This window comes from Neopsephotus bourkii, unplaced genomic scaffold (genome assembly GCF_033783945.1).
Source record: "Neopsephotus bourkii isolate Nb327-2 ecotype Australia unplaced genomic scaffold, CSIRO-AGI_Nbou_v1 NB_1248, whole genome shotgun sequence".
In the NCBI taxonomy this organism is placed as follows: Eukaryota; Metazoa; Chordata; class Aves; order Psittaciformes; family Psittacidae; genus Neopsephotus; species Neopsephotus bourkii.
In genome coordinates this window covers 5,297,220-5,416,075 of record NW_026901733.1, presented here as the reverse complement: position 1 = coordinate 5,416,075, position 118,856 = coordinate 5,297,220, and the positions used below count along the sequence as shown (strand labels likewise).

Here is a 118,856-nt window from a genome sequence, read left to right as displayed (position 1 = left end):
TGTTTTCCAGGAAAACTCATTCTTCATTTGGACAACATCCACACTTTTTTTGTTCTTGGCTCTTTGAACGCCATCTCTGTGAGCAGGCTGTGACATTTCACTGGAACATGAACATCTCATTAATTTATATCCTGAGATAAAACTAGACTCATACTTCACATAGTGCACCTAATTTAATACCCATAGTTTACATGCTCATTCACAAGACTTCACATGACTCTACAAATCAAGTACAATTTTTGTTCATGTTTACTATGTAAGTCTACAAATCATCAACTATTTACAATGAAAAACAAAGGCCGAGCAAATTCAGAATTTATTCTTGTATCTCAATGACAGTACAATGATACAATTTCCTGGATCTGCTGGCTCTGGAGGAAGAACTATTTGTATAACTGGTAACATATCAACAGGAGAGCTTTGCATATATATTGAATATATAACCCTGCAGCACAGTTCCCAAAATGAAACTTGAATTGCGATCTTTGAAGTTACTCAGGTAAAAAGCTGTTTTACATGTAAAAAAAAAAACAAAACCCCGACCAACACAACTATGATATACTAACAAACTTCATCAGGCAGAGTTTCAGCCTCTTTTGTATAAATAAAGAGGCTTGCAAATTGGCCTCCCACATCTGGATCTTTACTGAAGCAGAATTCAATATGGATGAAGTAGAATAAAGGTGACATCAACAGTATGAATGACCATTTCATATTAGAAGTAAAAAATGCTGATTGCTTCAAAATGATTACTGAGGCACAGAACTTTCTGAATTAGAGCACATGTTGCAATGCTTCTGACACACAGCAGTATCCTGTGATGCTGGGTCTCCGCCAGAAGCTAGCTTTAACTTGTTTACCAAAATTTCGTATCTAGATTCTTCACTTTAATAATCAGGTACTTTAGATTTTTCTCATTCTGTAACACACGTCACAGTTGAAAGATTTCAAACTGACATTTCCAGAGATACAGTGTTTATAATGAGCATACGTTAGTAACCCACATTCTCCATGGAATGCTGAACTTGTCAACACTAAGCAGTACTGTTTTCTAAAGATGTAGGTCTTTTCAACAGGCTCCTGTATTCCACCACTTTTTTTGTTAGTCTTATTGCATACCTTATACGAGTTTCACTTTCTGTCCATGCACTCCTCCAAAACAAGATTATATGGACTTGAAGCAAGAACCTCTTCAGCTAGTGAGTATTACTTTTAATGAGTTTCTGAGAAGAAATACAAAATCTCTAGAAATTGTCTTCAACCAAAACCACTACCCCAAGCCAAACAAATCTATTGCTGTTGTTGAGGTATAAATACAATTTTAGACTGTTCAAATCCATTGGATTTTCAGGAGATGCGCGCATTTTCCAAACTCCTGCAGAAATTCTGTCAAGGAGCTTCGTTATGAGTATTTCTAATAAGGGAAGATCTGCACACAATACTCATGTCTGCTGAGGCAAAATGTCTCATAACTGTTCACACACTTGGATTTTGTGTCTTGGCACTGATATCCTCTTGTCAACACCAAACGATGATGACAGCAGCTAATGAAGCCCCTTAGAAAACTGACTGTGACCAACACTTTTCTAAATCTTTCTCTTCTGCTGATTCTTCAGGGTCCAGTAAGTGGTTAGCTTGGCACTTCCCTCAGTTGAGGATTGACACCACTCTTCTCTGTGCAGACATGTGTTCTCAGGAACCCTTGATAAGCTTGATTCAAAAAGGCTGAGGCAGTCAAAAGATAGTGGGGAACAGATGACAAAGCCAGAATGCAAGCCTTGTTTCTTAGGAGAACAGGCTAAGAAGATAAAGCAGAAGTGAAAGCTCAGTTTCTTGTGATGACTGACATTTTGGCTTCTAATCTTCTCAGTGTTTTTTAACAATATTCCCATATCTACCAATATTCCCTGCTTTCTGTACTTTAAAAGTCTTGCACATCAGCATCAGTGCTTTTACAACAAGATTTCCATTTCCACTATCAGCTAGTCATATCCCACACTTTCAACCTTTCACCACAATTCTTACTTTCATTGACATAAGACAGTCTGAATTCACATCCTCAGTTTCTGTGCAGAAAAATACCCCAACAACTGAGTTTACCTTAAACAGATCTTTGCTACTCCAAGTCCACTACAGTAAAGAGAGACAGAACACTCCTGTGGTGCAGCTAGGCAACTCCAGCACTTGTACAGCTGTATCTGCAACAGTAATGTGTTAACCTGCCGATTTAGCTTCTTAGCATACTGCCTGAAGCTTAGCAGTGAGTGCAAAAAGCTGACAGACAGGTGGGAGAGGTTTAGTCTGAAAAGGTAAGAAACTAAAATACTGACTATCCATCTAGACAAATATTTAGATGTGGAAAGACATAATTAAGGTTTCATGCTCTAAAATATTTCTTTGCTCAGCAGTTCACTGGATAGAAATCTTCGAAGAACATTCAGCTTATAAACAGAAACAGTTATAGACACAAATCTGGCAAATGCAAATACCCAAACTACTAGAAAAGCAACAAACATTAAAATCCCCAAACAATATCTATCCTAGGAGGCTGGAAAGAAAAAGTGTTATACTTACAATAGACATTGTAAGACATTGGGTCTCAGGGCTTTCTCTTTCTTTAATTACGAAGATGCAAGTCATCCCAAAATAAAATAAGAAAGAGAAATTAATTTGCTGCACCATTTGAAGGTAAAGACCTGTATTTCCTGAGAAGCCTTTGCAGATTAATTACATTACAGGCCAAAGTTTCCATTATCAAATAGGAAAAAAAATAGAGTATTTATGATTCTCTGCAAAAGCTGGAAGTACTAACAAAAGTGTACTTACAGTTAACAGAATGTTAATTTCAAGAAAGCACCGTTATTAATGAAGTTTTAAGAGATGACTGTGGCTTGAAAGGTAATACCTCAAGGATGCCAGACAAAACCTTGAGTTCTGCATGATTACAGTTCTTAAGTTTTCAAAAGTTGCAGTTCCAACAACAAAAGAAAAAGAAAACTCTCACAAAAGCAAAACCAAACTAAGAAAAAGCAGCTCACACACCATTTTGTGTGGATTTGGCAAAACTTTAAGATTAGCCACATATCTTGAAAGTTCATGCATATCAGGAAAACCAGGAAAAGTGGCTTTCAGCAGCTGAATCCAGAACAAATTGCTTCTAGCAGAATATAAGGAAAAGAGGAACTCAAATTTCTATTTCAGAACATGGCTAAAACAATCCTGACTAATCCTGAGAACGTTTTGACAAAAAAACCACAAACTTGCCACTTAGAAGAATGAAACAATGAGTGTAATCATTCTACTAGTGAAGTAGCTGTCTGCCCAGAGCAGTCTGTGGAGTCCAGTGTTCTATTTTCAGTATTCAGTGGCATGGAAGAGATGCTTCAGATAAATGCAACAATTCAGTAGGAAGCAACACTGACACACCTGCTAACTGGTAAAGCCAAATTGCTGTTCTTTCATGGCACTTATAAAAAAGGAAGTTACCCAAGCCCCAGTATCACCACAGACAGTGGATGATTTTAAGCTCAGTCAGATTTTATAAGCTTGGAATATAGACACAGTCTCCCTTGTCATTACTTTACTCGTAATTCTACTGAGTTTTTACAACAAACAGCTGATAATACCTAGCTTCTCAGTGTAGAAAACATTAGCAACTGAGCTGCTGCTTGAAGAATTTCTTCCTGACCACTGTCAGCAAATCAACTGTGACTGCTCTTTGATTACTGCTGTTAATATTAGAAGTGGAGTTCCACAACTGAGGCTAAAGGAAACTATAATAGGAATTTAGAATCTCACACAAACCGATTCTCTGTCCTGGGTCATGTGTTGTAAAGCAAGTTGCAACAGCTGGTTTTGAGCTATGACTATGAAAAGTCAGAGTAACTTTTAACAAGGTCTCTATCTTTGAGAAGCCAAAACTCAAAAACTGCTGGGTTTTAGAGTTCAAACCTCCCCCACACAATGTAATCTGTAAGAGCTTCTGCATGAATTAGTTTTCCACACAATTAAAGTTCACAGGTTACCAAACAAAACAGTTATACATGCAGTTAAGTATTATGTAAACATAATTCAGTTGTTCCTAAACATACGCACTCTTGAAATCATATCAGCTAGATGTCACGAGCCAATATATAAAAAAGCTATTTATTCCAGTTCTTCAAGCTCATACTTAGCAAATAAAGGGCTTTTTTTGCAAAATAAAAGCTCTACAGTTTAAGCCTCTTTGGAGATAAGAGGCATGAAGATAAGCTGTAGAACATAACAGCAAACTTCTTGAGACCAAACACAAACAATAGATCAGTAAGGCAATTTTCCTCTGACTAAAACATAGCTATGTTAACATTGAAGTATCAACATAAAAATGTCCAATTAAAATGTTTTTTCCAGCATGGCTGCTTTTAACACCATAGAGAAGGACAGAAAAGTTGCCTGTACCTCAGGTATTTTCAACCACAGGCTCTGATACAGAGAAATCAGGGCAAGAGGTATAGCAGAAATGAGAACACTGGAACAGCGAAGACAAACACTAGTCAGTCTTTACAGACCTGAACATTCCTTGCTTCTAATGAGGCTTTGGAGTCTTGAATAGATTCCTCTCCTTATTGAACAAAGTAGGCATTTCTACCCTGTCTATTCCCAGATATAAAGGGAGGGCAAGGAACCTTGAATCCTTGATAGAATCAGAACAATCTTCATCTGTGCTCCAAATACAGTTCACAGAAGAGGCAACATTCTTCTGCTACTGCCATACCTGCAAAGGACTGCTCAAAATACATGAGAAAAAAGATTTTCCACTCTAGGATTTCCTCTCTAGCACACTGAACAATAAAGATAACACATATTTGCAAAACCAGAATAAAATATGTCACATTCCACCATATTCTAGGTATATATACAGCAGGTGTATTTTATTTGAGGACTGCTCCTGCAAAGGCCTGGGTTTATTCTCAGCTGTAAAAAAAAACAACACCCAAACCCACCCACCCTTCATGCATTGTATTCCCCATTACTCTTATAGACTTAGCTCAATAAAAAGTATTAGTAAACATTATATAAACATTTATATAAATTCTAACCATTTTACCATAATGGCTAAAAGCAACATTCAACTATTTCTCAAATTATATAATGCAAGCCAATTGCAGTTTCCAAAGAGCTAGGAACTATAGGCACATGTCTTTGTCTACGCAATTTCCTACCCACAATACCCAGTCAGTAATAAAACCACAAAACCTGCCAGTATGCAACTATACAGGTCGTAAAGGACTCGATGCACAAGATATACACAGCTTTGTACTGTGGTCTCCAAACCCCACAGTCATTTGCCCGTCAGTACTTTTTACAGGAGTTTGGCCTCATGGATTATCAGCACTAGAAAAAAACACCCACAAATGTGTATTCTGCTTATTACTCAAGCACCAGTTCAAGGACACAGCATCATAGCCCCAAACACTGAAGCCAATGAGAAATACAAACTCTTGGCACAATAAAGAATCAACTCCCAGCAATAGAAACTACATGAACTCTAAAGAGGTACACCATACAAAATTCAAATACTACCTAATACCTTGTGAATTAAGCAAAGACTTGGAATGTCTAAGTTTCATGTCTTGTAGAATGCAAGTGGTAACAATCTAATCTGATAGCTGATCTGACAGATATAGCCTAGCATCCACTGATTTCCAAGTGAAACAGAAGGAAAACTAATGTAGATTTTCCTAAGAAACAATCACTAGCTTTGCCACTTTTAACAGGGAAAAAGAGCAATAATTGGATTACTATGAATGTTAGCTAGGAAGCAAAAAGTAACAACCACAAAAACTAAAGGAACTCCTTGCATCAGGCAAGAACATTTGGCAGGATATGAAAAATACTACAGTACTGTACATTTTTGCTGGATCAACAGGGAACGAGACTGAATCCTGGAAGGGAAATGTGTTTGGAGAAAGTGGAGCCACTGACTAAAATAGGAGTCAATGCTATTAAAGACATCAGCAAGCAGGTAACAAAATACTATTAATCTGTCTTAAAATAAGGAAGTCCCTCATCTATAACTGAAAGAGAAAACACTTGAGAAATACAGTATTACAGTTAATCTTCCATGTTCCAGGAAGACTGCATTCAGCTCTGGGGCCCCCAACACAAGAAGGACATAGACCTTCTTGCTCTAGCAAGTCCAGAGGAGGGCCACAAAGATGATCAGAAGGCTGGAGCACCTCTCCTATGTCTCCATGACAGGCTGAGTGAGTTGGGCTTGTTCATCCTGGAGAAAAGAAGGCTCTGGAGAGACCATATAGCAGCCTTCCAGTACCTAAAGGGAGCCTACAAGAAAGCTGGAAAGGGATTTCTTACAAGGGCAGGTAGTGGTAGGACAATGGGGAATTGTTTTAAACTGAAAGAGGGCAGATTTAGATTAGATACACCAAAGAAATCTTGTACTGTGAGGGTGGTGGGGCACTGGAATAGGTTGCCCAGAGAAGCTGTGGATGATTCATCCCTCTAAGAGCTAGATGGGGCTTTGAGCAACCTGATCTAGTGGAAAGTGTCCCAGCCCATGGCAGGAACCAGATGATCTTTAAGGTCCCTTCCAATCCAAACCATTCTGTAATTCCTTCATTCTACGATTAGAGCAGATGCTTCAGTTACACAACAATACCAGACAGTAACACTGATTACAAGGAAAGTACAGACAACTGAGCATGTCTCAACTTTACAGACTGAGAACGTGGAATTTTAAAATTAAAATAATCACCCAATCACTAGTTCAGTCAAACAACATTTATAAAAGCCCCATTTCCAAATACATCCTCACAAAACTAATAATTTAAGCACAGAACAAGGCAGTAAATCATGAACTTGCTAATGAGGTGCAAACAACCTTATAACTTGGTAGCTAAGCTTATGTAAACTCCTGCAAGAAATCTGAATTGATGTCACAATCAAAGTAACAAGTAAGCTAGTTTTAGTTTTTAGTACAGGCAACTTATGTAGACCTGGGAAACAGAACAATACTTTTACTAATGGTATCCAAAACCAGAACTATGCATTCTTTCACCATCTGTGACTCCCATGCAATCCAAGTGTTAATTTCACAATTAACACACATTTACCTTTGGGTATGGTTGTTAGTTACATAGTTGCGAGATTACCACCTCATCTTTTTCTTGGGAACTTTCAAGCAAATTACTGTTACAGATCTACCAGTAAGTTAGATATGCACTTGAAGCCCTGTGAAATCAATAACTGAACTTCACAAGAATGACAGATTATTAAATTTGCATATATATATTTTTTTAAATTGAAAAAGGTTAGCTTTCTATGCTTTGCACCACGATAGTGTGACTGAAGACTTATAGAACTCGTACATGGAACTTCACAAACCTAAAAAGACAAACTGAAAGCACATCTTCAGTTATGCTATAGGTATTTTGTAGTTAGCCAATTATAAGAACTGGAAAGACATCTGTTTCTACAGCATAATTCTCAAAGCTTCTTTTGCTGAAACAGTACAATTTGTGTGACATTTAGGAGAGCAGCATACCACTAAAGTGACTAGAAATAGTGTGCAAACCTGTCCAAATGGTACTTAAATACGTTTAAATATACGAGGTAGTACAAACCTAAAAGCCCACCCTCTGCTCCCCGCCTACCACCACCTTCTGGATTCTTAGTTTTCTAAACTTCTCCAGGCTGGAAAGCCAACATAAAGTGGTGATCATATAGTGACTAGAAAGGAACAGAAATAAAATTATGCCCTAGAGCAACTGCAACTCTGTTCATTGTTACACAAAAGGGATCAGAAAAAAAATAGAGTAAGACATTTGCATTCCATTAAGATCCACAGACACACATACATCAAAACAATCAATGGAAGACCTAGAATTACTTCTTACTATCTTTAGTTTTAAAAAAAGCAATGACTAATATATGCTAATATTGTCTATTCTGTTGACATATTGTCCCAGAAACTTAGAGGACCAGAAAAAAAATCACTGCTCAAACATTACTGACAAATTTAACATGTTATGACCCAGAGTTGTAGCCTTCATAGATAAATAAGCCTTTATAGACACTTACGAGAAACACTTCACAGAGATTTGAAAGGTTACAAGTAAGGACCATTATATCACACTTGTGACTGCTCAAGAACAAACTGAAATCACCAGATCCTAAGACAAGCAGCTCTTCCAGGTATCAACCACGTTATTCTCCACATTAATGACTTCTCCCACAAGTTCGGCACACAGGTCTGTATGTCTGAGAGCATGGACATTAATACCTCAGGCCTGCACTTTAGCATGCATTCTGAAAAGTCACCAAGAAACACACTCATTTTACAGTAAAATATATTTTTCTCAGATTCCAGTTTGCGATCTTCTGGCTTACCTTCTTCAGTGCTCATCCTGCAAAACTGGTTCACTGCATACAATGAGAAAACAATACCAATATGAAGCCAGCTCTCGCTTATACGGCACTTTTCAGCAAGCAACTAGGGACACGAGGTTACATCAGTTGGGTAAACTAAGTCAGCTTCATCTAGAAACGCTCTGGATCACCTTTTATTACGAGGACTCCTTTACATCCTTAACCCTTCGGCCAAAGGCACCCTCCCTTTCGCCTTTCTGCACAGGTTTCACGGAGAGGCCGAGCAACCGCAGTGCACCGCTCTCCAGCCGCGTACACCCCTCGCTGCTCCCGCCTTCCCCGCCAGCAGGTACCTTAGCGGCCGGACCCCAGCGTCGGTACCTCAGCCGGCAGCCGGTACCTCAGCCGGCAGCCGGTACCTCAGCCGGCAGCCGGTACCTCAGCCGGCAGCCGGTACCTCAGCCGGCAGCCGGTACCTCAGGGGCTGCCACCCACTGAACCCTGGCGCCTACTTCATCCGGGAGAGCTCACCCAGGCTCGCCGCCACCGCGCTGCCGGCTCGTCCCCAGCCGGGCCGGTAACAGCAGTAACCCCACCGAGCACGACCCCAGGGCATCCAAAAGCTGGCACTCACCCTCCCGTCATTTCCGCTGCTCCACAGCAAAGCAGGAGCCGCACTCCGGGACAGACAGACACACACCCCACAACGCCACGCCCCGGTGATAGGCAAGTAGCCAATAGGAAAGAAGCTCCCCGCCTCGACCAATGGGGAGCCAGCATCGGGTACGCGCGGCGGGGACCTGAAGCCCTCCCGTCCCTCCCCGGCGGCTCCCTCGCGGCCCCTGTCGGTCCGGAAAGTAACGGTCGCACCTCCCGCGTCCCAGCGCCGTACAATAAACGGGCAGGAGCTGGCAGCGCGGTAGTGGGGTTTGGAGAAGGGGGCAGGTAACGCACTCGGCAACGGCTTTAATTTAAATGTAAATATTTATTTTAAAATGTCTTGACTTTACACTTCCGATCGGTAATAAATGTAAAATATAATTTAAGAAATACACTTGGAAGTTCCTTCTAAAAGCAGGCTGAGAAAACAGCACAAAAACAAACAAAAAATAATCAACAGAAAAGTGCACTGGTTTTAAACAAAATGCCAAAATACCAAATCCACGATTTACTGCCTGCTTTTTAATAGCCCGCTAGCGATATACCTGGACGTCTATTATACTTGTATATGAAGCAGCATAGTCGATAATGGTTAGGTTACATGTTACCAAAGGTATTCCTGTTAACTGTGGCTGGGTGCACTTCCCCAAGGCAGCCTTTAGGGCTGGGGCTGTGCTTGCTCGCTACCGGCCGGCCTCAGTATTTGAGGTGTCGAAGCAACCAGCATGTGAATCGCCTGCCTAAATGCACGCGGAACAGACACAGACTGGTATATACGTTTTCAGTAATGCTCAGGTCGTTGCGGTGTTCCCTCCAGAAACGTGCTCTGAATTTTGGGGATTATGCAATATGAGTTTGGCGAAAACTGCCGCTTGATCTCCATGTCCTCCACTGTGTTTCTTCAGGAAGAGTGGGAATGGCATTTTTAATGCAGGATTATTAGAGTTTGATGGTAGATTATGCCTCATTTCAAGATGAATATTTTTTCATGGTCATTTCTGTAACAGAGGCCTTTACATGGAGTCTCATTAAAACGCTTGATAATTTTTTGTGGTTCTAATCTCAAAATCTAAAATGGGCTAATTGAAAACACCACAGTATACACATTGTGTAATGCTTCCTTACCCTTCTTAAAACAAAATACAAATTAAAAGTGCAATTGTACAGTGAAAGAATAAACACATGTAGGGAAAAAAAATGCAAAAAGCAAAAAAGGAGAAAACAACTTTTTGAAAGAGAGACCATGTCTAAACAGAAAAGGCTTTGGCAACAGGGGAAGTTCAGGTTAGATATAAGGAAGAAGTCCTTTACCGGGAGAGCAGTGAGGCACTGGAAGAGGTTGCCTAAAGAAGTGGTAAATGCTCCATCCCTGGCAGTGTTCAAGGCCAGGCTGGATGAGGCGCTGAGCAACCCGGTCCAGTGGGAGGCATTCCTCCTTATGGCAGGGGGTTGAAACCAGATGATCTTAAGGTCCTTTCCAACCCGAACCATCCTATGATATGTACTTGCAGAACTAAACTGTTGGTGGTAGCTCAGAGTTTCTTGGCAGTACAGTCTCCTTAAGAGAGGATGTTTCACCAGCAAAGCAACCTATTTTCTGTTGTAGGAGTTCTGTGTAGTTAATGAGTGCCTCTGTTCTATTAAGGATGGCAGGGGGGTAATACGGGATTGCACTAATGCTTCATACTGAGCTAGAGGAAGGAGAAGTTTTGTTAGTGGACACAACTGCCTTTAAGGAAGAAAGTGTTCTTTGGCTTTGTTAAGTAGCTGTGTAGGGGGGAAGATATACAAGGAAGGATCCTTTCAGAAGAGAGAAGTTTATTGACTGCAAACAGGAAGAACCTTAACGTTTGTAAGAACTGAACACTGCTACTGAGAACTGAGATAACTTGCCTTTTTTAAGTTTGGTCTCAGACAAGATTTTTTTAAAAGCACAAGAGTTGATGCTTGCCTCTTCTTATCTCACATTTTAAATGAACAAAAGAAAACATGAGATTCAGAAGGAAGACGCAGAGATGTAATTCCTATGACACCCTTCTGTGCAAAAATGGGGAGCTCTAGACCAGTGCTTTAGCTGACATTTTTGGCATAGCCTCTAATTAGTTAAATACAATTACTGAGGCTAGCTATGCAGCTGGTGTTCTTTCCATTACCTTCTGCCACATTTTTGTATTAGTCATTGGAATACCATAATTCTACCAGTAAAAATGCAAAACTGGAAGGTTTTTTTGTTACGCAGCTATCCCTGGAGCCCCATTGCATCAAGGAAATCCTGAGAAACTTCAGACTGGACAGTCAGAGCACCAGCTGCACGACTGAGCCACAATTACCAGCAGCAAGAGTGTTAATGCAGACACTGAATTTGCCAGAATTTCAAAGAATAACCCCAGGAAAGGAGCAGGAGCACTTCATGCCTCCTAGAATGATATTTTGTCTGATTGAGAAGTACAACTTAGCACTGAATTACTGCAATCCTTGTTTTTAAGTAATTATTTTCAGCCCGAAAAGTTACAAATTCAGTTCTACATTAAAAATAATGACATGGTTTCAGAGCAGAGTTATTAGTGGTGGGTGGAGAATTCATGCTCTAGTCACAGAATAATTACTCTTTGACAGCAATATGTCAATCAAGGTGATCTTTCTCCCAAAAATCTGTCTTAATCCATTTTTTTACATTCCCTCCTAAACCTCTATCCAAAGCAAATCTTTGCCGAAGCACAGGCAAGTGCTTGGATCTCTGTATGTTTAGGTATCTTTCAAAAGTACTTTGTGGGTTTAGTGTATTTGTGTATACCTATATATGTATGAACAAATGCTTTGTTCAGAAGCATTTCTGATAGCATGATAGGGAAATGCATTTATAATGAGAAGAACATATGCCATGTGTGCTCAAACACAACAAAGATGTATTTGTCAGGGTGACAGTGTCTGTGAACATAAGCTACCAGCAGCCCCCCCGTCTGAATCTCCTTCAGCTAGGTAAAAGCCTTGTGACTATAACCTGAGCATGGCCACCTGCAGAATCTCTTTGCTCACTACCCACATTGCAGAAGTCTGCTTCAGTTGTGACACATGATTACACATAGGATTTTGCAAGATTTAAAAGAGAGGAAGAAACTATGAAGCCTATGAAGATAGGCTGAGAAAGTTGGGGCTGTTCAGCCTGGAGAAGAGAAAGCTGCATGGAGACCTCATAGCAGCCTTCCAGTATCTGAAGGGGGCCTATAGGGATGCTGGGGACTCTTCATTAGGGACTGTAGTGATAGCACAAGGGGTAATGGGTTAAAACTTAAACAGGGGAAGTTTAGATTGGATATAAGAAGGAAATTCTTTCCTGTTAGGGTAGTGAGGCACTGGAATAGGTAGCCCAGGGAGGCTGTGAAAGCTCCATCCCTGGCAGTGTTCAGGGCCAGGTAGGACGAGGCCTTGGGTCACATGGCTTAGAGTGAGGTGTCCCTGCCGGTGGCAGGGGGGTTGGAACTTGATGATCTTAAGGTCCTTTTCAACCCTAACTATGAAACTACGGGTAGAAATTCCTTTTCCAGTGAGAAATTTTCTACAGTCTAGTTTAGGTTCAGAGTTTTTGTCTCAATATAATCAGAAGAGTCTTTCCATTTTGAATTTTTATGCTAGGACAGAAGGGAGAAGGAGAAGAAGGAAGGAGAAAGAAAAGACAAGAACAACAGAACAGCTCTATACCACCATCATTCTGAGATTGTGGGTTTTAGTTATATCACACTGATGAGAAACAATTGAGTATGTTAACTTTTTCCCCACTACCTAAGGCAATGTATGTATTTATAGGTAGGTTGGTTTTTTAACTATTCCAATTAAAACATCACCCACTGTTAAGACAATTCAATGGCTTTTCTGAAGTAACTACAGTGAGTGAGGCTCTACTACTCAAGTTCTAATATGGCTTCAATATGAAGAGTTAAGAAAGGCTTCCAGGCGGCAGAAGCTGACCTTATCCCACAGAATATTCTTTGCCTCAGGCTTGTTGCCTCTCATTTAAGTATTTTAAGCACTAGGAATTTGCAGAATTGCACGTGCCCTGTTGCTCTCCAGACCATCAAAAGATCAGCACCCAAAGTCTTACTGAAGTGGCTGATGCGCAAATGTCAGATTTCCCTATGACACCCAGAGACAATTAACTTCCAAAGATTTTAAGAATACATTACTGTGTTCTAGTGAAGGGTGATTAAACCATAGACATGCACTTTGCACTACAGCATTACTATCACGGAGTAGGAAGTCAGTCATTCCTGCAGAGACTATAGGTACAGTCCCTTGATCTTTCATTTCACTAGTTGGATCTCCAAACTGAGGACCAGCTGAAACCAGCTTACCCCTTGCACACTGCTGCCCTCACTCAGATGTTCAAAACAAAGCTCTACTTTGGTATCCAGAGAGTCTAAAGTGAATATAAATGATTGGTAGTGTTATCTACAGTGGAGGTCTTCCCCAGTTTCAGCCACTGGTAACTGCATCCCAGCAAACCTTAGAAGCAGGAAAATCCACCCTTGTTGCTGGACAAGTTTAACTCTTGGCTCAAATCAGGTTGTTTTTCAGTAAAAATAGTGCTTACAATGGTGTACTTCAGTTGGACTAGCATTCTTATGGTGTTCAACAGCTGTCCACTGACAGATGAATCAGGCCACATTCACAGTATAGACAAGACCTTATTCAGCAGCTTTAGCATTGATAATAGTCTCTGCTCTCTGTGGACTGAGCAACATTTCAGAGGGAAACACATTCTTTTAGAGCTTTTAGGGCTGCTCACCTTCCATATAGAAAAAATATGGATGAATATCAAAACATAGCCCCGAACACAAGAATTCATTAGCTCATTCTGTCTCAACCTCTGGCATGTTTATGGCTTAGGAAGTTTGAATACTGTCATCAGTCAGGTGTTAGAAGCACACACTGGAAAAAGGCATTTCTTGGAGCCTCTGTGCTCCAAGTTCTTATCAGGTTAAGTGTTCGACTAGGAATTTCTTCTGCAAGAAAACTTTTTTATTGTTGTTACAATAAATACATTTGGAGGCTCTTAAAACAGACTTTTGGGCTGTGTTTGAGGGATACAAATACCAGCTCATTAAGGATAAGGGCTAAACACGAGTGACTGAAGGAACTGGTCTTTGTTTACTATCATAGTAACATATTGACAGTGGTTAGCAGTTGTCCAAAAAGAGGATAAATTGCTGATCACTTTATAAGCACAGTTCTTAGGAAATTGATGGATATGTGTGATAACTTAAAGAGAATTACACTGATACCACATTTTTTCATGTGAGACATGGAATAACTACCCAGCCATAAATTAACAGGGCCAAATTCAAATGTGATGTGCAGGACTAGTGTGTTTGCATTCAGACTTTATGGAACAATAAGGAAGCAAACCTGACTGCATTTACACAGTAGGGAGTCAGAAGGTGACATCACACTTTTGAGTCACACGTTCATCCATCCTCCTAGAAGAAGGCTGTTACATCTCTTAAATTAGATTCTTTTACATGCAGAAGCTTCATCTACCTCTATAACATCAATTAACGTGTAAAATATGTCTGTGTTTGTTGGAAACATGAGAAAAATCATCTCAGCTGAAGTAAACCAGGAAAGCCTTAAAGTAGATATTTATGTTAACAAAATAGCCTTCATTCTGTAACAGAATGATCTGTAGAGAGCTTCTGTTGTTAATATATGTTGTTCCACACTGACGAGAGAAATCTGGCTGATATAGATGTCCCATTGTAGTCATGTCAGGAAATATTTCTAAGCACAGATGAGGCATTCTGTGGCACAGTCCTCTACAGAGCTGCACCTGATTTAAACACTTACATTGTGCAAAGTGGCACCAGCACGCCCAGATTAGGACAACAGTGTTTTACGGTCATTGCATCAATGTAAATAATGAGAGAAGGTGCAAGGTAGTGCAAACCAGGCCCAGGTACTCTCTCTGAGAGGGGTGTGACAGTGAGTCCAAGTATGGAATTAAATGAGCAGCTTTTCAGCAGTCCTGCTGTACATGAGTAGCCAGTTTTCTTGCCTGTAAGCATTTCTGCAATTTGGCTTGAATTTATGTGATGTGAACAGTGGTGTACCTGAGAGCTGTGTAAATTCCACCATCGTAGTCTCACTTCAGAACGTCTGATGTTGCACTGCACCCACTGGCAGCAGTATTAAAGCAAGGATATCAAGACTATCTTAAGTAAGAAGCAGCACATAGCCAACAGGGAACTGATTTATCTCAGACACACAAAAAAAAATGTTTTCATGGCTTGGGTATGGTCAGTTGGACTATGGCAGAATTAATTTGAGCTACAGTAAGACATTATTGTCCCTCTTTACTGTGGACTCTTGTCTTTTTGCTGGGAATACTGCCTTCTGCAGGACAGCCATCAAAAGGTACCATTTCAGTGTAAAGTGCAGCATTTCAGATCACACGATTGTTCACAAGTACTTAACTGACATGCAAAGAATGTAATCTTTGCATCTGTCAACTCTAATGTACAGGCAATAATTTCTATCAGAGAAGACAGACAGGCTTGGAGAAGAGCAGCCTCCCAGGTGCAGAAACATTCCCCATAAACTACACTTATCGCACATATTTATAGCATTTGGGAGAAGTTTATGCCACTGTTCTGGCATGTAAAGCCATGCCTTTAGTGGCTAGCAGATACAGAAATGAAGACATTATAATTATTTATAATATTTTGAAAAGAAAACATTCATTATAGGGTTTCCTTCGAAAAGCACATATACATCTAAGCTTTTTTTTTGCCTTTTTTTTTTTTTTAAATGATGTGGTTTTTATATAGGTGAAGTTGATATAAAGTTGACATAGTGCAATTTTAAAGCAAAAGTTAGTGCAGGAGTCAAACTACAACAGCGATAAAAACCAAACCAGAAGTTGTACTTTTTTTTTTTTTTTGGTGGAAATGCATGACTGCCTGGGTTCAAAGGAAAGCATCAGATCTGTTTTCAAAAACACTTTGTGCTTTTGAAATATATGCATCCTCCAGTTAGCTCTTGGTTTAAGAGATTAAGATTTTATTTTGTGAATGAAACTAGGATGCTTTTGAAAATAAGATGTGTAATCTTAGTGTGGTGTTTGGTTTTGATGCCAGGTGACAATATCTAACAAGCTGTTATCAATCAAATAAATACTATCAAATTAAAAAGTGCATTTCCTTTGTTAATGTTACAAGTAACAGCAATAAATATTGGGGAAATATTTTCTCATGTATATTTTACAGCATTGGTAACATAGAAGTGGGTAACATTCCATTGTTCGGCCTTTCAAACAGCAACATGAAAGGCTGATGGCTTTAGAATGGAAAAACATGGCTGCTAAAACATCAGTATTATCAAGGAAACTTGGGAAGAACTTCAGTTTGAAGTGAAATAATTTCTAATGCATTTTATGAAAGTAATTTGTTTTAATTAATGCTATCCTGTTGCCATCAGTTTAATGCTGAGATAAAGGAATAGCAGATGCTTCTTACTAGAATAGCAAAGAACTTAAAATACAAAAAGCACTAAGATAAAGCGGCCACGCTGAAGACCATAAACATTTTACGTTTGCACAGAGACATCCGTATCAGCTTCAGAAAACCAAACAGAACAAAGGCAGGAAACAGAAATAGCTAGACCTTGGCAATAAATTGTAGACATGAGAGGAGAGATGATAAAAGACAAATTAGCATGTATACCTGTGCAGTGAGCAATGATTATTTTTCTATGCCTGAGGTTTTATCTTTCTTTCTTTCCAAAGATCACTAAGAGAAGGGTAGTAGGGCAGTACAGGGTATATTATGTGTGTGTGTCTGTGTGTTTTGTCTCATACACACACACACACACACACACACACACACACACACACAAAATCTTTGCACTGGCTTTTAATTTTAGTAAATTATTTAACCCAACTGGAAGAGAACCTACAACTTCATGCCTTTAACATGATAAATACTCCAAATGTTATAAAATCTATTGTAAAAATGTACATTCAGTGGTTTTATGAGGCACAGGACCTGCTAATGTATTTTCAGGGAAGCTCGTGTGTACTCTGTTCTGTCCACTGCTGGACAATGGTGGAGAATCCAGGGGTTCACGCTTGATTGCTTGAACCAAGCAGGGGTTTTTAAATTCACACGGCATTTTAAACCCCTCATTATTCTGTTCTTTCTCCTCTCCTGGGCTGGGGCTGTAGAAGTGGCCGTAGCATGCTGTGTGTGTCAGGTCGGGCATGCTTTCCAAACACCCGGAGGAGTTCTGAGCATAAAACGGGGCCACCTCCTTGCTACGTGAACCCTTGCAAGATCTGTTCAGGTTTATGTTGTTGGGATGATTTGCTACGATGCACTGCCAGTTATGCGGTGTGTAAAGGCAGTGCCTTGGCTTCTGACAAGGTGAGGCTGGCTCGCAGAGGTCCAGTTCTGTTTTGAGATGTACTCTATTGGGGTAGCTAAACACCTGCTTTCTCACTGAGCCATTCTCATCCACCGAGGCTCGGTTTTGTGACATCAGGTAGTTATCAGCAATGTTTTCAGAATCAGAATCATATTCCGTTTTGATAGGCATCTCCAAGGGAAAGGCTGTGTCATAGAAAGACTCTGAGGATATGAATGGTCTCTGCATTTTCAGATGGTCCGTTGCATAGTTCTCCGCACAACGCTGTTGTACACCTGAGTAAGACTGGCAGCTTTCTGCGCTCCCCCAGTGGGAAGGGCAAGTTGATGCTAAGTTTAAGAAGCTTTGGTCTCTGTTGTAGAGTGATCCAGCTCTCCTGTTTGAACATGTGTTCATTCGCTGGCTCATAGAACAAGAGCTTGAGTTTCTTAAAGTCCAGCTACTGTTTGTGGTGCAGTTGTTTTGAACACCTAAAACTGATGTGTTGGAACTGAGAGGTTCCTCTTGCATAAAACACTCACCGTTTGTATGTGGCTCAAACTTCACTTTTATGTTATCTTGTTCGTTTTTTACTGCTGTCCAGTTAAGATGCTTCCACTGTCCCAGAGTTTCAATGGCGCTGTTATAGGAAAGCCCCTCCAGGTTTCCTTTCAAACTGGCAAAACCACTTAGTATCTTCAGTTGTTCATCTTCTTCCCTTTCAATAACAGTTACAAAAAAAAAATCAGTCAATGAGAGGTTTGTAAATGAATGTTTTCTAGTATACAAATGGAGCGGATCAACATACATTACAAGCAATATCTTGTTGTTAACTTAATATGGGACTCTCACACTCTTGTCCCTACAGCCTTTGCATTTGTTCAAGGGAAAAAAAGAGTGTGCATGCATCTGGACGTCAGTGTGTGCACAGCTACCTTTTCTGTGGCACTGTTTCATTGAAATTCTGACAGGAATTTACTCTTCCATTTCAGGCACATAGTTCACAAAGACCTTCAATATTGTAGTACAGTATGGTAACTACCTTACACTTTCGTTCTTCCTTTAAAATCTATCTAAAAAATATTTGTGTGTAGAAAAATATAGAGATAAAATGAAAAGAGTATCTTAAAGGAGATGTATTTTGTTAACAAAGGATTGTTTGGACACATAAGGACTTTCTGATCAAAATGATTTGAGGGAGAACCATGGGGGTCTTATATTTTGAGAATGCAAGTTAGATGAGAGGAAATAAGATGCCTAAATTAAGTGGCCAGAATAGTCACAGATGTTCATATTGAGCATAGATTTGTTTCATATGTCAAACTTAATTTATGTTGCCTTTTGTTTTCTAAGATGGCCAGTGAATTAATTTTCCATAACCTCCAGCTGAAGTACTCCATATTACAAAAAAGCTCTGTCAGACAAAGTTGCCTGAGCGTTTCCAGCCCAATGCAGATGGTGTTCAGATCTTCAGGTTCAGGATTTTCTTGAACTCACTAACATGCTGATTCCAGACCAGGCAGGATCAGTGCTACAAAACCAACGCCTCCCTCCCCGAACAATAAGTGGACTTCTCAATAAGAAAGGAGCATGAAAACCTGGAGAGTTAGTAAGCTGTTTAGAAGGCTTTTTCTTAGCTCATATTAAGAACTGCTGCCTTGGGTGCAAGTATAAGATTTTCCAGTAGAGGGAGTCCATGTTGCTATAAAGAGAGAATATCCCACTAATAAATGTACACCAAGAAAGGAGAATATGTTCTCTCTTTTTTAACATGAGATATTAAATATTTTCAGTCCTTTAATAGCTGTTGTTATTGCTATTGTCTACAGTCTTGATATGTAAATGGAATGATGCAAGTTTGCTGCAGAACTAGCTTCTCAGGAAATGGACTAATTAGCAAGCAATGGACTGATGAAAATGCAATCGTCATGAAAACTGAGATCCCAAATGAAGAATTTTACAGTGAAATAGCATCTAGTTAAAATTCTCCAAAAAAATGTGTGTGTGTATGTTCCCAGGAAGGCAGCACACATTTCTACAAAAAACCCCCGAACTCCTGAAGAGTAGTAGTAAGGATGAAGTCTATTGCAGGCTATCAGAAAGACAGAACTGAATATAACTTCCATGGCCAGGTCTTGTAACACTTCGGTCAAGCACAAAGGAAGGATTTTAACCACTCAGAGAGTAAAAATGACCCCGCCTGGAGTACTGTGTTTAGCTGTGGAAGGCCAGGTGGGATGGGGCTCTGAGCAACCTGGCCTATTGGGAGTTGTCCCTACTCATAGCAAGGGGGGTGAAACTGGATGAGCTTCAAGGTCTCTTCCAACCCAAACCATTCTATGATCAAAGAGCATGCTTAGTTACACAAAAACCATTTTAGAAGTAGAGACTTGAATATAAGAAACATCTACTTTTAATCTGTTCCTTAATAGAAGTTCATTCCTTCACACAGCAAGACGATGTTTGTGCTGTCCCAATAAAGTTGAAGAATTCCACCACCCTCAGGTGGGATCTTTTCAGCTGTTCATGTGGATACTGAGTGATACGCTGCCTGCAAAGGATAACTACGCTGCAAGTTCAAAGACTTTTTCATTTATTTTTTCCACCTGTGAGACATCCTGACTTGGTGATATCAGCCACATTTTTTCCACTGGGCCAGATGGTGGCTATGTACACCTGGCTCCTGCACATTCAGTCCATTCGGTATATCTTCCCTCAGATCAGCTTGAAGAGATGCCTCAACAAGGCCCACAAGAACTGGAACAGGCAATCCCATGGGGAAGGAAGAAAAGCTGATTTGGGAGGGAAGGGTAAAACACAGTGGGGAAGTCCTCTTTGAATGCAAATCTGTGAGATTAGCTTCGAATCCAAGGCTGAGCCTACAACCAACTAGATGTATCTATCTACAAACATACAATAAATAGAAGCGTTCCTGTTTAGATTAGGTTGAACATCCACAACTAAAAACATGAGCTTGACTGTGACTCATAAAGACAAAAAAAACAAACCAAAACAAACCTTAACAGCATCAAATGTTTAAAAGTAGAAAAATTAGGACACTGAATCAGCAGAGAGTTTCAGCTGCACGTAAAACAAAACCACAAAATACACTCTTTTGTGCAAGAAAGTAAAAACATATCAATAGCTAAGCATTTTGACTTTGAAGTATTCTGGTTTAGTGTGTATTTACATTCAACTTCAGGAATAAAGAAAACTGAAGAAAAATAAAAGGTACTGTTTAGGATTATAACAGCCATTTCATACGAACCAAGATAAAAATGGATTCCCATTTCAAAAGTAAAGCAAATCCTCATTCAGCTCTTGTCTTAGGTCATGACAGGCCTTTCAAAGATTTCATACATGAAGAATACATTATTTTGCTGAAACATAGAGTGGCTTTTAGTATTGGAAAATATACTTACTTTAACATTTGCTGTTGGGCAAGGACATACTCTGAACAACCACTTCGATACAGAAGTTGAGTGTTGGCTTGAACCCAGACCCAGTGATCTTCACTTTTTTGTACTTTGACTAGAGAAATGCCATTTTCTCCATTATTCTTTGCTATATAATTTAAAAGAAAATCTATTTTAATACAAGCAGTATTTAATATTTTTTCATACCTAAACTATAGGTGAATGCTCACATGGTTTTTTTTTTGCTGCTCTATCATCAGCATAGGAAAGTACAAGCTAAAACATGTCACAAAACAGGGCAAATTACATTAAAAAATAATTGGAAAAGCCTAATGAGGCACTAAACTGTAACCAAGGATTTTGCAGTACTATTCGTTCATTATAATTTTCCCTCTCTGTAGTAAAACTAACCAACAAGAAAGTGTGTATGAAAAATGGTGCCATAACAGAGGAATGGTTTTAAAGAAGTTAGAGACTTTCAGGAGGTATGACAGAAGGCTGAGCACAACTCTGCTCAAGAAGAAGTTGCCCGTTGGGGTAGAGTCACCATCAAAATTTTATCCATTGTAAAACCTGAAATACAGCATAGACTCTCATAATATTGCCACAGCCAAATGCTGGAAAAACATGAGTCAAAGCTGCAAGCAAATCATGAGTTTTAAAGACAATACATTCTAATTTTCTTTGGTTTATGATCTTTGGAAAAAAAATAGGATGTGTAAAATATCATCCAGTTTTCCTCATAGAGGGACAGATATTGTCATTAATTATTAAGATTTTCACATAATCTTACTAAATTAAGTGCTGCCATTTTTAGGAAAACATAAATTGAGCATTTATGGTGTTGTTTATATACCTGTAAACTTGGCGTAACAGTATCTATTTCCACTCTGAAATAGCAAACTGATTCAGTAGTACCTTTTGAGGCAGACAATTTTTTTTATTATTATTTCAAAGAAGGGATATAAAAAGAAGAAAAAAGACAGCATTTGGAACAAAACCTGAAAAACCTAACAGGAGAAAAGAAAAGACAAGGTTCTTTCTCCATACAGTGTATATAATCCAGGAGTACTTTGCAGACACACCTTTGATTTGGTTTTCAGCAATCTGTAATACATTAGTGAAAGCAGCACCTTCATGATGACTGTTTCTTCCATATAAATCTGCTGCTTCACACAGCCCTGAATTACTTTTGGAACTGGAGCTGTAGAAGACAAAATGCGGAAAATTCCTTGTCAGAATCATAGACTCTGAAAGATGGGATCTTCAAGCTATTGACCATTTGCAAAAAATTATGTTTGAAGTATATAGTAACCAGTACTAAATAATTACCCCTGTTTCCTGCATTATTCAGTTGCTCAAACTATTGTGTGACTGAAATTATGTATTCAATGAAGAACAGTTGTGCTTAGGAATATTCTGTTCATGACTTACTATATCTGGAATAATAAATCTCAGCTTCAATTGAGACAAATTCTGTATATATTCTGCTCTGCCTATGGAGGTTATATTCGAGGTATGTACATCACACTGACCAGCAATGCACTTAAGAGTTAGCATGACTTCAACTTGCAATAATCATCGTATAGTTTGAATGGATTTCTTCCAATCTTTAGTCCAAAATGCATATTAAGGCTTTGAAACAGTGCTAAGTCCATAACACTGCTTTACCAATTTTTCCCCTTATTAAGACCACCACTTAAAAAATTACTGTATAAATTTGCCCACTATCCCTGGCTCGAATGCTTCAGGCCTGAACCAAAGGAAACACTGAAGTTAAATGCCTGCTTCATTCTTGTCAAATCCTTGGCTGCCATCCAGCTCGTTAGCAAAACTTAAGTTCAGCACCTCTGTTCTAGGAACTGAATTCTGATCATCAATTAATTTCACCTGGGCCATGGAAAAACCAGCAAGTGGAAATGACATTTCAACTGTATACCAAAAACCTGCATAGTCCATTAAATCAGCCTTCCAGTAATTTAATTCTTGTAAAAAAGATGCATGTGCGAGACCCACATTACCCATCTGGATAGTAAGTCCACACATACATAAGCATATTCTAATTAAAAGCCAAATTAAGATGCTGTCAATGACACTGATGAGCTTTTTACTCCACAGCAATAGACCTCATTTCCATAAGGTTATATTTAAGGAAATAAGAAAATATCCAAGTCCAAATAATTGTGCTACCAGAAGATACTGAGATTTGAAAAGTATTAGTAAAAATACTGAAATTTGAAAACTATTAGTAAAAATACCTTTTCTTTTCCACTTTTACAACCAGTAGAATGAATTACTGCATTGGTAACTTCTGATGGTTAGGAAGATATCCCTAAATTCCAATTTTTCTATAAAATTATATATATAGTAATATAATACTTAACATGTGTTATATATAAGGTATATTAAGGCTATTATAACATAGTTATGTATTATGTAATTTAATCCATATAAATTATTCACATTTTTAAGAAAAAAGTTTTAAAATGGAGTCATTTAGTCTACTTTGTGCTTTTTACATGCTTAATAAACATAAAGCCCATAGTATAATTTAATAACAGCTAAAAGATTAATTTGAAAATACTTTGTATTCACTGCTGCTGCATCATCAGCTTTGTGTTTTGCTTTCACAAGTAGGCTTTTCATTTTCATCTCTGTCACAGAAGGAAGCAGAAGTGGTACCACTATGCAGAATAATGACAGCTGAGGTGGCAATATTGTTCCTGATGAGGACTTCTTCCTTTGTCCAAAAAGAAACTTTAGTTTGCCTTGGAACTGCATTGTCTGTTTCACAAAAAAAAAAAAAAAAAGAAAGAAAAAGAATTATCTTATGCATTTAGTGTTTAAACATTTGAAATGATAATATAACATATGGACCATGTTGTTTAACAGGGAGAAAAACTAGGAATCTCATTTTCTACATGCAGTTTAAACCATGCCATTTCAGAGGCATGGTGAGTGGAGGTACTATCAACAGTAAAATGAGACATTCAAGGCTGGTTTTTGTTTTTGTCTCTCCTGTGTATTTAAAGTAGAAGTTCTGTGTTATGTTCTGTACAGGCAGTGTATGGTGGTGCAAACAGTTACTTCCTCTGTGCCTCACTCTGAAGCTGGAACTTTTAGTTTTCCATGCTCTGTTCTCTCCAGTGAAACGGTTCCTGAGTTTCTTTCTTCTTGCCTGCACTTTCTCTGGGAAGTATATGGACTGGCACAACCCAAGGGCTGCGCAGGCAGATGCCAAGGCAAAAGATATGCCCAAGATGACCAGATTCAAAGCACATAGCTTGGAAGAAGCTATCTGTCCCTGCCTCAAATCTTTACATAATCAGAAGGCAGAGATCAAATTATTAACTTGAGCAGCAAGCTGCTTCCTCTCAGTGAAAAAAATGACCGGAGAAAAATCAGTCCATTTGAGTTGGGCTTTTTCCAGAGCTCCAAGATTAAAACAGGGATGCAGAAATGACTAACTGAATTGCTGTTTAGACCTGCACCAAATAAGCTCATCTTCCAGCAAATGAGCATCTGAAACAGAAGTTGCATTTTCCTGTCTCACGCTAATACTTTGATTTTCATTCCAGATGCCATACTTCGTCATTGTATGTCAAAGGAACAACACTGGTCTTTACTAAGAAAATGGGGAAGTTATTTGTAGAAATGAGCCATTCCTAGTAAAGGTATTTGAGGAGCATGAGAGAGACTTTCTAATTCTGTTTTTTTATTATTAAAAGATCTTTTGCAAAAAGGGAAAAGGTATCATTATTATTGCTTCTTCTTAAAGCAAGTACTTTGTGCTTACACATCAATCGTTGAAACTCAGGCTTGCCATCATTGTGCTAGGCCTAATACAAACTGAGGACAGATAGCGTTCAAAAGAGCTTAAAACACAGAAGTCTACAGATTCTTTCAGTTTCAAATGTTACAACCTCTCTTCTCCCATCAGTCTTTATGCATTAACATCTTCAGGTACTTCTTGTTAGTGCACAGCAAATGAGAAGTGTGTCTTGTCCATGGCTCTCCACAATATTTATGTTCAATATTTGTGTTGAAGTATTTTTCATATGAAGTGATTAAAATCTAGTATGTCATGAATACAGTTCTCTAAGTGAAATTATACTTACAAGGAAACCAGAAGTACTGTCCAACAAGCAACGAACTCGACAGATGAAACAACGAGTTAAAAAGGAAGAATAATCTGTTGTCATGCTGTCATTCTCTTGTGCTTTAAACAATTTACTGAGAATGTATTCTTCTCCTAGAACGACAGGGGAAGCAATATATATCAGATCACACTAAGAAAGAATGAAAATGTTCTGTAGCCAGTTGAAGAAACTGTTATGGAAATTGATAAAGCCTACTTTATGGAAGGGCAAATATTAGATTGCATCAGGTATAGATACATCTGCATATGCTTTTACCAAAAAAAAAAAAAAATGTAGGAAAGCCCTACAATGGGGTTCAGGTGAGTTTCTTCAGAAACTTTGACTTTTTCTTTATTTCCTGATTTTTTGTGATTTTTCATGATGCAAAGCAGGGTAACAGATGTTGCTGGTTTTGAGATCAGAGATCACAAAAAATACCTTAGGAAGAGGAACAGAATGAAAGGAAAAATACTAATGTCAGGAAAAAAAAAACAAACAAATTAACAACAACTGATAAGCTAATGTTCATCTGTTGCCTACTTGATTTTTAATGAAACATTTTCCAGTTTTGGACTACAAGTTGTCCTGGTTTCAGCTGTAACGGTTATTTTTCTTCCTAGTAGCTGGTGCAGTGCTGTGTTTTGGCTTTAGTCTGAGAACAATGCTGATAACACACCAGTGTTTTAGTTGTTGCTAAGTAATGCTTACACTGATCAAGGACATTTTAAGTCTCTCATGCTCTGCCAGTGAGGAGGGGCACAGGAAGCTGGGAGACAGGACATCTGACCCAAACTAGCTAAAGGGGTATTCCATACCACAGCACGTCATGCCCAGTATATAAACTGGGGGGAGTCACCAGGAAGTGACCAATTGTTGCTCAGGTTGGGCTGAGTATCGGTTGGCAGGTGGTAAGCTATTGTACTGTGCATCACTTCTGTTTATTGGGTTTTTTTTCCCTTTCCCCTTTTATTTTTATACTCTTCTCTTGTTATTTCCTTTATCATTACTATAATTACTATTACTAGTAGTAGTTTTATATTATACTTCAGTCATTGGATTGTTCTTATCTCAACCCATAGGACTTACATTCTTTTGATCCTCCTCCCCATCCTGTCCAGAAATGGGATGGAAGGTGAGCAAATGACTGTGGTGCTGAGTTGTGGCTGGATCTAAACCACAACACATGTGCATACCTTTTAAAATAAGTATTTTCCAAAAGACAGAAATATTTATTTGTATAGAAGTATGAACTCAGGCATTGAATTCTCCACTGTATTATGACAAAAATTCCAAACATTTGTTATTTTTTATAGTTAGAAATATTCATGCACCTTTTTTAGTTTGTTTTCTGTGTACCCCCTACAAAAGCTTGCAAAGTTCCTCTTACATCTGCAAAAAATATAAACTGCAAGAACTTGTACCAAAGTTTTCTGACTGTATTCCTGAGAACCTCATAAGGCTACTGTAGGATTATCAACTTTGTAGCCTCAATGGCACACACTACCTTAGAAATGTTAAGGATCAGGAAGAAACATCATCTATGGGACAATAACATTATAAATGGCCACTATGCAGCTTTCCAATGAAAAATGTGACTTTACACAGAATAGACATGGGCATAGGTTGAGTGCAATTCAACCTTTGTACAGTGGTGCCTATGTTTCCAGTCAACATATACAATCCCACCTGTTTCTGTCTGTAGTTGTTGTCCAGATAACGTCTGGGGAGGATTCATGGCCCAGTGCAGTTGTCTGCAGAAATCCTGGCGATCATCCACGTGAATGTAATCATATATGTTTTGGTGCATTACATCAGTCTGAAATAATTACAACAATTAATGTTTCATTTAGAAGTGTAGTGGGGCAGACACTTATCTTTAGATTGATACTTTACTGAAAATAATGGCTGGTGTAGGATATCTTCAGAGCAAAGACTGATTGAGGAAAGTTATTTCAGAGGCCCCTGTTTTACAGCATCTGCTTTCTGGTTTCATATCCTAAGATGATTCTTTTTATTCTTAACTCTTTTGTGCATATGCAAATGGGAATCTTTAAAAGGTTCAACTGGCAGCCAGTGACAAGTGGCATGCCCCAGGTATTAATGCTGGGATCAAGCCCATTTAATTTCTTGTTTAGTGAACAATGGGATAGAGTGCACTTTCTGTAGGTGTGCAGCGAGTACCAACTGGGGAGAGCAGGATGGCTACGCAGACCTTAACAGGCTGTAAAAATGGGCTAAGTTCAACAAAATAAAATTTCTAATTTCGAGTACCCCAGGAAAAGAAAGATACTGGCATACAGAAGTGAGCCCAGGAGAACACTACCACTGCACTAACAGGGCTGGAGCTATGACATAATAGAAGAGAAGAACAGTTTGTTCAGCCTCAAGGGAAAACTTCAGGAAGAACTTACTGCTGTCTATATAATCCAAATAAGCAGGTAAAAGGAAGACAACGCCCGACTCTTCTCAAATGAACAAGGTGGGAGAACAAGAAGCAACAGACACAAGCTGCAACATGGGAAACTGGGACTTGATGCAAGCAGGGGAAAAAAATTATGGACAGGGTGGTTAAACAATGGAATACGTCACGCAGAGGGGTCATGGAAACTCAAAACTTGATGAGTCCCAGATCAACCTGCACTAACTGGATCTGCTTTGAGCAGGAGGTTGGACTAGATGACCTCCAGAGGTCCTTTCCAAATACATGGTTATGTTATTCTGTGACTTTACAATGTATTTGTTATGCATAGGCAACCAGTCTGCATGTCTAAACGTCTATGTATAGCAGCACCTTATACTGACATTGAAAAGAAACTTTTAGCTAAATCTTATTTTTATGATGGATTACATTACTACATTACTGTTAACAAAAACTTTACAAAAGCAACAACATTACATGGAATTCATCTTCACCTGTCAGATCAAAAAAGAAATTTATCCTGAAATGACATCGTAAAATAACTTAATTTCAGTCATACTATATGTCTAATCAGCAGTAGAAGGATAAGGCTAAATAGCTTAAGTGCTGCATTTTAGAAAGCCAGTTAGTAGGAGTAACTACAAGAAAGTCATTACAATGAGAGTGGCTATGTATTGTAAATATTAGTTAATATATTTACCTGATGAAACCCTAGATAGTCCACAATCGTTGATGACGCATAAAATATCATTCCATCTGCACTCACCACCAACGCAAAACCGTTCAGTGACTAAAAGGAAAACAATATTAAAAATAATCAGAAAGTAAAGAGTAAAATGGGTATAAAATGTAGTAATTTTAAGAATATTCTAAATCTAAAAAAAATCACTCTGCAAACAAGCTGGACATCAAATTTTGCAGAAAGGCCTTTTTTCCTAACATGAAAGATGAATAACAATATGGAACATAGTTTTTCCTCTTTTTTAATAAAGTTAGGACAAGTAATTTCAGTGTTAACTACCATATTACATTATTAGGTGATTATCTACTTTAAATTTTATCATTCATTCATATCATTAAAAGCTTAATAGCAAGTGCCAAATACGCTTTTTGCTTTTAATTTAAAACATCACATTCCATAATAATTGCTTTGAATGTACATGCATTGATACATATAGATAATATAATAATCTCCAACAAGAAAATTAAATGCATGTACTGTGGTAGCTCTCACTTTAAAACTGGACTTGTAATTTAATGCATGGCTATTTTCATACACTTCTATGAAAATACCTGTGTGACATAACTGCATAAATGCAATGAATATGTAAAGTAGGAAATAAATGCTTCACTGATAGAGAATCCATGTTTAGTCTAAGAAGAAAACCTGAATTTATTCCTATGGAGTCAGCAATGTAAGGAAAGTAACCAGGAAAATAAGGATTAAATAAATAATATATAAATTAACAAGTAAGGATTAAAGGAACTACATGACGTAAACATCAAGATCATCATGCTGCCTGCAGACTGGCTAATTTTGCCTCTCTTCCCTTGGTAAAGGCGCGGTAACATATCTTCACTCCAGCAGGCTTGTATTCCAAGGTTGTTTAGATGATCCTTTCATGTTTTGAGGGCTTTCAAGATGACAGTTCAAATGGCTGCTGATGAAACACAGCTACATTATTACTATCCTTGCTTCACCTTTTTTCAGTTTACTGTTGTAGCAATGTGCCTATTAATCCTGAGTTAATCCTGAAGCACAATGAGGGCAGATTTTCAATCACTTGGTAACCAGACACACTGACATATTTTTTGTGAGCTTGGTTCTCTTTTTGGTTCCTAAATAAGGACCAGATTTCCAAGACTGCTCGAAGCCTGTTCCCACTGTGACAATGGTGGGCAGAATTTCAAGAGTTCAGTGCACAATAGACTGACCTCCTCAGAAGATTCGGCCCCAATCAGAAATGTGGAGCACCTTTGGAAATGTGGCCCAATGGGACCACAGACGGTCAGGGGCTCTATGTCTCAAAGAACCTGTTAAATGATGACTGGAGAAATGTAGTGGAGAGACTGCAGTGGCTCACCTACCTTTGGAAAGGGCTGTAGCAGCAACTGATTCAACCAAGTCAGTGCTAACCACGAGTCATGGCTAAGAATAGTCAAGTGCAAATCATTGCCAGGCCCAGGTCAGCTCTAAAGATACAGATCCTTTCCAGAACAAGGGTTATCTCTGCCCAGTTGGGTTTGTGCTGAACACTGGTTATCTCAGTTGACTCTCCAAGTGCACAAAGTTGCTGGACTGCTGCTATTTTCTGATCTAAATAATGCCCAGATTCATCCTAGCACCTCAGTAACCAGAAGACAATGTGTCAAGATTTCTACATATTCACATCTGTGCCTTTCACTGCACTGAGAGGAGCCTCCATAGATGATATCTGTCATATCCATGTCCAGTGTCAAGTGGAGACAAGAAAGCATTTTTGGCATCTTGTCTCTTTGAACTCATCTTCACAGCAATGAAACCATCACTGATGTGATGTTAGGAATTTTATTCCATTCTGAACATCTAGCAGGCCTTTTAATTTGTACAGAATAAAAATTTGCACAAAGATAACCATAGGACATTTAAGGTAGCTCCTTCATGTCTGTGGCTGTTACATGCATGTTCCAAAAGATCTCCAGTCCTGCCTGTGCAGCTGGAGCAGGTAGAACTTTAAAACATTAAAGAAATGTTTGTAATGGAAGAAATGTTCCTAACCTATGCAAATAAATACAACAAGTTCTATCTGGGAAGGCTTAACAAAATGACCATAGGATCTGAATACTAATAAAGAATCTCACATGTATCATGCTGAGCATCCTTTAAATGTGGTTGGTCCTGCAGGTAAGCTGGAATTTTTCAGCCCCTGTAAGAAATAGCTGGGGAGCACTTGCCTTTGCAAACGATTGCTTTTATGAATAAAGAAATAAATGCCCCTATCCAAAAATTACTCTTCTTCATCCTAGACACATACCCTAAGAGATGAGTTTTTACTTTTAAAATTTAAGACCTGCTCCCCCACAGTGAAGGTGGGCAGATTTTTCTTTACACAAGATTTCATTTCACAGAGCCAGAGTCAGGCTGGACCAGCTGCAGCAGGTTTTAAAATAGGAAGGGGAAATGGGACCATTTCTAAGGGTTCAGATCGGTGGACTGGCAGCTACATCTGTGAGGTTGTGACATATAAGAAGGGGTGGGAGGGAGCAAGAGGAAAGAAGAAGCGGAGGAAAATTTCAAGGACCCATGTGTTTAGGTTAGGAGAAATAAGTATGGATTTGAGGGATGTATGTAAATGAAGAGAATTCCAAACTTCCCCCACTTTGTTTTGTTCTCAAAATGCTGATGTTCTCTCCTGAGTTAAGATTTCTTAAGTAAGGATTGCCTGTTTTTCATGACCCCAAATGCAGACATCAGATGCTCTACCCTTCAGGCAGGAAAAGAAAAACCCACTTTGGTGCAACAACAACTTTTATGGACCCACATGAGGCTGTTGAGGATTAACACAAATTCCATGTGTCTAAACCTCATTTTATCTGGGAAACCTGCTGCTTCAGACACACTAAAAAGACACGAGCTGGACATGGAGTAAAACTTCCTAACCAGTGATTCTCACCTATGACTACAAATTTTTCTGTTTTTTCAATATTACCTCAAAGTACATACCCTAAAACAGTTGAGTGTGAAACCTGACAGCTGTAGTACAGAGCACTCTGAATAGAATCAGAGTTGGGCTGAGAATTTTGCTTCTCTTACCTGCTTGCTGCAGCCAGGGAGGTAGAATCTGTTTGCTAACACAGGTCTGGTTCCCCAGAAGTGGGCAATAATGGTTGCAGATTAGTAGGAAAAGACCTCTTCTGACCTCTCAGATAAATCTCTCAGGTATCATATACAGCTCCATACTAAACCCCTTTACAGTAATCCTGCATAGAAATTTTCCATTATTCTGGCTAGACTCTTAGTGATTTGTTAGACTGAGTGGAAAAGAGAGACGGCTTCAGCCCATAAGAATGAACAGAAACTATTCCCAGCGTTTTTGTTCTAAGTTACAAATGAAACAGGACAACAAAGTATATGGCCCCACTTATGATTTTAAACGCTTTCAGTTGCTGAAATAGGGTTCTCAGCAATAGCTTTCTCTCGTTCCCAGTGAAAGGGAGGCTGCAATGGTGTGCTGTGTCAGAACCACAGCAGCCATCTACCTGGGTAATAGATAACCTGGGGGGAAGAAAAGGGAAAGAGGATGTGGACCAGCTTCATAATGTAAGCATGTGTCTGCCCAAAACACAGAGGGGATGACACAGAGAAGTAAAGGCAGCTTTTCTCAGTATAAACAATGTGAAGGCAGCTTTCAGTAGAAATAATGGAAAACCTGTAACAGGGCTTTTGGATTTAGAGGAGGAAATAACTGAACTCCACAGCTCAGCGTTCATGTTATTTGCTTTATGTACAACTGGTGTGTTTTAATCAATAAGTCCACTTGCACCCTATTACAACCATTAGCAATTTTGCACATACTTACACGTGCACAAGGGGACACACCCAGCACATAGAAACACAGACCAAGATATGAGCTTGGCCATTAAAACTTTAACGACAAAAAACAACTAACTTCAAATCTGAAAAAAATACATGGTTATAAACTGCCAGTTGGTAAACCATATGGATTCAATGACAGATGGAATTTCTAATGCAGGGTAATAGCTGAAACATGTGAGAAGGCCTTAAGTATGTATTGTGAACATTTGTTTGTTTGTATTTGGCTTTTTAAAAACACTTACATGAGTTTTCGACATTGTACTTTACAAATGAAATCATGTGGCTATTTTTTTTTTTCCCCAAATGGAAAAAAAAAATGAAAGAATTAAAAAAAAAGGGGCTTGGCACCAGACAGGGGCCTGTGTTCTTTTGCAAGAACATGTACATCCAATTATGTACTCACGAAAAGCTGCACCTGCTACTGAAACAAAAAACAATTAATCTGTCAGTTCAAAGAAAGTACAACATTATTCTGGTGCCTGCAGTAGCTGGGAGATGAAAGTTATCAGTTCCTTCCATTAAGAAGTTTTCGAAACATTATTAGTCAAGAGGTTCTCTTTGGGAATGAAGGCAAATATTTTGAGGAAGGTAGGACTTCCTTTGGCAAGATCCTTTATATATCCTGATTTTTTTTTCCTGGTCCCATGGCAGAAAATCAGCCAGCAAATACTTCAAAGATATTTTGGTCAAGGTCATGGCGTAGTAAAAATAAGAAGGGGGGGGGAAGAGACAGAAAACAAGTTCCAATCCACATTTCTCTTATTACTCTTCCTTGAAATAAAGGAAAATTCACTAGCACTAGGTCTCCAGAGACCATGTTACTATGGTTACTAAAGTACAACAGTCAAGGCCTGCAGCCATGCCTTGCTTTGAACAGATTTTTGAGTCACGCAACTTGGGTACTAAATTTCCAGGGTCATTTGGCTCACAGTTTATCTGGAACAGCTTCACTTAATAGTGGATCACTGGGTTTTTTGCATCCTATGTGGGATGGGGCCATTTTCTGGTGATCTAAGTAAGCAGCTATTTAAAAACTTGGGAAATACTTGTTCTCGTCTTATGAATATTGGGAGGAAAATGCAGACAGTTAATGTGTCTTCTGTCTTTAACTGTATTGTTTAGTGGATCAGTATTTCTTTCCACTGGTGTTTTTTAGGATTCATAATTGAACTTCTCAAAAATCCCTCTGAAATCCCTGAGGTTCTCTTTATGACTGAATAAAAAAGCAGAAAAAAAAAAAAAAAACTCTTACAGAACCCTGAAATAAAACCCACATAAAAGACCATTCAGAAATACTGTATTTGGTGACATCAGAGTATGGCTTTTACTCAACGAGTACAGTATCTCTTAGCCCTCCGGACCCATGCATTTCTCTGATATCTACAAAGCAACTTCAAAAGGAATATTTCTGTGAGTAAGCACTATTTCGTGCGAAGGAGGAGCAGCAGAATTGTTTTCAGCATTCAGTTTTGATCAAAGGCTTGCATGTACTGCTTAGTTTTCAGGCAAAAGAAACAAAACAGAAGATGAATTTCCATCATTTGAGCCAGGGGAGGAAGTAAATCCTACAGGCTGAAGCCTACAGCTGTGGGTTTATATGGGAAGCCTTTCAGAGGGAAAGTGCTCAATCTGATTTGATTTCATAGGCAGCAGAAATGTTTCTTTTCAAACACAAAGAAATACATACATATGATCAGGATGCCTCTTTCACTCTTCTTGTCTTCCCTATTAAAATAAAATTCACGTTCCTGCATGTTTCTTTGAGCCTGGATATCACTTCAGCTTCCTTAAAGATCGTATGAAACTCAGCATCTAGTGCTCTGCTACCCAGAGCAGGGCTTGGCAAAGTTTTCTTCGGTCATTCACATTACCGGAAGAATTTGAGCCCTGGCCCTCTCATTTACTGTTGGAGGGAAGAGCTGTGCCATCTGAAAAGCACAGACGGTTGTAAACCGTTCAGCTGCTGAAATTTCTCATTATTCCATTTTTCAGTATCCCATCACTTCCACTGAGGAATTAGGGCAACTTTGGAGAGTCTTGTTTATGTATGTGTCTTCAGTTTAACAAGGGAGCTGGAACACTGTGGCTCGTCAAGAGGCAGCAGACAAAACTGGCCTCCTGGAAATCAGTTAGGAAAATGTAAGACACTGGGCTCTGGTAATTGTGAGCTATAAACTTTCAAGAAAACATAGTAGCTCCCTGGAGGGTGAGATTGTAATGTGTGCACACATATAAATAAATTTTAAACCATGGTGATGTTGGTTTTTATATGCTTGATGTGTAATAAGTATTGGACGCAACCAAGAACAACTTTTGCCTTTCAAGTTGTTTTGATTGCATGATGCAAAATTGTAAATGTAGCTTTTTTTCCCTTATACTTTCATTCTAAGCTAAGCTTTTGTAACAAAGCTTGCTTAGTCTGTGTCAAGTCCTTGGGCTAGAACCTCTCTTCTTTATGTTATGCATGAACCATTCGGCTTCAATAAGCCCAGCACTTAAAAACTAATCACTCTGCCCAAGATGGTACTGAGAAATGGGAGCTGAAACATTGTTTGACTTTGTATGTACAGAAAGTGGTGCAGTGGTGCACACTAGAAAGAGATACATCCCAACTGAATCCCATTGTTTCACAAGTATCAAACACTGGAAATGAGAATGGAAGACTCTATGCTTCCAGAGCAGAGCAGTGCTAATGATTAATAGCTTAAAGACAGGTTAGAGAAATTTTCTTTCTGCTAAAGTGAATCTATGGGTGACACCAGCCACTTCAGTACAAATTCGTTGTATGGCACGTTTGCTTGAATGAAATTACTAATACCAACAACGCTTTCTATTGATGACTAGGTTTGGTGGATTATTTTCATGTCTAATTGTAAAAAAGCTACGATCCTTTTCTTCCCATTACCAAATAGGATTTCATATGGGAATTGAGTATATGAATACTACTTGAGATTAATGGACATTATACAAGTTCTGGAGACTATTTATAGTCATCTAAAGAGAATAATATTAAAATTATTAACTCTAAATTGTCAAGAAAAAGCATATTTTATTTATTAATACACAGATATATGTATCATGATTACTGGATATGCTACTAGGTACTTGGATGAGTAACATGCATTTTACTTTAGCAGTTATCATTAAATACTAACATATGAGATAATCTCTTATATCTTTTCCTTTGGTCTCCTTAATTAATCATGATCTTGAATTTAAAATTGTGCTCTACCAGTAATGGACCCCTCCTGTCAATGCTCTTTCACAAATACTGTGCCCTGGACTGCACTTGGAAATAGAAACAATCTTTATATTGATTTATGCAGTTTCTCATTTAACTTCCCCAAAAGCAGATGTTGTATTCACAGATGGAAGCAAAGCTGGGGCAATATCGTATGTTCAGTGCAAGTTCAGCCCTTTCTTCTTTCTGAGCTCTGCAGCTGCTTTGAGCTTTTCAGTCTTCTCTTCAACAATTTCAGTATAGAAAATGCAAGCCTGATTAATTTCACTTGAGAAGACTCAAAATGAAGCATTAATTGCTCACTACTCTGCACTTGCAATAACAAATTTAGTTAGGTAGACTTTGCAGTAACAAATGTATTAAGATTACCCTTTATCTTCCACAGAAATAACTTACTGAAGAGTCTCAAATAATATTTATCCAACATGTTGGATAATTAGACATATGTAAGTACCAAATGTCTGGAGTTTTTTTTTCAGTGTTATTTACATGTAAGTGCATCAAGTCCTAAAGAGAAGAAGCCGTTCTAATATTCCATTCGCAGCTGACTTCTATTTGTACTTGCAGACTGCTAACGAGATGAATGGCAGACATCTCTTTCTGTAAGGAATCAAAACCTAAAAGATACAATATTGCAGGCTATGTACTGTAAACAGATTGCGATGTCCTAATTTCAGAGCACTATTTTTCTGTGTATTTAGCACTATATATCACTTTTTTCTAACACAGAACTATTTTAGAGGTGGGGAGAAGAGCAAAACAATCTGTATTTCATATTCTGTTCAATAATACATGCTGAACCAGCTTTTTAAAACACCATTTAATGTCAGTGTTGTTTTTAGGCACTGTGGCATTCCTGAATTTAACTCTGGAAACTGTCTTACTATGCATGTTACCATTTTATACATGTTTTATAACCTGTATAAAACACATGTCCCACACTGGCAGCAAGGGTGAATTCTGCTACTAATGTTACTTTGACCCAGAGAGGCAAGCAATGCTTTCTTTAAGCTATATATCAAGTGGATGACAGTGAATCTATTGTCTAGAAAGAGGTAAGGATGGGAAGTTAAGAGACAACTCATCTAACCAGCAGCAACATTGAGGTAAACTAGATTAAGCCTTCCCCAAGGGTTCCCCTTCTGTAAGCCCCTGTTTCAGTCTGACCGTACATTTCTTTTCTTCTTGCTAAAAGAAGCCCAGTTGCAGTCACTAGAGAATTCTGGGGGCATTGCTGAGCCTGGGGGAGGCAGGAAAGTTGTCGAACTGTAGAAGGGGGGGAGTGAGTTAACAAGCTGTTTGGTTGGGTTAAACCATGACAAACACATTGGGGAAAATGCCTGCTATTGGCCACCATCAGCTTTTGCAGCTAGGAATTCCTGGAAGAACTGCAATTACAATGGGATATAAAAACCATCTTATTTCTCTTTTTTTCTACTCATAAAATGTCAGGGACAGTTAAAATCAGAATGATGGTGATTTCTCTTGAAGTTCTTGGAACAGGAACAGAACTATTTTAAGGGTGACTATCTGTCCTCACATCTCCAAATCAATACTGTATCTGTGTTAATAGGAAACAGTGCATTTAATGGCCAGCATAATGCTTTTTAATAGCAGTTTTATTTTCAGTTCAAACCCATCAAATATTTAAATTTTATTAACTGGGGTAGGCAAAAAATAAAATTTAAATGTACTCAATGTTTCTCACAAAATTTGTGTGTTTTTCTTTTGAAACCTTCATTGCCACAAAACATAATCACTGCAAATTTGTGAAATGTCTTAAGACAACACACAGTCTTGCCTGGACCTGCTTTCTAGCTCATCACTTCGCTTTACTGAGAACATAGCACAGCTGCAGCTCCTTAGCTTTTCTGAGTTAAGAATGAGGAATATACTGGAAGCAAGTAACAGCTGTAAGTACAGATTAAGCTACTAATTCTTAATTACACTCCAAACAGCTGAAGACCAGTTAAGCAACATAAGATTGCAATGATCTATGATAACAGACAGGCATTATTTAAAGTGTATTTCTGTTTCATTATTTTTTTCTCTTTTACAATATATGTCTTGGCTGTCTTCAAAAACAGGACACTTCCTGAAAAGCAGAATTTGTATGGAAGGAACAGTGTGCTATGATTGCCTTCATTAGTTGAATGCACGAATTCCAGCTCTAGTAGGAGACTAAATCCTGGTGCATCTATATGATGCAGTGCTTACATACAGATATTGAACCTATTGATTTGTGAGAACGGTTGCCAAGGAATAGCTCTGAAGCCTGTGAGAGAAAAAAACCCTAATCAAGCTGAAATGGGAGAATATGTTTTGTTGGGGAGGAAGTCATGTGGCCACTGGACTGTCTCCAGAGGCACCAAAATAGCCTCAGCAGAAACAGAGGAAGTGGCTGTGAAAAGTGAGCTCGGGTGGAGTTGGCTGTGATAAACAGTCTGGAGACAGCAACAGCGGCCTGAAATTCAGATCCACATCTGGTGTGTGCCCAAAGCTTATTGATTCTTTACCTTAATGCTGCTGATGGACAGCTTCCCCATTCACCGGTAGACCTAAAATTCTCAGCTAGGCCTCCTTATATGACAGCAGGTTTGCTTCTACCCTGACAAATGGAAGGCACTTTTCTGATGCCAGGTTTGCTAGTGCAAACCAGAGAGGATGCTGCCTTTTTTCTCTGAACACCTGTGTTGGCTGCCTGCTCCCCCTGCTCTATCACATTAAACATGAACTGCTTGCCCTGATTTTCCAACCTGCTCACAGCTTGCTCCCCCGTCAATTATAATCTGTCATTTCATGTTGGAGAAACCAAATGCTAACTCTCATCCGTCCAACATGTTACCTTTACAGACAGGCAAGCTTTGAAAACAAGCACTTTATGGTGTTCCCCATTTTGCTAAAAGGCTCCTCACAAGCCTCTGCAGAGGTACCTGATTTTTCTGCTTCAAACCCATCCTTAAAACTCTTGCAAAAGTCCTGGCAAAGGTCAAGCTGCTTCTACACTGTGAGTATTGGCAGCTGTGGTTACCATTTTGGTCATTGTTCAGCAACTGTATGCTGAGCTGCACCAAAAGGAACATGGCCAGCAGGTCAAGGGAGGTGATTCTCCCCCTCTAATCCACTCTCATGAGGCCCCGACTGCATGCAGCTCTGTGGCCGGCAACATAAGAAGGACATGGACCTGCTGGAGCAACTCCAGAGGAGACCACAAAGATGATTAGAAGACTGGAACACCTCTACTATGGAGACAGGCTGAAAGAGCTGGGCTTGTTCAGACTGGAGAAGAGAAGGCTCCAGGGAGACCTTAGAGCAAGCCTTCCGGTACCTAAAGGGAGCCTACAAGAAATCTGGAGAGGGACTTTTTACAAGGGCAGGTAGTGACAGGACAAGGGCTTTAAGCTGACAGAGGGTAGATTTAGATTAAACATTAGGAAAAAAATCTTCCCTGTGAGGGTGGTGAGGCACTGGCACAGGTTGCTCATAGACTCTGTGGCTAACCTATCCTTGGCAGTGTTCAAGGCCAGGTTGGATAGGGGTGGGAGCAACCTTCTCTAGGGAAGGTGTCCCTGCCCGTGGCAGGGAAGCTTGGAGCTGAGTGATCTTTAGGTCCCTTCCAACCTAAACCATTCTATGATTCTATGCTTATTTCCACACACTGTGTTGCCCATCAAAATGCACTTTAATCACTTGTCTCATATTTAGGATGGAAATCTAAAAGTAGGGGATCACATCTCTTTTTTTGCTCTGCCCCACTGTTACATGCCACCACCTGTATTTCAAAAACCTCAGTGCTATGGCATCATCATGATCATTACAGTCATAACAGTATCACTAAGGACTGGATGAGAGAGTAGATGGTGTTTAGAGGTCACAGGCTTTTCTGTCCAGATTTGTTTGAGAAGAAAAAAATAATAAAAAAAGGAAAAGAGAGAACATTAGTTATTTGTTTAAAGGGTAACACAAAGGATGTTTTTTGCACAAAGTTGTGGCCATGCCAAATTTCAAGTCTGGATTTCAGAAATATGCCTATTTTGCAAAATGAAGAAGAGGGACCAGGGCCTCTGAAACGTTCCTTTGTGTTTTGCTTGTGCCTAGCAAGAAGAAAATGAATGTACACATGTGATAAAACAGCAAGTTACCCCTGACCCCATTTATGGCTCTTTTTTTTCATGGATACATTCTCTGTAAGTCATCCCAAGTGACTAATGTCAGTTTAAATCATGTCATCTGAATTACTGGGAGAAGGTCCATGTTTAAAAACAAAGGAAAGCAAAAGGGTTATTTGGGCAACTTTTAAAAGTTGTAGTAACTGGAAAAGAGACTATGAACTTTTTATGAGAACTTCTCATTTTGATGGCCCCATTTTAAACCAACAGATTACAAGGTGATCATGAGCTAACGTGATTTACTTTTGAAAGACTGTGCTAAGAAAGTCATCACTGCTGGAAGCTGAAAAGGAATTCAAGACCAGATAAATCAAAAAGTGTCTCTCTACAGTTTCTGATTTCTGAAGTCCATGTCTTGGTGATAGCTCTGCTTAACAACCATGCACTTCTGTCTGACTCCCAGTTTTCCCTTTCAAGTCTGAACTAAAAAATAACAGGAAGAGTAAGGTCTCTTGCTCTCACACTGAAATTCAAGCTGGAGTAGCTTTTTCAAGAGCAGAGCTTTATCAAGTACTGATTACATAAATCAGTTTGGAAGAAGGAAGTGGAATTACACCAACAAGTTCAAAAAAATTACAGGAAACCAAGTGGGAAAAGGGTTTCCTATGTTATTTCCTTTGCAGAGTAAAGAACAGCACCAATAGGATGTTTTCTAATGTATCATTTTCCAACTCCTTTGGAATGAAACTTGAAGTCTAGTTCAAACCACTGGGAAACACCTTTTGGTGCCAAAATGTGCACATATATCACTCTGTTCAAAGTAACTCCCAGAAAGCTTATTATATGCAGCCACTTTTAAGGTAACGACGTAATGTTAAATAATATGCTTCAGGTTTGCATTGTATCATATCCTGTATCCTTTGCTTAGATAAAAAGACTGACTTTCTTTGCTTTTGATTCAGAAGACTTGGGCTCTATTTGGTATTTAAATTCATGAAAATAGCCTTGCTGACTTCAGCATGAACTACCAAGCAATAACCAAAATTTCCTATTCACAATAGTGCACAAACCTGTCATATGGAATTAAGTAATAATACGTAAAGCATACTATTACGTAAAGAAATAATATGTAAAGCATGAGTGATAATGTGCTTGTTCTGTGAGACGATGTCTATACCTTACTATGCTATTGCTTTGCACCAGCAGTCAATTCCAAGCACAAATACTACTGGATCAGAAGCTAGATGCCTGAATTACCTCACTAGTCATGTTACTTAAAACTCAACTGGCAAAATTCATCTGTTAAGTGCTAGAACAAAAGCATGGCTACAAAACATGGAAGCTCAGTTTGAAAAATAACACTTCAGATGATTAAGTAGTTTATGTAATAAAACTAAGATTATTCATACAAGTGGAGAATTATAAGGGCCTCACCACCAAAACTAGCATTCAGTGTTTGTCTCCACTTCTGAAGACAGACATGATTTTGAAGAAGGTTTTGGGTTTGTTTGGGTTTTTTTTTTTGTTTGGCTTTCTGGTTTTGGTTGGGGTTTTGTTGGTTTGTGGGGTTTTTTTTAATAAAGGACCATACGTGTCTGATTTTAGGATTTTTTTTAGGATGCCAGGCATCTGACACTCTTTGTCTAAAAGTTTAAACAAGCAAGTTGTAAGCCTGTCCAGATGCCTCTGTGCAGCCTTCCTACCCTCAAGCAGATCGACACTCCTGCCCAATTTGCTGTCATCTGCAAACTTACTGAGGGTGCACTCGATGTCCTTGTCTAGATCATAGATAAAGATAGTAAACAGAACGTACAGTGTTACTGAATAAGAAACACCAGGACAGTATAATGACTGGCATCACCAGTGCAGGCCATAAAGAAAAGCATGAGACAAAACCACAGAAATGTGATTCTTGTGCCCTGAAGCCTTAAGAGTAGAGTATGCATGTGGAAATCTGTCTGTGAACTGGGCAAAAGAGTGCCTTGGAACATCCTGAAAACAACATGGACCTTTCCTGAAAGAATGTGAGCTGCTGGTAAGCACGAAAATGATAAATCGGGCCAGGTCTGGCCTTTATCAGTATTCATCAGTGAGATGGGGCATGAGAGAACCAGGCAGTCTCACTCCATTAGCATCTGTTTGGAAGCTGCACGGATCATCCAGCTTTCCTTTAAATATTGTGACATTTTGGATTTAAAGCACTGTTTTCACACCTGAAAAGAATTATGTCCAGTACATCTGGAGACAGAGATACCGTAAATCTTCTGCTGCAACCTACACGAGTGGAACAGAAGACCAACAGACATAATGAAGAAGGAAAGGAAGCCCATCAAGACATCTCCTTAGCAGCAAGGGTTGAGACAGAAATTTGATTGCCCTCCACAAGGAGCAAAAATACCTGCAGGAGAACTGTGAGGTGGTCAGTAAAGTCCAAGTGACAATTTTGGCAGGGTGCCACTTAGCATATGGGTGATGATTACACAAGAAGTGGTCAGTGGTGATGATGGGGCCGCTGCCTGACATTGTGTGTCATTAAGAAAACAAGTTCAGATAGGTCCTTCCTTTCAAAAACAGACATTTAATTCTTCCAATAGGATAATATAACACATGAAAATTACACATGCATTTGGGATGAGGAACTACCTGCGCAGCAGTGTAGACTCTGAGTCTGGACTTGAGACTATCAGTGCAGCATAGCTGGGGGGAAGAGTAGGAGGTGGCTAACAGCCATGAGATGATTATTGTAATCGAGGCTATTGCCTAGATACCCACCAGTGATTCATTCTTATTTTTCCAAGACACCGTTTTATTGTGTTTCTCCACCCCATCACCCCGTAAATTCTCTCTGGATCTATTGACTGCCAATACAATTTATTTTCCCAGTTTTCTGGATATGCATTTGGCCCAGTGTTCCTTAAGTATTTAGTAACAAGATTCAGAAACTGAATGTGGCCCTTTTCTGCCAGAAGGCATGTGGTGCAAGGGTTGCAATGCCACCTGTCTTGGAAAATACTTTAAAGCACAAAGTTAAAAGTCATTACTGTAGTCAAACAGAGTCTGAAATCTCCAAGGAGAACAAAAACTGCAAGAATGCGGTATACTCAGAAAGACCATTAACAAAATCAAACTGTCTTCCCTCTAAAGGGAAACAAAGATGGCAAGGAAAGAGTCTTCTGTCCAGAAGAAGTGATCTTAGAAAACTGAAAGAAATTATTTGCTTAGGTACCTGCTGTGTTCCACTAAAAAGTCTTTGATAACCTGGTATCATTGTTTATTCTGTTAATGCTGATGAAAGTTATTTGATTATAGCTGTAAAAAACCTCTATAAAATCTTCAACAAAAAACACATGTTGTGGCAGAGGCCTTTAGAAATAAAAGACATTTTAAACATACTTTGAAGACAGACTAATGCCATTGTTTTCTTTCAAGCTGAAAGGGGAAGTACTGCATTGTTCCAAGACTCAAGAATCACAGATACGTTATTTACCAGAAATTAGGGTTCTTGTTGTACTGTATTTCTACCTATACATAGAGCAGAGTGATCATACTCACTAGGCAAAAAAAGAAGCAAAAGGCAAAAGCAATTATGCCTGGTTTTCTATTAACATTGTGTTCAAGGACAGTATTATTCATACATATTTTGGTGATTCAGATTATTCTGGTTTGTATTATGTAAAGCATCTAGGAGAGGTTGCACAGTGCGAGGTAATGTCACAAGAAGGAAAGTGCCTTTTGACAGCAGAAAAATGCCTTTTGAGAACCAGAAAAGTGGCCACATTTGCAAGTCAATATGTAAAGTACAGCAACCACCAGCAACACTGTTTGCTTCTCTTTGAAGGGAATCACAGATGCGACTGTTCAGTTAAACCTCACAGTCCCTGATAACCAGCATGGTGAATCTGGTCGAACAACAGAAAAAAAGCACTTTTCTTCACATGCCTTAGCCACTGAATGAGCATATGAGCCAAATTCAGGCCCCAGGGAATGTTCCCGGCAGGCCCTAAGGAAAACTCACCCTCTTATTCTAGGTCAGACATGCCCATAAATGAAGCCTGGTGAATACCTTTTTATTAACATGCTCTTAATCATCCCGTTAATGATCCATATTAACTATAATCCAGGATAAAATATCTCCCATATATTCATAGAATCATAGGACAGTTAGGGTTGGAAAGGACCTCAAGATCATTAAGTTCCAACCCCCCTGCCATGAGCAGGGACACCTCACACTAAACCATCTCACCCAAGGCTCTGTCCAACCTGGCCTTCAACACCGCCAGGGATGGAGCATTCACAGCTTCCCTGAGCAGGCCCATTCCAGTACCTCACCGTGCTCACAGTAAAGAACATCTTCCTTATACCCAATCAAAACTTCTCCTGTTTAAGTTTTAACCCATTACCCCTTGTCCTGTCACTACAGTCCATAGTGAAGAGTCCCTCCCCAGCATCCCTACAGGCCCCGTGCAGATACTGGAAGGCTGCTATGAGGTATCCACGCAGCCTTCTTTTCTCCAGGCTGAACAGCCCCAACTTTCTCAGCCTATCTTCGCACAGGAGGTGCTCCAGTCCCCTGATCATCCTCATGGCCCTCCTCTGGACTTGTTCCAACAGTTCCATGTCCTTTTTATGTTGAGGACACCAGAACTGTACACAATACTCCAAGTGAGGTCTCACAAGAACAGAGTAGAGGGGTAGGATCACCTCCTTTGACCTGCTGGTCATGCTCCTCTTGGTGCAGCCCAGGATTCAAAAGGAATGTGACTCCTATATACACTGTGGTAAGTAGGTCATTACCATATTCAGTAATATTAGTCTCTTGCAATCTACCTGAAATTATGTACCAGTGTTCTCTCCATGTGCCAGTAGCAGCAGGCTACTGTTTGAAGATCCTTAATGATTATGACTTGTGCGTATATACACCCAAAAAAAACATAGGCTAAGATAGGAGACCCTCATGAAAAATTACACACTCAACATATACATCCTTTATAGTATATCCTGTACTCCTTAATCACTGAGAATGGAAATGATTGTGAGGGTGCTGAGGCACTGGCACAGGTTGCCCAGAGAAGTGTGGGTGCCCCATCCTTGGCAGTGCTCAAGGCTAGGCTGGATGGGGCTTTGAGCAACCTGGTCTAGCGAAAGGTGTCCCTGCCTGTGGCAAGGGGGTTGGAATAAAATGATCTTTAAGGTCTCTTCCAATCCAAACCATTCTATGATTCTGTAATTGCAAATGATACCTGACAGCCAAACATCTCTTTTTGGTACTAGCACTAACTAATCAGATGACTGTGTTACTTGCTTTGAAATACTAAATTAAAATCTTCTAAAGTAATATGAGGAAGGAAAGCAGGGTGCCAGTTTCCATTTCGTATGACTTATGAACAACTTGTGATACTGGATCCCACTATGAATTGCCTTTTTTCTTTAATAGTATACAGCATTTATTTGCTAAAGGCTACTATTTCATTTACATTTATATATATCTCAGAGCTGTTATTACAGAACAATTTTTATACCACTAATATTATCCTATCCCAAACAACTATACATATGTAGTCTTAATCACAAAGCAATTTCAATGGACCTTAGTGTATAAAAGGCATTATTACATCATGTGTTCGAAATGCAGATTTATCTGGGATAGACTACTGTGATCTATCTGGTTCAGTAGTTCACAGCAGTATTTATTCTTCCTCCAGATTAGTGGATCCAATTCTCAGTAAATATATGGCCCCTTTATTGTGCTCTGCCAATAGAAAGTCCCTAAGAAAAATGTTAATAGAAAACCAGGGGTAAAAACACATAGAAGGAATAAGTTCTGCACACACAGCTTCCCTCGGAACAGAGAGCTGAGGAAGTAGGATTAATTAAAATATCCCAGAATAATCTCAACTCAGATCAGAAACAAGGAAAGCTTCTGTTGGTGCCCTCAAACATTGTCAAGTAAAATAAACCTCTGTTATCACCCCAAGTGAAAAAGAACTGTAAACTGGCCTGCTGGAGCTCACGAGTCATTTCAAGGGTGTAAGGGTGCAATGTACAATTGCCAAATGGAGACTGACCAGGACTATCACAACTGCCAGAGAGCACTCGTGTGACTCTTGAATGACCCACATCAAGGCTGACCATTTGTTCAAAGTTGCCACAAAGCATTAAACTGAATATATCATCAAACTGAATAAACTAGAGCCACAAAAGACAACTTTTTTCCACTCACTTCTAGTAGAAGTCCACCTTCTTGTACAGCAGTCTTGTTAGATATATTGTCTTCTTTTATCGTTTGGCCAACTTGCTTCTTAAAGTGCTTTTCTTGAATGGCTGTTGAAAAGAGTTATTATCAATTTAGAAATCATAATGATTAGGGCTGCTAGACTAAAATTCTCATTTAGACACTTAAGATGCATTGATTTAATTGGGAGTTACTGCCTTTGTGGTCTGGATCTCAGTTACTAACAACTTTCTTTTGCTGTGAGGGAGATAGATACATATTTGGCAGTCCAGATGTTTTTTATATGAAATATCTATCACATTTTTTATTGAACATATTTTTCCCATTAGTGTACTCTACATAAAGCAACAACCAAAACCCACAGGAAAGAGACTAAAGAAAGTTAGCAAGTTGTTTTGTTTATAAGAATATGTATTATGACAATATAAAGAAACATCTATATAGCTCAGAAGACAAGGCACTGAAATGAGTTCCTTATTTTCAGTGCTGACCTTCTTGGCATCAGATTATTTTCAGTCTCACTTTACCCTCTTCACTTCTACAAGTCTGAGCATGAATGTAAGATTCAAGAGAATGTTCTTAAACTGTTTCATTTTTAAACAGAGGTTTAAAGTTTGTTTTTAGCAGGTCACCACATGAAATTCATTAAAATCTCTCCCTATAGATTAAAACTGCATTTTTCCTCATAATAACGAAAGCCTTCATGGGAGTCAAAACTGGTGAGTGCTTCCTGCACATGGGATCACTGCTTGATCTGAAATGTCTTTTAATACTCCATATTGATATATACCACAAAGTATCCCTGAAATATAATGCCATTTCTGGGGATAATGAAAGAATCTGAGAAGGCTGACAGCACATTGGGCTCCTGCATCATCTAGGGAGTATGACATGAACCTATCGTTATCATCTGCTCAGTGAAAGTTGAGTCAGCTTCACTCCTGCTGCCCTGTCCCAGAGATGGGTCATACAAATATACAGGTAGCAAGCAGAGATTCCGTTTTCTGTCTGTTCTCCTTTCAATGGAGAGAAGAGAGAGGAGAAAATGCCAATAACATCAGCTGGGACATTTGATGCGTATTGTCGCTTCCATCTAAAGGAGAGCTGGAGCAGCCTGAGATGGTTCATCTCAGGTTAATCAAAAAAAAAGAAAAAAGATTAGCACAAAAAGGAATAGTTTACACCAAGTCAGAATATGAAGAGGATACAGCCAGCAAGTCTTTGATGCTCCTGAGCTTGCAGCTAAAATTCATGACATTTAATGGGATTTAAACTTTTAGTAAGATACCAAATTAAGAAAAAGGTATATATTTTTAAGTAGTTTGAATGATATTGATCTAAACAGAGTCACAAAGGGCTGTGACTCAATTTAACAGCCTAGTGAGGGACTGTTGCAAGATCCATCAGCGTTTTACAATAGTTCATAGCAACGCAGAGCCACACTGACTGAATATTCGTGCTGGTTTTTAGCTTACGTTGTAAATATTTGCCTCCAGTGATAATGTTGGTCATTGCCCCAAAGCAATCATTTCAAATGTATAATTAGATGTCATAAACCCCTCCCCTGGGCATGGGAAAACACATCAGGAAAATCCTAAGCTGCCTAAACCAGACCCCTACCCACGTTTTCCAGCCAAAACAACCTTGTGATTTCAGACGTGTAAGCGAGGCTGCTATGAACAGGACACACAGATTCTTCAGTCTTCATTTTCACTTTTGTATACCTTTTGGACTAACTGGAAACAGTTGTGCTATTTTCCCCCATATCAGCCAAGCCTTCTGCTACGCCTGTCCGTAAGAACAGACATGTGGACGCTCACGACAATCATTTTTAAAAGCCCAGCCCCTATTCCAGGGGCATCTTCCAGAGTTTTCGCTCTCAGAGGGGATGGTTTTGTGATTACTGCCACGGCGGTTTGCAGTCTTTGTGCAGGTTAAAGGACAGACAGGGAGGGGTGCAAGGAAAAGAAGGTTTATTTTTGTGATGTGCTCCTCTGGCGTTGTGAAAATTCCACCAGTTCAAACTTCATCGTTAGTGGAAACTATTATTCTACCCGACTGAGAGGGCCAGAGCTCCCTGACTGTTTGTTAGCCTTCAGGCTCACACAAACACAGCAGCAGAAGCACAAGAGATGTTTGTTCCACAGCTTGTCTGGCTACTATAAATTCCATCTCCAAATGGAAAGTATTTTAATGTTATTTTGCCAGCTAGAGTTACCCATATGTTAGGCCACACACATCCGTTTCATAACATACCCTACTCATTGGCCTGGACTGCAAGGAGACCCATTGTACCGTCAAAGACAAATGACACCCCTCATGCCAGGCATCAAGAGCTCCTTGGAGACAGGGATGTTTGTTCCTTGCACCTGAGGCAGCAGAGCCGTGGCTCACTGTTCATTCTTGTTCTGCCTCCCTGCACTGAAACACGCATTAATCCACCCAGGGCTGGCTGATACCGCAGGACCAGCTCAGGAGAGATACTACTGCTGGTGATAGCCTGTCACCGGGAGAAAGGGGAGCAAGACAGGCAGAAAACCACACAGATTCCCCAAATGAATGAGGAGGAGGAAACGCACAACATGACAGGGTGAGGAGGGGAAACTGCAAGATGGTACCTGACTAGGCAGAAAAACAGGGAAAAGAAAACAGAGCAGCCTAGCTATACCCCTGTCACCACCAAGAATCTAGAGGGAGAACTGAAGGCAAGTATTGGTTATGAGAGGCGGCTTGATATCAAAGACCCTGATGCCAATAGAGCTGTGGTTAAGCTTAGACATTACATAAAATGGTGGCCCTTTGGAGCAACAGTAAAGCCTACAATGCCGAAGACAAATGAAAGACTGGAGAATGCAGGGGGGCTGTCTCTAGTAGGCAGGGAGGAGCAAACTGTGGAGAGCTAAAGGATAACAAACAGCAAAGGATGAGTCAGTGACCTGAGGGGAAAACCGGCTGCTGGTGTTCCTATATATCAAGAACGGGGCAAGGAAGACACTGATATTGCAGGCAGTTTGGTGAATGCTGCTGGCTGTAAATAAATAAATAATTCGGAAAGTTTTACCTTTATGGAGCCATGGACTGCTTTCGATGGGAGAGGCAAGCCTTGAGACTGTATTACCAGCAATCCAGAGCAGAGTGCTCATCTACCAGGTTCAGAACTGGCAGACTGAAGAGATGTGAAGCTGGGACAGCAGAGACCTGTTTCTGTGCACAACTTCTCTAGCCTGTGCTTCCAGAGCACAAAACAGAACAGAAGATGGAGCTGTTCTGCCAAAGAAGATGAATGAGGGAATTGATGCCACAGGGTGATAAACACAATGTATACATGTACCAGGGCTGACAGTTCTGCAAGTTCATGCTATCTAGTGAGCATGGTGCAATCACAGGCAACACTGAAAGCCCACAAGTTTGGAAACACTGGGTCCTACAGAAGGACAACACTGTGGAAATGTACGGGGGGCGGGAGGGGGGGTGGGGAAGGGGGTGGGAGGGCAATGAGGAAGAAGAGAGTGAAAAAAATAAAGGAAAATGGCCAGTGCAACTTCCTGAAGGAAAGGTACCAGATCCGAGAACATTGGCCCAAGATTGGTCCAAGTTCTGAGCTGAACAAGATGAAAAGGGTGGAAATGAAAAAATAATGTAGAGTTAGAACTGGCAGTTAATTAACAGAGGAAAAAAAGTCCACAAAAGGGATGGTAAGTTTGGCTGAAGGAGTATGGGACTATCTCAGGCAGTACTGCTGAGCTTGTCACAGCTGCACTGTCTCTCCGCAGAGCACTAAGGTCTCTTTTGAGCCTCCAGTTCTGATGTGAGCATCGCTATCTGCATTTGCAAACCCCTTGGCTTGAAAACCAAATCTGGAATATTGTAAAGAAGAGAAAAGCTGCCTGACACTTTAAAGTCTATAGGAGCACTATGAAACCAGCCGCTCCCTTTCCCCCAGAAATAACAGAACATTTATTTGTTGTGGAACACTGTATTCTTTCAGAGGGATGGAAATTTCAGAACCCTTAAAACTGCAGCTTTCAAACCCATGGGGTTACATTCTCCAGAGTGTTTCTATACCTCTTCCTGCACAAGCACAACCTTCTTTCTTCAGAAAATAGTTGGCAAATTTACCTGCCATGCTAAGCTCTGTAACCAACTGATGTGTGGTCAAACCGTGGCCCAGCCAATCCAGGAGCCTTTCACTGCTCAGGCTACCTGCATCAAGCAACAGCACAGGCAAGAAATGAGCAGTGAAAGGGTGCTGTTTCTTACCTGAGCACCTTGCCTGGGTTCATCTGAGGTGTAACAAGGGGACATCTCTGCCTTCTTTAGACTCACTATGATGTAGGCATATCACTTTTGAGCCCTTCTATAATGGGTACCCATGAGAGCATTTCTCTCCAGTGATGCCAAAGAAATACATTTTTTTTTTATGTTTTATTTAAATGGACAGATGAAATTACCTGAATGTAGCTTGCAGCTTGCATGTTCAGAGATACTGCTTTATGAATACAAGTCTTACTTTTAGTAACTATTATTTGAAAGGAAGGGAAAACAGGGTCTTTCTTCCTGGATCTTTTAGCTGCAGGAAGAATCCGCTATGCGTTACCCTGAATGGTAAGAAAACAAAACAAAACAACTAGGAAACACTTGGTGTGAGCAATTCTGATTAACAAACCCACAGCCATGAACTGAAATGGTCTGTTTCCTCTTGCTGCATTACAGAGAACACTGAGTGACAAAAAGGACAGGGCTTATTAGATGCACGCTGAAACTAAACAATATACAACATAAAGAATGGCTATTATACATTGCCAAACAATATGAAAGGGATGTTTGCACTCTGGAATGCAACAACATATAGGTTGCATGAACATTTTGGGAAAGAATTCAGCACCAACATGCACCCTCTGAATAAAAGATGCATGGTGCTCAGTCCTGTTGCAGAGGCTACCAGAGTGCCAGATGAAATTATGCTAGCAATAATGCAAAGTTTTTCTTCCCAACTTAGCGGTTTTCTCAGTCTGCTTCTTCTTAAGAGATGCTTTGAAATCTGACTGCCCTTTGAAGTTTCCCGAGTACAGCATGACATTTATTTAAGGTACAAACTGAACTGTTTGTTTTCCAGATCCCATCCCCTCTTTCTTTCAGAGCCACTTTGCCCCTTTCCCTCATCCATTTTTCCCTGCACAAGAAGGGCATCAAAGAGATGCCCCTGCCCGGCAAATCTCTTCTCCCTGCAGCCCTTGTGAGGACCTAGTGGGGACACGTCACCCCCTTTAGACTCCAGCCTGTGTCCCAGCCCCGTCCAGAGAAGCCCTTTTGAAGGGGAGGCAAGGGGAGGAGAAGTCCCTGCTGCGGAGGAGGCAGACTGCTGACTAACCTCAGCCCCGCTGTCACGCAAGCCTCGCCGCCTGTCAATCTCCCTGCGGCTCTGACAGGGGCCTGGCGCCCGTTCAAACCCTTGCGTGCGAGCAGACGAGCCGCATTACCCTATGAAGTATTTCATAATAACAACAGCTGTTAAATATTGATGACTCCTGGCAAGCGCTGAATGCTTTTCGAGAAGGTTAAGCCTTCGTGGAATGGAACCTAATTCATATATACTGGATCAGATATCTGGAAGTTGCCTAAAAAAAGCAAAGGGGCTTAAAGGAAAGGATCAGAAAAATAACTCTCGTGCAACAGGGAGAGGGGAGAAAACCCACAGTGTGAAAGGTGAGGAGTGTTTCCCTGGAGTCAAATCCTTTTGCAATGAGAAAAAAACGCTGCTGGAGCGATCATCAGAATGGTTGTTTCACTGTGTTCCACTGGACAGTTTCGTTTCTTTAGGATTTACTGCGGAGGAGATAAACTTTCTAAAACAGTGACCCAGCTGCCACTGCTGTCTGTGTATGTAAAAGTACACATGGAAATTATTTCTACGGGAAAAACATAGAAAAGAGGGAGAAAGCTTGCATTCCTGAAGTTTCTCTGCAAACATCAGCCCTGAGAGATCTGGCTTGTTAAAAGATTTAGTAATGATCAGACGAGATATTAAGGATGAGATCTGAGAGGGTTTCCAGCAGGCAACAAAGGGGGAAGGGTGAGCCCCTTGCCTTGGGCAAGTTCTGATGTGCCCTCCTCCAGTTCCCAGAAGAAAATACCCCTCTTCCCCACTCTGCCCTCTAAAACCCATCAGTCCAATCTTTTCCCTCTTGACTTAACTGTTGAGCAAGGTTTTGTCAAGAAGGGAATCAGTTTAGGGTAGGAGTTCATGTTATGCAGACTGAGTCTTTGGGACAGAGCTGATATGATTCCAGGGCACACAGTACCGGACAGTCCAGCAAAACGGCAGCATCAGAATCAGGGTGTGGGTGAAAGAGAAGAAACATAAACTGAGCTCTTCTTGAGCAGGCAACCAAGTCAGGGTATTTCTTTCTTGCACGTGAAAAAGAGGCCTCTGTGCCTTTGCGGAGCACAATTTAGGTGAGGCAAGCTGAGAAGCTGAAAACAACTACCTGCTTATGTCCAGTTGTGCTGTGGTGCAAAGAGATCTGCTAAGCTTTAGGAAAGTATTTTACCTGTGGGGAGCCCAGGCCTATCTATTGAGTCAAGATAGGGAATCATGGAAACTGAGGAAGTTGTAGGTTGGAAGGGACCTTTGAAGGTCATCTGGTCTATCAAAATAAGAGCTTGTTATGCAGGTTGCTGAGGTTTTTCATGGAGTATCCCCAGTGGTAGATGTTTCACATTCACTCCAAGAAAAATCTCATTATTTAATTACAAACAGGATTAATTTTGCAAGATAAGAGCTGCTTGTGGGTTTAAGTGAATGAGCATTAGGATAAGTTCTGGGTGGACACTCCCTGCTTCCAGAGCTCTTGGTCTGTAAAATGTGTAGAGTAACTTAAGAAATGTTAAGAATGGTTAAGTGGTTGTCATGAAAAGTGTGGTACATGGAGAATATGTGAATTAAGTTATTAGCTATTATTAGAATGGGTTTTGATGGTTTATTCTGTATCTTCACAACTGGCTCACAAGAAACCACACCTGTATGTCATATTTTTTTTGTGTAGACTGGGACTGTAATATCTCACTTATTCTGTAATTTCTGAGGGACCACAAACCCAAAGAAAAGCTGTGCCTCCATGAGAAACCAAATTGTGTGTTAACTAAACAAGCAACAGACTCAAAAGAACTTATCTAGAAAGCACATTTCCTCTCTACAGCTTACTGTTGCAACAGATGATCTTCCCAACAGAAAACCCCACATTGTGCATTGGCAAAGAAGATATATGAGAGTTCTGTTTGCACTACTGTGAGTAAACATTTGAGTTTACTATAGATATAGTAAACTATAGACTATATTGGCTATAAGACTACCAAAGACATGCGGTCCTCTTAAATTATCCCAAGATACAAAACTTATTCCAAGTAATTGTCCTCAGTTTCATCTTCATCATTCCATTTGATTACCTGCTAATTTAAATATAATTATTTGATGATGCGGACTTATTGATTTATAGGTTCAGTCCTGGGGCCTTAATTTCATCCCTGCATTATTCCATTCTTAGAGTAATCAAGCTGTAATACATTAGCTTGTCTGAGTGTGGATTTGCTTGAGCACCTTTGGGAATAAATCCATAAAAGGTAAAAACAAATGGGTTATTCTGTCAAACTACAAAATGGATCAAAAGCCTGAATTATCAGCAACTCTGAGTAAGAAACCTGCAAACCACTTAGTCCACTTTCAAATCAATACCCACATCCCTCATCGAGATTACAATGATTTCAACAAATTCCTTGTCCCTTAAGTCATGAGTTTGTAATTTACATGTTCATTATTCAGCATCAAAATTTTCTTTGTATATATTTTCTTTATATATATTTTATATATGTTTATATCTATATTTATATTTTATATATATTATATATATTTTTTCTTTATATATATATATATACTCTTTTATATGGGTCTGAATCATGGGTCATCTACCATCATCACCTGCGACTCCTCGAACGCTTTCATCAGTGCTGCCTCTGTACAATTCTAAACATCCATTGGACTGACTATGTGTAAAATGTTACTGTCCTTGAACAGGCAGGGGTCACCAGTATTGAGGCCATATTGCTGAAATTGCAGCTGTGCTGGGCAGGGCACGTCTCTAGAATGAAGGATCACTGCCTCCCTAAGATCGTGTTGTACGGTGAACTTGCCACTGGTTGCCGCAAGAGAAGTGCCCCAAAGAAGAGATATAGGGACTCCCTGAAACAATACCTTAGCCTTGGCCATATTGGCTACCATCAGTGGTCCACCTTGGCCTCCAATCGGGAGAATTGGAGACACACCATACATAATGCCATTGTCTCCTTTCAGAACTCACACAGAACTAGTGTCGAGGAGAAAGGACAACATAGATTCACGCTCCACCTATACCACCCAAGGAGACCTTTCACTGCGCTTTTTGCAGCCAGAGTTGCCTATCTCACATTGGCCTTTTTAGTCATCAGCGTGCTTGTAGTAAGCATGGGCAAAGCCCTTTCCAAATCTTCATTCGCGAAGCTAAGCCATGATTCAGAATCAAAATATGCAGCAAGTTTAGTGTAGAAAAAAATCAGTTTAAAAGAACTATCCTGTATTTAGAAAGCTTGCTCAACATTGGTTATTTTAAGAGGACCTCATAATTGGTATATTAAGGACCTCATAATATACCATCAATGTAGATTTATGTTTGTTTTACCCTAAATTCCATTTTCTTTTGTACTGCACTCTGACAGACTGCATGTTAACTCTGAATAACAATTCAGACTTCACCAAACTAATCCACATCAGCCTTAAATGTACTGCAGTGTGTTCTGACCTGCCACATCCTGATTGCTTGAGTGGGATCTCTGCAAATCCCACTTATCATGATATATATACAAACATATTCAGAGGAAGAACACATCAGGACACATTGATTCTAGTATCTATGGAGCAGATGACCTATCAAAAGAACTTGAGGGTTTTCCCCATTCTTCTAAGTGTCCTTCATGATGGTTTGTTGCCTGAAGAGCTGTTCATCTTTTCCCTTGTCCAGATATTTTAGAACATCTCTATAGCGAAAAATAGAGTTTAGTTTCTCTGTATCCTTTGAATTCCCAGGACTTTGTCTCTCTATTGTCCAATAGTGCAGTCCTCTTGATATGGCTCATATTATTTCAGTGACTTTAAGCCATTTTTTCACTGGTTTCGTTATCCCAATGAAAATAATACAACCATGAACATTGGGGTCCACAGAAGAGGCAGCTGCCTTTTGAAGAGAGACTAAAATGCCTGTGACTGTTTACTGAGGAGAGAAGGATGAGGGGAGATGAAACAGAGGTTTGCAAAAGTTTAAAGGCAACGCATAAACTGAATGCAGAACTGCTGTTCACCCAACATGAAGTGCCCCACAATATGAGGATTGCAAAGTGCTCAGTGACAGCAATACAAGAATGCTTTAAAGCAGACAAAAGACAGCAATTTTGGAGATGAGTATACCAGACTAGATGGACCACGGGTGTGACACAGTAGTACATTTCTATGTTGTTATATTGTCACTGCAATGCCACGACCTTGTCCACGAAATCTGCTGCAGACAGAAAATAAACAACAGATGAACAAGAACAGCGTCTGTGACTCGAAACAAAGTATATCACAGAAGTGACAATAAGAAAAATTAGAACCTTATGAGAACACTTGTATGTGACTAAATTTAAGCATATGATGAGACCAGATTGTGACTAATCACTGCATACAAACAAACAAACAATAAAACAAATTTCTTTTATGATAAATAGCCTATTGAAATAAATTTGAGCCTGAAATATTTTTCAGAAGCATAAGTAAGGAGACCACAATCCATTTTTGCTGAAAGGACAGCTAAGAGAAAAGCTGTGTGTGCTCATACGTAAGAAACTACAGTCTACTGGAATCTTCCCCACTTTAAAAATGGAGACCATAGGAATTGCATCTTATTGAAGAAATGCAATGAAGTCAGGGTAAAAGATTTATCTTGAGACTATCAGAGCATTTTTAGTCTTCACTGGCTGCAGATGTGCACCATTTTACCCTCTTCAATTTAGATCTACAGTTTAGAACATTTAGTAGATCAATCCCTGAAGAAAGAAATCAAATCAAAGACCAAGCATGAAAAAACATGCAACTAGGAAACTGTATGAGAAAACAGTTCTCCCCCTTCCTGATTAAATCAACCTGACAATGACTGACTTATGTGAGAGTTACTTGACCCTTACTGATCTTTTTGGAATTGATAACCTCTTCTCCAAGCCTACGTTTCAGACTGTCTACTGAGCTTCCACTCCTTAATTGCTACCGCTTTTATAAAATCCTTGTCCCTTTATAGTTTCATTTATACCACTCTTCATGGAAAAGCAAAGGCTAAATTCATACCTGCTAACTCCAAGAGGGAATTTAAGTCACTATCTCTTCAGAGAGAGTTGAAAGAGCATGTGTCAGTAGGCCAGTATATCACCCAAGAGACTGTTTAAAAATAGCCAAAGCATACGATCTGGAGAGGATAAAGGAAACCTTTAAGATGAAATAAACATTGAATCTAAAATATTCATGCTGAGACCTTAGTGCACAGGATGTGCATATGTTACCCAGAAAACCAAATCTGGCTTCATTGGTTTCAGCGGCAAAAATATCATCAGAGCAATTCCTTAATATCTGCTTTATATAGCAGCCATACTGCAGCCGATATTAGAGGCACAGACACATTTGCTTTCCAGTGTACTTTAAATACGTAAAAATAACACACTTGACAGAAGAAATACAAGATTCTCCTCCTTTAAGTCAGCTGGATACCACAGCACATGCCACTCTCTTTCTACAGCAGAGCAGCTTTGCTTTGGTCTTTTCTGCTGTCTGTGGAGACTGCCATGATGAGATTGACTGTATGAAGCCACGAGACGTTAAATGAACCTAAGGAACTGTGGGAAAAACATGGCTGAGAGGAGGTCCTTGAGCTTCGGCTTTTCCACTTCAGGAAGTAAAAGAACACGACAAGACAAGATACAGGCAAATGAACCATCTGGATCAGTATCAAAAAGTTCAGAATACTCCTTCAGAATAATTTTTCAGTACTGTTTTAAGACACTGAACTGTATTCCAGAACTTTTAGAATGCTGAAGAAAGTCAGTAGCATGAAAATCTTACCTAAAAGCTCAGAATGAAGAACAATACAACACCAGAAGTCAAAAATTGAACTACCAGAACCCTAAGTTGATAATGTTACAACCCCTGGATACGTTCAATGTGGTTTTATGCACATTAAGATTTAGTGTATGCATTTAAAGTCTAGTCCTAAAAAGCTATCCAAACAGATGGACCTTCTCCCAACTGGAATCACTTGTAAGTCAGAGGGCCTGCAGAGAAGATATTATAGTTGGTTCAAAAATAAATTGCTTTGCAAAACAGGAACCTTCTGCAGAAGCAGAAAATGCATAGACATTATGTGTTCAATTACTACAAGAACCTTCATTTTTCACTTACTCACAAACGTTTTGCTTTGGCTTTTCTCACAGCTAGGTTCCACGCTCACGAGAAGATTCCAAGCAGATCCTAAAGACCCTAAGCAACCCAGTGGTGGGCTTACATTGTTCTCTCCTCATTAGTGCTAGAGAAATCAAGGTTTTTGAAAATCCCTAGGTCAATGACCAGAACTAGGACCTTTAATTTTAATAATCATAATTAAAAAATACTGTCTTTTAAAAAGGCAGAAAAGGTAATATTTGAGTGCCACACAAAGAGAGAGCACTATGCATATAGTAGCTCTGCTTTGATTTGCTTTTTAATTTTTAAAAACAGAGATGACTTAGATGTACTGATAAAAGGCAGCCACAGCATTCTTATCAGACTTGTCCCGTATGAAAACAAGGAACAATCAAACAATGTTCTGTGTTTCAGAAACAAAGTTCTAGCTAGTAAAATATAACCTTTTCTCCAGTTTCTAATCTTCTGTGTATGTGTCATTGACTTGAACAGGCAAGTCTGAGAAGATGCCTGCTACCTTGACTCATAGCAAGCTACCAAAGAAATAATGAGTATTCCTCCTGGGATAAGGACAGGAAACTAGTCTCTTGCTGATAAAACATATAAGATGGCAGCCTCAACTTTCAAGGCAATTATAGTTAATTACAGCTTTCACTGACTGATCAATACTAGGTGAATAGTATGTATAGAGAGAATTAGGAAACACAAATTATTTCTAGTGCTTCTTATTCTGTCAAGGTCTTCTAGATGAAAACTGGTGATTTCTTACCTACTGTCTCATTCAAACTGTATTACACTCATTATATGATACAAACATCAGTTTATATTGATTTTTTATCAGTTATAATATGATCTTCATTGGATAAACACTGCGACTTGCTGCCAGCATCAGTCCAATAACCACTGAAACAAAACTTAATAGTGCTAAGCTAAGGCAAATAAGGATAGGCTTAAGGCAGAAAATAAACGTTGCAAACTGCAAAAAGCAAAAGCAAAGATGCTGTTGAACATATTCTTAAAAAAATGTGCATGTTAACTGGAGAATATGTACACTCCAGAGCCTAGTTTGGTTTAAGTCGAGCATTTTTCAGAGGAATCATTCCACTGCATCTAAGTGAGGAACATTTTTTCTCCTGCCGGGGCAGATTTGCAGGGAGGAGGCTCATTTCTGCCTTGCTGGTCTGGCAGGCAGCAGAGCTCTATTCCTCTGATCAAGAGATCACTTTCATAACCACTTTTCTGAGGTCACAAATGAGTCTGCTGCAGTCACGCAACCCCTCGCCTACCAGAGCTTACTACAACAATACAGGTTCATGGAAACCTTTTAAAGAAGCAGCCCATCCTGTTGACCCACGCAGATATAAGGCACATGCAGATTATCATAGGGGCTTCCCCTAAATATGTCACAGGACTATATTACTCCAGTTTGAGCAGGGAAGAAGTGTATAGCTTGGAGTTTTATCTGGATGGAGTCACGTTGCCAGGGTAGAATTAAACAAAAGGTATATAGCTCTGTAATTCTTTTAAACTACACTGGTATCTTTTGCAAATATTTATTCAGCCTGTTCCTTTTTATTACCTTCAAGGTCCGTGTCTGACAACCATGTGCTACTGGGAATTATGCTACTTAAAGTATTAAAAATCCATGGTAAACAGTCGACCAAGCATTAGATTCAGTAAATAACAGATAGGATTGCCCTGAATTAAACACTGCCCTGCTGCAGTGTTAGAAACACAGACACTACAGAAAGGGTAGATCAGGAAATAGGCTTACTCTCAAGACTTTATTCTGAAGAAATGCTGTGAAAATAAGAGTATGAGTTAGAGCTTGTTTCTAGGACAGAAAAGCCTATTTTATATGTTAACAGACAGTGTCCCACAAAGGACCAACATACTAATCTGCTGTATGGACATGCCTGCAGGTGGCAGTTGAAATGGCCTTTGGTGATGGGGCAGGTGGGAATTTAAAGAAATAAGTTAAAACTAAGTTTCCTCTTATGGTCAGTCAGCTCTACCCAATGAAGAGGGAGCTGGCCTATTTTGACAAGCAGTTAGCACTGTGAGAGCCACCATTGTTGTTGCATCATGAATTATTTGCACTAATTACCTGAAATAAAGTTTTCAAAAGCCGTTAAATTACTTGGGAGCCTATAATTTAAAAAATTAAGTTGGATGTATTGCTCATTGACGTTTTATGAGGATTAGTACGCAGACCCATTTCATTTGAAAGCAGCAGAAACAAGCTTGCCCAAACCAGTTTTATAATCCAGCTTAAATAAGTAACAATAGCAATGAGGGCACAGCAGTAAACTCATTGAGGACTCACCGTGTGGGCTGAGATGACTCGTTTGCACACCGTCCCACAAGTTCATTGCTATTATTAGCTATGCTAGTTAGGTGAAAGCTTGTTCAGGTGAGCCCATACATGTTGCAGGCAGTTTCAGGGACTCTGGAGGTGGACTCGCGGGTTGTAAAGTGCCCTTAGGTTCATCCAAAGTGATATTCAGGCTTCATCGTGGTGTGCCTCTTAACCCAGCTGAAGCAGTGGGAGAGGTCCTCTCCCATCTGCACTGCAGCTTGTCATTTGCACAAAAGATGACCTCCCAGTCTAGCTTTGATAGGAAAATAATGACACCCCAAAATCAGCCTTGTCACTGCTCCAGGTCTCATCTGGAGGGGAATTAGGCTGGAAACTGGATGGAGGATTGTGAGGTTACTGCTCTGGACCTCACTGTCAGACCCTGGCCTCATGTCGTGGATGGGAAGTTTGAGCAGCAAGGCAGACATGGAGATCACCACTGTTTCTCAGACCAAAGTGCTGGTGAAGGTGCTGACAGCCTCCAGAGTGACCTCAAGGGTAACAGTACCAGTGCAGACAAGGCCACAGGCATTTCTGCAGGTAGGACATAGACTTGTGAAACTTCTGAAGGTGATACCCTGAGTCTTATGTTACTCATCTGTGCCCCTTCACTTACCACTGAAGCAGCTTCCCATGGAAATGAAAAATACACAGGGTCAACTCCCGCCTAAACAAAGAGATGTGACTTTGTCCCTGTTTATGGACTTCGGCTAAACCACAAGAAGTTTGTCTAAAGTGAAAGAGCGTTGGATACTAATGCAAGTACTGCATTGACACGACAATTTTTCCTTTCTAATTATGGAAAGAGATACATGAGAATACTGCTGTGCTACTTTACCTTCACAAACAAATTACACTGTTCTTCTGGAGGCAGTTGGCGAAAAAATCATTGGTAACAGCAGGAATGAGTTTACGTATGGGTATTTCAGGGTAAACAACTGCTAGAACACTTGCAGCTCAGCTTTGTTCTGCACAGCAGTCTGGCCACAGATCTGGTACCTAAAAAAGTGTTGCCTCAATGAGGGTCCTTTTTATATTCCCTATTACATTAACATGAAATATTTGCAATCTTTTTTCGAGAACATGACTCAAAGACAGTGTGGTGAATTGCTCCATTTTCTAAGGAGATGAAAGAAGGTGCCTAATACATGTGGCTAAATCCCATCGAATCTGCAATTCTAGAGAAAGAATTGGTCAGTAATTTAGTATGATGAAATCAGGATGAACAATGACCTCTGATATGCTGATTTCCAAATAATTACTGCAAGTTTTCCTCCTTCCCTCCACAGCTCTAAGCACTTGAACCTGACAGTCAAAGATCTGGACACCACCTACATACACAAGAGAACATGAAGTCAGTAATTTGGATTAGCCACAAATCTGCCTTTATGTTATATTTTTAGTCCTTTTTGGAAGTTTATTTAATTTGACAATTACCCAGAGAAATGTAATCCAGCTCACTTACACTCCAGCTAATAATCCAAAATCAAACGATTTCAGATTAGTGTAACATAAATCACTATTTAATAAATAAATTAACTTTAAATAGCTACTAAGAGGCTTTCTTTCATTAGAAATAAGTTTAAGTACTATGAGAAATTGCAGTAATTAAAATCAAGCTTTAAGGATTTCTGAGTAACTCAGTTACAAAAATTACAGCAAGCATGCTCTAAACAAAGCTTCTGCCCTCACCCTCCTCTTGCTGCCCCAACATACTGTACGTATTTGATATTCAGCTACCTTCCTACCACGGCCCAGTGATTTCCAGCCAGTTTTAGCCTTCAAGTGGAGGAAATTAGTGATCTGTTACTGCAATGTAAATGAAGTTCAAGCTTGATCAGGACCACTGAAGGGTACCTGGCTCTATCCAAGTAGATTAAAGAGGATGGGAAATAGTGCAGCTGCGGAAATTAGTTTAAAGCAAGTTGTTGTAACTGAGCCTTCTGCACAATGCTGGTCCATACAACCTGTCCTAGCTTGATATAGCCTTTGCCTGACGTGCAGGACAAAAAATGGAGCTGGAATACCTAAGCGTAGTGCCCCAGCCAAGGCAACACAGGCGGGAGTCGGTGGAGTCAAGGCAGAATGGGGCAGGCTGGGAACAGGGCAGCTGGAACATTCTTACTTACGCCTGATGTATTTTCCATTGCCCAGATGTTCCCCAGTTGACATGAGCTGTGAGACACTGCATGCGCCAGTCCCGGAGGGTGTTCTGACCCCTGGGAAGCACTAAAGAGGCCCAGGCCTGCCCAGCATTGAGGAGGCACAAAGGTATTTTGAAGCTCACGTCTCCTCTTCTCCCACTCCATCCCTGTGCCAGTTTCAGCTGCGGTGCGGAAACTCAGCTGTGGCGTAGGATTCATTTTGTACATTAACCCAATGAGCTAAAATACCATCTGAGACCAACATGCAGCTAATTGCTGTGAGAACAAAACTTTGAATTTCCTGACCTATTCAGAGTTTGAATTTCCCATTAACTCCACACTCCCGTACTAACAGATGGTATACAGGGCGCAGTTTCAAAACTCCCTGCATCAAGAACGTACGCAAAGAGAACAAGATGGGCTCAACTTCACACCCTGGAAACCTGCTCTTTACATGCCGAAAGGTAAACTTCTACATCAATCAATGAATGTGCCCAATTGTTCCCCCATTTCCATGCAGTTAATGCTGGCTCAAACTCTTGCACCAAAGCCATCCCTGCCATGGGGAGCTGGAAAAGCACTGGTTAGCAGGGCTGACTCATCAGCTGACTAGCCCACAGCATCAGCCACAAAGGACCCAGAATGCTGGTGGTGGCATGAAGCGTGTGGGTGGGAGCAAGGAATAAGCAATCATCTGGCAGCCTAATGCAGTAGGGAGGGCTGACAACAATTCAAGATTTATTGCCCCCTCCTGCCCTAAGGCTTCATCCCTCTGCTGCAGTGCTTCTCATCATCTCGACGCTGTGGTAGGGCTCTGTGTAGGGGGGGCAATGAAAGGTACATCCCCTGCCTGTGGCCCATGCAATGAAAGGATCAGCAGGCTATCTGAGCTCACCACACCCAGACCGCATAGGGCAAAAGGGTCTCATGGAGGAGAATGGAAAAGCGGTTTGCTTGCTCCTTCTTTTACCCAACAGGAGACGAGAACAACATCTTATTAGCAAAAGAACACCCAAAGAACATCGCTTTCCCACCAAAGTCAGTCTGTTAGTAGAGAGAAGAGATGAAGATCCAATTCTGGAATAGCATATGTAAGAAAAAGGTCTTAGGGACAAAGTAAGGAATACAGGGGAAAGGGACAATGTTGTAGCAAAGATGAGAAAAGGGGAAAATAAGTCTATATGAAGCAAACAAGAAAATCTGCAGATGAAGAAGATGCAAATAAAGGAAAAACATCTAAAAAGAAGTGAGGTGAGCTATTTCTAGAAAGGCTGCTAGAGAAAAAGAGGTGGAAAATATTTCTTAAAGATTTCCAAAAAAAAACAGGTTAACAAACTACAGACACTGAAACAGGGAAGGAAAGTCACCAAGGTAAACAGCAAAATAGAATTGACAGATTTAATTAAAAGCTTGACATGAGAGTACACTGATAAAATCCCCCAAATTGTTCACTTCTATCCCATTATCTTCAGGTAGGTCTGAGTTCACTTTCCGGTGTTCTTACCCTCCAGCAGCCTGCTACCACTGTGAATCTGGCTGCAAAATGGCTAGCTGCTCCCCAGTTTACCTAGCACATAACACTCTCCAGCCCGGTTACTGGAGTGGTGAAGGTGTGAGCTCATCCTTCCCAGGCTTCAACCCTTCCAGTGTCATTTTTGCTTTGATTCCTCAAAACACATTCTACTTCAGGCAATGCAGTTTTCAGAAGGCTGGGCCAGATTTTGAAGGGCTGACTTGTATTACTCCACTAATGCTGAAGTAAAGCAAAACATAATCAGGAATTAAGGACTTGACCACTTGTCTTTGTTTCCTCCCCAACCAAACTTTTCTCTTGAGAAAAGTCTTATTTGCCCAAATTTTGCCTACAGTAGGTCTTTCCTGGCAGATTGCTGCTGTGGGAAGGAGATTAGGTTTCTCAGTGTCCTCTTCGCCCCTGGAAACTTTCTGTTACATTTCCCAGTCTCCATTATAGGCATTTCAGGGCACATGAATATACAGCTTAAGTCTTTCCCAATATGATTTTACGTGCTGCTGTATGTATCATTTGGCAAGAGAGTGATGGAGAGTCGCAAAATTGCAGTTTGCCATGGTAGCTTTTCTCTGGCTGGAGAAACCATTCCATTTTATTTCCTGAACTAAAACCAAGCCAGTTGAACATCATCTTTAGAGATCCAGACAGTGGAATATCTGCTGAAGCTAGAATGTCTAAGGCAAGCACGCTGACCTCTGTCCAAAGATCATGACTTGATTTGACTAAAGACAAGAAACAATAAAGAAACTCATCTTTTCCAAATGACCTCTTGGAATTTAGTGCCCCTGTAGTTGTGTTGCTGAAAGAAGTATCCAGAAACTGACCTCTCCTTCCACCTCATTCTGCCAGCAGTGACTATCTCAGTCACACTACTGGTTTTAAAGATATTATCAATTATCACCATGACACTTATAGGGTGTGATTGCAAAGCAAACCTTCAAACTGACATTCTTTGCTTTCCTAGACAGCAGAGTTGTCAGAAACAAATATAGGGTGGATCACTGTCCCCATATAACGTAGCACTTACTACCAGATTTATGAACTATCTCTAAAGTGCTTGCTAGAATCACTAAGAATGAAAACTGGGTATCTTGATGTGCAATACCTTCGAACTGTCTGACATACCAAAAAGTACATGTTTGACTCTCAAGAAAGAACTGTTCTCTTAAACAGGTACATAGAGCTATATTGCTCATGTTTAATTATTAAAAAGTTCTGATGGCTCTGAAGAAGTGTTGGAAGAAATCAACTCCAGTTGAACACACAGTAATTTGTGAGCACTCTGCACCTTGCATGACTGAGCCTTTAATAACTGTTAAAGTGACTCCTGTGATTTTAAACATCTCTAATTTCCTCACACAATTATTATTGTTTTGAGAGGTACAGCCTTTTTCAAAATGCAGCAATGTAGATGAAGACATTAAAAAGTATGGAAAGAAGAAATGCAATTCCATTTTTTTTCCACTTACTGTCTTAGCCCTCATAATAGAATATTGGAATATTTTTCCACATAAATTCTTACATTCATCAGTTCAAGATGTATTATCTAGGTTAGATTATTTCTTCTCTCAATAAGTGTTTCATAAAGTATTATTTTGGGGCCATTTTTCCATATGAGGTTTATAGAGGTCATTTGATGGCATGATTTCATTTTAATAAATTATTTGGAACAAAATATAGAGGTTTTGTGACAAGTTTTTGGTGATACACAACGTAATATTAACAAATAGAAGACAGCATTTTCTCTGCAGATGTTGAAACACTCAGGGGAATATATAAGGTTAATACATGTACAGGGTTTGCAACTATGCAATTAGTAAAATGTTTATGAAGTTGTTAACGAACTAGAAAAAGAAAATTTAAAATAAGCTTTGATTTAGATCTGATCTTTGCTTCTTTTCAGTTCTCTTCTCTCAATTGATTTCAGCTGTTTCCAATGTGTAAGTAGCCAATTCCTGTTGCAGATTCACAAGTAAGTGGCAATAGCAGACACTTTATTTATTATAACGAAAAACTAAAGGCAGAGATTTACTTCCTATATATACCTTCAACTTGACATAATTTCATGCAGATATAAAAAGGGAGTGCATCAAGGGGATTTCAGTGGAATTTTAGGGACACGGTAAATCCATGTGATATGTGTTTGGCAAGACTATTATGTAGCTTTGAACCTTCATGAAAGAAATTATGAGCTGCTTTGAAGGATGTTTTAAAGTCTCTCTGTAACTTCTCTTAGTAAGCATTTAATTCATTTTACTGACATGCATTCTTCTTTCACTTCTACTCATATAGATGTCAAGTCTTTAGAAAATTTCTGTTGCATTATCTACATGATTTCACCAAAAATTATAATAAAATTAAAGCTGGATTTATAAAGGGAAATCTGCTGTGTCTCATCTAAATAAATTATTTCATCATGAAGAATGCTCAAGCACTAATTAATACATTATTACCATGTTAGATAGAGAAGAAAAGCATCTGTGATAGTTGCTTAGGATTCTCTTTCCAACATCAAAAAAAAACAAACACTAGACCAAATATAATTAAACGAACACAAGCCCTTAGAGTAATCCATTGAGCCAATCTGTAGCACTAAGCATACAACAAAATGAGGTAAGTTTTGCAGAAACCAGCTCCCACCTCATGTTTTATGATTTCCAAACATCTAAATAATATCTAGTGACAGCTTAGCAAGGCAGGTGTCTTTTCACAGATTCTGCCATGTAAATCACATTATAAATCATGAATCTTTGTGTTTGACTAAATAGTCTATTTATGTATTTATTTGCTTTCATACATGTATAAACCTCCCAGCCACCTGTAGCTCTGCTTATAACTTGAAGATTTTTATACAGGAGGAATTGGTGGGCGGCCCAGGCGTGATTTCATCCATAAAGAGCAATGTGAAGAAAATTATCAATGGCTGTAGGAGAGAGTCAAAGCTGTGGAAAGAGGCAAGAGGGTTGATAAGGATAAAGACTTGGTATGCAAGGATTATTAGGATTACATGGCCTCAGTGGGAAAAAGCCAGGCACAGACATGCCCACAGAGGTGGCAGAGCAAGTTGCTCTGAGAAATTATTAGCTATAAATTCTGTGGGGCATAAACACCAGTGATGTCAGAAAGGTCAGCAACACAAAGGTTACATCATGAGAAGGATACACGATTCAGATAAGCATTTGCATCATGTTCAGAAAGGAACTTACGGTCCAAAAACGGTGGACAGGGGACAAGGTGTCCCCAGGGTATAGAGGCAAGACAGAGAGAATGCAGTGTGGCTTTGGGCTGGGGCTGTCCTTGGTACCCCTCCAGCTGCTCTGGTCCTGGCTGTTGTGGTGGGATGGGCACTGGCTGGGAGGTCCTGATGGAAAATCACAGGAACCCTTCATCCCTTAGGGAGTAGCCAGCCCTCATGTCACCCTGATAGGTGTTTCTGACAGCAGATGCTGGAGCAGCAGTGATGTTGGCAACCAAACAGACAGGTTTAGGAGAAAAGAAAGGAAGTGCCAGTCTTGTCCATGGGCAGCATTCAGACAAAGATATCTCAAACTGTTTTGGAAACTGCGCAACAAGGAAGACCAAAAGGCATGAACTGAAGAGACTCCAGTCTTCTCCAAGGCTGTAAGGACTGCTCAGAATGGAGTCTGCCATCACATGATAATGTCCTTTCTATGTCAACACTGAGCAAATACCTCAGGCTGCTACTCAGAGAAGATGCCACCGTTGAGTGTTACATGACATAAAATCAGAGTTTCCAGTCATTGGCACATATTTTCTCAAGCAGTAAGTAGGTTAACCAGGGCTGCCCATCTGAAATCCAGTAAGGTGTTTTGTTTATTGCTGGCATTTAATTCAGGTTTCATTGCTCATACTAAATGCATTTAAAACTCCAAATACAGTATGCAAAAAAACCCCACACACCCCTGAAGTACATTCAGACACATCAATAAAATGCTATCAGTAAACAAAATTTAAATTCAATTTATCAGAGACTAAATAAAATCTTGAAAAGACATAATGAATTACAGAAAACCCTCAGGCCGCTTAGCCCTGCCTTATTCCGTGTCTTGGTATCCTGTTGTCCCTGTGTTGAGTCATTCTGGTGGATCTTTAGCAGTATTAGAAATGGCACCAGAGAAAAAAAAACTGATTGCTCACTGACAAAGCATGCACACATCTATTACAAGACAGGAAACAACAGACAGACACGTATCAACAATGCAGAGGAGCAACACAAAAACCCAGTGAGAGACAATACTGGTGCACATAGCAGGCAGTGGTCTCAGCACTTCAGTGACCTAACAATTAGCAGGACTTTCAGGATCAGAACAAGAAAGGCATTTTTTTTTAAATAAACCTCTTTAAAGTAGTTAATAAAAAACACATCTGAGTGTGAGTTGTTAACAAGTAGAAGCAACACAGCATTTATGGGAAAATCTAGAAAGTAGGAAATCAGTTAAGGTTCTGGCTATTTATCTTTCCCTTCCAGTCTACCCTGAACCTCCCTACCACCCCCCCCCCCCCCCCCACACACACACAGATTGACTGCAACCAGTAAATCTATATTTACACATGATTTCATCTATAGTAGGTGATGATTCCAGTTGAAAACTACAATGGGGAAAAGTGCTGCGAAGTACAACTTTGGTCTTGACACATCTTTGCAACGTCCATATTTCTCCTGCCCCCATGTTTAGCCTTCAGGCTCCACCCCATGCAATTCTAGGGTTGCACAGCCACCACGCACTGCTAGTGAGGCATATGAGACAGCATTTCAGAAGTTTATGAACTGACTTTATAAAAGTACTGCAAAGTCCAGAAGTTAAACGGTAGCCTTGCAATTCAAATTATGTTTTAAAGTATTAGAAAGGAAGCAATGTTTTAGATTTACATCTGAATGGAAAGGTTTTAATTTCAAGATGTTGATGGATTTGCATTCCCAAAAGTCTCATCTGAAATAATTCCTGACTATATTTACACTACTAAGTTGTCTTCGAAGGAGCTCTGACAATACTGTCATATTGTTCTCACCCATCCCTATACATGCTGCTATCTGGCAAATGTTCTTAGGACAGCTTGCTGGGATTTGCCTGATGATGTGACAAATGACAAAGAACACTAAAGCAGGAGGGACCTATACACATGAAAACATATTGTGGTTTGGTCTGAGCCTACACTTGCAGCTTTCCATCTCCATGGACCACAAGTGTCATCCTGAGGTGTGTTTTGGCCACTGTCATTGTACAGACAGAAAAGGATGGAGTTACCCAATCTGGCAAGCACCAGAGAGGTGTGTGTATACACTGACATGAAGGAGTATAGCAAAGAGATCTTTGAGCTATCTCTAAGAGTGTTGGTAGAGGCACACGGTGTCTTACGCTGCTACACAGAGATAACGAGAGCTTGAAAGAAAGTGTGGTTGTATTGGGATGGTAAGGCACATACTCTGCTGAGCTGTGCTTCTCAGAAGTACTAATTCACATGGGTTTATCCCCAAAGTGACGTAGCCACTCTGCTTCTCGTCACAGGACCCACTCTAACATCTCATTGTTACAGAGTTCTCTGGAGAGAGTTTCATCATGTGCTGTAATCCAAAAGTGAGGCTGTAGCAAAGTGAGAAAATAGGACAGTCACCCACACTGTTCTCTACCCTAAAGCTATTTATCCTGTTTGTATTCAAAGCCCTACATGGTTATATAAAGCCAAGTTAAATTCTTTATTCTGTTGGATAAGAGGTATTATCTTTCCTTTAAAAAGCATCTGCATGTAAAACAAAAAACAAAGTAAATCATTTCCTTGACAGTAGAGAAATATGTTTCCTCTCAGAGACAGCAATAACTCATGAAGCTGAGAACAAGTGCAAACCAAGCCAAAGTTCATGCCTGAGGGAATGCTTTCCTACCTCCCATCCACTGCAGCAGCAATTAGGACAAAATTATTGCTAGTACCTTCTACAGTCACTGCAATTGCTAGCAACTTCTGGAGTAAAAATGCCATCTTTCCTATGATGAAAACCAATCTTGTTTCCATATCCAAGGAAAACTTGAGCTACAGTGGAACTAAACTTACACTAAGTTCTTTCTCAGTCTCCCACATCCAAACACAATTTAACTCAGGAAAATGAGGTCAATGAAAGTCCATTATAGCTTAGGATAATAGAACTTGATCCATGGGGGACTATGAGGATATTTCAACATCTGGTACCAGGCTGGGCCAAGGAGGGTCTTAGCTGCAGAGAAAGGATTGAGCAAGCACAGTACACAGGCAGGATGAACATCACTGGATGTAAAAGACATGCATGTATCAGTCTACTCTATTAGGTAGCCTAGTTTTTTCCCTTGCCACATGCCTACATTTATTTATATTGATGCTATGTGAGACACATAGTTTGAGCTAACCAAATGCAACCAAACATAGGAAGCCTACCAAATCAGAATGGCTAAAAATGACTAAGCAAGCTGGAGAATGATGAAGATGTGCACTTAATGGCTTAAAATATTTTGGGGACTTTCCCTAGCATTGGACCAATATAGCAGCTGTGGTTTGTGGGAACACCTATAAAACCAGCTGTTGTGTGTCTGTGACCATGTTGTCTGGTTTTGAGTGTACTTCTACTATCACCAGAAACAGTGGAACTCTTCCAGTGCCAAATGCCCTTAGGAGAAATCTAGCAAAGATTCCCCTTACATCAGTTGTCATTTTCAGATCCCTGTTTTTCTAATCAGTCTTGCTAATATCAGGAGAAACACTGATGCTTACATGAATGTTCACTTGAATGGCATCCAGCAATAAAAAAGTGGTATAAGATATAGATCCAGAATCACAAAAGGAAGTCTGCAAGAAGAATCATAATGATGGTGCATTTCCTGAAGACAGCACAAACTCTATGCAGTCCAGCCCTCTTAATGCAGATGACTGACTTGGCCTAACAGCTCTGAGCTTGTGAGGTCTGACAATATAAACAACACACAGCACATGACACAAGTACATAAGAAGTACCTGAAAAGATCTGAAACTTGTTTGTAACTTAGATACTTCTTTTGCCATTACTCAAAAACTAGGTATAGAATTTATAGCCAGTCTCCAAATGTGACACTTAACATAGGTTGCACTAATAGGTTCACCTTGATCTTCAAGGGTGCCAGGAATTCAAGCAATCTAAGAGTCCTCTTGTTCTTCCTGAATATAGGCTTATCCTAAAGTAAATCCTACTTGTAGGTCTCTTCTGCTACAAAACCTGTTTTGTTTGCAGGAAAGAGAAAGCTAGCTAGCACAAGGAGGGCCGTACTCTAAAAACGAAGCACAAAGAGGAGATACAGTCATCCTCCAAGAGTCAGCAAAGGTCTTCCAAGGGTCAGAGAGATCTCCAGGTTATCCTGGACATGTAGTACAAAACAGCCTCAGCTATTTGTTGCATAGAATGAATGGTGTTCCCATGAAAAAAAGGGTAAAAGAAAAAGAGAAGCGCTGATATAGACAATATGGTGTGATAAAATGGTCTCTGTGGCAATTAAAAATGTCACAAAAGTCCTAGTGCACTCTTTGAAAATGTGTAATGTGGGGAAGAGTCGATGTGCAGCTTTCTCTCCAGAAATGAGTCCTTCCAGTTCTCAGGAATGAATACACGCAGATAGCGTGATTAAAGTCTGGATGCTTCTACTAAAATTTCACTGATGTTTTAGCACTTGTTGAGATAATGACTTGCAGACAGTAGGTCTTCCTTCAAAGATTTACTTCTGTACCACTTACGCAGCAGAACACTTTCCTTTTTTCAATTACTATATTGTTATGAATATAGTAAAATTGTAAAGCAGCAGAGAGTGGTAAATGTTTCTTACACAAACAGTCCCTTTTTGGCTGAAACACTCTGAATGCTGTGGTAATTTCAATCTGATGGTTCAATACAGACAGAAGAATAACCTTACCTGCTACCCACTCTGACCATGAAGGTTCCTTCATGCAAACTGTTGAATATGCTGCCCTAAGAAACCTAAACAACCCAAATGCTTACAGACAATCTAAAAAGCTATTAGACTGCGGACAGCAAAAACAGATACCCTACAGACATTTTGTATGTGATAAAAAAAGAAAAGTCCTTATTTCTCTTTCAAGAAAGAAATCATTAAGGCATTCAGTTTCAGAGTACAGGACTGGGTGAACTTTAAATCAGTAGAATATGTATTTAAAATCCAACCTTGTAATTGTTAAACTATTCAAATATGTTAGGCATTTCTAGACTCCAGGTATCAGCTTCAACCCTAGCTAAGCAGAGACCCACAACTGAAATCCTAAATTTGTAACTTGAAGTACAGGTTTCATCAAAAACTAGATAACCTGAAAGCCTTTTGTTATTTCAATAATGGAAATCAATATATAAATCATACCAAGAAAAGATTGCTGGGAGTGAAGAGATGGAGTCATGTTGATTTGGGCACTTTATCCGGTTCTCAGAGTAGCCTCTTTTATAATCTTTATTTGTATTTTGAATCTTTTATTATTTTACTTCCTACATCTGTTCTAAATATATCCAGTGCAAAGAACTTGGAGAGACTCCAATGAAAGGACACAAAGATGATGAGGGGACTAAGAGGAAAAGCTGAGAGAGCTGAAACTGTTCAGCCTAGAGAAAAGAAAGCTCAGGGGTGATCTCATCAGCATGTGTAAAAACCTGAAGGAAGGATGGAGCCAAGCTCTCTTCATTGGTGTCCAGTGGCAGGATCAGAGGCAACAGGCACAAAAGTGCAGGAGGTTCTGTCTGAACATCAGGAAGCACTTTTTCTCTGTGAAGGTGACCAAGCAGTGGCACAGGTTGCCCAGGGAACATACGGACTCTCCATCCTTGGAGATATTCAGAAGCTCTCTGGACATGGTCCTGGGCAACTGGCTTCCAGTGGCCCTGCTTATGTAAGAGTGTTGGACCAGATGACCTCTAGAATCCTTTCCAACTTCAACCTTCTGTGACTGTACGATTCACTAAGACTATGGGTTAAAATTTAAGGGAAAGCTTCAGGCTACTGGAACCAGCTGACAAATGAAAGAAGAAATTTTCCCATGGATATATACCCATTATAGGTCATAATTGTAACAATAAACTCAAATGTATGAGTCTAGTTTCAAAACCAGTTAAATATTGTTGTGGAAAAATTTTCCTTGCTTATGTAAAGTAAAATGTAAAAAATATATTTATACCAAAAGACCATACAGAACCTGCCAATCCAGGAAAAGGGAAAACAAAACCCAAACCACTTTAGTTGAGAGATTTTGAAAGAAAACTCTGGGAAAAGAGAAATGTTAGAGGGCGACAGTGAGGGGAAAGGGGTGTCTGAGAAACCCTGTATGTGCACTGCAGTGGAATATTGGATCCTCAGACCAAGAGCTTTGGTTCAGGTACGCAGCACTCACACAGCAGTGTTGAATAGCATTATGGAACAGATAATGCATGGAAAGCAATTGTTTTTTGCTTCCTTACCCGTCTCAGGTTTTAATTTCTTAATTTTCTAGCACTGTCACTGGAGTGACATGCGTGTCACATCAGAAACAGGTCTGTAAGCTATGCAGTGAGGATCATAGTACTAAATAGTGAGATACTAAAACAACAGCCTAATCTAAAGAACTTAATGAATGAACCTAAGGAATCTGAATCAAAGTAGTCAGAAGTCCATGTATATTTTTGAACTAGATCAATGGCCATGGACACATCAGGAGCAGAAGAAAGCTGGAACAGACTGCAAGTTATTGAGGATACTGAAAATCTGGCCAGCTGGGAGGAATTCTTTGTTGCTTTTTTCTTAAAAAGGATTAATTGAATTTCCATTAAAGATAAACATTTGTGGGAATTGGATCACACCAAACAATAAATGAGTAAAAGGAAATGACCCACTAGTATAAATGCTAAATCAGAAGAAAGACAGAAACCACAGTGTGTGCTATCCTGCCAGAACTGGCGAAAAGAATATATATATATATATATATATATATATATATACTTCTTTTTTTTTTCCGAAGATTTAATGGAAGGGGAGAAATGGGTTAGAAGAAGGAAAGACAGCTTGGGGAAAGTGACCAAGAAATCTCGTAACTGACAGCTCTTCCAGCAACAGCAATCCAAGGCACAGCAGCCAGCAGCATGAAGACACTGGACCTAAAGAAATGGGACTTCAGCAGATTTCATTCAGACTGCAGAGACCTCAGGAGGGAAGAATCTCGGAGGACACATGTCTAAGGGAAGTAGCAGCAGGATGTTCTTTCAACAAGCCAATACGTAAGAGATAACCGTAAACTATTGCAGTGGCAGTGAAGAGTGGGAAATACAAGAAACAGCCATCCTAAAATCCTGAGTTCTTCAATGACTGGAAGCTCACAGAATATTTATTATTTTTGTTTAATTAATAAAATAAAGCAGACAGGTATAAGAAGAGAAACAGAAAAGCCAATGCAGAAAATAAGATGCAGCAAGAAAAGGAAGTTTATAAAAAGTGTGCTGAAAATCCTTTAAAAATACAAGGTTGGGAAAAGAGTTTACTACTCAGCAGAAGGGAAACTACAGACAGTGAGCAGAAAAAGGAATAAGAAGAAAGTTTAAGTGTTTACTGCATCTTTTTCTTCATCAGTTAGGATTAGACAGATAACTGCCACTAAAAACCAGCAACACGACTAGTACCTCAGGCACCTGGGTTAGTTTAGTTGCATCTGGTGAGACTCATTGCAGCGTATGAGCTGAAGCATACTCAGAGCTATTAGCTATTAGTCAAAGAGAAATCGTGACAGAAAGGGGAGAGTTTGAAGAGGACAAATGTGGATTTTATCTTTAGAAAGTAAGGAAAGAAGAAAACACAGGATGGTAAGACTACCAAACTGACCTTCATCTCCTAGAAAAATACTGGAGAAAAGTTATCAAACAACCTATTTGGAAAGACTCAGAGGTAATAAGTAAAATCAACAAATCCATCAAGGATATGTTGCTATGCTACACTAAATTAATAACCTTCTAGAACTGGACATGTGGATGGGAAGAACAGGTATTACACTTCGTCATTTTAAAAAGGCTATTCCTACTGTTTCGAGTTCTCATAAATAAACTGAAGAATCTTCTTGGAAGGGAGTCCAAGCTTACTTAAGAATCCATAATCTGAGATAATCAGATTACCGATTATTTGCCGTAAAGTGGAAGGCTGCATTGTACCTATTCTTGACTAATCACGAAAAGAAGACAGAAGCAGAGAACAAGAGATTAGAGAAAATTTGGCTCTCGACAAAAAAATAACAAAGTGAAGGAGCAAGATAGGGCTGTTTTATCTAAAGAAAACTGAAGGAAACATGGGACACCTTCATGGCTGTAAAAGCTGAGGTGCCATAAGAAAAGGGAATAAATTGTTCTTCTACAGAAGGAGGGCTTAAACTGCAATAGGGGAGCTCCAGCTTGCATGTTAGGGATTACCAAGGAATATGTGGAATCACTCACATTGCAGATTTACAACTACATTAGACAAATGACCCTCATAGCTGATTCTTTACTCAGGAAAGTCCATTCTATGCCTGTTTCCTAAAATCTCAAACACTATGTGGAAGCACGTGAACTGACATTTTTAGACAGATTTTTTTAAGACTCTACAGTAATTCAGTTTAAAACCCGTTCATAACTTTAGTCTGAGTCAAGTCAAACAACATGTCTCCATGTTCGACTGTCACCGACTATGGAAAGATCTGAATTACAATTTAAATAGAAAATTTATAGAAACTTTGAATATATTTATTCACAGAGTTCATCTATGACTCTCTCTATTCCTTGTTTAGTCATCCATAAATCTATCTGATTTTCAGCTTTCAAATGAAATGAAGTCTGGAAGTAAGTAAATACAGAGAAGGCACTGAAGTCCGAAATAAACACAGGGAATCAAAATAATACTGCAAGGGAGATTTTTGTTGGGATGACAGTGCTTGTGTGCATGCATGTCTCTGTGTTTGCGTAACAGTATGTGTGCATAAACACAAAATACACGTTTGCATGCATAAAATGTCCAGATGGGAAACATAAAAAGTTATTGAATTAAATAACTTTTACATCAATTATGTAGTGAAATACACCCCCCTCCCTTCTTGAGTAATCAAAAAATTGATTCATACTGAAGTCTCTGCATTTGCAATCTAAAACTGTACTCAGCAACGTCAGTTACAATTTATTACGAATGCTTATGGCTAAAGCAATTAACATTAATTAATGGTATGTTGGAGGAAAGTTTGAGTGGCTTACCACCATAAGTTTAGTTACACTAAGAACTGAAAGATGAGGAGCTTTAAGCCCTAGTTGTAACTTTATTGGTCTGTCTAAAATGTCGCAACTATTTTCCCCAGAGGTATTGAGAAACTTAAGTTAGCTGCTTCTCAGAAAGAATCTGAGATGGTAAAAGAAAAAGGTGCTATTCTTTTTTACATGTATTAACAAAATTAATGCCTATACTAGAAGGAAACAATTTAAACAATCAAGAAAAGGGAGTTGTTTTTGAAGTGGAGCTAGACCACCTTTTTTCCTTCAGTGGAAAAACTGAGAAGTACGGGGTACTAAAGGATGTATTGTCAAGAGTGGTAAAGGAAGACAGACTACAATTAACCAATATGGAATATGGCCAAGACAGAAGCCCAGCAAGCTCAAGTGGTCACAGTCATTAAGTACTACTCCACTCCCACAGCAGCCCCTCCCAAGGCAAATTTTTGCTAGGGCCAAGTGGCCGGCACAGCTTCCTGTGGCAATTGATGTCACCCAGCCTAAGCACTGATTCAGATCTGTGCTGCTTTATTCAAGAGATCTGGTGAGACTGGGAGGTTACTGCTGCAAGCCGTTTTGAAGTAGTTATCAGGAAAATGCAAAATGACTAAATGCATATAGCCTGGGGGGAGTGGGGCTATTAATAGAGCCACTGCCAACTGATAGCAGAGATGCGAAGCCTGTAAACCAAGTCGACAGGAGAACTGATGTGAAGTCAAAGGAAAACATTTCTAAGAATGAGGGAGGCAATCCACCATAGTGACTTAAACTGAATATTAGAAAAATCTGTCTCAACAGCCAGATCTAAATTCTGAAAAGAACCAGGCCTTTGCTTAAACAACTTAACTAAGATCAACTGGCCATATGCTTCAAGGTATGAACCTGTAATAGTCTCCAATGAGGGATTATATGAGCAATGAATATTCTCTATCACCTAATACCTAACTCTTTTCAAAATGATTTTCCTACTTAAAATCAATATGGTGAGGTCTCTCCATTCCCTTTAACTGGCTATTGATCTTTACAAACGCAACATCTGTGCTACACACCCAGTATTGCGGAGCAGCTACTGAAAGGACACCTAGTGGCAAATAAATGAGTATGTCTAGAAATCTCTGGCACTCTTGGAGGTGTGTAATTATAATTATCATGGGAACTGCTGAACTCTTATGTGTTGAATCTGCAGTGTCATATACACCAATTTATGTGACAAATAGCACTATTCATGGTTTTTAAAATATGTGCTCTCACAAGTGCTTTTTAAAAACATGGAATTTAAGCTTAACTTCCTTAAAACTCACTGAACGTTTTGTTAAACAAATGATGCATGTGCCTCTGTGTGGTAAGAATATAAATCTGAATATCCTGAGTCTCCACTGCATCAATTTTAGGAATATCAGGTAGCTGAACAGAACTCATTGCAGATATGCTTTGCTTAATAATCAAGCCAAATTTCAGCTCACTCATCACCATTCCTTGGGCCCTCCATTGTGTCACTCTAAAATATCCTAAGCAATTCCTTCCCTTCGCATCTTTTTCCCCTATGAAGACAAACATCTGAAGCCTATAAACTACACGTATTTAAGCTAATTTTACTCTTTGTTTCTGTCCATTCACTTTACAGTCACTTCTTGCCTGTGTTTATTCCAAGCCCCTTAATATGTACTAATGCCCTTGTGACCAGGAGATGCCCACAACAGAAAGCTGTATTCCAGATGGAATCATGCTGGTCTCATGCAGAGAGGGATTATAACCTTCCAGTGTAGTGACACGCTGCCTCTCGGCAAACAGACCAAAACCCACACTTGGCTTTCTTGTTTATGTCAACATATCAAATTACAAGCACAGAACTATTTGCTGACCACTGTCCCTCTTCGATTACTGTTTTCATGTTCTCTTTTCCAGGTTTCTCTTTCCTATTGAACACCAGGTCCTCTCGATTAATTTGCCCTGACTGAATTAGTACTGATTTGTTAGGTCATTTTTTCCAGATACGCTGGGGGGGGGGGGTTATTGCATTTTATAACATTTCTGTATGCCAGTGCTCTGTTCTCTGTCCTCACAACATTTATAACAGCTCCCAACTTAGTACCATCCTTTGATTTAAAAAGCCACAAACAAGCCATTTCTGCTCTTCTATCCTCTTTCATCACAACAAAGATTGAATCACTGGTGTGGCTATTTTTTGTTTGCTTTTTTAGGTGACTTCCTACCGAAGTTTTTGTTTAAAAAAGTCAAATTCTGCCTTACTTCTCCACAACTACAAGGAAGTAGACTGTGACATCCATTAAGGACGCTGCAGTTCCTGCCCTTACCTAAACATTAGCACCAGTTCCTCACCCAGCTCTGTTTCCATAGCTCACCTCTCCTCCACTCCACCCTTCTGAAGCTCCAGCCTGCTCTCCATTCTTAAAATGGCATGTAGTTTCCTTCCTTTACTATAAACAATGCTTTCTGTAACCTTAGTTTCATGATGTAAACATTTAAAAATAAGAATGAAGGGAACACAAACTATGTGTTCAATTAGGTAATTTGAGGACTAAATTAAATGAAATCTCTTAAAACATGGAACATTTCAGAGTAATGAAGTCTGGCTTTGCTTGTTTTCCTTTTATCCCATCCCTGTAAAAAAGAAGACAATGGATCTTAGAAACCCTGGCAGAAGAGTCGTAAAGGCAGCTGAAGGCAGCTTATTGCTTGTGAATCCAAAAGAAACTAAAGTAAAGCTCAGAAGAAGGAGCCGTAACACTCAGGTATGTGTCCAAAGGGAAAGAGAGGCACTCTGGAAACTGCAGGGTGCTGGAGGCTAGGCAACCAGCTGCCACAGTTGACATGGGAGTCTCCTGCTACCAGTAGTATTACCATCTGTAATCTGATGTCAGCTTGCAAAATGCCCTGAAATCTGCCAAAGCTTATTCAAACTGGCATTTCTTTTATATTTAAATATATTTTAAAAGCAAGAAACCAACCAACAGATCTTATTCTCTAAGCAGAAAAAAAAAAAAGAAAAAAAATAGGGCTCCTTTGTATACACTATACGTAATAAAGAATAGTAACGGAAAGGAGAAAAGAGTAGTAAAGGAAAGATAATGTCCATTAAAAAATGCTTCTGTTCACCTCTGCATTCCACCTGTAAGTTTTGGTGAATTATACTCCTTCAAATAGGCTTTTTCTTTATTATTATCATTTTTTAAACAGCTCTAGAGAGGATTTTTATTGTTAAATCCCTAATCTGAATTTTGCTCTTGTGAACCCTTCAGCAACAGAAAAAAATGGAAACTGCCTGCAAATGTGAGAGAATTCTTATGTACATCTGAACATGCACATTTGGCTTTCGTTGTGTGGTGTACCAGACAGCTACAAAAACAAAGTGTAGCCTATTACAGAGTTAGTAAACACTTTAAACTTTGGATCTCACTTATCCTGAAAGACAGTGACCTTTCCAGCCTTTCAAGCAAGCCTATTTCCTCTTGGCATACAGCCGACACAGGTAATGCAGTAGTTGTTTGACTTTCACATCGTCTTTAAACAGGTATTGTGAACATGCATGATAATAGCTTCAAAAAGGCAGTTCAGCATATGTACAGGCATTACACCTCCCCTAGGCCTCTTTGCTGGTTTGGGGGCTTTACAGTCCTGTTTTCCTGTTTCTGAAAGCCTGCTGGGGAAGGGTGAGGGGTATTCCATTATTTGGTGAAAAATACACAAACAGCATAGAAGGAAATGCACAATATTTCCAACACAACATCCCAAAATAAGTTCAACAACAGGTTGCTTTTTTTCTTCCTTTCTCTGTACAATACTACTTGCTAATTTTACTCAGGTTTAGTAGAAAGCAGCAATAAATGAGAGGGAGACTTTTAGTGGGATATCAATATCTTAGAGACCTACCTTGAAAGAAACTTTTGACTCGGAGATAGCTGACACTAAGACGCAAGACAGAAAGTTTGTCCAGCTTCGATACGATGTCGGGTGGAAAAGGCAAGAGGCTGGCCAGATGATCCAGTTCTGCGTTCAGGCGGTCCCTGTGTCTCTTCGAAGGATTTGATTTTTCATTCCCAACTGCAGGCCTTCTGTGGTGGAGAACACATTTTTGATTACCCGTTTTACCTCCAGATAGTACAACCAGAGACTGAGATGTTGTCTGCAATTAGTTGGTTACAGGCATATTTAATCTAGCTGAGATGAAAATCTTTCTGTCCCCTGCCAAAAAGAGAAAACCATTCTTCATTTGCCATAGTGCAAAGACATGCACATTGGCCTCTTTTTCCATCTGCCCAGTGAAAAACAGACAAAGAACTGATACCTATTACTCAGGAGCCTCTCACCCTAGGGGAATGGTTAATATCTTCATGTTCTGGTCAATAGGGAAAAACAATTTCTCATCTATGTTGTAGAAATTAGGGTCAGAACAGCAGAGGAAAATTACCATGACTAATGCATGAACCCATTGAATACCCACTGCATTCATTCAAAGCATCTTAGATCAATTAGTTTAATGACTCTAAGTTAACCTGTGGGTCAGAAAATAAGTAAGAGCCTGTCTTTTGACATGAGTTTAAAGAGTATAGGAAGCAGGGTGAAAAGATGTTCTTTCCTCAAGCTCAAAAATCCTGTGAACATACACACATTTACCTTGCTACACCACTAGTAACAAAGATAAGAATATGATTTCTCTCTTGAGAGCATTGATATTCTTCCTACAACATAAAGATTGATGCTACCCAGTTTTCTAAGCCAAGCCCTCCTAGTCCATCCCCATTTCATGTCCTTCTCATGCAGTAGACAAGACTGGATACCTCACAAAAGCTATTGTGAAAATACATTAAGATGAAATACATCACAAATGAGGAAGGTCAATTTTGGTGTGTCTGCTGATATTCTTCTCACAGGATGTGTAAGATGCTGTTCTCAGGAGGGAGAAAAGGAAAAGCTGGGTATTTGCACAAAATGGGAACCTGATTTCCAGCACAACAGCAAGAGGTGGTCAGTGCTGAAGAACTGACTTGTCTGTTAAGCAAGATGACCTGAGTGGTGTTTGAGAAGGTGGTTATCTCCAGCAGACAGCCAATGCTGGACCCAGCAGCAGTCAAGTGCATTATCCAGGAATGGGCCACAGGTCACTGGAGCCATAAACTACATGGACCAACAATATGAGAAGAGGGAGTGCTATAGCCCTAGGCTATAGCTGAACTGGCATCAAACCAGGGGATTTAGCACTGTCTGCTGGTTCTCCACACACTCTTGTAATGCCCATGTTCAAGTTCTTATTGTACCACATTGCCACATTCTTCCTGAGGCATTTCTCAATGTCTCTTATTCCTCCAGAATAAAAGACATTGAGGAAAAAAAAAAAAAAATCAATGAGGAAAAGATGGAAAAATACTCAAGAATGGGAACTGGTAGGAAAGGAAAATATGGGTGTGCTAAGTTTCCACTTTCACCTCACTAAAGCGAGGATCATAACCATATGTATCTTAACTGGTGCTCCAGTGGAGAATCGGAGGAAAACTAATTATTTGCAGCACTTTACTACTGCATTTCCATGCTCCATGCATTTATTATATTTTTCAATAATAATTTAAGTTTAAGCATTAGTATTTCACAAGGTGGTCAAAGGCTTAAATTACAACATTTGCATGTTCCCCTCTTGTAAGTGTGATATTAACTTATCATTGCAACTGTGGTTTAAAAAAATGTTGTGCTTACAAATTAGCTAAAAAAAGGATCGATGTTTTGTGCCTGTGGTTGCTGCCAATTAAAAATCTCTTAAGGCAAAGTAGGCATGAAAAAATCACGCTCCTTTTGAGGGCCTCGCTTCGTTTTAACAGGACATATTGATGGACAGAATGAATGAAAATATATTTGAGGTAGGTGTCAGTGAAAATAGGTAGTTCCTGCTTTCTCATTCAACATTGCCGATACTGATATGTGGCCCTTCAATAACACAACCAGTTGCTTTCAAAGACATGGGGAAGATTTTGTTGATTGGAATCAACACAAAGCTTTCCTGCATTACAGAGAGCAAAAAAGCAGCAAATAATGTACTCAACAAAGTAGGAATGCTCTTTTTTCACTTTTCCAGTTCTTTTTTTTTTCCCCAAAAAAGGTTGTACATATTGGGCACTAATTTTTGCAGTAGACACTGAAGCTCAGCCATCCTTACTGTGGCCCCAAAAGGATGTCTGACCTGTGGAGAGCAGTAATTCTGTGGGAATATAGCCTATAGCCGAGCAGAAGCTGAAGAACATCAGCTTTTACTAATTGCTTTTTACATCTGACAAACCAGCTGAAGCAAGGAAGCGATTTAGGACAGAAAAAAATTAATTCCAATAAGGAAATTTAGACTGATGAGTTCAAGGGGCAAAAATTGTCAAGATTAACATTGAATAGAAATAGAAATTGTTCAAGCCTACTTGCCTCATAGAATACTGACTGCTCTCTGCCAGAGATGAATGGTTTGAGGCCATTATGTGCACTGTGTTTGCACTGACTGTAAGGAACAGTTTTCTAGAGATTGCAGGGAATGGTGTAAAAAGACTACAGGAGAAAGTTCAGGACAGAGTCTTCCTGAAAAATTAAGGAAATGATTCAGTAAGGGAGTGAATCCAAACAGAGGTTTGATGTAAGTGGCAATGAGGTGCCAAGTGGATTCGATTTTAAACAATGCAAGTTCCATGGAAAGGCTGGCTTAGCTATCCATAAACAGAAAAGGGCAGGCAGGGAAATTCTTCAGTGGGATGCTCTGAGGCAAATCGAAATTCTAGCCCTTACTTTGAGCTGATAGTAGATAGTGCTTGTGTTTCTGTTAAACTCCAGATTCTCAAACTCTGTAGCACTCTTGATGATACCTTTCTTATTCTGCTTTTCATCCAACACTACTACAGTGAAGTAGCACATATAAAATAAAGTTGGCATTTCCTTCTTTGAGTGGTTAACCCATCCAAATGCTGCTATGCAGTTACAAGTCCTTGTACCTGTACAAGACCCATATCGGCCGTCCCTGTTCTGTAGGAACTGAGTGTGGGACCTGGTGCAGAGAACTTTTTCTGTTTTGGTAGTACGTACGTAAGGCACTGAGCCATTTGGGCTGTAATGATTCAGTGTGCCTATGACACACAGACTGCCACTAGTGTAAACCAGTTTGGTGAGCTTGCAGAGGAATTTCCTGCAACTACAGCCCTGTCTGCTGCTCTCTACCCTCTGCGGGAGCCCTACCCTGTTAACGAAAAGTTTACTCTGAATGAGTTTATTAAGTATCCTTTAAACCAGCAAATGACCTAAACTGAGAAAAAGCTAATTATTTACTATGATAGCAAGCATTTGGTAAGAAGGGAAAGGGAAGAGAGAGACCATAAGATGCAACAGATAGGTAGGCTAAGCACAAAGTAACAGCAAGATGATTCTCATGAAGGCACTGACCAGAACCCACAGCCACTGAAATGTGCTTGAGCATTGCACAGGTATCCTGGTAGAGCTGAGCTCCAGTGCCAGCTGTGCATTTGCAGATGTTTGGCGTCTTCTACGAACCAAAAGGACCAAATGACAGAAAGCTATTTGAGGGAAAGGGGGACCTTTGCCACCTTCTACCTCTTCTGGGTCTTCACAGCAAAGAAAGGCAAAAGCAAAACTAATGGTCAAGAAGACATCAAACTGATAGAGCAAATGAGAGGTGGGATAGTGTGGTCTCAAGGAAGAGGAAGGGCTATGCCACAGAGGACCGTAAAATGCAGACTAAAAAGCAGGAGAGAGCTGCACCTCCTGAAGTCTCTGTTTACCCTGGCACTGGTACGGTTCTGGCTGAAGTGGGCAGTTTCGAGCAGTTATTGATACACGCAGAGCTAGGACAGCTGTAATTTGCCTTTAAGTTGCTGTAAAACATTACAAGAAAAGTTTTGTTGGAGGGAGAGAGTTTTACAAGATGCCAGGGCTTGAGACGAAGAAGTGGCTGGAGCTCTCAAATGGTAACGGCATTGCCTTAGCATTTCTAATATAAACATTAATTTCAGCACAGTGATTTTAGTTGGAGGTTAAAAAAAAGATCTCTTTTAGTGTTGGTTTAGTTTTCAGATGCTTGAATTACCAGTAAAATGTTAGATTCCAACAGGAAACAAACACTTGGTAGAAAATGTTTCCTTTAGTGAAAAATCCAGTTCTCTGGCTGAAAAGCCTATCTGATGGAAAATTTCAATCAGTCCGAGCTCCAGGTGCTTGAATTGAGTCCAGAAAAGCCACATTCTTTAGTGTAGACCATATCTAATGGGGTTTGTTTGGCAGCTTTCTGGGGCAAAAGGAGAACAGCTAGGGGAGTTTATTTATTTGCATGCATAAAAGTAGAACTTAAACCCAGTGCACTGCCTGAAGAATGGCAACCTAATGAAGACAGTCTCTCCTGGTTCTGTGTAGAGAAAAAGATACAAACATATTAGATCCTCTCAGTAAAATAAGTTTTCCACACATTCTTCCACAGTATTGTGGGTCTCTGAATTCCCTTAAACACTTAAACAGGGGAGTGACACAGTAAACAATGAGAGTGCTGAGGCACTGGCACAGGTTGCCCGGAGAAGCTGTGGCTGCCCCATCCCTGACAGTGTTCGAGGCCAGGTTAGATGGGGCTTTGAGCAACCTGATCTAGTGTGAGGTGTCCCTGCCGATGGCAGAAGGGTTGGAACTGGATGATCATAAGGTCCTTTCCAACCCAAACCATTCTGTGATTCTGTAATTCTCCTGTAGAGCTTCTACATATATTTTCATTACTGTTATGTAAAATTACCTCAGAATAGACTGTCTGTACCTGAAAAGCCATGAACATGATAAGCAATATAATTCAGTGACATCCTGTATTAAAAGCCAGATGCAGGATCACCACCTGGCTTAACAGCCTGATCACAAAAAACTGATGGAGAAGCAGAGAGTTGCCCTCCTGGGATGCACTGAGTATGGGTAGGTATGAACATCTCAGTTGTTCTGCAGAGCGGAAAGCTGCACCTCTGCCCTTGGAATCCTGACCGGCAAAAGGACTAATCCACGCATCCGTACAGAAATCAAAGTATTCTGCTCAAACTGGCACCTGAGATTGTTTATTCCTTTGTCAGGAGAAAGTTAAACTCTAGAGGCTGTTAATTATAAAAACTGAGGACCCATCATTAGGACTGGCCAAAGAATTCCCATCAACTTTTATTCCTGTTAAAAATTAGGTTATTCAACTGAACAAATACCTGTCCCTTGACCATTATCAGAATGGCAAGGGGAAAAGTAGAACAAGGCCATGGCAGAAAATCCTCTATGCTACCAAGAAAGAGAAAAAAGCTGTACTAGAAATGGTACCACGTGGATGAAAATCGTGACTAAATATCCTGTTCAGTTAATAGGCTTTGTCTACCCTTCTAAATTCAAGATAAATGATTTGAGGCAGCATAACAGTAAGGATACCTCGGAGTCCTGAAATGTCATTAAGATTTGTAGGACTGAAGGACATAGACTGTGAAAGGAGCTCTGTCAGCCAGCCAGTCTTGGTCATTCAGAGCCTCTTTAGATGAGAGTTAGGAAGTCCCTGAGTGAGGGAATGAGCACAGGAAAGGCTTACCAGAGACGAAGCCCACAAGCAGATAAGGTTTGAGGAAGAGACCAGTGTTACCAGGAACTGAGAAACCATCCTCAGCAAGTGATAAGTAACTAACCACAGAAAATAGAGGGCTGGCTTCAGTGCGGGAGCTCAGTATTATAATAATACAAATGATTCCCTTTGTTTTAATCAAAATCAGGTTTCCTAATCAAAATTTTCTATGTTGTGGCTGGATAAGCTCATGCTCATGTACCTCTATTGAAAATAGCAAAGCTATTTTCAAGGTAGTATACTGCGATGGCTTCTAAGGTGAAAACTTGGTTCCATCAAGGTATGTTGGATTTTGCTTCTGATTTTGTTGAAGTCAGAACTTAAAAAAAAAGGCTTATGAGGACATTTCCACCCTTTGACAGGAAGTTGTTCTCTTAACCATTGCATTTACCTAGAAGTGACCTCTGGGAAAATTTCTAGCTAGCATACACACTCCAAACATGAAGCTTAATGTTTCTCAGAGCAGCTGCACCTCTCCCTCCTTTCTCACAAAAATGATGATCCATGAACAGTTCTGCACAGAGGTAATTTCATGTACTAGAGCAGTCCATACCTCATGCAGTTATGAAGTTAAATACCCACATCCATACTTGAACAGTAGTGCCGAAATGTTACATACGCTTTGGATTTAACACTGATATTGCATGAAGAATCATTTTTTTATGTCATTATCTTTGTCTATCGAAATTGTCACCTATGATGTATTTTGCACTAAAAGAGATATTTTTAAGTGGGAACAAGTAGTTCATGTGCAGCTACTCTCCAAAACCCAAACAAAGTCAACAGATCTCACTCAAACATTCAGAGACACTCCCCTTTGACTTTGGACCAATATATACAACTTTAAGCCAAGTGAGTTATTTTTAGAAGCTCTGAACAACCAAAAATAGGGAAATCTATTTTAGTTACCTTTTCATCCTTAAATCATCTGTGAAGGCCACCAGTGCTACTTCATAATTTTAACACAGTAAAAATGTGTGTTTCATAACCATATCATCAAGTGTAACACAGAAGATGTGGGATGATTCTATTAAAAACCTTCATTTCACAGAGTGGTTTATGGCATCTGGAAATCATTTTACATTTGAGCGATAGCAACCTTCTTCCACTCCCATTTCAAGCATGTTGTAGTAACAACTTCCCATTGCTTTTTTTCTTTTTCTGCTTTGCCTTCACACGTACAATTCCTCTCTCCTGTTTTTCTCCTAAAGAAAGCAGCCCCAGAGTAAATAGTGGTGAAAATGATGTGTGTTTTATGCAAGAAGTGAGTCACCAGTATGCTTTTTCAGTTGGCTGAACTGACCCACTTTCCAGGCTCGCACATGTTGGACGTAGCAATGCCCCAAGCAAGGCTAAGCCAAGGAAGGGGGAAGCCAGCACGCTGGTGCCACTCGACACACAGCTTCTCCTTGAACGGGCACCAGGGAACACAGAAGTGCAGCTGGAGCAGTTATGCCTTCAGCGCACTGCCCAGCTGACATTTAGTCCAGCACTATCTTCTGACTAGGAAGAGCACTGTCCATCTTCACATAGCATTGTACTCTGTGTACACACTGAGTACGCACCACAACTACCACTGGGCTCCTCCTGGGACACCTAGTGATGGGTAAGGACAGTTTGACCCACACTCAGCATCCTTTCTGGAGCCAGTCTTAACCATGAAAAGCCAGCCTCCCAGCCAGGGTTTTTTTGCTACAGAGATTAGGTCTCTCCTGTGCTTGCAAACAATAGAGGAAGAAACTCCTTCTTTTACCACATTTCTAGCACATAGATTTGGAGGAAGATACCTCCTGATGAATATGATACTTAACTGTTTCTGAATGGGTTTCCTCCTTTTCCTCCCAGCATATAGGCATTCCCCCGGAGGAATCATTGTTTGGATGCTGCAAAACAAAAGGAGTATGTTTCTTAGTTTAGAGGTTTCTGGATTTCATATTGCTGTACAAAATGACAGCAGCGAGAAAGTTCAGCCGAGGAAAATGTTTGTTCCTTGAGTGTGGCATTCAACAACACTAAAAAGCATAGTGGCATTAGTTAAGATAGAAGATTAAGGCTTATTCCAATTTCCTACCTTAATATTATTAGAATATTGATGTTTATATTCAATTTTCATTTTTTCAAATCAAGCATTCCAGATATGGTATAAAATGGGTATAAAATACATCCTGTTTATTGGATATCCAAATTTTTTCCCCTTCTAGGCTCATTTTTAAACTCAGCTAAACAAATAAGAACGAGTAATATTATCCATCATCTTCTGCAGGGAGGATTTCACATGGTTTTTAATACACAGGAATATTGTCTTCCATTACTGACACCGTGATAAGTAGGATGCAATTATACAAATCAGCATTTTTCCAGGTCCTCACATCCTCATTTTTAAAGACCTAGAGTATATCTGTTGACAGCTTGAGAAGTGACACACAGTATTGTGGTTAGCACTAGGACCCAATGCAGTGCTGATGAAGGTGACAATTTTCAGACAAAACTTAACCTTATTACTGCTCCCTTTGAGCACATTAGCCTTAGAGACATTGCAAGCTCCGAAACAAGTCTTTGCATTCAGTTTGTTTAAGTCTTCTGGAGATTAGCTGAGTATCAAGGTCTCTTGATTTTTCTGTATGAAAGAGTATCTTAGTCTTACTGTGTGCTGTTCAACAGCGGGTGCACAATGCCTGACAAGTTACTGTATCTCAAGCGTATTTGCTGCTTTGTGTAAGATGTAAAATTAAGAGGAGCTTCTATGTCACTGTATCAGATCCCTTGGTACTGAAGAAATGTATGTCATGTAATGCAATCATAGACTTTCTGAACTTCATTTAAAAACTGTTTAGAGGAGCTTTGCTTTTCATTGAGAGACAGCTTTCTGATAACTACAAACCTTTTGCTTCCCAGCTGAGATTTGTTCATGGTCATTTTATGCCCATTTGTTCTTCTGCCAACATTGTCTTTTAGTTTAAATAGCTCTTCCTCCTCTGTCGTGTTTACTCATTGCCATATTTTTAAATATCAGTCGTATCTTCAGTCAGCCTTCTTTTTTCTATTCTGGGACAACCCAAACTCTTTTACTCCCCTCTCATGTTACAGACTTTTTACTCTTCCTATCATCTTAGGAGCCTTTATTTTCTCCTTTCAGTCAATCTGTCTGAGACACGCATAAGCATAATCGTGCACAGTATAGTAAGTAAAACCTAGAAGTATTTAATAGATGCATACATACTCATCTTTATTGACAAACTGTTAATTCTTAATGGGAATTATTTCACTTGATAGTAGCATGACTGTTTTTTTCCTTTTTCATAGCCATTATCCAATTCATGGCTCACAGTCATCCTGTGGTCACCTAATATGCACAGTTCTCTGTCTTCATGCATCATTTCCAATAAATGAGTTCACAGTTTATGGATGAACTGACTTCTAGTGGCCAAGTGCCTAGGCATCCCATTCATGCAGTTAATCTCCAGCTCATTTTTGCTATGTGAGAACTGTGTCCTTTTCTGTGTTGATGAAGTTTACTGCTGCAAATCTGGTTTTGCATGAAATTTCTTAGTAAAAATGTGATTGTATAAAAACTGATAGTTGAGGAACTCTGCTTGTAGTTTCTCTCCTTTTCCTTTCACCACGTGCTGTTGACCCAGTTCCTTCCCCCAGCTCTTTAAATTCTTAACTCAGCAGTACAGCATCCTTCACTAAATTGAGTTAGATTAGGTCTACCATATTTCCCTCGTCTGGAAAATTAGGTGTTTGTACAACAGACAGCTGTCAGCTTACTTTGTCAAAATCATCTAAACCTACATTCCATTTTTACTCCATTACACAACTAACTACAGCCATTTATGGTTCCTTCCTTGAGAAGTCGTTCTAAAATGATGCATAATACAGAGATCAGATGAACAAGTCAGTAGTTGCCTTCTCTCAATTTTAGCTGGTGATGGAAAAGTCAGTCATTCTCCAGTTGGTGCAGTGTCAGGTGCAGAGCATTTCTGGAAATAAACAAAATCTTTCTTTCTTCCCTATTACCAAGACGATTTCATGTCACCTGATATTGGTGAATTGCCTGGCCAGAATCTAAGAGTGATATGATACAGTGCAACAAATACTGTTCCAGGTTAAGAAAGTTTGTTTATCCTGCAGCCTTTACTTAGATAAAGTCTTCTCACCATCTTCAAAGTCCTGGTTAGTTTAGTCTAGTCTACAGGGTGATTTTTTCAACGGTCTGAGAGTTAAAATTTCACCTACCCCAGTGGGTTTTCTGCTCCAATGGAAAGCTGAAATAGGGTGAAGATGTCAAAACAGTTGCTTTAGTTTCCTGTGAGACCTTACATTAAAACACATTTCTTTATGTTTGTAGTGGGTTGACCTTGGCTGGACACCAGATGTCCACCAAAGCTTCTGTATCACTTCCCTCCTCAACTGAACAAGGGAGAGATAGGGGTAGGGAGAGATCGCTCAGCAATTACTGTCATGGGCAAAACAGATTCAACTTGGGTAAAGTAGTTTAATGTATTACCGATCAGAGTAAGGTAATGAAAAATAAACCCAAACTGAGAAACACCTTCTCCCCACCCCTCCCTTCTTCTTGACCTCAACTTCACTCCCAAATTCTCTACCTCCACCCTGCCGGTGGCACAGGGGAACAGGGAATGGGGGTTGTGGTCAGTTCATCCCACGTTGTCTCTGCTGCTCCTTCCTCCTCAGGGGAGGACTCTTCGCACTCTTACCCTGCTTCAGTGTAGGGTTCCCCCCACAGCAGACAGTCCTTTATGCACTTCTCCAGTGTGAGTCCTTCCCACAGGCTGCAGTTCTTCATGAGCTGCTCCAGTGTGGGTCCCTTCCATGGGTGCATCTTTCAGGAACAGGCTGCTCCAGTGTGGGTCCCTTCCGTGGGTGCATCCTTCAGGAACAGACTGCTCCAGCATGGGCTCCTCTATCTCCAGGGCCACAGATCCCGCCAGGGCCACAGGTCCTGCCAGCACCCTGCTCCAATGCAGGCTTCCCCAGGTTTGCAGCCTCCTGCAGGCATCTCCCCGCTCTGGTGTGGTGTCCTCCACTGGCTGCAGGTGGAGATCTGCTCCACCATGGACCTCCATGGGCTCCAGGGGAATCTCTGCTCTGATGCCTGCATCACCTCCTGCCCTCCTGCACTGACCTGGGTGTCTGCAGGCCTGTTGCTCTCACATGTTCTCACTCCTCTCTCTGGCTCCAGATTCTTTTGCAGTTTTGTTCCCTTTTCTAACTATGTTATCCCAGAGTCAGTCACTACCACTGTTGCTGATGGGCTTGGCCTTGGCAGTGGTGTGTACATCTTGGAACCAATTGGTGTTGGCTCTGTTGGAGGGAAGCTTCTACCAGAAGCTACCCCTGTAGCCCCCCCCCCCCAAAAAAAAACCCCGCCACGCAAACCCAATACAATATTGTAATACTTTCGTGTTCTCAGTCCTTTCCGTTCATAATATGAATGTATGACTCATAGTTCATATTTCAAAACAGTGTCACATGCTAGACTTCCCTTCTCTTGCTTTCATGAGCAAAATTAGAAGGAGAAAGATTTGGGCTGCATAATTCAACTAAAAACTGAAAGTTAAGAGTTCATTTGATTTCCCAAAAGGACCACGTTGTCTTAAAACCCATTCTGGTTCAGCCGATGAATATGTGACAGCGAACAGAAATAAATGAAAAGACCTCAGTATTCAAACTGAAAACCAGGAAATAAATACCAAACAATACGAGCTAGAATTTATGAAGTGTAAACTGCTGGTTAAGAAAGATAAAGGCCCACAGGAAAATTCACAAGTTGCAGCACTGAAGAGAAAAGATAATATGCTTTTAGAAGACTATTATGGACAAAATAAGTCCAAGATGGAGGTGGCTGTATGCTAGAACTGCATAAAAGGTGACAGTGTTCAACCCATTTATTTCTAGTCTCTGAAAAGAAGAAGAATCGTGCACTTGCGTCAAAAAGAGAATAAACCATGCACTCTTCAGGCTTTCTGCAGGAACTATCTACAGAATTAGAACAAGGGGTTACCACAGCAACATGGTATGAAGCACTGCCTCAGCCACTGAGCACCAGCCTCCTAGATATGGATACAGCCAAGAGGTGCTTCTGCTACTACCACCACTGCCAATAGTGGCACGCAGATAAAATGAGTTTGAGAATGAATGTACAGGAATAATGACAAAGTCAGAAAGCTCATGGCCAATGGTCCTAAAAATACAGCTGAAAAAAGCACTTGAAGTTATTGTGCTGCACAAAACCATAGGTCAAGAAAACATTTCTTTTAAAAGATGAAGAGCACATCTGCATGGTCCCACCTGGACTGCGCCCTCTTCTGATGTCTGCTGAGAGCAGTGAGCTCTGCTCTGCACTGCTGGGACAGAACAGCCCATCTCCACCGCTGCAGGAGGCTGAGGGCTCCTTCCCTTACCAGCCCAGCAGCCTCATCTGTGAATGAGAAACAGGAAGCCGGGGGAACTGCACTCAGCTGCTCAGACCAATTGTGCTCTTTCCTCTCTCTTTTCCTCTGCAACACCTGAGAGTCCTCACATGTTTGAAGAAGGCTGAAGGTGAACCTAAAGCAGCAACCTTCCACCCCTCCAGCAGAAGGAGAGAGGCCGTGCAAGCTTGAGGAGCTTCCGCAAGCGGAGAGCTGGAGCTGAAAGGAACAGAACTGCTGGGAAAGGGCAGATGTAGGCCGTGATCATTCACTTATGTCAGATGCTTTTAATCACTGCTGCCATTAAGTCATAATGAATCCCTGAACAGTGGGGAAATCCAAAGGGTTGAAAGGCAGCTGCTATATGACAATCTTCAGAGAAGGGAAACATAACAATCCAGCTAACCACCGGATGGCAAGACTGACATCTCATCCCAAGCAAAATACCAGAAAGCTGATAAGAAAGACAAATGACATAATTTAACAGAATTCTAGGGAATATCATCCTCTTTGGAGTGAAACTAGCTCACTGGGAAGATATCACTTCTAGCTGATGAAAGGATTCACTTGTATTAGTACATCATTTAACGCAGCAGCACAACGTACTGATTTTTAAAATCCACAAGGAAGTATTTTAGTGCAGAGTTTCTGTAAATAAAGAATTAGTCACAGATTTATAATAATGAAATTAAATAAAATAGAGTAACCACAGAGAAATCAGGCTGCTGAGTAGAAAGGTGTTTATAAAGGTCTTACAGGCACCAAGGTTCAACACAAAGACATTGGTGATAATATTTGCAAAGTTATAAAAATTTATAAGGGTGGTAAATAGTGCTGGAGACAGAGAAAAGTAGAGCAATCTGGGGTGCCTGGAAGGCTCTTTCTGTTTATCCACAATGGATTTTAATACAGCCAAATGCAAACAGACATCTCCGAACGGGGAATGCAAGTCATTTCTACCGAACAGGAACTGCATCCCAAAATGCCAGTGATTCTTGAAAGGAATTAAGCATCAAAGTGAAAAACGAACACAATCCATACCCTCAGCACCATGGGAGGAGCTGCTGCAAAGGCAGCTAATGCAGTTGCTGACCTAAGTGAAGTGATCTTACCTCTGTTTACAGATACAATGAGCCCGACGCTGGAACAGTGTGTACAGCTCCCATGTAAGTGTTTTTCAGATAATGTTAGAAATTGGGAAGGGTGAGGAGAGAAGCTAAAAAAAATACTTGCAGGCTGAAGAAACCGACTTGCATAGAGAAAAGAATTAGATGACTTGAATAAAGTGAAGTACTTTCATGTAGGAGAGTACTTCACTTTACTCAAGTAAAGGGGAAGATAGGGTGACAAATTATCTTAATCTGAAATGTGGCAAGCACTTAGAAAGTGAAGCTGAAGCCAGATACATGTAAATTAGAAATAAGGTATTAGTTTGTAACAGTGTGAGCGTTCAAACACTGGGGCAAGCTACAAATCCTGTTGTCTCAAAATCCCTGTCGGATGTCTTTCTGCGATGTACACATTACCCTAACAGAAGTTATGCTTAAATTAAACACAAGCAGTTGGCTGAATGCAGGCATACTCAGAAAAAAGAATTTGGTAGCTTTGGTGCTATAGGAGGTCAAATTACACTATCCAGTGATCTCTCCTTTCATTAAATTTTATGAATCATTTCCTGCCCGAATGCGATCACATACCATGCATTCAATGCCTGAACTACATAAAAGGGCTGTTGCAGACCACAGCTTTGAAGCGACACAAGTTTCGAAGAGGCAGCCTGAGAATAAGGAAGTTATGTTCTCATTCCGACGGCACCACAGAGCCCCGGCACGGTTTCACCAGCAAAGCAAGAGGGCGAGATAATGCTGGAGCTCAGCCTGGCTTTCCATAGGATTATGTGTTTCTGCCTTGCAAGTAGCACCTGGGAAAATACTTCCACTCATGAGAGCTAATCAATAGAATAGAAATCTACCTGCCTGCTCTCACTAAACTGATTGTGATCAGCACATTTCTGCCAAATGCTTTGTTTCTGATGAACGATTATGTTCTAGGAGAAACTATGATAGTGGCTTTGGGTATATCTTTGCAAATAACATGCAGCACTGTTTCTAGCTAAACCAGCCCCACTTCCAAAAAAAAACAAAACCAAAACTGAAGCAGAGAGTCACAGAAATGATTAAAGATTGAGCAAAGGAGCCCCACAGTCACAGTCCAGGAGCTCAGACTGTTTGGGTTATCGTCAAGAGCAGCAACAGAGAACTTCCTCACAATAAGTAACTTCATTATGCAAGAAACAAACATTTCGTGACAGAGGTCAAGCTAATTCCAGCAAGATCCAATTTGCAGAATTTGAGGCTAATTAAATTCAAATTACAAATAAATGAGGATAACTATTGAAACAATTTACCCAGGATTGTAGAGGACTCTCTATTACTGAGATTCTTTTTCTTAAGAGTCTTAGACGTGTGTGGTGAATAGCTTGTTTAAGGATGTCTGATAGTCCAGTGCTATACACCAGATAGAAACAAGTTCACGGTGGCTCGTTCTGGCCCTAAAATTTGTTTCTTTGCCTCAATCTTCTCTCCAGGGAAAAGGAAGAAGGTCAATTTACAAACCTGAAGAGCTGTTAGAAATGCTAATTGACTAACAAAAAGGTATGTAATGCTTGACTTACAGAGGGTGTTCTGCAAGTACTGGGAATCAGACACTGGGCTTACAACACAGCTAAGGTTGTCTGACACGGCATATATAAAATTGCACTCTAATTTCCTTCAAAGAAAATATGTACAAATTTGGCTATGTTTGGAGCCTCTGAAAAAAGCCCAGTTTGCATGTGTGCTTGTGAGACTTGTAGTCTGACGGTTATCCATAGGTTCTGCCTGAGCTGAGCACACGTCATCCCCTTCATTCCTACAGGCATCTGCGCTATACATATGCACCCCCATGCGCTTTACGTGCTTCCCCTCCGAGCAGCAAAGGCAGCTCCAGACTTTCCCTCTCGCTGTTCCTCCCCATCCTGGTGTGCTCTCCCTGCTCCAGCCGCTGCCGCCCAGAAACAAGGGACTCCATATATAAGGCACAGGAATGAGGAGTCAGCCATAGGGGTCTGAGGTTCAGACTGAGACAAGACAGGGGACAGAAGCAGACTGCTTGTAGTGCTGAGTCTCAGCATCCCTAAGACCTGCAGACAGGCGCTGTGCTTCAATAACACTCCGGAAAGGGACCGCTGGGGAACACTGCTTTCTTCCCTTTTTCCTTTTTTTTTTTTTTTTTTTTTTCACTTCGAAATAACCACCCAAAATTCAGGATTTTTGCCCGAAATTAGGTGGCCTGCATCTCCCTGCTGCGGTCCCCTGCACAAGTCTCCTGAGGGCTCCTTTGCTGTCGCTGCCTTTGTTACAGGAAGAAGTCTGAGCACACGGAGCCAGACCGCTGCCCTCCTCGGAGAGCTTAGGGAAAGAATCAGGGCTGTGTCGGGGCTGTAGGAATGGGGGCTGTGTGACGCAAGGAACACAAGTACAGCAGCGACATCAGAGGCATCAACCCTCCTTTTCTGGCAGCCTTGCTCTGATTTCTGAAGACGATGAGCACCCAGTGCCTCAGCTGAAGGTACCCAGGACTGCGCTCAATATGAACACACAGCAAAGGCTGCGTCTTCTGAAGAATCACCCCCTAAGTGCTTGGTATTGAGTAAATGAGAATACATCTTTCACATCTATCTCTACTAATAAGACCATATGTCTCAGCACTATAATAAAGATTAATTTAGTGATGGTTTGATATACTTAGAGTCGCAATTATCACAGAACAGTCTGTAACAAAATTAATAGTGCCGTGTGTGCACGGGATTTGAACAGATCTGGGACCACAAGGTGAATGAAGATAATAAAACCAAAATGTGCAATTTCTGTTTTTAGCATGAGGTTTAGTACCCTGTGAACATAGGTGAGGAATCCACATTTCATCTTGGACTCCCAAGTTCCCTAATTTGCAAGTGTTTGACTTTGAAACATGGCAGCCCTTTGTTACAGGGTTCCTGTATGCAGGAACCTTTAGCAGAACAAAAGTTTCAATCATTATTCTTCCCTCACAAACAAGTTCATTTGGGGACTAAGTTACTTCATCAGCTCTCCTTTCTTTATTTGTTTATATAAGAAAGCCTGAAATTAAGTTCAAGGAGACTTTTCTGAGCTTCAAGGATGTAAATAACAAACCTTTTAAAAAGGTTTAGACACAAGAGGTTTTCTAAGTAATGTTTTTAAAATTAAGCTGTTTTTAGCACTTCTACCATGTACACAGTGTCACTTCAGGAAGGATAAGGACCACAGGACATATAAAAACATAAAAAATCAGATTGGGAGTATGTCCGTACAATACTTTATAATTAGTGGTGTCTCTTTCTACCAGGCTTGACTTTCGTCCTCCATTGTGTTCACCACAGACTGTCTGAGAAGAATATTATAGTGATGAACTTGGCAGCCCTGGGGGAATGGTTGGACTTGATGATCTTAAAGGTCTTTTCCAACCTAACTGATTTTATGGTTCTATAATATGGGACTGCTACAGCAGCTGGACTACACATAGTAAGGTGTGAGCATCTATGGAAAGCTTTGTTACAGCTGAAGCATTTAAGATATTGTCTGAAGCATATGGATTATTTGATGATTAACAAGACAATCTCACATTGCAATCTTGTCCTCAGTAGGGATATTAATGCAGCATGTTTCACCTTTAAACTCTCAGGAACGTAATATCTTTGAGATCTGTGTCCCTCTGTTAGGTTGGATGGAACCTGACTAACAGGTAAAACAAAGTAACTTCTGGAGAGTGAGCAGCAGATTCCGCAAAAGCATAAGCATCATTTCCATAGTAAATTTGACTAAAACTAGTGAGATAAGTCAATGAAATATTTCTGCTATGAATGTACAGTACAGTAGGGCCTTAGTTCATCCATCTTCAACCTATAGCCAATTCAGGTTTCGGAAGCAGTTCTATTCTGCCAACAGAGAGCCCAGTACAAGCTAACAACTCAGGTATATTTACCTAGTGTATATGTAACTTCTCAGACAGTTTCTGCCCAGACCTAGCTTTGTGCTACCACGATAAGGCTGCTAGTTAGTTCATCGAGTTTGTCTAGCTCGTTAGCTTGTCTGCACTACTTCACATATGTGAGGGATAAATGTTCTTAGATAAAAAACCAGAGCAACAGTATCACTTGGAATGGGTTGTGTCACTGTTTTCACTAAACAGAGATGGCCCTGCACTGGCTGCTTTTTGGGTTGTTCTGTCCTCATTCCCACTCCCCTGTTCCACAATAATAAGGCAGTGCATAGTTCACCACCCATACACCACCATGATGGAGTGAAATACACATGTTGCTTTGAGTTGCAGTACTAGCCACAGGTTGCAAACACAGCTCTGCACTATGAAGCTGTGCTTGTCCTCCAAACCCTCTTGTAAGTTCACCAGCAATACTGGTGTCACTCTCACAACCACCTATGTTTTAATACCCTGCTTGTCATTTCACCAGACTTTGATTGTCTGGGGTTTGGAGTTCTCTCTGAAATACTAGAAGAATGATCTTTGATAAGACTATCCATCATCCTGCATCCACCAGTCCAAACTAGAAGTATGGTGCAATTTTGGAGCAAATGCCAACAGCATGATGAGAAACCCTGACTTATACAAAGGGAGGCTACAAATAGATTAGAGGATTGAACAGATGAAAAAGAAATAGAGAAACACTAGGAACCATGTTTAGTTTTCTACCATAAAGCCAAAACAGAACTAATTTCAACAGATTTTTTATCAGGAAAGGATCGCTTATCAAAATCAGGGAGACTCTCCATAGTAGCCAGTAAGCTGGTGATCCCCTTCTGTGGGCAGGCCAAGATCCAGTTCTAAGTCTTTCAAAAAGCCTGACACTATAACTAGACTCTCATTTCCTCAATTCCTCTCTTCTTTTCTACAAAAGGCTTCTCAAAAGGTTTTAGTTGCACTCCAATGCAGAATACGAGTCAAAATATGTGGCAGCTCATATATTTTATATATTTCATATAGACATCATATATTTGTATATTTCTATATCATGAGAGACAGCATAGGAAGAGAAAGAAGTGACTGCATCTGGTACAGAGACACAGCTTTCAGAGGAGCCTCTGTGACACCAGGAGAACACAGCACAGCATCTTCCCGAGAAAAGAAGCAAAAAAGGGCTGGATCTAAGGCCAGCAAAATGGGGATTGACATTTTTATCATTATAAAAGTAATTACGAAATGTGTGTGTGTAGGAGTAGAACAGCAGGGAGAAAAACATACTTATAAATACTTATAAACCTACATGTAACATCAACTTGCTGGGAAGATGCAATCACACTCTTTTCCTGGCTTTGCTGCTTCTATGTTCCTCCTCTTCAATCATTCAGTGGAAGAAAAGGGGAAACAAAGGATGAAATGCCAAGAGCCCCGTAACAGGTCGAACAGAGCTTACATATCTGAAGATCCACAGAAAAAAAGAAAACGGAACCAAACAGGGAAAAAGGAGGTGCTTGTTTTTCCCAAAACTTGAGATGGAAAATGTGAATGCAGAGAAAAATGAAATGAATATGAAACGTTTTCTCCCAGACTGAGCACTTTATGTTAGCTTGATGCTTAAACAGACAATGTTATTATTGTTATCACTGCAATCCAGTCTTTTAAAATGTTTTTGCTACCAGTGTAAGAAACACTGCAGCATCTGAAAGCAGCAGGTCACAGTTTAGAAACGCACTCCGAGAGTCAGGCTGGCATGCAAGTTGTCAAGGTTTTGCTCAGCTCTTGCAAGTCTTCAGTTTAATGACGTACATGAAAATCCGAGTGAAAACTCAGAAGTTTCTGTTCTTTCAGACACAGAACCTGAAGACAAAAGTAAAACTAAAATCTGATGTAGCTATTATTTTTGAGATTATAAATGTAGCTGAACAAGTTATACTGGTTGAAAGGCTGGGTAGTTTTGTTTGCTACACTGACAAGGCTCTACTCCACCACCTTGGTTTGGACACGTACTCAAATTTACTGCAGGTCCTTAACTATGGAAGTGTGAGTATACGATTTCCTCTCCAGGAACACAAATCTCCCCTTCTAAGGAGTATAACATACAGATTTCCATTCTGTTTCTGAGATATCTGACATATTTTCTTTGTTCATTATTTGACAATCTTTGGCAATTTCTATTGCAAATATTTTCCACTGTTTTAGAGACAAATCTCCAGAGGAAAAAATATGTTTAAATACATTTGCAAGTTGTCTGCAGCACAGTTCTGCCTTCTGATACTATTTATATCTGTTACTAGCCTAAAGTAATCAATATATTAGAATTTATTCTCACAAACAACCCCAGCAGTAGTATTTTTTTTATGTGATCATTAATTTTTTCATCATATCTTCTTAGATTTTTAAAAATTAATTAAATTTGATTTTCATGAACAAATAATGACTGCAAGTATTTCACTGCATATAATTACGGCAAGAGATGGGAAGAAATTTCACCTCTTGCCTTCAAAACTTCCAGATTTTTTTGTGTGCTTCTAAGATAAAAAAGCAAACATTTCACGGATACATCCTACCACAATATAATTTGTCGTGAAGCATTTGATACCGTCTAAAGCCGTCTAAAGCCAACTAAAGCAGCTAGTTTAACATTTACTGATTCTCATCCACTCCTGAAAAACAATAAATAGGAATTCTTCACAGAGTGAAAACCTCCAGGAATCTCTCTGATTGCCGTGTAGGGGAGAGCTTTTTTATCTGGAGGCAATACTCCAGCTAAGGACCTACTTGGTTCCGAGTAGGACAAGAAAGATACTTCGTGAATCTTGGACAAAACACTATTTTTACAGTCCCGTTTTTACACACCATTTTCACAACAATGCAATGCTACTGACTCATGTTTAGTTTGTGATCCACCAAATTTCCACATCCTTTTCTCCTTAGCTTGTGTCGCCCAGCCAGCCGTTTGCCGTGCTGCACTTGAGTACATGATTTATTGCTGACTGAAGATAAACCTTTGCACAGAACCTTACAGACTCACATCCTGCTTGGTTTTCTGGAGACTGTGACTGTCAAAATCACTCTGAATTTGACTCTCGTCTAGCAGGGTGCCTGAAACCTGTTTCAGCTTGGTGACCTCTGCAGGCTGAATGCCCACATACTCTAACTCATCATATGAGCCATTCAGGAAACAGGGAACAGCTCTGACAGACCCCTGGGGTCTCAACCTGCATGATAGTCTTTTCAACATACCCCTCCGAAATCTCTAGCACCCACAGAACAACCTCAGCAAATTTTGCTTGTCTAGAAATGGCCTGAAATGAGAAAAAAACCCCACCGTGTTTGTGGAAGGATTCCTCATCTGAGGGCAAAGAGAGGAAGACTCAATCTGGCAAATGCACTAGGAGTTCTCAGACATCAGGAAAACACGCATTGGAGCATTAAATCCCTGTGAAAGATAAGGAGGCAAAGAAGAGCCCCCTTTCCAAACAATGCTGCTCTGACTGGGAGGTGAGAGCATGATATTTGAAGTTTCAATAAAGGAAGGATTTTAAGAGGCTACTCAGCATCATGACTCCCAGGGATCAGTATAGTACGAAACACAGCAAACGGCTCCCAGGAAAGCAAGACAATGACCCCAAAACTGCCACATACTCATCTTCACTCTGTCTCAGCTCCAGTGCTACAGAAGAGGGAGGAATCCACTAGTGGTGGATTTTTACAGTCCTTAATGAGTGACAAAATGTGAATTTATGGCAGCACATGTTTTCAGCAAGCTAAACCTACTGAAATGACCACCATTCAGCATCAACACAAGTGAAGTTTAAGGAATAAATCAGTAATACGCATACATGGATATTGCTCTTTAATACAGAGCAATAGCTTCGGTGCACGAGGCACCACTGCAGTAACAGGAAGGGTCGACGACACGGTGGCAGACAACATGTTTTGCAGCCTCAGCTTAATAGACTGCTTCATGCAAATTATTTATTCACTGTCTGCAGATGCAGCCTTAATTCAAAACTGTAGACAGTATGGGCCAGCCCAAAGCAATCTCATCCTGCAACAAGTTCCTGGATGCAGCCTAAATGCTTCGCTCACAGGCACTCAGATTAAAGGTGTTCCACTGACACAGGCTGCTAAGCTCTGCCATCTCACACAATTTTACACCATCATCCTGCACTTGCCCTGCTGTTGAACACCAGAAGGCACCTATCAGAGGGAAAGGATAAGATCCAGCATAAGGTCTCACAAACAAAGGTAAAAGAGATACACTGGGTTTCTTGCAATTCTAGCTGCCTGACTGTGTGATTGAGGGTTGCAAGAGCATGAACAGATGTCTACACTGAAATGGTTGTATTACACACTGGTACTGGGGACCTCGGGAGGTCATAAATACTTGGGTATTTATGTATAAGTGCACCACCCCACTTGTACAATCCTGCCAGTCTATCCATTCAAATTCTGTAGTTACCCATGGTGTATTTCTTATGCTGACGACAGCACAACACAGCTACAACTGCTTTAGAAACCTCAGAGATCACTGCTCTGAAGGTAAATTGAACTAAATCCAAAAGGACTGTCAACAGCTCTGTGGAAGCTCTGGACCGACAGAGACATACTCCTAAAGCATTTCAGTCTCAGGATGTTCAGCTGGTCCCTAGCTCTGACTCAAATTCCTTGCAAAGTACCTTGAAACTTTCATTCTTTAGGCAGATCCAGGAGCCTGCTTCCTCTTAGAAAAAGCATGCACTTTGTACACTTAAGACTGAATATTTGCTCTTGTGCCCTCCTTCTTTGCTTCGACCTCAAAATGTTTGTAGAAATCCTGGTCTGCGTTTCCTAGTAGCAATTTGCATAGAGGGCCAACAACGAAACTGTTTCTCCCAAAGTAGCAGCTCTTGCTTCTGCTAACCAAGTTTGGCTGGATTGATTTCTATATATATATATATCAGCATATACCTCTGACATATGACTGACCTTCTTGTACCAGCTGGTAGTAAACAAATTTCTGGGGTAGACATTCTTCACTTTTCACATGTTGTTGCAGCGATGCCCCATTCTGAGCGTCAGTGAGCACTGCACTGCTGCCAGGTCCTCCTGTCCTGCCTACCATGGCTGTGTGGTGACAGTGACCACCACCAGCAAGCTGTCATAAACACGCAGTTAGACAGGAACTGTGTGAGAACATCCACTTTGACAAGCATCCCGTTGCTTGCCTCATGGCAGAACTGATGATGCCTTTGGCTTGCCCATAGCAGGAAAGCAGGCAGGTGCTGCCAGCTCTCCAGGTAACCCCGGATCAAGTGGGAGCAGCCAAAGTTGAGCAAAATCCCACTTGTGCCATTCAGGCAGATTGTGTTAGCAGTTGATGAATTGTGGTTATCTGAGCTATAGCTTATTCCTCATGGGTAAGCCAACTCAAATTGAAAACATCACCACTCTTCAGCAACGAGTTTGTGAGTGTGTGGACATGAGTCAAATTAGAAGCAATGTCTGAGTTAGGACTCCAGTTACTCCATAGTGAAGACAAGCTCATGTTATCCAAAGTCATCCCCTTCCTGAGAATCAACTTGATTGGTTATTGAAGCATTACTGTAAAAAAAAAAAAAAATAAAAAAAAAGCCCTGGCTGACACTTCCTACCCAAACTTGGCAATTCCTTAAATTTTCCTCCAAAATCTGCTTTGTCCTAGCTGTCTCTGGGCACAAAGACACTCCCACATCGTTTACATTCCAGTTGGGGCTAATTAAACTCACATGTCAGCATGAGTCAGCAGTAATTACTACGACTATTAAGGAAAGATTTGGCACCAGACCTTGGTTATTCAATAGCAGATCCCCCATATTTAGTGGGGTCTTGGCTTAAATCGAACCCCTTTAAAACACGGCGGCAAAAGCTGTGCCAACTTCAGCTGCATATGGGCAGTTCCTGATACCGACAGTGTCTTTTCTATGTTTTTAGATATACCTAGAGAAAGGCAAATCAAATGCAAAAATCACTTCTAACTCGTAAATCCCCCATGGTGGAGTTTAAGCCTGTTTGCACACTGAAAATGATGAATCAATATTAGATTGCCTGGCTGGTTTTCGTAAGCATCCGCACTGCAAACAGGGCCTAGCAATGCATTTCCTCCTCACGATTCCTGGGCAGAAATCGGAATCGATGGGAAGTTGAGGTAATAACGTACCACCCCCTTCTACGGCTTGTTTGGAATAAAAACCCCGAGACCACAACAATCTGGCTTTTCCATATGCCAGCGTCCGTTCCCTGCCGCTCTTTGCCAACACAGTCCACCTCAGTACACCTTCACCCTGCGGACTGTGGAGCTTTGTGCTTCCAGAGCTGAATAAAGGCTGGAGGCATTTACACATAGGCCCAATGCAGCCCCTGGGAACCCAGGTCTGTCCTCAAGACCAGAGAACACCCAAATACACTTTTATGGTCAACTACGGAAACAAATATGTTGTCACAAATATATACACTGATGCGGAGATGCGGTGGATGCAGCAGTGAAAAGCGAGCACTGCCTCAGCATTTGCTTGTGGAGGGTGCCAGCCGCGACAACAGTGTTAAAGTTACTGTCAAAACCTGATCTGGTAGCTTCGGCTCTTAATATCTATGGCATTAGGTACTTTGTTTTTCAAGGAAACAAATTCGTGCTCTTGGTTGCAAATTAACCAAGTGTCTTGCCAGTGAATTTGATCTTGTCAGTCGTTTAAGTCTCTCACTTACACGCAACAATTTAGTCTTAGCCCTGGATAATAACACTCTCTACGGTTCATAAAAGAGCACTGTTTTATTTTATCTACTGCAAACATATGTGCATCAACATTCTTCTCAACAGACCACTTCTGAGCCCAACCAGATCATTCAGTTTTATTTAAATCCAGCCCCGCTTGTCTTTTTGAAAACTTCAACTACCAAACAACGTCAAGCATATTCTTGGGGTTTTCTGGTGGTTTTTGTTTCCTTTTTTCCTCCTTTTTTTCTTTTGGTCTTAATAGTCTATCTCCTAGACACTCACTAAATGATGCACAAACATTGTTTGTGCCCGTCTTCGGGGAAGAAAGAGTTTCTTGCGTGTTATAACTTGGTTTTATGCTATCTGAGTTATTCTTCAATAAAGACATAAAACTACAGCTTCACCCGAAGAAGGGTAAAACTCTTGTTTACTACAGAAAGTAACGCAAAGTCGGGGAAAAGCACGAGAGCCTGTACACATGCTTCGCCCTTCCCTCGCTGATTTTTCCTCCTTGGCTATGTCAAACTGAAACACAACAAGAATCTGTAGCTCTGAAGTTATAAGCCACTGAGAAGGGAATCTTTGGGGAGATGCACCGCCTGACCCCAAAGCAAATCCACCCCGGGTAAGGCCAAGCGAGTGCCCTCGGGGCTCCAAAGAGGCAACGTGAAACTTTATTCTCCGGGCTTTCACCCTGAAAGGTCTCTCGAAGCATCAGCGGAAAGGATGGGTGAGGCCAGACGGGGCCAAGGTGCCCCGGCAAAACCCTCCACCTCCGCGGTTTGAGCCCTGGGGCCAGCCGTGCAGCACCCCGGGCATCACCCGCAAGGGGACACCGGCACCTCCCGGGGCTTTCGCTTCGCGGGAGCTGCGGACCGCCACCGGCGCCCGGGTGGAAGGAGCGCAGCGCGTCCTGCACGGCTGCGGTCCCACCGCCGCCGAAACAGCCGGGGAGGGGAGCCCCAGCAGACACCCCGAGGCGTGGCGTGCTCCGGTCCCCTGGTCCCCCCGCAAAGCCGGGGCTGAAGCCTCCCCTGCCCAACCGCGAGGTCTCGGGTTGCAGCCACTTACTTACCCCACGGTCCCCGCCACGACCCGGGGGTGCAAAGTTTCTGCGGGCGAAGAGCAGCCCCCCGTCCTCGGCGCTGAGCGGCGGTGCAGGGGCGGAGGTGCGAGAGCGGGCGGCTGGAGCGGGACGGAGGGCGCCGGGGGTGGGGAGGATGCTCGGCCGCCGCTTCCCTCGTGATTCAGGTGGCGGGCTGGCGGCCGAGTGACAGGGCGAGCCGCTCGCACGCGATCCCCGGCCCGCCGCCGCCGCCGCCGTCACACCCCGCAGGCGGCAGAGGGCGCTGCGGCGGCGCGGCTGGCACCGGCGAGGACGGGGACACCGGGTACCGCGGGTCGGAGCCGCGGCGTTGAGCGCGCCTCGCCGCCGGGCTGCGCGCCTCTCCGCTGCGGGATAGGAGCGGGGACAGGGACGGATCTCCGCGCCGCTCCCCGCGACCGGTGCGGTGCACCTGCCAGCGCCGCCGCCGAGCCCGGCTCTCCCGAAAAGTTGGTAGGGAAAACGCGGGGGTCATTCCCGCCTCCGGGGCGTCGGGGGCAGCCTCAACATTTCCGGCATCGGTGCCTCCGGACGGCGCTTCCCTCTGTCCGTCCCGTCCCTCCCCCTGCGCCCACCCCGCTCTCTGCCCGGTGCGGTTTCTTTGTGCTTGTCGCCTTGCCTGGTGGAAGCGCATCTCCGCAGTACTGGCACGTTCATCTCAGCGCTGCACTTACCTGCCTCACCAGGAAGCGGAGTAACAGCTGGGATGGTTTTATTTTTATGGCCTTTTGATGAGCGGGCTCCTCACCACCACCACCCCTCCTCAACGTTTTGCCGACGGATTTCTGGTTTGTACTGGAAGTGGCAGGGGATGCCAGTCAGCAAGGCTTTGGCTTTTGCCTGTGGTGCTTGATAAGTACCTAAAGCAGCTCTTGTACGGGAGGGTTAAGGACAGGACAGACAAAAGCAGAGCAGGCTGACGTGGAAAGTCCAAGGTAACAAAGTGAAAACCAATCCTCTCCCTGGTGGGACACCAAACTTATCCCCAGCAGACTGCTGGGACTGGTTGCTGTGGGGAGGAACTGTCTCCTGCTCCTCAGCCCTGGATCGCTGATGTGTCCCCTTGGATGCAGATGCCATGGCAGGTACCACGGCTCAGACAGCAGCACCCTGCTCTGCCTGCCTTTGCCCTAGACACTGTGGTGCGGCTTCTCAGGCCCCAGATGGCTGACCTCTATATCCACAGACAATCCTTCTGGGAAAGCTCAATTATCAAGATACAGGTGGCAGGAATAATGTATAGGAAAGAAAAGAACTCCACTTTTGCTAACCACGGAATCATAGACCGGTTTGGGTTGAAAAGAACCTTCAAAGGTCATTCAGTCCTACCCCCTGCAGTGATCAGGGACATCTTAAACGAGATCAGGTTGCTCAGAGCCCTGTGCAACCTGACCTTGAATGTTTCTAGGAATAGGGCATCTACAACCTCTCTAAGCCACCTATTCCAGTGTTTCACCACCCTCATCATAAAAAAATCTTCCTTATATCTAGTCTGAACAATCTGATAGATGTTTATCCATACAAAGCAACTCTTAGGTTACTTGTGGAACAGACTGAATGAAAATGCCCTGCCTGGGAATGAATTTACTGGGGAAGAAGTGGAGAAGAACAGGAGTGTTAGAAAGTACCTGAGCCTTCCCTTCTTCCATTAGTAGGTCTCAGTGATTGCACTTGAATGGCTTTTCAGCCTTCCAGCAGTTCAGGGCTGGATCTCTCTGCGGTGCCCCACCACCTGACCACACAATCACCATTAATCCTTTGGTTTGGCCACTCATGCCTTGCTTTTAGCAAGGAGACCTCACTTTGACAAATGTACCTGCATAGTAAGGTTGCATCCCTTTTTTGCTCCTGCCCTGCACATGGATGGAAGATGGAACAGCCCAGTTTGCAGGAACACTGTTGTTCAAGCAAAATAGAACCAGTCATCACTGTTGATTGCCCTGTTACATCTCCCCAGACAAAGCCTTGGCTATAAAAATAGATGCAATAATCCACATGGACAGTTGCAATTGTAAACGGCATTCAAAAAGCAAAAATGGAATTTATATTTTGACACAGACATATCCCCAATCCGTCAGGATGTGACACATTGGCAACACGTCTGTGCCAAACTATGAATACATTATTTACTTTTCTTCTGAATGCTATTTACGATTGTAATCTTCACAGTAAATTAGTGTATCTATTTTATATTGGACGTTTTCTGAGAGGCTTTTGGTATTGTCTGCACTTATTATATCCGCAGAATTGATGTAAGTTAGACCGATTCGGGCCACAATAAATCTTCGGGGACTACAGACTGCTTATGCTGGGAGGATTTGCCAGCATAACCCTACCAGCAAGATCCTATCTGGCAGAGGCAAGGCCGATGTTTGGAAAGAGAAATCAAAGGCCATCAACACTGAATAGCTCTCCACTAGATGGAACAATGGTGTTTCTCCTGCCAGGCCATTGACAGGGAGTGATTTACCCAGAAGAGAACTGGGGAGGAGGGGTGGAGCCCAGAAAGTGCTGGATAATGGTGAGACAGTCATAGGGCAACTATTGTTCATCACTTCTCCTGGTGAATTCAATGCCAGGAGAAGGAGAGCTGGGGACTCAGGAGGTGTCTTGGTGTGTGAAAACACATGTGAGCTCACTGACATGAACCTGCTCTCATTTGGAAGTGGTGTCACCATATGGTGCTCATGTGACTCTACTAGATCTCTTAGTGAGTTCATTTGACTGGGAACAGGGCCGAGCTAGCATATGTCCAGCTTGGAATTTGGATCCTTCTGCACCTGTCTGCATCGATACACCCCAAAACAGTTCAGATGTTTTATGGGAGCTTATTCCACATACAGCTGAATGATCCAGCCTGCAGGGAGAATAGTTTTGCTGTATTCTCTTCAGTCCATGGGCTTTAAATTTTGTTAAAAGTAATTACATTTGCCAGGCAAGAATTGTTTTTCATAATCTCATGCTGCTGACTGTTTATACTTACACCAGCTATGTGCAGATCTTTATTATACAAGTTAGACTTACTGAACAACCGCCAGATAGTTCTGCTTTCCTTCTTGAATTTTAATTGCTTACTTGCCCAGCATCTATTTTTATCTATTTTTAAAATGGAACTGTAAATGGAACAGTAAGTTCCATCACTCACCGTAGAGGCAGAGGGTCAGCCTCTTGCTTACTCCTCCTCCTCTGCTCCCTCCTGCAGGGAAGGTGGAGGAACTGGGACCTGAGCTGTCAAGGCATTTAATCATGGGCATAAGCACGTACTTTGAGGAATGCATCTAGATACTTCATAGGACTGGAAGTAGAGCTCAGTATTTCACAGGGCTGAGAACAAGGTTATCAGGACATACTGATTTTATATTAGCACTGTGGTCACCTATAGACTCACATGCATAAACGTATACATACACATACATATATGCATATATATATATACACAAACACACAGAGACACATAAATGGTTGTATTTGCAGTACACATTTAGTAGGAGGCTACAGACTCATGCAGTCTCAACTGTGTACTATGATCAGGAATGCAAGTTCTGGATAGTGCCTGTAGACTCTTCATCTGCTAAGTAGATCTGTGCCTGCACAGGGCTTCAAAGCAGAAGCTTTGAAATACCACTCTCTTTTCCCCTCAGACTCCCTCTACTTGGTGGAAAACATGTGTTCATTCAAAGGGCTGTTTTGAACACTGAACCCAGGCTGTCATCCACACCTTCATTTTCAAGACCACATGCCATCAGTTTCTCACATAACCCTACTTCACTTCTGGAAAATAATTTTAGTCTTCATCTGTCTTCTTATGGTCATCACTATTTCAAACACCTACACACTCAGAACATCCATTTTATCTTAATATTATAGCTTCTTGAATGTAACTGGCTTCTCAACTGCATCCTTTTGCTCATTTTTTAATATTTCCCATTATTTTTAGACTAGCGGGAAGGGAGGTGATCGTGTGCAGGAAACTAGTAGGGAGCTAGAAGCCAACATAATTTTCTTCTTGATGTTTTAAATGACACATGCTATTTGAAAAAGGAGACAGACATTCTTAATATTCTCATAAACACAAGCATTTCCTCATGAAGCAGCACCGATCGCTTCTTATTCCTGTCATACTGCTTTTATAAATTCTCAGAGTACAAAGTGATTGAAAAACTCTAGGTCTCCAGTTTGCCAGAGCTAGCTATTTCAAATTACCATGTTTTCTTTGAATGCATATCCTATTCATATCCTATTTAATGAAAAGTATAAAATAATAAAAAGGAATGTGCATAAGATCTTTGGATAACATTCTTGTTAAATTGCAGGCTGCCCTCACTCTGGATTTAGCCCCTGATTTAATCAACTGTCCATAATAAATGCAGAAGTCAAAGTGCAGCTCAAAAAAGCATCTTGGTGACCAGTTGTTTTGTTTAATTTTCTAAGATACACTTAGCTGGTATTGGGTATCTCTCTAAACTTGCATACTTCTAAGCGTTGTTTCTAGTCACCTCATCTGACTGTTACATCATCTCAGCTACTTTTGCTTCTATTTTCAATTTTCTGCTCCTCAGAGGGCTGAAAGTTGGTAAGGATGTGGTGCTGATATTTCACTGAAAGCTTCTGAATGCTGCAGAGAAGGAAAGAGGAACTTCAGCTGATGCGGTGGTGCTGCTGCTGCCTGCATGCAGAGGCTGCTGTTTACTTTCTTTCTCAGCAAGAATCCAGCCTGGGAGCTATTGGGGAGAGAAGGCTGAAATCACTGCTCATGGCTGCCTGGAGTAGTGGTAGATCCAGTATCTCGCATAACAGCACCCTGGAAGTGACTGTGACATTGGTATCGAAACTCAGTCATTTTGCCTTCACTTCCCAGCCAAGGGAAAGGTTGACATCAGCAAGGGTGGGACCTGGTGTCTAGCACAGAAACTGAAAGTGGGTGCCTGAAGAACAGAACCACATTTAAAAGCCCCCAGAGAAAGGGAGAGCACAGAAACACAGAATGGTTTGAACTGGAAAGGACTTTAAGGATCATTCAGTTCCAAGCCCCCTGACCTAGGCAGGAACACCTTCTACTAGACCAGGTTGCTCAAAGCCCCATCCAACCTGACCTTGAACATGGCTGGGGATCGGGCAGCCACAGCTTCTCTGGGCAACCCGTGTCAGTGCCTCAGCACCCTCACAATAAAGAACTTCTTCCTATCTAATCTAAATCTATCCTGCTTCAGGATAAGCCATTACCCCTTGTATCACTACATGCCCTTGTAAAATGTCCTCCAGCTTTCTTGGAGTCCCCTTTAGGAAATTGGAAGCTGCTATAAGATCAAAAGAAGTCAGATGTAGAAAACTGAAGTGTTTTAAAATAAATGCAGAGAGCTCAAAAGAAGAAAGAGTGGTTATAACCAGATATTACTTGCATCATTCTGTGTCACTTTTTGCATGCTCCTGTGTTCTCCAATTCTGTTTCTAGCAATTCCTCCCACTTTTCTTATCTAGAAATGTATATAAACCTGTGAATTGCAGCAAAACGCAAGGAGAAATGTTTAGCACATATATAGAGACTGAAAAAAAGAAGAAAGATGTTTAGGAATCTAAATTCTAACTGTATTTTCCTGATAGGAGTAAGAAGAAAGAAAATGATAATGTATTTCTAACAGCACATTATGATATACCAAAACACAATTTGTCATGTTATTCATTTATTGTAAGAATGCATACAGACAGTTGAACATATTTGATTTCCTTAAGTATTAAAAGAGGGTCCTAGAGCGACAGGGAAACAGCAGAGTGCAGCTCTTACAGGTCATTATTGTCTATACAAATCAATAAATAACTGCATTATGTCACTGAATTTTTCAGTCAGTTCATTCCATATGGCCCATCTTTTCTCAGACAAGTCAGTTGCTAAAAACAAGCCATAAATCATCCCCATTCTTTTATTTTAATACTGTAAAGAGTATTTGTTTTTATAACCAAATTGATTTAAGACTTAGCACAGCCACAAAACATTCTAAACAGATGTTTAACTTGAAAGGCTCTAGTACACTTTCTTACCCTGTAGTTATGGAAAACTGGGGTGCATGCAACCTGAAACCTAGAATTTTTAAGCCTGAAGGAAAATGCATTTAGACAACATATATTTTATTACAAATATGTATTTATAATAATTGACTTCAGTGAGTAGAATGCATGCTTACTACACAGCTCTGTAACTGAATTAAAAACCCTGCAACCAGAGAAGTTTTTACTATACTTAGGATTTATGTGCAGAGGAAATATCACTGTATTAATATGTGGATTTCTGTTTACAGCTATAGATGCCTCAAAGAAGGAAAGGTTTTGTTGACCCATATATGAAGAAGCTGATGTGTAGCACAGCCCATGAGCTTTTAGAATTGTTTGTGGATAGCACTTTCTTTGGGAAGTGTTAGAAATGTTTCACCCTGAGAGACACAGCAACAGAGGAGCACTAAAAGCTTCTTACTTTGACCTTGGGCTCAGAGTTACGACAGTCTGACAACCATATTCTCTTTCAGAAAATTGCCTGCTAACTTCCTCTGATGAGTGCATTGACTGCTAAAGTGGACATTGCATGTTCATTAGACTATTTTGGACCTTTTCCAATAAAGGTATTGCATATGATTAATGGTACAGAGAATGAGAGCTCTGCGTGACTCAACAGCTTCTTGTCTGTCCCATCCAAAAGTATTCATCTTGGTGAGGGGGTACAGTACTGAGGAAATAGTTTAGCTGTAGGTAGAGGGGGTACAGTACTGAGGAAACTGTTTGGCTGTAGGTATTTCATGGACTTGACTTTGTACTTGAAGTACAAAGTATAAGTACTACCAAGTGTGCAAATATTATGCACTGTGCTAACAGTAAAAGGTCAAATTAAGGAAAAGGGAGAATTTGGAAATATCTTGAACAAAATGAAGTTATTGGAGCAGACTGCCTTCCTCAGGGTTTTTGCAAGAAGACACAACCCAACTTTTTGATCTAAAGGTACTTTGCTCCCTCAGGAAGGGAAGAATTGAAATAGGTGAGTCCTGTCAGCGCAATACCTTGCAGCAGTTTAATCACTTAAGTGCTGATAAAGTTTGGGAACCCTGTAAGTTAGAAGGTAGAAAGCAGGTCAAATTTTTGATGGACCCTATCCTCATGAAGTTTGGTTGTTTGTCTTTGCAAGGTGCCATGTCACCTCTGTATCAACTGGCGTTTTAACAGCTATACCCCATTCAACCACCTCAATTCTCTCTTCTGCTAGGTCATCTGGTATCACCTCCCTCTGCTGTCATGCTTGCCCTTTGATTCTCTCTCTTTTCCTTTGCCTTTTCCTTACCTTAGAGACATATTTGAGAAATCCTGCAGTTTGGCCCAGAAGCTACCCTTTCCTGCAGATAGGCCAGAAGTTTGGTATTCCTTTAACTCAGCAGGCCAGTATGTTCAGGGAACAGACACAAAGTTGTGTTTGTCAGTACAAAGCTCCATGGACAAGACACAGCCCAAGTGCTTCTTCATTGTGCCTTTGCCATCTTCTTCACTGTGATCTATAGAAGACTTGAGATAGTGCTTGATAAGCCTACTATCAAAAGATGCTCTAAGACACATACTGAAAAATCACATTTTTTTCTGAAGTGATTTTCTTTGTGATCAAAATCCAATGAGTGCAGTGTAGGAAACAAATCTTCAGCTATGCAGTGCTCTGCTCTAGAATGCTTCTGTGATAGGGCTTATGGTGTGCTGGCCTGTGAAAGCCAGGTATGCAACACAGCAAGAGAAGCAAGGTCAGGTTAGAAAGCTAACACAGAGGAGATGCGGTGCTACAGGAATGGATTTGATTGATTCCAGAGAGTGAAGGGGGATTAAGGTGGACTTTCCCTTTAGATATCAAACACTTCTAGATTTTGTGCATGACTATAAAACATACTTAATACATTTAATTAAGGAATTGCCAGTTTGCTAATGCTGATATTCCAGTAAAAAAAAAGCCAGCCCCCCAAGTGTAAGAAGGGACATCTAGTCTTTCCCTTAGGGAACACTAAGAGAAATTTTCTACCTCTTTGAGGCTCTGAAATCAGCATACCAACTTCAGGCACAGAATGGTTTTTACCATCTCTGAAGCACTGTTGACAGGGCAAGTGTTCTCAGGGGAAGGAGGCTGGCTGGTGGTGGAGCAAGAGGATGGGGTGCCATCTCCATTTCTGCTAAGTCTTGTCAGGCTTTAGCTATCTGGTGCACTCTGTCAGAGTAAGTCATCAATTTTGTTTCCTTGGCACTTGTCCTCTGTCATCAACCTCTCTTCTGCTGGCCATGCCTGAATGTGTGGGTCTGAATGAGTGTACCATGCCAACAATCCTGTCCAATTTCAGAGCTGGGAAACATGGTGGGAGTCTTGCCAAGAGTGCTGTTTGCCTCAAGTGATGTTGTTGCCCACTTTCAAATCCTTGATCTTTATACGATGCCGTAATGCCACATCTGCAGCTTTACACAAGCGTTACAGTATCACCAAGCTTATCAGCTTCTGCCCTGATACAGGATCGTCTGCATCATCACTTTGCCCCACAGGCAGGCATCACTTGCAGTATGACGACCAGAACTAGCTGAAAAACTTAGATGTATTTGCCAGGGTGTGCTTGTACTGTCCTAGACTGTGGGAGCGCAGCAAGACAAAAACTTGGCTGTAGGAAAACATTAAGGTGGAACAGTAACATCTCACTTTGACCCTAGGAGCAGTATCATCCTTCACATTTCTCTGCACATCCTTCCCATTCTTCCCATGGAACACAGCAGCAAGAGGCACTGCCATACCCTGAAGCAAGAGGCATCTGCAGAACGGCAGATCTTTACAAAATAGCTAGCCAGAAGTTGACTACAATTGCACCTACGGATGGAGCAGGTTTGCATATGCCTCTGAGGTAAGAGATCACCTTGGGCAGCAGGGGGACTCCAGTCCTGGATATTTAGACAGGGGCATAATCAGAAAAGAGTTTGTAGCTAGCTCCCTCTGTCTTTCATAGAAGTCGGAGAACTACATCAGGACTCTTGCCAGAGCCATTGTGATATGGGAAAGCTCATCTACCATTCGCCAAGACTCCAACTTTGCACTGCCTTTCCTCAGGAGTTCTCCTTAGATCTCCTCTATGCGTCACTTTATGCAAATGGAGAGTGTTTGCTTGCTTCTGAGTACCCAGATGTGCACATAATTTTTCCTAGTTTGGGGGTGAGGAGATCAAGGCATCTTTCTTAAGCATTTTGGCATGCATGCCTGGAAATTGAATCCAGTCCCTTTTACAGTTAATCATTGCCTGGCAAAATGGTTTATATAAAAAGTTGGTTGGCGATGCAGAACTGACTATTGCAGTCATAGATTTATACCAGTGGTGAGAAGCACACAATAATGCTATTTTTGCAAACTAGATTGTTAGTTTTGAATTTTCAGAACTTTTGCTTATGTTGTTTTTTGCCTGCACTCTTGAAAGGCTCATCACATAGGTTCAAAGACAGAAAGCCACATGCAGGCCCTGCTTTTGTTTTAGGCTTCTAGTGAAAAAAACGTTTATGCTAAGTGGTTACAATACCGTAACAGCAACTTGTGTTTTTCATGCATTTGAAGCAACTGAAGCAAGGAAATAGATTTCTGACTAAGAGATAAAATGATATGGTGCATCCTATTTCTCTCTTCCTCTCCTAGTCTAGCGTCATCTGGTAATGTTATTCATGTTCTTGTAACATTTGAAGACAGATACAGTTAGTGAGGGGTAGCGAGCAATGTTGGCTTTAATCTTTGTTCTAGTCTTTGTCTTATAATGTTATTCTGTGCAACTCTTGGGAGAAATGTGCTCCCAGAAAATTCACTATAGGTCATTTGAGCAATCTTATTTGAGATTCTCATTTTTTTTTACCAACACTTAGAATGACAAAATGGATTTCCACAGTTCACCAGTGAAGTATGGTATCAGAGTGACCTTTCATCTCTGAAAGCTCAGAAGTGCTGATATATATATATTAACACAGAGGGAATGTATGTATATAAATATTGGAGAGAACTCCAATCTGCTAAGCAACTTCTGACCCACCATTGAAAGGAGAAAGTGGCACCCCTTGTACCCATCTACAAGTTGCTCCCCAACAGGTACTCCAGCTAGGAAAGGGAGATGCTCCTCATCTCATTTTCCTCCAGAATTAATTGACCAGGGAAAGGAAAACAGCCATGCCTGCCTTCCTTTGCATTGCTTTTCCTGAGAAATCATCATCTGTGATGGGGAGACAGATGTTGCAGACACATAACTATCAAGACCTCAAAGACAGAAGAAAGAATGTGCTACAGATCTGAAAAGAGCAATTCATGATTATGTCATTTCATGCCATGCTTATTTTGTTCAGCCGTGAATGTCGGTGAAGAGACAGTTTCATTCCATACCTGAACTTCCTCTGCTGCAGACAAAAGTGTGCAACTGCCTTCTAAGGTCCTGGACCATAACATGTATCACTTACTTCTGCTTGCAGATGGTCCTTACAATTCATTGTCTTCCTTCTTTCCTGGGTGGCCACAGATAAGAAGGAATAAAGCAACGAAAGCTTGAAGAAAAGTCAGGGAAGATGGCCTGGAAAGAAAGCAATCAAAGCTGTTTAGAAGATGAGTGATCAGAGCCATTTTGTTTAAGGCCATCCTATATCACTGTATCCACTGTGGATGAACCCTTCCACTCAGTACAGGTGAGGTGTGGAGTCTAATGAGATTATCCTCTCCAGGTCACATCCCTGCACTGAGACATTACCCGTTGTATGCAGACCACAGGCAGATGACAGATTGATGTTGAACTGAAGAATGAAGAGCTCCAGTGAGATTCCAGAAATTCCTTTGGTATCCTATTCAAGTGCTTCAATAGCCTATTAAATACTTTACCAGGATTATTATCTTCTGCAAAGCAAGCTCATTTACTCTTGTCCTTTTCCCAGCTGAGGCTTGTAACAAGTAATCACAATTCCATCCCAACATGTAGGATTTAATAAGTTTCTTCTAAAAAAGAGGGGACAACAGAAAAAAGCCAGTCTCCTCCTGTCTTTTGCCAGACATCATTATTTCTAAAACTCTGATCACTCCTGTTGCCCTACTTGGGTTCACTTTTGGGGGTCTTTTTTACATGCAGTATTGTGTTTAGAACTAGGCACTGCTTCAGTTCACTAGCAGTCTCTTAACTTTTTAATAAAGGGCTATAAAGTTATCCAGTGGATACTTTGCAGACTTCCAAAACATCCCTTTCTGCTACACTCAAATCCTTGGAGAGAAGGCAGAGTACATGGTTGTCCCAAGCCAGAACTCAACTTTGCATGTCATTTTCCTCCCTTCAAGGAATTCAGAATAACCTAACCATGATTTTTTTCTCCCATAAAAAGACTCTTCTGGGTAAGATATATCATCCTCCTTTGAATTAGACAGCCCCAATCTGCTCATTGCTCTGTGTTAATTCCTGTTGATTCATTATATCTGGGGCTAGTACACCAAAGAGTGACAAGATTAATTAAAACAGCCTGGCAAAGCTGTCTAGGGTAGGGGAGCTGCACTAGAATATCCCGAGTCATATTTCAGTGAAGAGCTCTGTAGATTGTGTAAGCCATCATGGTCAGGAAATTTTCTTGCCTTGAGAGTGCCAGCCTTGTGCAATAGCTATCCCCATAGCTTTAAGGACGACAAGTCTCAGCAGGAAGAAAAAATGAAGCAATGGTGATTTCTGGTGGTGTTCTGTAGCAATTTGGAAGTTTTCCACCTTCAAGACTTCATTTCCCAGTATGGAGAAAGACTGTGGCTGTAACTGGCAGTACTCACTGCTGCCATCTGGTAATCTTACCTCCACTAAGGATGTCTGGGAGAGGGAAAACAGGAAAGGGATCATTCACTGTGCATTGCAGAAGGTGGACCTTTAAGGCTTCTAATGTATTCTCATCCCATGTCTTCAGACTGTAGCTACACAATGAGATCTGTCTCTGGGCAGACTGCAGAGATACCATTAACCAGCTATTAAACCGGCAGACTTCTACCAGCATCTCTAAGAGTGTCCTGCTCCTCAGCTGAACTAACTTCTTCAGGTGTTTTGGTGGTTTTCCTCTATAGCATTTTCCCCAACCTCTTCACAAATGCTTGTGTCATGTAGAAACTGACGACTTAAGTAGCAAACAGCTCTTTCCCTTTCCAATAGACAACTTCTCTCTTGTGATTGTTTCTGGAGTAAGATGGACAGATGGCTCTAATCTTTGCTTAGGAAAAGGAGTGGACTGTTCCTCTGTCAGTTCCAGTGCAGGTCTCCTCCCATTGCAGTGAGTCCAAAACATGAGGAATGATCTCAAGTAGTCCCTCTGGCATGCCAGCTAGAATATTGTCATTTATGAGTCACCACTGGGGCTTTGACTACTCTCTTCACATGCCTTTTATCCACTAGTCCTACCCTGACAGACACTGTGGGAAGAATGTGAGTGGTGTCATTCCAGAGTCATCCCCCGCTCTCAAAGGAGAGGTTCTGAGGCACAACTGTGTGGCTTTTCACTGGGTTTCCTTAGTCCCACTCTTCAGGCTTGTCTTCCAGGGCAGAGACGTTTCCTGCTATGCAGGAAGAACAAGGCATCTGCCACAAGCCGTTTGTCAGCAGAACTTTTATGCACTAAGTATTTCCTTGTTTACCGCTTTTTTTTGTCAGCCCAAATACAACCAACGTTTTTTAGACTGTTAAAATATTCAGTAATAGTGAGCAGCAGCACTGAAATTCCCAGGAATGTTTCTTTTGGAAAAATAGAGGTGATAGCAAAGGTGTTTTTCTGCTTATTTTGCTTTTCCCACTACTTTCTTTTACTAGCAATTGGAAGGAGTTTCTTTTGTCAAAATGATTACACCCCTAGAAAGGCAAAGCTTTTATCTGCTTTAAGAAGGTGAAAGAGTGCAGAAATAAAACCCCAAACAATCTGGATATCTGTGTTTACAAACGTGACTTCTAGAATGTAATAACTACACCTGGCACCTAATATATTGATTATACATTTTGATATGACACATTAATTTCTTAATACACTGACTTAGAGTGGCTTACAAGTTTCACTACTGTGTTCAGTTTCTCATATGGCAAAGGAATGAAGACATACATGAAAAAAGGGGGATCTTATCAATGTATATAAATATCTCAAGTGAAGGTGAAAAGAACAGCCAGGCTCTTTTCAGTAGTGCCCAGGGATGGGACAAGAAGCAATGGGTACAACCTGAAATACAGGAGGCCCCATATGAGCACCTGAAGCTGAGCCCCATCTGAAAACATCTGAGAAAGGAAACACTTTTCTACGTAAGGGTGATAGAGCACTGGCACAGGTTGTCCAGTGGTGTTGGGGAGTCAACATCCTTGAAGATATTTGGAAGCCACCTGGGTACGGTCTTGACCAACCAGGTCTAGGTGACCCTACTTGAACATGGGCGTTGGCCCAGATGACCTCCAGAGGTCCCTTCCCACCTCAACCCTTCTGTGACCTCTTGTGATCTATGATTCTGCAGAAAAGACATGATAAAAATTATTTTAAAATTAGAATACTCACTCTAAAATAATATTTGACATAAGTAAAATAAATAGTATTTGATGTAAGTCAAATATTTTTGTCACTACAATAGATTTTTTGCAGAATCATACTTTAAAAGCGCCTTTTTTTTTCCCATTAACTATAGCTTGGTATCCCCTTGTTTTGCTAAGGAACAATTAGGTACTAATTAACTCCCTTTCAAAATACAGAATTTCTACCATTTTCCACCCATGTTGTCTGGCTCTTCCTCAGCCATCCAGAACTACACTGCACGAGAGTCCTTTGATGAGTCAGCCTGCTTATTTTTTCTGTCCAAGTCAAAAGTCAATTACGCCTGGCTTTCTTAGTAGTCAGAAGGAATGAAGATAAAGAGAGAAAGATATGTAGGCTATTCCTGTGACAAGTGCGTCAGCCTTTCCCTTAGTATGTTTCTCCTGTGGTTTTTGTGGTATCCAATACGATACACACCATTCTCATTGCTGAGTGCATTCATTACATCTGACGCCTGATGTCTCTCGTGTTTACTTTTTTTTTTAGTTGCACCATTGACACACTCCATAAACCTAAAAGCAAGGAATTTATCATGAAAACATAGGTATTACCAACAGTAATTAACAACAGTAATGCTGTGTACAGTGGTCAGAGTCAAATATCCTCAGCGGTTTTCTTTGCAACAGGTTTGCTATGTATCAAAAAGAGTGGAGAAGAGAATGGAGCCCGGTGGTATTCCAGAAATGAATCTTTCACAATCCTTCCTCCAAGAATCAACACAAATCTACAGGACAAAGGAGGAGCCCTTCAGGATTCGATACCTATGTGGATCTGACAAACCTCTCAGGTGCAGGAATTGCTATCAGGCCTCAGGGACAGATATCCTCTGCAAAAAAATGGTGTAAAGGAATAAAGTCAAGGGACAGTCATTTTGGAACAGTATATGGGGGATGCTAGTGGAGCAGTGAAGCTAATAGCGATACCTGGTGGAAGGGAGGAGAACTGGGACAATCCTGTGAAGTATGTTGTTTATGTAGGGT

General features: G+C 40.6%; 1 protein-coding gene and 1 long non-coding RNA gene across 3 annotated transcripts; both read right to left on the bottom strand.

The window, feature by feature from the left end:
- Positions 1 to 13,550: 13,550 nt before the first annotated feature.
- On the bottom strand, positions 13,551 to 104,446 carry AHRR (aryl hydrocarbon receptor repressor). Of its 2 annotated transcripts, XM_061364749.1 has the most exons (11): positions 104,260 to 104,446; positions 86,786 to 86,857; positions 79,250 to 79,431; positions 45,542 to 45,642; positions 28,096 to 28,185; positions 26,663 to 26,792; positions 24,956 to 25,089; positions 23,422 to 23,621; positions 21,923 to 22,041; positions 20,844 to 20,985; positions 13,551 to 18,139 (listed from the first exon to the last, which is right to left on the bottom strand). In XM_061364749.1, exons 2-11 carry the CDS (start codon positions 86,845 to 86,847, stop codon positions 17,020 to 17,022), a joined length of 2,280 nt encoding a protein of 759 aa, XP_061220733.1. In that variant the 5' UTR covers positions 86,848 to 86,857; positions 104,260 to 104,446; the 3' UTR covers positions 13,551 to 17,019. The 2 variants fall into 2 exon arrangements, with proteins under 2 accessions (XP_061220733.1, XP_061220732.1); XM_061364748.1 differs by lacking the exons at positions 79,250 to 79,431; positions 86,786 to 86,857; positions 104,260 to 104,446 and adding an exon at positions 49,814 to 50,003 and having other exon boundaries at positions 13,552 to 18,139.
- A 6,587-nt stretch (positions 104,447 to 111,033) lies between these two features.
- On the bottom strand, positions 111,034 to 118,360 carry LOC133218383 (uncharacterized). The gene is made up of 3 exons (XR_009727129.1): positions 118,294 to 118,360; positions 117,715 to 117,796; positions 111,034 to 111,828 (listed from the first exon to the last, which is right to left on the bottom strand). It is a non-coding gene; the product is annotated as an uncharacterized LOC133218383 (long non-coding RNA).
- Positions 118,361 to 118,856: the final 496 nt, after the last annotated feature.

Bases quoted from the DNA above. Each gene is read 5' to 3' on its own strand.
- AHRR (XM_061364749.1), bottom strand. From the start codon at position 86,847: ATGATTCCTCCGGGGGAATGCCTATATGCTGGGAGGAAAAGGAGGAAA. The intron at 26,793-28,095 runs GTAAATATATTA...TAATTATTTCAG, and splicing joins ACTATCTAGGGTTTCATCAG to ACTGATGTAATGCACCAAAA. The intron at 25,090-26,662 runs GTGGGATTGTAT...CTGTCGTTCTAG, and splicing joins ACAACTACAGACAGAAACAG to GAGAAGAATACATTCTCAGT.